The 144,179-nt window shown below is 41.5% G+C and overlaps 4 protein-coding genes across 7 annotated transcripts; 1 reads left to right on the forward strand and 3 right to left on the reverse strand.

Annotated features, from left to right (window-relative positions):
• Positions 1–12,748: 12,748 nt before the first annotated feature.
• On the reverse strand, positions 12,749–16,015 carry pigw (phosphatidylinositol glycan anchor biosynthesis, class W). The gene has a single exon (XM_060848192.1). It carries the CDS (start codon positions 14,947–14,949, stop codon positions 13,423–13,425), a length of 1,527 nt encoding a protein of 508 aa, XP_060704175.1. The 5' UTR covers positions 14,950–16,015; the 3' UTR covers positions 12,749–13,422.
• On the forward strand, positions 15,886–79,723 carry LOC132830460 (unconventional myosin-XIX). Its single transcript, XM_060848191.1, has 24 exons — positions 15,886–16,089; positions 38,439–38,586; positions 40,187–40,335; positions 40,829–40,942; positions 42,517–42,649; positions 45,195–45,264; positions 46,460–46,562; positions 48,255–48,351; positions 49,459–49,535; positions 51,026–51,116; positions 51,383–51,554; positions 52,363–52,436; positions 53,133–53,254; positions 53,846–53,959; positions 58,586–58,762; positions 62,937–63,077; positions 63,180–63,287; positions 63,806–63,876; positions 64,264–64,376; positions 64,764–64,930; positions 69,044–69,173; positions 73,172–73,257; positions 78,913–79,257; positions 79,374–79,723. Exons 1-24 carry the CDS (start codon positions 16,003–16,005, stop codon positions 79,491–79,493), a joined length of 3,009 nt encoding a protein of 1,002 aa, XP_060704174.1. The 5' UTR covers positions 15,886–16,002; the 3' UTR covers positions 79,494–79,723.
• Positions 79,724–80,173: 450 nt separating this feature from the next.
• On the reverse strand, positions 80,174–97,171 carry znhit3 (zinc finger, HIT-type containing 3). 4 transcript variants are annotated; one of them, XM_060848229.1, is made up of 5 exons: positions 97,039–97,171; positions 95,955–95,986; positions 88,362–88,436; positions 86,541–86,624; positions 80,174–84,196 (listed from the first exon to the last, which is right to left on the reverse strand). In XM_060848229.1, exons 1-5 carry the CDS (start codon positions 97,104–97,106, stop codon positions 84,003–84,005), a joined length of 453 nt encoding a protein of 150 aa, XP_060704212.1. In that variant the 5' UTR covers positions 97,107–97,171; the 3' UTR covers positions 80,174–84,002. The 4 variants fall into 4 exon arrangements, with proteins under 4 accessions (XP_060704212.1, XP_060704211.1, XP_060704213.1 ...); XM_060848228.1 differs by having other exon boundaries at positions 86,541–86,621; positions 88,362–88,439; XM_060848230.1 differs by having other exon boundaries at positions 80,174–84,193; positions 88,362–88,439.
• Positions 97,172–117,999: 20,828 nt separating this feature from the next.
• LOC132830247 (lysophosphatidic acid receptor 3-like) lies at positions 118,000–118,968 on the reverse strand. Its single transcript, XM_060847785.1, has one exon. It carries the CDS (start codon positions 118,966–118,968, stop codon positions 118,000–118,002), a length of 969 nt encoding a protein of 322 aa, XP_060703768.1.
• Positions 118,969–144,179: the final 25,211 nt, after the last annotated feature.

Consider the following 144,179-nt stretch of genomic DNA (forward strand, 5'->3'; position numbering starts at 1 on the left):
TGAGGGTGGAGGTGCGGGATGTGGATGAGATGCGTTGGATGGCATCTTTAACCACATGGAAGGGGAAGTTATGGTCTTTAATGAATCAGTAGTCAGTTGATGTGGCCAGAACATCTTCACCAAGGTATGGAAACACTTGAGGAGAGACTTCTTATTTCATAGGGAAGATTGCTGGCTACTGATGAAGTATGCCTTCTCCACATGGATGTGGTCATTGATGCCAGATCCCTTTAATAGTAAGTGCACATCTTTTAATCAGGTGGTAATGTCTTCACCTTCTTTAACCACTGAATATCATTCCAAGTAACCATGACACTCGCAACAATGTTGAGTTTAAATTTGATTGGATGACCACTTATATTGATACCTTTATAGTCAAATCCATATCAGGTAACTTTAATTTTTCTTATGAAAGGGTGATATAGATTTTCTCAAGATCCTTGCTTCTTATAGTAAAGAAACTTGTTTCATTGCAGTTTTAGCCTGCTCTTCAAGGTTCTGTCCCAAGTCATGTCTATTCACGTTATCTTAGAAATGATCTGGGCTGATGCTTGGTATTCTCTTCAGACTGTAGCACATCTCCAGAAAGGGTTGTAAGTATTTTTTTGTTGTATGGTTCAGTTAGTACATACAGATCATTAATAATGCCTCTAAAGTCTCATGCGAGGGACACCTGCTTTTGAAGTGTAAATCTTGCCTGTGTCTTATTTATTCTTCAATCTGTCATGACTATAGATCTTAACCCCAGATCACCTATGGACATGTTAAACTTTAATTATAATGTGCAATTTTTTCGTTAGAAAAAAGGCATTCAGACAAGAGTTTAACTGCAGATGTAAATTTGCACCCCATCCACTACTTCAAAAGTCACATTCTCAAGTGAACTTCAACAATTGATGTCATGTTGCAATTGGAAAATTTTGCTATTTGCATATGAAAGAAGTGAAACTAACATGGTCATTCTAACAGATGAGCGACTTAACAAACGATCAAGATATTTTTCAATGTATAATTTCAGTGACAACACATGGTAAACTTTTGCTAGAAATTCTGTGTCTTACAATCATGTACTCTACAATCACCTGATGAAGGAGCAGCACTCCGAAAGCTAGTGTTTCCAATTAAACCTGTTGGACTATAACCTGGTGTTGTGTGATTTTTAACTTTTTGTACACCCTAGTCCAACACCGGAGTCTCCAAATAATCAGCTAGTACTACCAACTAATTTATAATATTTATATTTCTTGATTTTAAAAGTCTCTTTTTACATGAATCAGTAATCTATTCTCACATATCTTGTCCTTTATTCCTCTGTAACAATTTTCTTGGTAATTTTGCATTTTGTTTTGCTGAATTATGAATATTCCATTTTCATTAGACGACTTCACAAATTTCATTTTAACCTCTCTCTCTAGTTTCCTGGAGAGTTCAGGCATTGGAGTTCACCCCCTTAAAGGAACATGTCAAAGTACCTTCACTTTGAAAGCTTCCCATTGTCAAATTAGTTTTTCTTACCAATATTTGACATCAATTCACTGGGATGGGGCTCTTTTCAATTCACTAAAATTAACCCATTCCCAGTTGAATGATTTTGTTGGTTAAGATGCATCTGGGAGACCCAATAATTGAGGTACATGTTGGAAAGCTGAATTATTTGCTCATTGCAGCAAGTTGAACCAGGACACTTGCTGCTGAGATGCAATGAGGAGGCAGTAATGATTTGTTGTAAAAATATAATCAGGAAGTATTTATGACTTAGTGTTAAGAGTCTCTACATCTGAGCCAGGATGCCCAACTGCTCCTGAGGTGTGCAATAACATCACTGGTCAGATTAGGAAATATAACACAGTCCGAATTGACATTGGTTCAAACATGAATGAAAAGCACCACCTGCAGTCCAAAATCATAACTATATTGAACAGCAACTGGACAATATAGGAAAAGTGGGCTGAATTTGACCAAAAATCAATCAAGTGTCAGTTTTGATGAGTTTGGTGGCAGGTTTCTCTCCAACAGCACTAGTGACATTTCTCACATTATTCTCCAAAATGAGCTTATTAGCTTTGCAGTCTGCATCTGTCCACTTGTCCTGTTTCCCTTTTGTTAGCAGTACAAATACAAGCCACTGCTTAGAACTCCCAGAAATCCTGGTCCTGGCATTATGTTAAAGCTGGCCAGATGCTGCTAACCAGGAGATGCCCTTCACCATGCACATGGTGGGGGAGAAACTAGAAAGAAACATTTCACAAAGCACGTAGGTGACATGGCTGGCATCTCATTGCAAATACAAATGTACATTTGTAAATGTATTAATTTTCATAACCAAGCTTCCTAGGTTACTCATCCTAACATCATTCAACCTTAGAACCCTGTCTAAGATTCTGTCACACTTCTCCCAATGGTCTGTATAGCTGAACATCTTTCCATTGTTCAATGTGGGAGCAGGAAAACCTTCACACAGTTGAAAACTTTCACTTTTTATTTACCAACTGCAAAAATGAATAAAAACAAACAAATGTTTTCTGCAAATAGCCAGGGACTGGTTGCCTTTGGAGCAAGGACCTTCCATTCAATAAATTATCACTGCATCCAACTCATATCTATCGGAACCTCGGTCAGGAGTTTGTGTAATGGACTCATCAGGCATGGTTGCAGAGGGTAGCCCTAGTTTCTTGTAAGGCATTTACTAGTGCTTTCGGTCAACCTGGGTTTAGAAGACAGGAAGTTTGGGGAATTTTTCAAATTTTATACAATCTTTAACTTTTATGACAACTCCAGGAATGTGAAACTCAATTTCCAGTACACTCCCCTAGTGAGGAGTCAGCATTCACAAATTACGGTTTTGCATTGACCTCTGTTAAGTGAGACATGGAGGACTTTGACAAAGAGGACCAAAGCATGTCTCTACATGGACCTTTGACAAAGCGACCTTATTCCAATTAATACAGTAAAAGCCATATCACGTGAATAAAGCAAGAGAATTGTAAATGATGTATGATCACTGATATGCTGTCTTCCAACCCAACATCACACAAGAAAGGCAGCATTGCATATCACAGTTCATGGTGAGAGGAAATCAGCTCCATGCTGTTGTGCAGCCTATGGGATCTTGGATTGTGTTTGTGAATTGTGAACAGGAGATGCCACTTAAAAATGGCTGTGATTATTTCTCCTTCAGAGAGATGACTATCTTTTAATGTGCAAAGACCAACGATATGGTGAAATTTACAGGATTTGCACCCAACATAGCGGGACATTGCAAGCATTTCACATGTGGGATAATACAATAACAGGTGCCTTCAACCTGTATTGTGAAAGTACCTGATGAATGTAATTGCCCTTGAGCAGTCTGACATCACTCACAAGTCTGATCACATGTTCTACAAGTAAAGCTTACTCTGCCCACTCCAGGTGTGATTGCAGGTATTTTCCATTTCCAGTGCACATTTATGATTCATATAACTAGGGAAGACAATGCAGAGTTTTACAAGTTCAGCCTGACAATCTTCCCCGAATCTTCCTTCCTGATATTCCCTGTCAGGCCCATCAGTAAAACATTGAATTAAATCTTCATTTCTCAACATGCCCTCCTGCTTCCCAACTTTACAGCTTAGTTGTCAATCATCATATTACATTGTACCCCTCATTGAGGCCAGTATAGTTGGGGCTGTTGATGACCCACCCCCGCTTTCTGCAATATTGTATGTTTTTCACTGCCCTATAGTGTCCACTCCTGTGCAATTATTGTCCCATGTACATCCCAGACACTGCCTCTAATCCCCAGAATTGATATTGTCAACTTCCATTCCAAAACAGGGATCTCTGATAACTCCCACCTTGGCTTTCATTGAGCTGACATCCATGGACTGACTGTGGATTGTCCCCCTGACTAATTTAGGTGGACTGTTCAGACTGATGGCCAACTGGATCCCTGCCAGATCTCTGTGCAGCTCCCTCAATTGGTTGCACTGGACTTGCAGGACTAACTGCAGTCCACTCCATGGATTCACTGACCCTGACAATCCCAACCAGTTGAAGGACCATGTCTTATCCCTGAACTGTGCCCCTAATGCACTGTATTAGGATCCCCTCACTGAAAACTCTCTCGCTTGGTCTGACTGAGACTATTCCCCTTAGACTTTTGATAAGGTTATTTGATTGAAACACATGCACTGTTTGCTGTTTGAACTGACACATAGTGCAGGTGTGAGTTTGAAGCAGCACTGTGTTGTACAGCACATGTTCAACCTCTTGACTGTTCACAGATAAACAATAAGATGAGACAAAAGTACCTTGAGCGTTTAAGCGCAGGTTGAGAGGCTAAATCACAAAAAGATAGGGCAAGGTAGAGAAGCTGTGAGTATCCAAGTCAGCACAAATTGAGTGAGAACTAAGGAGCCAAGTGAGGAGGCCTAAGATTCACTCTCATCCAATCCATGAGTTTGGTGCATATCCCTTTGTGCGAATACTGGAGTATCCACGTGTGCAATTAAACACAGAAATCTGTACATTGCTATCTGAGATATGTTGCTGCAATTCTCACCCATTAATTTAGCATCCCAGCGTCAGTATTACAATGAAATGTGCTAGTGTGCTCCAAATAGCAGCCCTGAATGCAGAACTGTATTGCAAGTATGCCATGAGGATGCAATGAGACCAGCATATGTCTGATGACAATGACTGGGAGAAAATGAGGATTGTGGATGCTGGAGAGTCAGAGTTGAAAAGTGTGGGGCTGAAAAAGCACAGTAGATCAGACAGCTTCTGAGGAGCAGGCAAGTCGACATTTCGGGCATAATACCTTTATCGGGACTAATGACAATGACTGGGCAGGACAGGGAATGGGTGTTGGGGTGAGTGGTGATGGTTGCTGTCCATGGGTTGTGCTCTGAGATGCTGGGGACTGCTATCCAGAATGGAAGGTAGCAGGAACTAGAGGTGAGCTGGAGTTGTCAGCTAGCCACTCTAACTTTCAGTGAAGAATTGTCGTTGGTAGTTTCTACCCAATGTGTGAGACAATGGGAAACTGCTTATCAGTAAGGTGAGTTTAGATAATAATGGAATGCCAATGCACATGAAACATGACCTCTTGTGCCCATTAGTGAGATATGAATTCTGCAGTTCAAAACTTAGTTATTGAATCAGATTATTTTTCTCTTTGCACTAAGAATTTCATTTCTGCAGATATCACTTTATTTTCCTGGCTGTTACCAATGCTGATGTTATTCAGGGGCTGGGGAGATTCCAATCTTTGGTCTGCACTTTGCTCTCAGCTATTCACCTTGCTGACAATCACCATTGTCACTCACCAAACTTTTCTCAGATACACCAACTTCTCCATTGTGGCATCAGGATATGTCATGAGACAAGCAACGATAAAACTCTTCAAAAATCAAAATATTATAGATGCTGAAAATCCAAAATAAGAAAACAAAAACTGGAAAAACTCAATTCAGGAAACATCTGCAGAGAGAAAGTTTTTGTTTCAGACTGATGACCTTTTAATCAGAATTACAGTTCTTCAACTGATCAAATTTAAGAATCTTCCCTAAAGCACAGTGTAAATCAGTAACTAAAAGGTAAAGTTGCCTTAGACAATAGGGCTGCTATTTTATTAGAGAGACATAACTGCTGGTGGTTTAACCTAAGGGTCACTATGCCTCAAGTAAGGGGAGAAGTTGAGAAAGGGAATTCCTGCCAGTGCAGGAATTGAACCAATGCATCAATCTGGATTGTAAAACAGCCATTGGCCAATTCAGCTAACCCCTCCCCCCCCACCTCCTCCACCCTGGCAAAAAAAATCAAGAAGCATAGTGTGATATAGATTTAAATGGAAAAGAGAAAGCAGAATAAAGGTTGGACAATACAGGTGGGATTAATAGAAAATATCAAAAAGCCAGACAGGGAAGGTTGCAAAAAGTGCTGAGAGACACAGAATCAAAACATTTAATATTGCAAGCAAGAAACCAAACTTGGAAATGGAGCATAATTTTAGATACCATTAGAGTTTCATACAGCATGGTGTTGATCAGCAAGCTTTGACTTTGTGTATTTTTTTTTAGCAAAATTTAAATTCTATGGTACCAAGTAATTATTTGCAAAACTAAACTAAATCTTCAACACTAATTTACTTGTGAGAGAATAAGATTCACAGCGTTAATGTTTTCAGAGCCGGATGTTGTGATAATCAAATTACTTAATGTGCCAATAGAAACCTGTTAACATTTCATTGCACTAAATGTACATGCCTTCACATTGTTAGTTGTTTTTCATGGAGGAATAGTGGGTAAATTTCCCAATTTCTCACTCCAGCCATTTCAATGCTCAATCAATGGGTGAGAATTGCAGCAACATTTCATTTCAGATAGCAATGTACAGATTTCTGTGTTTAACTGCACATGTGGATACTCCAGACATTACTGTCACATTTCCACAATTAACAAAACAAATGTTTACTACCATAATCTTATTCTTATCACAAAGTCTGAGCCATAGAGTGAGAAATGGCAATATAGGAACTTAAGAATGTGAAAATTGGAAAGACTAGTTAACCAAAAAATGTGAATTTTAAGTAAAAAGGAATGTACAAACATAACTTTGTTAGTATAATGCTAGTCAATATCCATGACATTGCATTTACAGAGGTAAGACCAAGCATTGTTTTTAGATGAAACAAAGTTGACAATGACAGATAATTGCTTGGGCTTGTTGGTGTAATTCAGCCTGCAATCAAAAAAATCTTAGTGCCCTTGCCTCTATATAATATGAAACCAGAAAATACAATTCATAGTGAATTATCAATACATATGATAATTTGGGAAGCAGAGTATAGTTAATTCAAATATAGCCCTGTAGATATTCCAGGAAAATATAAGGTGCTTTTTAGAGAGTAGATTGAATGGTAGAGTGTTGCAGAATTGAGGTACAGTGCTGCATCATGTCCATTGACAGAGAGCGTAATTACTGTGTAACAAGTTTATATGGGAAGTTTCTATTGCAAACACATACAGAAATAATTCAAAATGTTGACACAAAGGTACAACAAAATTACTGCCATAATTAAATGTTTTTTCAAATGTTTTCCAGAAATCCTTATAAACAATATCTGACTCACTATTTGAAATGACTTGCCCTTGGATTTTGTAATGAGTCAGTGTTTGGAAACATGATATAGAATGTGAATTAGACTGATTGCAAGTTTTCCTTAGAGTCATAGATATCTACAGTCCCTAATGAGTCCTCAGCCCATTGCGTACATGCTGGTCAAAACAACCAGCCAACTATTCTGATCCCATTTTTCAGCACTTTGCCCGTAGCCTTGTATACTTTGGCATTGCAAGTGTACGTTGAAATACTTCTTAAATGTTATGAACTTTTCTGCCTCTACCACCCTTATGGACAGAGAGAAATGTGTAATTATTTGGCCAAAATTAAGATTTCACAACTTGTGCTGATAACTATTAACCTATCCATGAAAATGTTGAACATTTGGTATTTGTTGTATCTTTGCAAAGTATTTTATTTCAATATTTTTAATATTTATCATCGTTCAAGATGGTAATGAGAGAAATAATGAGAGAAACACTGCACACTTTCCAAATTAGAGCACTGAGCATCTTCAATAACAGAAGAGAAGTGATAATAATAAACACAAACATACTACAAATCACAGGGTAGAGTAATCAGTTAGACCCATTTATAAACAACATTCAACTCCCAGGTGTGTTCCTGGAAAGCAAACAACAATTTGAGTTTTAAAGTCAAGAGTAACACATAATTTTTATTATGTTCGGTAATGCTAGATGATGAAAATTTAACACATGATATTCATATTAAAATGGTTGGGGTATCATAGATTAACTTTCAATTGTGATCAGTAGCAATTTTCATATCCCGAGGATTCAAGGATACACACATTTAAAATGCTCAGTATATTAATCAGCATCCAATAAAGGAATATTGAAGGTAATATTTTGATATGCCAATTCATCAGAACCTAGTTTTTGTTATTTTCCTGTCACTGATTTCCTATTTTTCCCTCCCAAGATAATTTAAATATGGCTAATCAACATGGGTCAATTCAGACGTGGGTCTGTAGTTCTGAGGCAGTCAAAAATGTGACAGGAAATCAGTTGCATTTCAGAAAACATAGCTTCAGGCAGAATTAGATGCATGTTCTAAAATGTTTCAGTTCCCAAATAATACGCATTGAGGCTGAATTTTGTAGTTTCAGACTGCCTTAAGCTGTGTAAATATTTAGTAGAATACCTGCAACTTTCATTTTTCTCTTGAATTCCTCAGTACTAGCATGTTGATCCAAAATTGCTCCTGATGATTGCATCTGTAACCAACTATTTTGAAATAGGCAAGAATACCTCTCAAATACTTCTGCCTTCATTGAGAAATTTCAGTCACAAAGCCTATGTCTTATAACTTTATAATAAAATAAAAAGTTGTGGATGCTGAAGATCTGAAACAAAAGCTGGGTAAACGCAGCAGGTCTGGCACCATCTGTGAGAAAGAAGCAGAGTTAACGTTTCAAATCTGGTGACTCCTCATCAGAACTGTTAAAAGCCAGGAAAAACTGGTATTTCTACTGAAGTGGGGGTGGGGAGAGACCCTAGACAGATATGAAAGGACTGGGAAAATTAGGACATAATGGACAAAAACTGAAAGAACTGCAGAAAAACTCAGAGTCATAGAGATGTACAGCATGGAAATAGACCCTTCGGTCCAATTTGTCCATGTTGACCAGATCTCCCATCTCAATGTAGTCCCACCTGCCAGCACCTGGCCTATATCCCTTCAAACCCTTCCTATTCATATTCCCATCCAAATGCCTTTTAAATGTTGCAGTTGGCCTCCACCACTTCCTCTGGCAGCCCATTCCAGACACACACCACCCTCTGCGTGAAACCGTTGCCCCTTAGGTCTCATTTATATCTTTCCCCTCTCACACTAAACCTATGCCCTCTAGTTCTGGACTCCCCAACCCCAGGGAAAAGACCTTGTCTATTTACCCTATCCATGCCCCTCATTATTTTCTAAACGTCTATAAGGTCACCCCTCAGTCTCCACCACTCCAGGGAAAACAGCCCCAGCCTATTCAACCTCTCCCTGTAGCTCAAATCTCCAACTCTGGCAACATCCTTGTAAATCTTTTCTGAACCCTTTCAAGTTTCACAACATTCTTCTGCTAGGAAGAACAGAATTGCATGCAATATTCCAACAGTGGCCTAACCAATGTCCTGTACAGCCTCAACATGATCTCCCAACTCAATAATCTGACCAATGAAGGGAAACATGCCAAATACCTTCTTCACTATCAAATCCACTTGTGACTCTACTTTCAAGGAGTTATGGACCTGTACACCAAGTTTTCTTTGTTCAGCAACTCTCCCTAGGACCTTACCATTAAGTGCATAAGTCCTGCCATGATTTGCCTTTCCAAAATGTAGCATCTTGCATTTATCTAAATGAAACTCCAAGTGCCACTCCTCAGCCCATTGGCCCATCTGATCAAGATCCCGTTGTAATCTGAGGTAACCTTCTTGTCCATCACACCTTCAATTTTGGTGTCATCTGCAAACTTACTAACTGTGCCTCTTATGCTCACATCCAAATCATTTATATAAATGATGAAAAGTAGTGGACCCAGCAGCAATCCTTGTGGCACTCCACTGGTCACAGGCCTCCAGTCTGAAAAACAATCTCCACCACCACCCGCTGTCTTCTTCCTTTTGAGCCAGTTCTGTATCCAAATGGCTAGTTTTCTCTGTATTCCATGAGATCTAACCTTGTTAACCAGTCTCCCATGGAGAACTTTATCGAATGCCTCAATGAAGTCCATATAGATCACGCCTATTGCTCTGCCCTCATCAATCTTGTAACTTCTTCAGAAAACTCAATCAACTTTGTGAGATATGATTTCCCACGCACAAAGCCATGTTGAATATCCCTAATCAGTCCTTGCCTTTCCAAATATATGTACATCATGTCCCTTAAGATTCCCTCCAACAACTTGCTCACCACCAACATCAGACTCACTGGTCTTTACCACTTTTCTTAAGTTAGCTAAACTCCAGTCTTCTGGCACCTCACCTGTGACTATCGATGATACAAATATCTCAGCAAGAGGCCCAGCAATCATTTCCCTAGCTTCCCACAGAGTTCAAGGGTACACCTGATCAGGTCCTGGGAATTTATCCACTTTTACGTGTTTCAAGACATCCAGCACTTTCTCCTCTGTAATATGGACATTTTTCGAGATGTCACCATCTATTCCCTACACTCTATATCTTCCATGTCCTTTTCTACAGTAAACCAACACTGGAAATTAGAAACTAAAAACCAGAAATTGCTGGAAAAGCTCAGCAGGTCTGGCACCATCTGTGGAGAGAAATCAAGGTTAATATTTCAAGTTCAGTGACTCTTCCTCAGAGGTGGAGATAATGGATAACAGGCCAGGACAATGAAAAATCTATAAAAGAAGAGCTAGAGTGAGAAAGTGGGTTAGGTGTGCTGAATGCAATCTATGCAATATGATAATGGGCATTGGAGTATGTGGGAATGGGTGACTGCAAACCATGTCAAAGCAGGACCGGGTGTGTGGTGGGTAAAAACACCTAGAAGGATAGAATCAGACATGGAAGTTATTGAACGCGATGTTGAGTCCTAGAAGCTCCAGGGTCCCCATGTGGGAAATGATTTGCTGTTTCTCGAGCTTGCACCGAGGCTTCCTGCACCAGTGCAGCATACTTTCACAATTTCACAGTTTTTCTAAATAACAATTGCACTTGTAATCAACAAGGCATGACAGCAAGAAACTGAACATGCGAATAAATATTTGATCAAAATTAATTTATGGTTTAATTAAAGGCTTTGTTTGCTGGTCGAACATATTTTGGATGCATGGTCCCTTCAATTTAAAAAAAAGTATAAAGACATGAGAAAATAGGTATACTGTACACTTCACCAACTCTGGAAAACTGGCTTGACAAGCAAAATGCAACAAAATCAAGCAATGAACACAAAATAAACACACATTGTATGTTTTCAAGGTAACAAAACATTCTAAAGCACTTCACAGGGTTAGGCTTACATGTCATGATTCAAATTCTATTTTCAAGTGAGTTAGCCACAAAAATAACAGTAAAAATATTTCATGGTAATGGATGTCTTGCTGTTTAATACTGTCTCTTTTTTAACTTTGCTTTAAATATATGCTACACAAAATCTATTTGTCTTATTGATGTCCGTGATCAAAGTGTTTCTCTGTGAGGTTTGTGTGTTTTCTTACCATCAAAGTGATTTGATCCAATGTAAAAATCAACAGCAAGCTTATGTGAATTTAAAATAAAGATATTTTCCCTGGACGTTTAAAATGTAATATCACATAGTACCACACACACACACAGATTTACTACAATTAAGAAGTGGTTATATAAAGGAATTACTGTATTTGAGTCACTTTTATAGGAGCTCTGAATTCATGTCATAGCTGGAGTGGAGGTTTGGAAAAGCAGATCATTCTCAGTGAGCAACAAGGCTTCTTATTGTTAAACTGTCAGGTCAGCTAAGAAGTGAGCTTGAAGTTTAAATAGGTTTGGAGGAGATGGGGTAATTCTTTCTCCCATTTTCTAGAAATAGTTGTTTTATCTAGACTGTGTAGTTGTCTTTCAGATGGCTCAAAGCTTTTCAGATATTATCTTCCATGTGTTTGTGTAAGAATAGCTTGTGGTGTTATTTTTAAAATCATGCAACTGACATAGCTACCTTACACATGCCCTGCTACAAATCCAAAGTCCTTTTCCATGTAAAATGGTGTACTTGGCCACTAAACATCATGTGTTGGAGGTTTTCCCCATTTGAGACAGCCAAAGTGTTTGTGTTTGGGATGAGGCCCATCATAATACAACAAAGGGCTAATGAAGTTCATTTCATAATTGTGATACATGGCATGACAGCTCAGAGATTAGTACTGCTGTCTCACAGCACCAGGGACCTGGGTTCCATTCCACTTTTGGGTGACTATGAGTTTTCACATTCTCCTGATATCTGCATGGTTTTCCTCTGGGTGCTGTGGTTTCCTCCCACAGTGCAAAGATGTTCAGGGTAGGTGAATTGCCCAGTGTCCAAGGATGTGCAAAGTAGGTGCATTAGCCATGGGAAATGAAGGGTTACAGAGGATGGGCTAAATGGCCTGCTTCTACACTGTAGGGATTCTGTGAATACCCACTGACTTTCAATATCTCTATCATCTACGGTGAAGTAGAAAAAGGAGTCAGCTGATATGTTAGTCTTCCTTGTTGACGGTCTGACATTAACAAATGAATGTGTTAATTTCATAAGTGATGGTAATTGTCCATATGTAATTTGGTTCATATCAACTGACTGAAATTAATATTGCCAAAGTCACATGATAAGCTATTAGCCATCATAAAAAAAATTTGTGTCTAATTTATATATGCTTAGCTTTAAAGTCAGTAATATTTCCACGCTTATACCAAGTACGACATTTTTAGGACTGTGCATATTTCTACTGCAACTAAAACAAATTGATAGTGCAATGTAAGCCTAGCATCATCTCAGGAGCAACGAGATATCTAAGATATTGAACACTATGACTGCAATAAACAGTAGAAAACACTCCACAATGCAAAAGCAATCTGCAAACAGCTGGTAAAGTAACAAGCACAATGTGAACATAAGTGAAGGATAGCATTTTTGCACGTGTAAGCAAAATAGATGATGTGTATATCTGGATCTTAATTTTATTTTGTTTTGGACAGCTGTTACAGCAGTTAATTTATACAGAATAAATGTCAGCATACTAAAATGTATCACAAATACTGTGTTATGAAAACATGAATAAGTGTTAAGACATTTCATTTTTGGGGTAAATAAGACTTTTTTGTTATTGTTTTATCCATTTATGTATTTAACAATCAATAAACTTGTTCTCTTACTCATTCTTAATTGATGTTCTATTCACCATTTCAGATTAAAATCATTGATAAGCTGTTTCAAACCCTTCACCAATACTGCTCGGACCTTAGCTGTAAAAAATGTAAGCGTCACCGGGAAATGACTGTTTCTCTGATATAGGCCAGTGATGCCCTATAACTGAAATGGAGACATTAACAGGTAGGATAAAGCCACAAACAATTCCACAACGCACCAAAACATGGTGTAACTTCCTAGACACTACAGTTTTCATAGAATCTAGTATTTGTTTTCTGTTTTGCAGAGAATAAGCAGAATAATCACAGGCAGATAAAACTTACAAATGCAGATAATTACATGTTACAAGTTAATTGAGATGTAAATATACCACAAAGATTATTCAAGGAAGTGCAAGAAGTCTGGCCTCAGTGTCAAAATGATTTTACTTAGTTGAAAGTGAATTATGGAATGAGCTAGTCACCAAAACTTTAAAGTAATATCATTAATGTGTAAAATGTAGACAATGATACAATTACAAAACATATAAACTAAAAGTACGAATAAGGAAATAAATGTGCTGCTATGAATCGTATCCATTGTAAGATTCACCAAACCAGTCAAAATATTAGATTGCAGGAAAAACAGGAGTTGGTTTCTGCTTACAGCTTCAATAAGGCAGAAATGTACAGTGGTTTTATCTAACTTTCCAAAAGAATGGCTTTTTAATAATTTCCTATCTTTAATCTTTTCAGAAGAATCTGGTAAAATGTTCCATGAACTTGGCACATTAACCATCCCTGAGATAACCTTGACAAATACTAAAACAAGATCTGCTAGCAAATAAATCATCAGAAAAAACAAACTCTGTCCAACTGTCCATAAAACAAAACTCAAGTTAGCCATCCGGCGGGATACTGGATCTGTTAGAGCCTCAGACACATGCAATAGCAGCCACAAGATCAGAAAGCTCATCAGAAGGAAACCTTGAACTTTTATCCAGTCTTTTACCGATGTCCTCTTCTTCATTATGTAAATACCAGCCTGTACACCAGCCATGTAAATGGCTATGTATCCAAACAATGAAAAGAGTCCTTCTCTGTTGGCATTAATGAATCCAAACCTTGTGCCTTTGCCATCACTTCCATGTAATATAAATTGCTTCAGATTTGTAGTTTCAAGGAGCAACTGATAACAGATAGCAATGCTAGCTGACAAGATCCAGGAACTTCTCACAGGGCATAATATTAGAAGAAAAGATGACAAGACCCTAACTATTGCCAGGGTGAAAAAGAAGTTCCAATGTAAACCATATTCGGTTACATGCTCATGATAGTCCACTGTTTTAACACTTATTAAACGGACTAATCCTAAGAAAACCAAAGGCCAAACTGCTATGATCTGTTTAATCACAAAACTAAATTTGGAATATGATATAGTTTTGTTCTTTTGTCTTGCTTCAGGAGATACAACAGCATTTGCAAATACAAAAGCTGCCACTCCAAAATCCATAATCCCAGTTCCATATGTTTCAGCTTTGGCATAGCGTCTTGGAAATATTGGAAAGTCCACGGCTAGAATGCTGATGCCAGTCTTTATGTTAATGAAAACACGAAACAAAGTGACAAAAGGAATATAATTCACATCTAAGTTGGTTTCCAAAAAAGATTTTATGACTTCTTTTAACTGCTGATGAGAGTGCTGTTTTCGTTGACTGTATATTTTAAATACAGATAATGCAAGTACAACTGCTAGAACCAACACCAACCAGTGAAGCACATTTGCCAAAACTGTGCAGGACAATATAAGAAATGCCACTAACACAAAAAAATCAATCAGCAGAAGTCTTTTCCACGATGATGTTACACTTTCTCCAACAAAATACATTAATATCAGTCCTCGATAGGTGATACATAATGCAGACAGAATTAAACCCAATAAATTCTCAGTTAGAGTAGTACCACTCAGATTACTGATAAATTCTACTTTCAATTCTTTTTCTGCCATATTAGGAATGTTTTTTTTCTGAACAAAACCCCTTAAAATATGCTGTATTTAGCAATAATAGAATTAAAAAACGATTTAATAAAGACATTGATCAGAAACATTCAGTCTTCCTAGATGTTGCCTGACATGTTGAGTATTTTCAGAATTACAATTGGGATGGTTGGTTTCTGTTAAATTAAATAGATGTTACGAGATCAAACGTGTTTTAAAAGGAAACCAACACGTAACAGATGATCATTTTGAAGGCATTCTCATTTCCTGGCATAGTTTCTAATGTAAAAGATGTTACGCCTGATTTGAGAGGAAGGGTCATTGGACTCGAAATGTTAACTCTGATTTCTCTGTACAGCTGCTGCCAGACCTGCTCAGCCTTTCCAGCAAATTCTCTGTGTGCCTGAGATTGTTTTGGTTATGCATTTGCGGCGCTCAGAAATGGGGTTGAGCACATCACCCACAACGAGGAAAGTTACTCAATGTCTTCTGTGACAACACAAGCTAAAGCAAGCAGTCTAATTTGTCAAGCATGATGTGGAGGTGCCGCTGGGGTGGACAAAATCAAAAAACATCCTTTGTTAGGAACATCGGGGGCATAATCCCTCAACGTCACGGTCTCACAATGTTATCCCCACAAACCCGCTGTTTTGAGGATCCAGTTGAGCCAGTGACAGGGCCACAAGAGGGAATCCATTACCGGAATCATCTCGTCCTTGTCCCTCCAACGTTATCGAAATATTAAAATCGTTCGGATGAGGGTTTATTCATTTGCTCACTCCCGTAACCTTTAACAGCCAAGTTCTTCGCGACGGTTCAGGCTGAGGCCTAGGCCTGGACGACGGGACTCTGCGCTATGACAGCGCCAGACTCCTTCCCGGACACCTTTGCGGTGCAGGGGCCTCGCGGGAGCAGGGACAGGGTGAAAGGTCACGGCGAACACCAACGGCCGCCAGAGCCTACGAGCTGGAAGACCAGCCCAGCCTAGTTGGGCGCGCTCCCGCCAGTCCCCGCGAGCCGGGCGCGCTCCCGTCATATCCCGCCCGCGGATGGAGAGCGGGAATGGCAGCTTCCACTGACAGCGCTCGGCGAGATCCGAGAGAAGGTCAGCGCGAGCGGGGAGCTACCCCCTCGATGGAGGGGAGTCAGGTAAGAAGGAGGGGTCTGCAAGGATCGAGATGAGGGTCTGCTGGTCTCTGTAACTCCCTCTAACAGCCCTTCACTGTCCTGTGAACTGTCTGACATGAGGCGGCGAGTTTTATTTACCCCACAGCAAAGAGTGATATTCGTGTGTCTCATTGCACCGCACACTCTAACTACAGCTCTTCTTCAGCTGTGAAGCGAATTGCAGCGCTCTGTTCGAATACTGTATTAAAAATGTGCCAAGGCGATGAGAAATATTTCAAAAGATACTGCGCGCTGGCGGAAAGAAGTGCTGCCAGTCTTGGGAATTTCAAATATCATACAATCTCAACCACATTGATAGTCACCAAGCCTGGATAGGATTTGATTTGCTGCAGTGTGTTTAAAGTCGTTATTTTACTGATCTCACGTCTGGTCACTAAACTCTAAAAGACTCCTGGTCTTCAGAGAAACGAGTCTGGATGATTATAATTCGGGGTGTTCCTTTTACTACTTGGGACAAAACTGGCATTATCCAAACATTTTTAAGAGGCAAGATTGCTGTGATAGTGGCGCCGTTAATTAAATACTTTCAATTTTTGGTCGTGAGAAGCCTGGACAAAAGAGGGAAATGAATCATCCACGAGTCATGACTGTAATTCGCTTTCCCTGATGTCCAAAAATATGATTGGATTTGAATTTCCATCGTATTTCCAAACCGACTTTCTCAAGCCCTTGTTTGAGTGTGTAGGACGGTTAAACGGGCAGGATCAAGCTGGGCTGTGATGCAACCATCGCTGAATAGTTTGCTGACTGAGTTAATGGCTGAGGAATGACAGTTTGTGCTTTATTGCCATAACTCCTAATAATGAAAATACACTCCTGAAAAACTTGCTTATTTTTTGAAAAAGAGGAAATTCGAAATTTTTAAATGGAGAGAAAACCTGTGACCTGTCACCAAGATCATTGTGAAAATGATAAAGCTGATTGCGTTTCATTAACAGTATCCCAAGAGCACCCCGCCGATTCCTTGAACATCTTAGAATTGCACTTTTTTTTATTATTGTGTTGGCTTTCTTTCTGCTTTACTAGACTGGGAGCGATAATCACACGATGTAATGGTATGTTTGAACTTGCATTGCTGGATGTTGAGTAGTTTATACAGCCTCTTGCAATGCTGATTGATTTCAAATTGACCAATCCCTTATAGTTAAAGAACAGTTTTAAGTTTGGTTGAAAATAATGTACATCTATTAAATTCGACCTTGCCGGGGAATAATACACTAACTGTAAAGGTTGTGTCAGAATATTTATAGGTGTAATTTTCCTAGGCATAATAGTTGAACCATTAAATTCCTAGGTGCACAGCAATAATATTGTTCCTAAGATCTGTTCGCTGAGACAGCAAGAACAGGCTTGTGGCCCTTACTGACTTGGATAAAGTAATCTTGTGTCTGACTTTGTGGTAACAGTCAAGACTTTCACAGATTTTTGTGTTTAACTCCACCCTGTTGAAAAATGCCATGCTGGCATTAGGATTATAGAAATTTACAGCAGGCTGTGGTGTGTTTTGTTACAAAAGTAGCAAGCTAGAAGTAACTCACAGCCAAGATGTGTACTGTGAAATCACCATCCTGGCTTGTGAACAATGCTTGGGCCACAGTGCTTGGATTTCATTATAGCAATTTCCAAGTTATAACTTCTTACATTTTCATATTTGCTCTTTGGGTATGCATTTAGGCAATTGTAAAATATTGTTCTTGATAAAACAAATTGTTTTTAAAAATACACAGATGTTGACAATTTAGTATTTACAGAAAGAATACAACGGTATGGATTATGGTGCGGCAGTGGTAGTGTCCCTACCCAGGAGACCTGGGTTCAAGTCCCATCTACTCCAGTGGTGTTGGGTATGTGGTGCTGGAAAAGGACAGCCAGTCAGGCAGCATCCGAGAAGCAGGAGAATCAACGTTCTCCTGCTCCTTGGATGTTGCCTGACTGTGTGCTTTTCCAGCACCACACTCTCGACTGGTCTCTAGCATCTGCAGTCGTCACTTTCACCTACTCCAGAGGTGAGTTGTGATATCTGTGAACAGATTGATTGATTAGAAAATATTGAAAATACAATAGTAAGGACACTTGTGGTGCTGTGGTAGTGTTTCTGCCTCTGAGGAAGGAGGCCTGAGTTCAAGTCCACCTGTTTCAGAAGTATATATTAGCATCTCTGAACAGGTTAGTTAGGAAATATCGAGAATACAGCAGTTCAATTAGAGTCATAGAGATGTACAGCACGGAAACAGACCTCTCGGTCCAACTTGTCCATGCCAACCAGATATCCCAACCTAATCTAGTCCCACTTGCCAGGGCCTGGCCCATATCTCTCCAAAACCTTTCTATTTATATATCCATCCAGATGCCTTTTAAATGTTTCAATTGTACTAGCCTCCACTGCTTCCTCTGGCAGCTCATTCCATACATGTACCACATTCTGCGAGAAAAAGTTGCCCTTTAGCTCTCTTTTATATCTTTCCCCTCTCACCCTAAACCACGCCAGGAAAGAGACTTTGTCCATTTATTCCATCCATGCCCTTCATGATTTTATAAACCTCTGATGTTCCAGGGAAAACAGCCCATGCCTGTTCAACCTCTCTGGATAGGTCAAATCCTCCAACCCTGTCAACATCCTTGTAAATCTTTTCTGAGTCCTTTCAATTTTCACAACATCTTTCTGATAGGAAGGAGAGCAGAATTGCACACAATATTCCAAAAATGGCCTAACCAATGTTCTGTAAAGCCACAATATGACCTCCCGACTTCTGTACTCAATACTTTGATCAATGAAGGAAGGCATACCAAATGTCGCTTTCACTATCCTATCAACCTGCGACTCCGCTTTCAAGGAGCTATGAACCTGCACTCAAGGGTCTCTTTGTTCAGCAACACTCCTTAGGACTGTATAAGTCCTGCGAAGATTTGCTTTCCCAAAATGCAGCACCTCGCACTTATCTAAATTAAACTCCATCTGCCACTCCTCAGCCCATTGGCTCATCTGATCAAGATCTCATTATAATCTGAAGTAGCCTTCTTCGCTGTCCACTATACTTCCAAATTTGGTGTCACCTGCAAACTGACTAACTATACCTCTTATGTTCGTATCCAAATCATTTATATAAATGAAGAAAAGTAGTGGATCCAGCACCCATCCTTCTGGCACTCCACTGGTCACAAGCCTCCAGTCTGAAAAACAACCCTCCACCACCACCCTCTGTCTTCTTCCTTTGAGCCAGTTATGTATCCAAATAGCTAGTTTTCCCTGTATTCCATGAGATCTAATCTTGCTAACCAGTTTCCCATGGGGAACCTTATCAAACGCTTTACTGAAGTCCATGTAGATCAGGTATACCACTCTGCCCTCATCAAATCTCTTTGTTACTTCTTTAAAAAATTCAATTAAGTTTGTGAGACATGATTTCCCATGCACAAAGCCATGTTGACTATCCCTAATCCGTCCTTACCGTTCCAGGATTCCCTCCAACAAGTTTCCCATCATTGATGTCAGGCTCACTGGTCTATAGTTCCCTGGCTTGTCCTTATCACCTTTTAGAAACATAAGGTGAAATTTTTCTGGCACTGGCGGGAACTTTGGAAAAATACGGCAAGAATGAAAAACCCAATTCTTGACATTGAGGAAAAGCAGTCCCTTAAGGTTAAAACAGTGAGTTTTAAATTTAGCTATACTGTAATTGGTGACCACCTTATTTCCAGGTATTTGCATCTCATTATTAGCTAATCTCACCTCATTTAGGTATAGTTTGTGCTTCTCCCATGCACTGGTGAGAAACTAGACAATGTCAGTTCCTGATGAAGGATTTATGCCTGAAACATCGACTCTCCTGCCACTCGGATGCTGCCTGACCTGCTGTGCTTTTCCAGCACCATACTCTCGACTCCGATCTTCAGTATTTGCAGTCCTCACTTTCTCCTCAATGTCAATTCCCAACTTGAAAGTTAGACCAATACCATTAAAACTTTGCAATGTAAGTTGTCCATGAGTTCCAGTGCCCCTTTCAGGTTGTTCTGTGCACAGAGACATGGACCTACCATGCATCTGTATTCGATGCATTTTATGGCGTTTAGATTGTTTTTCATTAGTGCTGACTTACCTCATGCTTGCTTGGACACTCAGCATCTGTGGCTTCCCTTGCCTTTTAGCTCATTACTGCTTCAAAGAGAATATAGAAAATATTGCTACATCAATATCACACCAATAGCATGTGCGAGTAGCTTATTTGCCAGCACACACGTGCTTCAACAAATGGTTAGCTCCGAAAGTCAAAGGTGACCAGTCTTTAGCGATGTAAAGCTATCAGTCACAACTGTCAATCAGTAGCATCACCATATCTCAGTTTGGGGCTTGGCCACATGTGAGTCATGTATTTGGTGTGAGCAGGGTCTAGGGATCCAAGACTTCTAAGTCTTGGGCCATGGTTAGTTCTGCAGATCTTAAAAGCAGCCAGGGCATCACATATAAGTCATTTGTGGTGTTGTAGACATTGGTTTTGGGGCTGGACTGTAACATTTCAGTTGAGATAGACCAAGATTAGAATTGGGGTTTGGGGCAGTAAACAACAAGGAAGGTTATTAGGGATAACCTGTGCAATGGATTGGAAAGTGGGCAACTCAGGTTTGGGAATGGCATGTATTATGCTGTGATGCAGAAGGGGTATTGACAGTGAAGGAATCAACACAAATATAAAAGTGCATCTGATATAACATCAGAAGGTACTGAGGGGTAATTTCACAAGTATCCACCACTCTGACTTTACTGGGTGGACAATGAAAAGCTATATTGGACAAGGAAATATGTTATACCAAGAACTGTGGGGACAAATTGGGGATATTAACTGTTGAATAAAAGGATTAGATGTGTGGGTAGTCTGTATTTTGGTAGAATTGGCAGGGATAGCAACAAAATATGATGTGTGAATTGGGGAAGAAGGGGAGAGAATTTTACTAGATAGAGCCTGAAGCCCATTCTTAGGAGTATGACCTGGGTAGTATGCCATTAGGTTAGATTACTTACCATGTGGAAACAGGTCCTTTGGCCCAACAAGTCCATACGGACCCGCCGAAGCGCAACCCACCCATACATTTACCCTTTCACCTAACACTACGGGCAATTTAGCATAGCCAATTCACCTGACCTGCACGTCTTTGGACTGTGGGAGTAAACCGGAGCACCCGGAGGAAACCCACGCAGACATGGGGAGAATGTGCAAACTCCACAGAGTCGCCTGAGGTGGGAATTGAACCCGGGTCTCTGGCACTGTGAGGCAGTAGTGCTAACCACTGTGCCACTGTGCCGCCTTTGACCAAATCTCGACTGCACAATAAGGAAGATAAATGGCTGGCAACAAATTTACAGTGGGTGGAATAAAGTTTCCATCTTATTTTGGTCTTTGGGGTGGAGTGTAAATGTTTGCCTTATGAGTTCTTGTTTGGGAGGTAGTTGAGCATTGGTCATTATCTGTGCTTGAACGAGTGTGTGCTGTCTCATTAAGTATGTTGGAATGAACCTTTGCTTCCAGAGAAGAGTGTATTTACAAATGTAGTCGTGCACACACAAGGTGTCCATAAATATGGAACATTAGAGGAAGCAAGCCATTATTACAAGATACTTGTTCAGCCTCTGTGATCTCCTTGTTAAAGTGCTAAGTCTTGCACACACTCATGAACGTCAGGATTGAAGGATACGTAACGTCCACTGCTCAGAGTTGAGCAACGTTCCAATCCTCCTTGGAATGGATGAAGAGACTGCTGAATTCTGGCCTTGTGGTCACATAACAAGGTCCTTTATCTAAATTGACAGTCAGTGAGATGTGATAATTGAAAGTGCATATATATTTAGAGATGTGAAGGCATATTTCCAATAATGTGTCACTGTACTATGTTGTGCCTTGGGAGAGTTTTTCCTTACCCTCTCACTAAGACTTAGTGCAGTCCTGGTGCTTGCAGCTGGGATGGAAGGAGCTTTCTCTTTAGTGGACCTTGTTGGCTTGGAGGATTTGGGTAAATGACCAAAGGGGTATTTGCAGCTAGAGGGTTCAAACATGTTGAGAATGACCTTTCCAAATGTAGGCTCACCCCTGTTGGCTGCAAATTCTGCAGGGTTGGGGATTGCATGGAGATCAAGGAGCCTGACACCTTTGGAATGTATTGACCTGTAATCTCTGGGGAGTTCTCTGTAGTTCCTCTGTCTGGGTGTCTGCTAGTACCACCACTTCTCCTTGAGAGGAAGCATAATCTGGAATGAGGTTGACATCACTTGGTCCCCTTTTCCCATGCCACTGATGCTGAGCACCAATGGCTAAAGTGATGGGGCGCAGATATGCATGCTTTCCATGCAGCTACTGGGTCCTGCTAGAGCTGGCTTTCCACAACATTGTCAACCTGACCATGGAGGCAGCTATGTGTGTGCATGCCAGTCCTAGCATTGTGATAATATCTGTAGATTTCTCCAAATTTCACTCCAGTATACTGTGCATCGCTGAGCAATTCTGCCTGCTTTCTGTTCTACGTTTATACAATGTAATTAATGGCCAGCACTATGGGTAATTTTTTACCTGTACTCGAACAGTGCTTGGTCTCCAACAGTCCACATTCCTCTGACTGTCAGTGAAAGTGTTAGCAGAGACATTCCAGTGATGCGTTCACCAGCTTGTGCTCTTGATTCTAATTTAGATAGCAAACCCATTGAGATGAAAGACTCCCAGTGGTCACAGGAGAAAGCCTGCAAATCCATCCTCAGGTATCTGTGGTTGCTTCCTCAGAGGAGGAGGGGCAATTGGGCTGGCATATTTGGAGCAGTGGCTGCATGGATGTTGCTGTTATATGCCATTAGTTGTGCAATAGAGGTAGCAGTTTGAGAATCTTTGTAAGCTGATAGAATTGGTAACTTGAGAGTACAGTGCAGCAAATCTTACTGGGTTGCCTTGATGTGAATGTCTTGACACTGGATGTGAGCAGTTTCTGTTGTTTCCAGCCATCTTGAGGGGTGAAGAACTGGACATCGGCCACCATGCCACATGTCTATCTTAGTCATTTCTGCACAGTTAGGAGCCATTTTCTCTGTCGTGAGACAAAGGGAGAGCTTGACTGAGATGAAAGGAAATGGAAGAACTGTTGGTACAGGAACAGCAGAGGTGGCGAGATGACTTGAGTGAATGAGGAGGAGGGCTAGGAAGGGTTTTGGAGGATGAGGAGTATGGGAGATTTTCAGTGGAGCTGCTGCATGCAATATTGAGAATTTTGGACCATTAGCCTTGAAGATATTACTGGCTGGTGGCAGTGTCAGAGTGAGGGTGAGAATGCAGAGAGAAGATGGTAGCACTTATCCTTGCAGCACTCTGAGATTATTAGCCTTCCTTTGGCAAGGCTGGGAATTCCTTTTGGTCCACAAAATAGCACTCACTCTGGCTGCTATATGAATGCAGGCCAGCTGTGGTCTCCTTTGATGGCTCTTTACCCAGCACTATGTCCATTGTATCTTCAGGTCCCTTTCTCTGACGTGGCATTTTACGGTGACATCCTGTTGCCAAAACAAATGAAACAGAGTTGAAAACTGGCGCTAGAAAAAGCACAGGAGTTCAGGCAGCATCCAAGAAGCAGGAGAGTCGACGTTTCTGGTTTAACCCTTCGTCAGGAATGTGAAAGTGGAGGTGGTCTAAGAGCTAAATACAGGGGTGGGGTAGGGCTGGGGGGCATGAGGGAAGGTGGGTGGGATGGTGATAGGTGGATGCAGGTGGAATTTGATTGTGATATGTCAGTGGGGAGGGTGGAGCAGATAGGTCAGGTCAAGAGGGTGGTGGTGAGTTGGAGGATTGGATCTAAGATGGGGTGTGGGGTGGGAACATATGGAAACTGGTAAAGTTACTGTTGATGCCATGTAGTTGAAGGGTTCTGAGGTGGAAGATGAGGCGTTCTTCTTCCACTTGCTTTGATTTGGCAATGGAGGAGGGCAGAATTTGCATGTCCTTGGGCGAGTTGAAGCGGTAGTCACAGGGAGGTGGGATTGTTTGGTGTGTGAGGACCAGAGGTGTTCCCTGAACTACTCAGTGAGTTGGCGCTTGGTCTCCCCGAAGTGGAAGAGGCCACATCGAGAGCAGTGGCTACAGTAAATGAGGTGTGTGGATGTGCAGGAAAGTCTCTGCTGGATTTGAAATGACGCTTTAGGGTTCACTATTTTCTATTTCATCTGCATCCGCCTATCCCCATCCCACCTACCTTCTCCCCCAGTTCCACCTCTTTTCCCCCCCCCCACCTTCACCACCCCCCAGCTCACTTCCCCTTCCACACTCCTGATAAAAAGGGCTTATGCCCAAAACGTCAACTGACCTGCTGCTTTGATGCTGTGTGACCTGCTGTGCTTTTTCCAGTGCCATACTTTTCGACTCTGACTCTCCAGCATCTGCATTCCACTTTCCCCTAGTTGCTGAAAAATAATGGAACAGCACTTAGTAGGAGGTTCCTCGCATTCAGTTTTTGAAGTGATGAGTAATTGAGGTTTAGGTATGGCACCATTGGAGAGAACAGCCAAGATACTGGTGGTAGTGAGCACCTCCTGCCTCTACTGCCATGTCATTGCATAAGAAGGGTGCCATGGAACCTGAAAACAAAATAATGAGGTGAATAGCAGAAAACTTTTGAGACAAGTCAGCATAAGGCATGGCGAGAAACCCTCTATGAATCTCCTTAAAAATAGCTGCCAGAAAATAGGACAATTCAGTCAATAGAATCCTTGTCATGTATACCAATCAATGTTCAGTGGTGCAAAATCAAATTGTATGGTGATGTCAATTTGGGGGCAATTCATTAAAAAAGCTTTTTAGTATACTGAAACATCAGATTTTAATTTGGCTTAAGTCTGAAGTTAATGCCTGCTGGAATTAAGAATAAATTGTCATTTTTTAGAATTGATTATTTACTCTTATTTGGGAAAATTTCTGGTAGTAATTTGTAAAAAGAGCCTTCATGAGTAGAGCATGATCTTGCAAGTGATTGATAGGGCTATTGAATTGAAACTGAATCTTATGATCTGGTTGTAAATACAAGTGCTTTAGTTTGTGGAGGGATGTATGTCCAAGAACTGGGCAGAGAACGCCATATTGTTGCTGCATAAAATGGATAACAATTTTTTTTTTGCCTTTTTGGAAATAGAAAAATTTAGTAAAAATTCTGATTTTTTCAAAATAATTCCAGAGGATTTGTTAAAATGGTCACTTAGTGGACAATTTGCTTTATTTATAGTAAATTTGCCATCCATGTCATGATCCATGTCCATTCTTCTAAGAGAAAAAAAATGGTAATTTAACAAAGTGTGCAGGACCTTAAAATGCTTGACCACTTTCTGTCCAGATTGAATTGCAGCAAAGTTTTTCTAAAAATTAATTACTGTTACTGTAAAAATTAATATGGTTATTTGATCATACTTCCCAGATGTTTCAATGAATTTTGGGAACAACAATTTTAATGTTGTTTCAATGCACCTTGTTACAATCTAGCAAGAAACTGTTGATGTTTAAATAGAAATTCAAACATCTCATTTTAACTAATAGAACTATGCCACAAGACTTCAGCTTCTTTTAACAAAGTAGAAACTTTATTTTCAGGGAGGAAAACAGGGTCAGTTAGCTTGCCATCTATTATAGGGAAGCTGTTAAAAGCTAATATTTAAGTCATGATTTTGTAAAAGGCAAATCATGTTTAACCAATTTATTTGGGTTTTTTTTTGAGATATAAACATGTGCTGTGGATAAAGGGGAACTGGGAGGTGTACTCTACTTAGATCACTGGAAGGCATTTAAAAATGTGCCAGATCATCGGTTATTGCAGAAAACCAAAGCTCTCGATGTAGCAAGTAACATATTGGCACAAATAAAAGATTGGCAAGCTAGTATGGAACAGTAGTATGAATGGATTGTTTTCTGGTTGGCAAACAATGTTCCATAGAGATTAGTGTTGGGGCCATAATATTTTACAATTCTATGTAAATAACGGATGAAGAGATCAGTGACACAAAGATGGGTAGAAAAATAAGCTGTGAAAAAGACATTAGGTGACAAATTGATAGAGATGGATTAAATGACTGAAAAAAATTTTGCAAATATGGGAAACTGTGAAATTGACCATTTTGGCATGAAGAATATAAAAGAAGCATAGTATCTAATTGGGTGAGAAATCGTAAAAAAAACCTAAGATGCTGAAAGATCTGAGATTCTTGCATTAGAATACTTAACAGGCTCGTGTGCAGAATCAGGAAGTAATTAAGAGTTAATAATGTTATTTATGATGAGGGAAATTGAGTCCTTAAATAGGGAAGTTATGCTTCATTAATATAGGGCACAGGTGAGACCTCACCTGGCGGCATGATGGCTCGGTGGTTAGCAATGCTGCCTCACAGCACCAGGGACCCAGGTTCGATTCTAGCCTCAGGTGACTGTCTGTTTGGTGTTTGCACATTCTCCCTATATCTGTATGGGTTTCCTCCGGGTATTATGCGCACTATTGGTCTCTTTATTGAAGGAAATATGTAAGTGTATTGGAAGCAGTTCAGATGTTTACTAGACTAATACCTGAAATGGGTGGGTTGTCTTATGAGGAAAGATTAGACAGACTAGACTTGTATCAGCTGGAGTTCAGAAGAGTAAGAGATGACTTGAGAAGGATCTTGGCAGGGTAGATGTGGAAAGTGTGTTTCCTCTTGCGGAGAAATCTAGAACCAGGGTTCATTTTACAATTAAGCTGTTCCCTATTTAAGACAGAGATGAGGAGTTTTCTTTTCACTCATGGTTGTGAGTCTTTGACAGTTTCTTTCTTAAAGGCACTGGAAAATATCTTTGAATATTTTTTGGTCAGAGGTAAATTCGTAAGCAAAACGGTAAAGATTATTGGGGGAAGGTTAGATGGCAATAAGGAGTAACCAAATCTTATCAAATGGCAGAACATGCTCAGAGCCAAGTGGCCTAATTCATATGTTCATATGTATGTGGAGTGTGTTAGAGAAGAATATTTGAGGAAATTAACATTATTAACACTATAACTCCTAACTATGTGTGTTTTGCACTCAGGTTTACTTAAAATCACCCTCCAAAGTCTCTAATAGACACATAAACCATTAATCTGTAGAGACCACGCAAAGGTGTGCTACAGCCCTCTGAAGAATCCTCCTCAGCTGCAATTATTCCAGAGGAAATACTTCCATTTGCCATTTCTTGACTTGGATTCCTGCAGACTATCCTTTAGTCTGGTTACTTTTCAATCCTTCCAAACTAATTCAGCTGATTACTTTCTTTTATAAGAGGTATTTGGCAAGAACTTTCGAAAGCTGATTGGAGGCAGATGTTCTCAGGTAAAGGGACGGCTAGAAAATGGGAAGCCTTCAGGAATGAGATAACAAGAATCCAGAAAAAGTATATTCCTGTCAGGGTGAAAGGAAAGGCTGATAGGTATAGGGAATAAATAAATTGAGGGTTTGTTTAAGAAAAAGAAGGAAGCATATATAAGGTATAGACAGGATAGATTGAGTGAATCCTTAGAAGAGTATAAAGGAAGTAGGAGTATATTAAGAGGGAAAGCAGGAGGGCAAAAAGTGGACATGAGAAAGCTTTGGCAAAAAGAATTAAGGAAAAGCCAAAGGGTTTTTACAATACATTAAGGACAAAAGGATAACTAGGGAGAGAATAGAGCCCCACAAAGATCAGCAAGGCGGCCATTGTGTGGAGCCACAGAAAATGGGGGAGATACCAAATGAGTACTTTGCATCAGTATTTACTGTGAAAAAGGATATGGAAGTTATAGAATGTAGGGAAATAGATGGTGACATCTTGCAAAATGTCCAGATTACAGAGGAGGAAGTGCTGGATGTCTTGAAACGGGTAAAGGTGGATAAATCCCCAGGACTGATCAGGTGTACCCGTGAACTCTGTGGGAAGCTAGAGAAGTGATTGCTGGGATTCTTGCTGAGGTATTTGTATCATCGATAGTCACAGGTGAGGTGCCGGAAGACTGGAGGTTGGCAAACGTGGTGCCACTATTTAAGAAGGGTGGTAAGGACAAGCCAGGGAACTATAGATCAGTGACCCTGCCGTCGGTGGTGGGCAAGTTGTTGGAGGGAATCCTGAGGGACAGGATGTACATGTATTTGGAAAGGCAAGGACTGATTCGGGATAGTCAACATGGCTTTGTGCGTGGGAATTAATGTCTCACAAATGTGATTGAGTTTTTTGAAGAAGTAACAAAGAGGATTGATGAGGGCAGAATGATAGATGTAATCTATATGGACTTCATTAAGGCGTTCGACTAGGTTCCCCATGAGAGACTGACTAGCAAGGTTAGATCTCATGGAATACAGGGAGAACTAGCCATTTGGATACAGAACTGGCTCAAAGGTAGAAGGTGGTGGTGAGGATTGTTTTTCAGACTGGAGGCCTGTGACCAGTGAAGTGCCACAAGGATCGGTGCTGGGTCCACTACATTTTGTCATTTAGATGAATGATTTGGATGCGAGAATAAGAGGTACAGTTAGTAAGTTTGCAGATGACACCAAAATTGGAGGTGCAGTGGACAGTGAAGAAGGTTACCTCAGATTACAACAGGATCTTGACCAGATGGGCCAATAGGCTGAGAAGTGACAGATGGAGTTTAATTCGGATAAATGCGAGGTGCTGAATTTTGGGAAAGCAAATCTTAGCAGGACTTAGACATTTAATGGCAAGATCCTAGGGAGTGTTGCTGAACAAAGAGACTTTGGAGTGCAGGTACATCTGTATGACTCTAAGAGATAGCCTTACCACCGTGAGGCTATCTATTTCCAGCTAGCTTCAAATTTTGACTGTCTTTCAGGTTCTGTTCCCTCACAAGATTCAAATTGAGATTAAGCTTCACCTACCTTCCACACTTTCATGATGAAGTGGTATTTTACGTTGTTTACAGTACAGGTTAAGCTAACTATCATTTCCTTTGGCTGTTGTTCTTTTGTGAGCTGCAAACTACCCACACTGCTAATTCCAAGCTGCTACTAACTCTCAGCAAATATCCAGATAAATTGAAAGCAAATAATGCCCCAACACTCCAAGATCACCATGGTGATATAGTCAGCTCTGGAGTGTGCTCTTACTAACCTTTAGATTAATTATCTATTATTTACATTTTTTTTCTCTGTGATCTGAGGAAATAAATGGACTTGCAACCTTTCAGGGATATTGAATATTTTCAAAACACAAAATGTCTGCAGAATGCGCTGTGGTATAAGGAAAGCAGACATAATGCCACAGGCTTTCGGTTTAAAAAAAAGCCTATCGGCTGCTTTCTGATCTTACCTTTCTAGCTGTGAGCCTCTTAATTCAACATGATCCCAACCTTTAAAATGTGATAGATTTCAAATTCGTATTAATTGCATTAATCCTATTTTCTACAGTCATGACTTTAATTCCTAAAACCAAAAGTTATTCTTCAAAACACAGTGAACCATGAAGTAGAGACTTGCAGCAATCACCTGAGTCCTAAATATGTATATAATCTACAGAAATATCTACAGGAAGATATTTTTGGAATAAAACATGCTGGATGTGTTCCTAATTATCCTCTTGCCCAATTTGTAGTTAATGCCACAAATGATGAGAAAGTTTTATCCCCTCACAACCAGTGGCAAAAAAGAAGATAGGCTTATTGAGTTCATAATATTTTGAGAGAAAACTTCTGATTGTTGCTGTGTTTGCAACACCATTCTAATTCTTGCTCTTCTGGAAGGTGTTGTCTCCTTACTTCAAAATAGTCCTTTAGATGCTTGTTGATTTCCACTGCATTAAAGCTTGTGCTCCAAATTCATGAGATTTACTAGTGCGTCTCTGCAGGCTATTAAGGCTGAACTGTTTATAGCAGCTGCGTGTGTTCTTCTTAGAACATAGAACATTACAGCACAGTATAGGCCCTGGCCCTCGATGTTTCGCTGACCTGTGAAAATAATTGATGCCCATATAACCTACACATTTCCATTATTATCAATATGTATATACAATGCCCCTTTAAATGTCCTTTAACATCGGCGAGTGTACTGCTGTTGCAGGCAGGCTAATACTCTCTGAGTTAAGAAACTACCCCTAATATCTGTCCTAAATCTCTCAATTTAAAGCAGTGACCCCTCATGTTAGCCTTCACCATCCAAGGAAAAAGGCTGTCACTGTCCACCCTATCTAATCCTCTGATGATCTTATACGTCTCTGTTAAGTCACCTCTCAACCTTCTCTCCAATGAAACAGCCTCTGTTCTCTCAGGCTTTCCTCGTACGACCTTCCTTCCATACCAGGCAACATCCTTGTAAATCTCTTCTGAACCCTTTCCAAAGCTTCCACATCCTATAATGTGGTGACCAGAACTGCAGGCAGTACTCCAGGTGCAGTCTTACCAGTATTTTGTACAGCTGAAGCATGACCTCGTGGCTCCTAAACTCAATCCCCCTACCAATAACGCCAACACATCATACGCTTTCTTAACAACCCTATCAACCTGGGTGGCAACTTCCAGGGATTTATGCACCAAGACACTGAGATCTCTCTGTTCATCTACACTGCCAAGAATTTTACCATTAGCCCAGTACTTGGCATTCCTCTTATTTCTTCTGAAGTGAACTATCTCACACTTTTCCACATTAAACTCCATTTGCCACTTCTCAGCCCAGCTCTCCATCTTATCTATGTCCCTCTGTAACCCACAGCATCCTTCGGCACTATCCACAACTCTGCCTACTTTAGTGTCATCTGCAAATTTACCAACCCATCCTTCTACGCCCACATCCATATCATTTATAAAAATGACAAACCGCAGTGGCCCCAAAACAGCACACCGCTGGTAACTGAACTCCAGGATGAACATTTCTCATCAATCTCCACACTTCGCCTTCTTTCAGCTAGCCAATTTCTAATCCAAACCACTAAAATCACCTTCAGAAACTGCGTATTTTGTGCAACAGCTACTGTGTGGAACCTTATCAAATGTCTTGTTGAAGTCCAGATACATTATACACCATATCAACCGCTTTACCTTCATCCACCTGGTTTGTCACCTTCTCAAAGAATTTAGTAAGGTTAGTGAGGCATGACCTACCCTTCACAAAACCATGTTGACTATCTTGAATCAAATTATTCCTTTCCAGATGATTATAAATCCTACTCTTATAATCTTTTCCAACACCTTACCCCCAACCAAAGTAAGGCTCACTGGCCTATAATTACCAAGGCTGTCCCAACTCCCCTGCTTAAACAAGGGAACAACATTTGCTTTCCTCCAGTCTTCTGGCACTACTCCACTCGACAATGATGGCGTAAAGATGAAGCCAAAGGCTCTGCAATATCCTCCCTGGATTCCCAGAGAATCTGACCCCATCTGTCTCAGGGTCTTATCTATTTTCAGATCTTCCAAAATTTTTAAAACTTCCTCTTTGTCAACCTTAATCCCATATAATCTTGTAGCCTACATCTCCGTATTCTCACTAACATTGACCTTTTCCAATGTGAATACTGACGAAAAGTATTCATTAAGCGCTTCCCCCATGTCCTCAGATTCCACACACAACTTTCCACTGTTATCTTTGATTGACCCTAATCTTACTCTAGTCATTTTAAAAAAAATTACTGATATAACTATAGAATGCCTTAGGGTTTTCCTTGATCCTATCTGCCAACAACTTCTCATGTCCCTTCCTGGCTCTTCTTAGCCCTCTGTTTAGATCTTTTCTGGCTAATTTATAACTCTCTAGCCTTCATGCCTCATCCACACATTAGCCTTGTTCTTCCTCTTGACAAGTGCTTTAACTTCTTTAGTAAACGATGATTCCCTCTCTCGACAAATGTGAATGAGCTCCACATTTGAAGTATGTCCATCCCCTACAGTTTTCTTCCCCAGCCTAAATCTTGCCTAATCACATCATCATTGCCCTTCCCCCAGCTACACCTCTTTCCCTGCCTATTGCTATTGTAAATGTAACCAAATTATGGTCACTATTGCCACAGTGCTCACCTACCTACAAATCTCCAGTACCAAATCCAATATGGCAGCACCCCTTGTTGGCCTGTCTACATCCTGCGTCAGAAAACTCTCAATGCACAAAGTGAACGAAAACTGACCAATCTAAACTACTTGAACTATAGTATTCACAGTCAATATTGGGGAAGTTAAAGTTTCCCCATAGCAACTACCTATTACTCTCGCTCCTATTGAGAATCATCTTTGCTATCTATTCCTTTCTCTACATCCCTGGAACAATTCGGAGGCCTATAGAAAACTCCCAACAGGGTGACTCCCCCTCCTTGCCTGTTTCTAACCTCAGCCCAAACTGCCTCAGTGGGTGAGTCCTCAAACATTCTCTCAGCTGTTGTAATATTCCCCTTGATTGACAATGCCACACCTCTTCCCCCCACTTTTACTACTATCTCTGTTTTTGCTGAAACATCTAAGTCCCGGAATCTGTAACAACCATTCTGTCCCTCTTCTAGCCATGTCTCTGAAATGGCCACAACATCGAAATCCCAGGTACCAACCTATGCTGCAAGTTCACCCACCTTTATTCCTGATGCTCCTGGCATTGAAGTATACACATTTCAAACCAACATCCCGGTTGCTGGTGCCCTTTCGGAACCTTGTAAACCTATCCCTGACCTCACTCCTCTCAACCTCCTGTACATTGGTTGCCTGAAGTTCGCTTAATTGGTCCTAGCAGTAGTTTTTGGTTAATGATTGGGAGAGATCAGGAACTATAGCTAATTTCAGTTGCTTTTTCACTTTTCATAAGCCAGTATGATTAAGAAAATTGCAGTACTGCCTCCCAAATGAAGATCAGCCAGCAGAGCACCAACTCGTAATTTTTTTTAAAGCCAAGCCAGATCTGTTCTTCCTATATTTATCATTGATAAAGTTTGATTCTGACTTTAGAAGTAGTGTACTTTCCTTCCCTGTTTACAAAGCAAACCGAAGATCCCCTCCCCTATCCGAAAAGACCACTCCCTCCGTGACTCCCTCGTCAGGTCCACACCCCCCACCAACCCAACCTCCATCCCTGGCACCTTCCCCTGCAACCGCAAGTAATGCAAAACTTGCGCCCACACCTCCTCCCTTACTTCTCTCCAAGGCCCCAAAGGATCCTTCCATATCCGCCACAAATTCACCTGCACCTCCACACACATCATCTCTTGTATCCGCTGCACCCAATATGGCCTCCTCAATATTGGGGAGACAGGCCGCCTACTTGCGGAACGTTTCAGAGAACACCTCTGGGTCACCCGGACCAACCAACCCAACCACCCCGTGGCTCAACACTTTAACTCCCCCTCCCACTTCACCAAGGACATGCAGGTACTTGGACTCCTCCATCGCCAGACCATAACAACACGACGGTTGGAGGAAGAGCACCTCATCTTCCGCCTAGGAACCCTCCAACCACAAGGGATGAACTCAGGTTTCTCCAGTTTCCTCATTTCCCCTCCCCCCACTTTGTCTCAGTCAAATCCCTCGAACTCAGCACCGCCTTCCTAACCTGCAATCTTCTTCCTGACCTCTCCGCCCCCACCCCACTCCGGCCTATCACCCTCACCTTGACCTCCTTCCACCTATCGCATCTCCATCGCCCCTCCCCCAAGTCCCTCCTCCCTACCTTTTATCTTAGCCTGCTGGACACACTTTCCTCATTCCTGAAGAAGGGTTTATGCCCGAAACGTCAAATCTCCTGTTCCTTGGATGCTGCCTGACCTGCTGTGCTTTTCCAGCAACATTTTCAGCAGTAATAGAAAATTGGCTCAACATCCAGTAAAAACCACTTTTTGTCATCTTTGGTCAGCATTGCAATAAACACATCTTCACTTTTTCATTTTGTTAGAATGAGGAATGCTTGGTTCTGAGAAAGAGAAGTGAATTTTATCTTTCATAATGAGAGCAAACATCTGTTGGTGTTGACCTTGGAATTTTCATAAGTTCAATGTAGGTGATTGTCTTACCAAGAAGAATTGGATGTTTTGTTGGCTGGTTTCCTACTAGGACATCGTGCAGGTCAAATGTTCTTTTTTTTAGTCTAATTTGTCCCTTATGTTCTACATTAAGACATTTTAAATTCAGACAAAGAAACAGTACGATCATTTTAGGTACCTGATAGCCACATCTCCAGCTCCAAGGTTATTTGTTGATCCCTTTTAGTTGTATCTCAACTCCAACTCTGAATAATACTCAAACAAAAACAGAGATTGCTGGTGAAATTCAGCAAGCCTGCCAGCATCAGTGCAGAGAAAACAAAGTTGATGTTTCAAGTCCAGTGACCCTTCTTCACTGGACTCAAAATGTTAACTCTGTGTTTCTTTTTTTATGTAGAGTCACAGAGATGTACAGCATAGAAACAGACCGTTTGGTCCAACTTGTCTATGCTGACCACAGATGCTGACAGACTTAGAGTTTCTCTAATTTCTGTTTTTGGTTCAGATTTCCAGCATCTGCAGTTCTTTGTTTTATATCAGAATATTACTCACTGTACTAGTTTGATCATCCTCATTAGTTCATACACCAGCCATCCTATACCTCCTTGGAAGAGTTTGCTAACAGGGGCAATTTATTGTTGTGGTCCCACCTAGGGTCCTTACCACTGACATATGGAGGAGTCTTTTGTTCGAATGGGGACTTCAACTGAGACATCAGAATTGAAAAGTAATGTTGTATCTTTCTGGGCAACCCCTAATCTCTAAATACAGTCAGTTCTGTCGTAACGTGTGCTTCTTTGAGCAATTGAAGAATTTAGATCATTATGTGTAGAATGCGAACTGTCCTTACCTACATTGACTATAGTCTGATTCCGGCCCCACTAGTTTAAATAGTGCAGCTATTGTGCAAACTGGACTATCGCGTTTATTAGAACTACCTGTATGTTGTGATAAAGGTTCTAATAAATTATCAAGTTTTGGAACTTTGGGTTCTCAAGTGGAGGTGAATGGGTTTTTGGTCTTCAGTTCCAAGAGGATGACTTTGTTGGAAATTTTATTTTTCATTGGGACAAAACAGCATTTCCAATAAATGTGACTTAAGCTAAATGACTATATAAATAAATTCATTGGTGAGATAATTTAAGTGTTTTCTAAGTTGAGCTTTTATGATCGAGAAAAAGAGATGCCAGAGGACAGAAGCAGAGTCAGTTCTGAAGAAAAGATCTATACCAGCAAATGTACTGTTTAACAACCTCAAAAATATTCAAAATAACAGGAAAAAAGCCTGATTTTCTTTCCTTGGATTTAAATAAGAAAAATCAGTGAACTAACTTATGTTGGAGTATTTCAAGGAACAACTGAGAGAATCTCACATTGTGGATGTGCAGCAAGGTTTTGAAGGGAAACACTTGCAACCTCATCATCAGAATAAAATATTAAAATGTGAAGATAGGAGGGGTTGAATGTCTATAAAGGATATTTGCTGGGGAAGAGTTGAATCTTTCTGCTGTTCTTTAAATTTTCAAATAGTATATAGCTTTTGGTTTTTACTTTTCTATAATAATCTGGTGTTCTTTTGTTAAAAGTACATTGGCAGCCTTGTGTGAATACGTTTGTGACTCACCGCCAAGGTAAACAAATTGCAGAAATAAAACTAGTGGCCTATCAAGCCAAGTTTAGCTCTGGCCTGTGCTACCATCAACTGGGGTCATAATATTGCAAAGACCAGATGCAGAGATCAGTGCTTTCTGCACTCTAATATTCTAACTTGCTTTTTTCTTTTCATGGAATTCTGTTACCAGATTTATCAAACCTAAAAACATAATGCAACGTTTTTGTATATTTTAGATCATGTGCCACTGACCTATGTCTCATGAAAAAGAGAATGAATTGGAATTTTGTAAATAATTAGTGCTGAGATTACAAGTTCAGTTCAATATTTTCACGTGTGTTGCACACTCACTTCAGCAGCACATATACTAAATGATACAGAGAGAACAAAGGAAAGTATTAGTGGACCAATATCTGTAATGGTATCCATTCTGTAAAAACAAAAGTTGTGTATTAAAAAAGCTGGCTCTGAGGGAGCTGGACCAGTAAGAGAAAAAAATAAACAGGAGTGTCAGAGGTTAAAAAAAACAAACAGGAGTGTTAGAGATTCTGGTAAAAAATGAGGTCTGCAGATGCTGGAGATCACAGCTACAAATGTGTTGCTGGTCAAAGCACAGCAGGCCAGGCAGCATCTCAGGAATAGAGAATTCGACGTTTCGAGCATAAGCCCTTCATCAGGAATAAGAGAGAGAGAGCCAAGCAGGCTAAGATAAAAGGTAGGGAGGAGGGACTAGGGGGAGGGGCGATGGAGGTGGGATAGGTGGAAAGAGGTCAAGGTGAGGGTGATAGGCCGGAGTGGGGTGGGGGCGGAGAGGTCAGGAAGAGGATTGCAGGTTAGGAGGGCGGTGCTGAGTTGAGGGAACTGACTGAGACAAGGTGGGGGGAGGGGAAATGAGGAAACTGGAGAAATCTGAATTCATACCTTGTGGTTGGAGGGTTCCCAGGCGGAAGATGAGGCGCTCCTCCTCCAGCCGTCGTGTAGTTGTGTTCTGCCGGTGGAGGAGTCCAAGGACCTGCATGTCCTCGGTGGAGTGGGAGGGAGAGTTAAAGTGTTGAGCCACGGGGTGATTGGGTTGGTTGGTTCGGGCAGCCCGGAGGTGTTCTCTGAAGCGTTCCGCAAGTAAGCGGCCTGTCTCACCAATATAGAGGAGGCCACATCGGGTGCAGCGGATGCAATAGATGATGTGTGTGGAGGTACAGGTGAACTTGTGGCGGATATGGAAGGATCCCTTGGGGCCTTGGAGGGAAGTGAGTGTGGAGGTGTGGGCGCAAGTTTTAGAGATTCTGTTCACTCTGAGAGCTGGCTCTGAGGGAGCTGGATTAGCGTCAAGGACTCTGTGTGTAAATGAAGGGTGACTTAGTAACAGGATTTTAGCCTCTGTGGAATTTTTTTTATATATAGGCCATTGTCTAGCACTTTCTGTTTTTGTTTCAAATTTCCAGCATATTCAGTTCGTATTGTTTATTTTCATTTGCTAGAAAAAAATATAACAAAGAGAGTCCCTTCTTCCGTATATACGTTTGGGCCCGGGTGTCCTTGGAGAAGGAGCATGCGGTGTCTTCTAACACCCTCGAGGTTTTCAGGGTGACATAGGCACCACAGGTGTGGAGTGTTTTATTTTCCCCCTCCGATCCTATTTTGATTTAAACCCTGACCCTCTTTCACTATTGATCACTGAGCATTGTCCTTCGTTGAGGGCACTGCTTGTCACTGGCCACTCAGGTTTTCCTTTCTTCCTGGTGGTGGAATATGAATAAAGATTTATGCACTTCTTGTTTTTCACTGTGTCTTACATCTACACCCACACATGAAAAAGGAAAGAGAAAAATATATATATAATAAGGAGATTCCCCTCTTCTGTAGTGATGTCCAGTCCCGGGTGTCCCTGGAGAAGGAATACGCGGTGTCTATGACCAACCTCGAGGTTTTCAGGGAGAGGTGGGCACCGCAGGGAGTGGAATGTTTTATTTCCCCCTCCGACTCTATTTTGATTTAGTCCCTGCCCTCCCTTTCACCTTTTTGATCACTTAGCATCGCCCTTTGTTGAGAAGGGCTCTGCCAGTCACTGGCCAGTCAGGTGTTTCCTTGCTTCCTGGTGTTGAAATATGAATAAAGTTTTCTGCACTTTTCATTTTTTCACTGTGTCCTACACCTGCACACACATTGGTGCTGGTGAAAATAAGCACTATAGCTGTTTGGCGGTAGTGTCGGGGTTTATTTAAAAATATATAATGAGATTAGAATCTCCTCAGTTCAGGTGACTGACTTCAAACTGGCGGGCCTCACAGCCAGTGTACTGTGGGGGAAAGACAGTTACCTTGACTGGGAGACATTGCCTTTGTTTTTCTTTTTTGTGTGTGTTTTTGGTTTTCTCTCCTTTCATTGGGGGAAAAAAATCTTTAAAAATATGAAAAAATATAATAAAGGTGATTAGAATCTCCTCAGGTCAGAAAACTGACTCCAACCTGGCTGGCCATAGCCAATGTATGTGGGGAGAAGTTCCTTTGACTAGGAGACATTGCCTTCTGTGTTTGTTCTCGTTTAAAAAATAAAAAATATATAATCAGGAGATTAGAATCTCCTCAGTTCAGGCGACTGACTGAGCTGGCTGGCCATAGCTAGTGTGTTGTGCACAAGTGAATAAAGACTGACTTGGTGATGGGATACCAGCCTCTGTACAGTTATTTCATTAAGCAAGTGGGTTTGTACTCTAGCAAAAGTACATGCTGACTACTTTATGATTCTATTTATAGAGTAATTGTTTCAACAAGTTCCACAAAGCTTCAGATCACTCTACATTAAATCATACTCTTGAAGAAGTAAAAGCTTTTCTCATCAATGAAGAGGAATTACACCAGTTCGATGACCTCACTAAAGTCAACCCAGTGACAACTGCCACAGGTAACTACTTAACTGGTTACTTACCTGATCTATGCAGTATAGCTGTTTTTAAAATATTGAATGTTTGAATATGATTGGTATTTTGTGCATTTTTAATGGTTAGACAAAGCACATGTTAAAGTGAGTGTGATTGCAGTTGACATTAACGCTGCATTTGACTACATATGGTGTCAATACTTAGCACAAAGGAAGATGGTTGAGTTATTGGAGATCAGTCATCTCATCTCCAGGATATCTCAGCATGAATTCTATGGGGTAATGTCATAGGCCCAACTATGTTCAACTGCTTTATTAATGAATTTTCCTTTATCATAAGATCAGAAGTGGGGACATGTGCCAATAATTCACAACGTTCAGAACATTTATGACACCTCCGATACTGAAGTTGTCTGTGTCCAAATGCAGTAAGACTTGGACAATGTCTAGGTTTGAGCTGAAAAATGGCATATAGCATTCATGCCATGCAAGTGTCAAGCAATGGCCATCTCCAACAAGAAAGGATGTAACCATTGGCCCTTGACATTCAGTTGCAATACCATCACTAAATCTCCCCCATCAATGCCCTGGGAGGTGACCAGAAATTGAACTGGCCTAGCCGTATAAATAGTGTGTCATCAGAGGCTAGGAATCCTGCAACAAGCAATTCACCTTCAGATTCCCAAAGCTGTCCACAATCTACAAGGTACAAATCAAGAGTGAGATGGAATACTCCCTATTTTCCTAGAGGAATGCAACTCCAGCAACATTCAAGAAACTCAACACCATTTAGGACAAAGTAGCCCACTTGATTGGCACCACATCGACAAATATTCACGCACTCACCACTGACAGACACTATAAGATGCATTGAAGAAATTATCAAGGCTCCATAGACACTGCCATTCAAACCCGTGACCAATACCATCTAGAAGGACAAGGGCACCAGTTGTGTTGGAACATCTCCACCTTCAAGTTCTATTGAAGTCACGCCATCCTGACTTGGAAAAATATCGCTGTTCCTTCAGTGTTGCTGGCTCAAAATCCTGGAACCTACTCCCGACACCAAATTAACTACAGTGGTTCAGGAAGGCAGCTCACCACCATAGTGACCTGGATGGCATTTGGGACTGATTGGTAAATGCTGGCCCCGTCAGTGAAGTCTACTTCCAATGAATAAATTTAAAAAACATTGAGTGATGTGAAACTATCAATGTGAAATAAGATGTCACTGGAAATACATCTCCGTACCCGTTACGTTCAGTAAAAGAAGACTGATTTAAAAAAAAGAGGTGCGTCTCCACCAGAAGTACATTTACAAGAATGGGCTGATTTGATGGATTTCAAGGGATGCTTCTCCCCATGTTCATTGTCCAAGGTTGAGGAATTATTACATTATAGTAGTCTGATTGTTCTAACTTAAAAAATGCAAGCAACATTCTGGTAGAGATGTTCGGTGAACATGGGGATCTAATGTTAATTGTACATATTCTTTACAAATATTGTATTATAATTAAAATAATTTTGATTAACAGATTACTGTACAAAACAAAATACGTTAGATCAGTCAGCATTACAGTATTCAAAAACCTGCATAAATTCATGTCCTCCTTCTGTCTCCTAGTTTTAAAATGTCTACAAGCAAGGTATGTGGCCAGTATATTTTATACCAGTGCTGGGTGTACACTGGTGGCTCTTAACCCATTCCTGCCTGTGCCTAACTTGTATTCACCAGACATTATGAAGGCGTACCACTCTGCGTCTCGACTGCAGGTAACTCTAGTATAGAATTCTGCTTGGATGATAAAAGGGGTTTTGAAACCATTAATTAATTTAATGCTATTCCTGATAATTCTGTAACCTAGATAATCAAAATATTAACATCCTAATTGTGCCTAGTTTATTCTAACCATTTATTAAATGTAACATACACTGTAGCTACACCACAAATTTACACAGGCAGCATAAAGTAGTCCTTAAAGTTAAGTAAATGAGAAAAGAAATCCCTCTGGTACCCTGGCTATATGGGTTGAGAATCTATGAAAAACTGCTTAATTAACTTAATTTATCTAATGGTGGTTATGTGATTAGAAAACTAATTTTAATCTCTTCAGACACATTAGTAACAGCTGGTTTACATTTGTGCTGGCTTAAACTTTCCAGCTTTACATCATTAATAATCAAATACGTTTTCCTGTTTTTGTTGCTTTTGTGCCTATATGGATAGATAAAACCTTTTGAGAGATTAAATCTTTCTGTTTTTTAGGAATTGAAACCACACATCTTCACGATGGCTGAGGAAGCATTCAGGAATGTGCAAAGCCACGTTGAACCAGTTAACCAGTCACTTATAGTCAGTGGGGAGAGTGGTGCTGGAAAGGTAAGAACTCAGCATGTGAAATATAGGAAGAATTAATAAATCTACATTGTGCAGAAGGTAACTGGTGTGGTTATAGAAAACTATGAAAATCCCCTAATCATTAAAACTGATTAAAATAATAAGATTCCATTTAATTTTCTTTGTTGATCTGTCTCTCCTTTTAATAATGAGGCACAATCATGAAACAGTCGAGAGGTGTGGTGCTGGAAAAGCATAACTGGTTAGGCAGCATCCGAGGAACAGGAGAGTTGACTCTTCTGTTCCTCAGATGACTGCCTGACTAGCTGTGCTTTTCCAGCACCACGCTCTTAACTTTGATTTCCAGCATTTGCAGTCCTCAATTTCTCCTGCTTTCATTAATCAGTAAGTTCAAAGCATTGTGTTATATTTTTCAGTAGTGGTTTAATGGCAAATCTTATTAAGACTGATGAAGTGGGAGATGGCATAGAGCAGGGTGACATTAGACTCAAGATGGCTGCTGAGTCACCAGTTGGCCACTTGACACATAAGATGGCCGCCGGTCCACAATATGGAGAGAGACAGCAGAGCAAATACAGACACTGCCTGGGGCCACCAGAATGCCAGCACAGTGCAGTCACAGCCTAGTTGATTAATTTGCGGCGGGTGGGGGAGAGAATACACATGAGTAACGTACACTGCCCGCTGAAGTGTCTAGGTACACCCAACACCTTTGATAGAAATGCTAACAGCTTGATACGGACTCAATACAAAGTGCTCATGGCCAGGGCTGCAGTAATCGTCCTTCTCGGGAAGAGCAGTTAGCGCCCATTACTACAGCAATGGACTTCCATGCAGACATTGAAACTGACAATGGCACGGTGGTGGCATGGTCGCTCAATAGTTAGCACTGCTGCCTCACAGCACCAGGGTCCCAGTCGGGCAACTGTCTGTGTGGAGTTTGTACATTCTCCCTGTGTCTGCGTGGGTTTCCTCCGGATGCTCCTGTTTCCTCCCACCGTCCAAAGATGTGCAGGTCAAGTGAATTGGCCATGCTAAATTGCCCATAGTGTTAGGTGCATTAGTCAGAGGGAAATGAGTCTGGGTGAGTTACTTTTCGGAGGGTCATTGTGTACTTGTTGAGCTGAAGGGCCTGTTTCCACACTGTAGAGAATCTAATCTAATCTGACAATGACTGGAACAAAACTATCAATGATATACAATGATTGCCATAAGCAAATCATGTTACAAAGACAATAATCTCATCACTGACCTATTGTATCACAAGATGTATAAAAGTATCTTGACATGCTCCATCAAGAAGAATCGCTGACCACTGTGCTGTTGGTGTCTTTCTCTCCCTGGATCTCTGGTATTTCCTTGAACAATAAACTCAGTCATTGAACCCTGATTCTGACTCCGAGACTGGTGATTTTTCCCATAACACCGGTATTTTAAGAGCTCCAGGATTTGGGAACACACTTTTTCTGTGAACTTAAAAGTTCAGACCAAGATACAACCAAGTATACATGCTTACTTGTTATGAATGACTAAGTTTAACAATGTGAAGATTGAACTTTTGTATCATACCTTTTGGTAATATTTTCCTTTTGCAGACCTGGACATCTCGGTGCCTTATGAACTACTTTGCCACAGTTGCTACCTCATCCATTTCTGTTAAGTGCCAGGAAAACGTGGAAAGAATAGAAAAGAGAGTATTAGACTCCAATCCTGTGATGGAGGCATTTGGTAACAAAGCTTTCTGCTTTTATGTGTATGCTTGAGTAATTAATCAAATATTTTGCCCTCTCAAACCAGTATTCACATTGTATTGTACATATTAGCTAACCAACATACCAGTTTCTGCACAGCAAATTCTTTGATATGGCCAGTGTTGTCCGAGGTAATTTGAAATCACTAAATATTAGTGCTGCAGTGACCTTCACTCACCACTGGCAGTGCAGTCATTTAGCTCAGTATGAAATCATAGAATCCCTACAGTGCAGAATGAGGCCATTCAGCTTATAAAATCAGTACTGCCCCTCTGAAGATCATTCCACCCAGACCCACACCGTAGCCTCAAAACCCTGCAATCCACCTAGCCTATACATCCCTGGACACTATGGGTCAATTTGGCATGGCCAATCCACCTAACCTGCACATGTTCAGAATGTGGGAGGAAACTGGAGAACCTGGTAGAAACCCACAGAAATGAGGAGAATGTGCAAACTCCAAGGCTAAGATCAAACGCAGGTCCCTGGAGCTGGAAGCAACAGTACTAATCACTGTGCCATACTCCAGCAGGAGTCATAACTGCAAATGGATTCAAGGATCTGAGATGTGTCAGGGTCACATGCAACTGTGTGGTTGATCAAAGAAAACCTATACTTCTGCATTGCTGCTTTCTTCCTCCTGTATAAAATTGAACAGAGAAACATCCATGGCAGGTTCCAAAATCAGAATTTAGTTTCCAACAATTGAAATACCACTTTAAATACTTGCATTCTTAGAAAGGCAAAATATTACTTTTATCATTAATTTAAATGGACAAGCCAAGCATATGACAGGTTTCTTGTGAAGGATTTGGGAATCCTCACTTGAGTTTGCTTACATTTTACTTCTGTGATATTTATCATACAAATTGGTAGTAGTTCATTCTGTGCAAGTGTGATTTAAGTTAATCAAAAGCCATCATCTTAGAAGTTTGAGAACTTCTGTAATGTTACAGAATAATCAGGAGATAGAACTATATGATCTGAAGAGATTTCAGTGGTCGATTTATTTGAAATCAAAGGTTTTGTCAGTACTTTTTGAAAATGGGATTTAGACAGCATGTCTTTTAGCAATCTATGTGCTAAAACTAATGGAGATTGCAAAAGTTGTCCACAATTTATAATATGGTGAGTTACCATCTCAGCTGAACCATTTGAGCAGAACCAACAAGTGCTTCTCCAGTAGAATTTGTAATAAAAATATTAACAAATCCCAAATTGACAATTCTGCACCACCTAGTGGGCTACTGTAGGAAATTACTGGTTTAAGTATTGGAACAGACCACATATACTCACTCCTGTGCTCAACTTAATAATAAGGTATGTCACAGAAAGAATGATAGATAGTTGAGGTTGGGAACAGACAGGAAGAAAACAAAATGTTAGGAAACCAAATTTAGCTGTAATATTTTTTGGTTAAGTCTGGATTTATGTTTTAACATGCAGATAAAAGGACATGAGAAGCAAGTTAATGAAAGTATTGGAAGCCATTATGGATGAAAAGCTGCTTATTTGAATATATATCACTGCACAAAAATTGGCAATTAAACAAAAATAAGATCAAGAATTAAATACTAGAGAATTTTTGATGTTTTAAAAACAACTTTTGGAGGAATTTTGTCTTAAATAGCAAGTGCCAGATAACAGACACTGAGCTATAAGGAAGTATTAAGTCATTTTAGCTGGGCTAGCAGAACATTTTCCATTGATTGGCTTCAGCCATCTAGATTTTAACTATTACCAGATTTTGAACAACATGTAGGCCAGCTTGAGATACAGTCATAGAGATGTACAGCACAGAAACAGTCCAACTCGTCCGTGCCAACCAGATATCCTAAAATAATCTAGTCCCATTTGCACTTCGCCCATATCCCTCTAACGCTTCCTATTCATAGAACTATCCAAATGCCTTTTAAATGTTGTAATTGTGCCAACCTCCACCACTTCCTCTGCAGCTCGTTCCATACACGCACCACCCTCTGCAGGAAAATGTTGCCCCTTAAGTGCCTTTTACCGTTTTCCCCTCTCATCCTGAACCTGTGCCCTCTAGATCTGGACTTCCCCCACCCAAAGAAAAAGTCTACTTACCCTATCCATGTCTCTCATGATTTTAAAAACATGTATAAGGTCTCCCCTCAGCTTCTGATGCTCCAGGGAAAGTAGTCCTAGCCTATTCAGCCTCTCTCTATAGCTCAAATTCTCCAACCCTCGCAACATCCTTGTAAATCTTTTCTCAACCTTTTCAAGTTTCAGAACATCCTTCCGATAGGAGGGAGACCAGATATTCAGTTAATGGTCTGATCTGCTGAGCGACATGGTTTTTGAGGCATAGCCTTCGCAATTGAAGGTGTTGAATTTGTGTAATGTTGGATGTTTTAAATTCAACCTGCAATCAGTGATTTTTGAGGAAACTAAAGCCTTGCTCCATTTCTTTATGTTAAATTTGCACATGAAACTGAAACTTGCTAAAGACAACATAAATTATGAAGTCATTGATTATCAACAGATTTACTCTTTCATAGGAAATGCTTGTACACTACGGAATCACAATAGCAGTCGATTTGGAAAATACATCCAACTGCAGTTAAACAGGTAGCTTTTTTTTATAGGTCAGCTGTGTGTGCATTTATTCAATTTCTTAAAAATTGTTTTCAAAAAGCTAATACTTTTTGTGGCTGAAGCCAATTATCTAGTGTCTGTTGATGCATGCTTACAATACAAATGTATGGCAAATCACTTAAATTACCACTTCCCTGATGCAGGTTAGTGTTAGAAGATGCCGGGGATACTGGAACAAAGTTAGACCATTTCACCCTTTTAAGTCTGCTTCATCATACACTGAGATTGTGACCTAACACTGATTATCTTTCCTTTGCCCCATGTCTCTTAAGACATTTTTAAAATCAAATATTTTATCACTCCCCACTGTAAATGTAAAAACTGGTGTATAGTTAAATTGCCATTTGTGGAAGAGAGTTCCAAGCCTCTACACCTTTTTGTGTGTAGAAGCAGGTTCTAGTTTCACTCTTGAAAGTTATAACTCATATCATTAACCTATGCCCGCATATCCTAGACTCCTAAGCCAGTACAAATTGTTTTCTCAATATACTCTTTTTTTTTTCCCCCTTATTATCTTGGCAACTTTGACCAAATCATCTCATAACTTTCTAAATTCCAGGCAATAGTTAGGAATCTCTCCTCAATCTTAACTTTTGAAGTTGAGATGTAATCTGCTAAATTCATGTTGTGCTCCCTCAAGGCACATATATCCTTCCTAAGGTGTGACCCACACCAATCAAGAAAGTTCACCGTTTGATCCTTTTCTGTACTAAACTAACTGATCCATTTAGTTGGATGGAAATTGACTTCTTCTGCAAATGGATCACTCTCTAGCTAGAACAGATCTTCATGAAATTACATTTTGGCAGAAATAATTTGAAGGCAGGATTTACTTTGGTCATGATTCCTTTGTAAAAATGTATTCTGCTTAACATTGTTTCTTTTGAAGCTTATGCGTAAAGAATGATCACTTGTGGAGAATAAATTTTAGAATTTCTGTATGCAAAACTGCTTATTAACTTGTCCTAGGTACTGTATATACTGTGGAGTTAGGTAGCTGTGAAGAGAAATTGAAGACCTTCCATAAAAACTTTATGAAATCACCAATAGTATTTTGCTTTTATTGAGGACACTGCTTATTTTAGTCCTTTCTTGTGCAACCAAAACTTTTATAATTTTGTCCTCTTTTCCAGAGTCAGTTCTAACAGTTGCTTGCTTTACTTTCCAGATCACAGCAGCTGGAGGGAGCATCTGTGCAGACTTACCTTTTGGAGAAAACACGGGTTGCCAATCAAGCTCCTTTAGAAAGAAATTTTCATATTTTTTATCAGGTGAGGCAGTGATTCTAAGTAAAGGTGGTTTTCACATTTACTGGATACTAATACAAGTTTGAATTTGTATTGAAGATGTTGGACATAGCAGGTTATTGGATCCAGGGTTCATAAACTGATAGAAGCATCAATTGAACTTGATATTAAACTTTGACAAAGCCAGTATGGATTTATGAAAAGCAAATTGTACTTAACAAATCTGCTACAGTTTTTTTGAGGATGTAACTAGTAAAAATAGATAAGGGGGAAACAGTAGATGTGGAGTAGTTGGATTTTCAGTAGGCTTTTAATACAGTCCCTGAAGAGGTTAATGGGATGTGGGTGCTGCTGGCTTGTCAGCATTTATTGCCCATTGCTAGTTGTCCTTAGATTTTAAAGGCAGCGATCATACTGAATGACTGACTTGATCGAAGGACCAAGTGGCCTACTACTCCTGATTTCTCTGTTTCTATACCACACTTCACACAATAAGCGAAAAGGAAAAATGTCAATTTTTGAAGTGGTGATTCTTGTCTGGGTGTTGCACACATTTGACACCTATGTTGATGCAATAAAAATAATATTTTGAAACCTTTAACATATTCTTGGAGCATCTGTGGATCAAATAGAGAAATTAATGTTTCAGAATATTGATGATGTATTCACATCTACCCCTGTTTGCTTACCTGTTTGCACCACAAATATTGTCTGGCTATCTGATTGTTTTCACTATCTTCTGTTTTGTTTCAGAATCAGTTTCCATTTTGATTTTTTCATACAAATTGATGATAATCTGCAATTGATTTATTTTAAAATTACTGATTTAGGTTAATTTTGAAAGTTTATACTGGAACCTTGGAAATACACTAATATAAGTGAGGTTTTGGGTTGCAATTTCTTTTTATCAAAGAAGTTAATTTGTATTTGTCACTAATGCAGAACAAAGCCCACTTACAGATGGAAATATACTGTTATTTATAAAGATTCCGAGGTTGACGCCATTTGCTATGTTTAAAACCAAGCTCACATGGTCTATGATATGTTCAAATTCCTGCATATCACTATCTGTAAACATTGATGGAAAAATTGACTTTTATTTTGGAATCTGTGCTTTTAGTTTAATAATCCACATGCTGTTCTAATTCAAAAAAGCCCATATACTTGTTGGTCCATTGGAAATGATGGCCAAGTTTCTTTTACGAACACCAGACATTCAGTGCTCTTTTCACATCCAGTTTCTGCACTTCTACCATAGACCTGTTTAAAAAGCTAATGAAACATTCTCCTTTCAAAGATTGCATTTGAGCATTTGATAGAGCTTTTGAATTGTAATACTGGCAAACCTGAACTTTATTGCCAATGTACAATAAGGTTTGTGATCGATGTTCTTTCCAACTGCACAAGAAGACAGTCACGTAGCAATTAGCAATGTGCAATGCAGGAAACAAACAGGTCTCACACAATCTATGATTCATTTTAAGATGCACCAGTACACAGCCATGCAGCAATCTTAGAAGCACTGCACAGCTGGCCATGCACAACAAAGAGAAGTTAGAGGAACCATTGGTTGTAGTGGGGGATATTCAAAAGTGAAACTAGTAGGAATGTTGAAACACTTTGCTGTTTTCTTGAATATTTTGTTCTTATTATGTTGAAATCATCGCTTCAGCAAAATTTTGAATGTTGTAACCTAGCAGAGTAATTGTTCTTCAGGTAATGAAAGGAGCCACTGAGGAGCAGAGACTGGAATGGGGTCTTTCTGAAAAGGAAGAATTCTTCTGGTTACCAAATGCTGACAAAATATTAGAAGGTTAGCAAGATTTTTGAACTCTGACCAGTTTTGCATTTGCAAGTAAGGAATCCAAGAATGCACTCATTATTTTAGTACAATATACTTAACTCCTAGATCTTGTCACACATTGCTCACTGTATTGAAAGATGCTCTGCTTTATCATTGTACAGCTATGTAATACATGATATGATATATGTAATATTATGCAATATATGATTGAAGCTGATGATGTGGAGGTGTATTTAAGCTATCCTGTTCATTTTCACATCAGAGCCAAATCCTTTGCATATTCCTGGCCTGAGATCATTCATTAAATCTTTCGCTCGGCAAGTCAGACATGAAAGAAAATTATTTATCAGGCACATCTCGTGTCTGTGGCTCTAGCGAATCTTGAATACATTTTTTGTTATTTCTATACCAATTATTTTCATTTTTGTCATTTGCTTGCAATATTGACTTCCTGCTTAAATACTGACATCCTTTGGGGAGAATCAAAGGTCCTTGAGCTTTCGGCAGTGTACCCGACTAAGAAGGCGTTGTTATTTTTGAGGATTTTCAACTGGGGTATCTTGAGAGCAATTGGGTGTGAATCCGTGAATTTCCATTCCTCCTTAACTCCGTCTTTGATGTTGACGCCAGTTTTATCACCTGGATTGTTGGCACTCCTCAGTGAAGCTGACACCAGAGATTGAGGAATGAACATGAAACTTTCTTATTCTTTTTGGCTTTCAGTTTCTATTTTAATGAAATATGTGAAACTGGTTGCTTTTTTTGTTTTTATGTACCATGTGATAAGTTACAGAATTCTTTCTCATATACCTCTGAAATAGATCTGTCATTTGAAAAGTGGTATCTTTGCCTAATATTGCACTGAGCTTTTTGAAGATTAGCATCTACCTTGTTTGTCTGTCTTACTGTGTAGTGATTCTGTCAGTTAATTCATGTAACAAATTTCTAAGTAATATTTTTGAACAGTTTAGTAACAAAATGACCTGAATAAGAAGGGGAATAGAATAATGAAGTGTGGAAGAAATTGAAGATATGAATGTTTTATAGTTTATGTGGAGAGCCTGGTTAGCTATTGAAATGACAGTCAAATTGTTTTTATCTTTTCCACCTGTGTAGAGGACCATTTTGAAGAAACCAAAGATGCAATGCTTCACCTGGGTATTGACAGTTGCACACAAGACCAGGTATTCAGGGTAAGTGAACCATTAACCTTTACAATTTCTACCTTTCTAAGTTAAGCAGTGACACACTAATCACTACATTATTTGCATTTGTCATAATTATTTCTGGACTTTATTAAAAAAACTTATTATGAAGTTTAAAAATTTAACTTTGTAGACCCCAGTCCAACACCAGCACCTCCAAATCATGACTTCTTATGAAATTAGAGATGGATACTGCCCCTTATCCAAAACTAGTTTAATTGTTCTCTCTTAGTAACAGCTAATCAAATCTGTACACCTGAAGACAAATTCATTTAAAATATTCATTGGAGTCTTGAGTCATAGAGTCATACAGCTTGGAAACAGATCCATCGGTCCAACTAGATCATGTCGATCATAATCCCAAATAAAACTAGTCCCACCTGCCTGCCCTGGTCCATATGCCTCCAAACCTTTCCTATTCATGTACCTATCCAAATGTCTTTAAATGTTGTAATTGTACCCTAATCCACCACTTCCACAGGAAGTTCATTCCATACTCAATCCACCAGATATACAAAAAGAAACTGCCCCTCATATCTTTTTAAAATCTCTCTCCTCACATCTTAAATATTTGCCCCCTAGTCTTGAAATCCTCCATCCTAGGGAAAAGACAAATACCATTAGCTCAATCTATACCTCTCATTATTTTATAAACTTCTGGGTGAGTTGAAGTAGAATAGTTTAATAAAATGTAGTATCGGGTTGATTCGTAAAGTGAGAAGCTATGGTCCAACATCAGAAAGTAGACAAGCAATATTTTCACAAAGAGGGTGGTGCGTATATGGAATGAGCTGCTAGAGGAAGTGGTAGAAGCAGGTATGATTAGAATATTTCAAAGCCATTTGGACAGTTACGTTTGCCAAAGCAGGTGAATGGGACTACTTCAGTTTAGGAAACCTGGTAAGCATTGTTGTTTCCATGCTGTATGACTCTATTACTTTGTGTACCATGCAGGGAACTATTACATCAGATTAAGGAATATGAAAATTGGGCAGAATAAATAACCGTATTTAAAAGTAGAAAGAAGAAATAGAATACTAGAATTTGAGGACAGTTTTCATAATATTAAAATATGGGTAATATAGCCCTGTAGATTTTTTTTTCCTTGTTCACAGAATGAAAAGGAATCCAAATCAGGAGATGCAGGTGAGGAAAATGGGTCAGGAGAACTGGACATTTAGTGATAGAATTGTGTTTTGAATCGAAGTGGGAAGGCATCTTAAGTTCTGAGGAAGAAGCCTTTAAAGGGTGACAAAAACAAAAAAAAAAGGTGAATTAAAGCCTCAACAATGATTAGGAGTGTACGTAAAAATCCAAAGGTACTAAAATAAAAAGAAGTGAATTTTAATTAATTAGATGGTGTATTTCTTGTGGTTCATTCTGTCAAACATTTTAAATATATTTAGCATGAATGTGGGAGAAGTACTTGTCAGCACAGTTCTTGTTATTCTTCCATTTGTTTTGTGCTTTTCCATTAGATTCTAGCGGGTCTTCTACATCTTGGAAATGTGCGATTTAGCTCTCCTGCAGATGAGTCTCACCCTTGTGATCTTAAAGAAAAAGCAAAGTGTAAGAGATGTGAAGTGGATTATTATTTTTAAAAATGCTTCTTTAAATTCTGAAGAGGTTATACTTGGGAGAAATTTCCTGGAGTATTGAGGCCAGTATCTTGACCTTTTTTTAAAAAAATGTTATTATTCAATGACAAAGAAATCCAGGACGGTGTGCTTTCTGTTGATCTTAGATTTTTTTTCAAAACTGCAAATAGTCCTTGTGTTTTTCTGATTTAACCTTATCTTTGCACCAGTGTGTTAATCAGAATCTATTTCCTTTAGACTTTCTTAAGAGAACTGCAAATCTACTCAAAGTTTCTGCGGACAGCCTTTTGGAAGAGCTCAGAGTCCGGACTATTATAGCAGGCAGACAGCAACAAGTGTTCAAAAAGCCGTGCTCCAAAATAGAGTGTGACATGAGAAGGGACTGTGTGGCTAAAGTCATCTATGCAAAGTAGGTGTTTTTTTTTAAACTGAGAACTTAAAGTAATGCTGTTTTCTCATTCAGTTGAGCAAAGTACTTTTCCTCTGTGAGAAGTGGAGCATTAGTAAAGTAAAAATGTTGATGATCTTCTGCAATTATCTGTGATTCCTTGATAGTTTCCCTGTTGACTTTGTAAATAGTCAAGATGGATCGTAGGCATTAGAACAGATGTAAATTAAACTGGGATGTTGCAAAGTGAAACATTAAGTGTATCTTTTTGTCAGAGGTGCCATCTTTTTGTTAATGACACTATTTCAGGAAAAACATAAAACTCCAAAAGGTCTTGGTCAATATTCTGCCTCATTTAACAAGAGTAATAACTGATTCATCAGCCATTTATTTCATTTTCTATTTGAGAGATCTTGCTGTTGGCAAATAGACTAGAGCAAATGTAATTAATTATATGTATAGCACTTTGGATAATGAATATTGAGAAAGCACTTGTATTTAAATCACACTGTATCAAATTCTTAATATATGACAATATTTTTCAGCCGATGGGTGACATTTGGAAAGTCATCACTTTTGGCAACTTTGGTAACCAACATTTACTGTCAATCATGTTAATAGGCAAAACACTGGGACAACTCTTCACAGCATTCAATAATGCTAAGAGATGCTTTGCATCACCTGAGCTGGAAGATGGGTTGATAGTACTTCATTATAGCACTGAACATCTATCGACTGAGATGAACTTACATGTGTAAATCTGTCACAGTATTTTTTTTGTTTCCTTGTTATTGTTTGTTTAAATGTTTTTGTTTTGGGTATTTTGCAGATTGTTTGCCTGGCTGGTAAAAATTATAAATGGTTCCATATGCTCAGATTCATTCAAGTGGACAAATTTTATAGGTAATTATGGTAGTTTTATAATACTCAAATTTGGAATAGTCACTTATCTGGTCCTTTCCATGACTGTTCTAAGAGAATAGAACAGGATGATATTCCAGATGAACTTTCAGTCATAAGGTGGATCTGGCAGGAGAATAAAAGAAGAAGAGTATTCCTGGAAGTACACTCATTTAACAGGGAACAATATTTCACAAATTTTCTTAATTTTTAAAAACACATCATTTGTGTCTAATCTAACTTATTGAGAATGAATTTTATATTTTTTTCTTTGAGTCTAAGCACGGAGGTAAGGCTGGGACACGGAATCAAATTGCCTGAAGTTGTCTCCTGAATTTTTTTTAAAAAGAGAAAATTTATGCATTACAAGTTAAGATGCAAGCATTTTGTGTAGACAATGGTAATCAGTCATAGGCTTTTGTGCTTTGCCACCTTGGCATTCCTTGCATTGCACTTTATTTATAAATTAAGCATTAATTCTACAAACCTGATGGATTGCACAAGAACAGAAAAAAACCCCATCTCTCAAGGGACAAGTGTTTGTAGAAATTGAAGTAAAAAGAACAAGTTGAATGTTTATCTTAGAATGGTTATCGGGCCACTTTTAATTTTTAAAATGACTTCAGTCATGCATTGTTGTAAATATTTACTGAAATTGAGCAAAACAGAGTGATGCTTAATATTTTCTTGTTTGTGCAGGTCTCTTGGATGTGTATGGATTTGAGTCATTTCTCCAAAATAACCTGGAACAGCTTTGTATTAACTATGCAAATGAAAAGCTCCAGCAGCATTTTGTGGCACATTATCTCAAAGCACAGCAAGTATGCATGCTTGATGATCCAATAAATCTTTAACATGATGCAACACAGATGGTTCATGTGGAATTGTATTTCCACCTATGAAGTATTACAACTAAATCTTCAATAATCACAATGAATCAGCAAAGTTTGTTAGAATTCAATATGAAACTTGAAACTTATGATGCATTAAAATAAGATGCAGGATTCCAGTTATTACCATGCAGAAAAATCTGTTTAAAGCTCAGTGATAAACTATTGTAGGATTCAATCTTTGTACCATTTTTTTTCGTAATCCCCCCTTTTAGGGTCAAGTATCTCTCAAAAGCAGTACAGAAACCTGTAGAAACAAAGTGTTTAATTGCCTGTTAGAAATGTAAGATTGTTATTCCTAAACTCAGTAACATTGAATGTATTCAGTTAAGCTTTGTACAATGAAGTCTATTACAAGTAGCTGTGATTCTGTTAATTCCACACATGAAGAGAGCAGGAAAGTAGCAATAGGCTAGCAATAACATATGCAAACAACAGTTGTTGCAAATGAGATTTGGCTCATTTTCAAGAGAACTTGCTACAGTTTTGTACTTGATGTTTTCATCCCCTGCTGTTCTTTAGGAGGAATACATTGCAGAAGATCTGGAGTGGTCCTTTGTTACTTACCAGGATAACCAGAGCTGTTTAGATCTGATTGAAGGAAATCCCACCAGCATCTTTTCCCTTTTAAATGAGGTTGGTTGTTTCTCAAACTTGTTGTTTGTAAGCATAAGCTAAATAGAAAGTGCAGATTTAAAGGTCACAGTAGTTTGGATCTTTGTTCGTTGATTTGAATTTCTTGCCTTTGGTGAAAATAGGAAGTAGAAAATGGAAATCTTTTGAGAATTTTCAGTGAACTAATTACCTACCATTGTACAGGACATCTCCTAATCCTTTAGCACAGCTGTCATTGTCTACTTCTGAAATGAAATCTCAAGAGTTTTCTAATCTTTCTTTCCCATTACGTCAAAAATTTGTAATTTCTCACTTCCTTAAATCTTTCTTTTTGCCCTAAGTCTTCATACATGCAAAATTGGTTTAACCTCATAAATAACTTGTAATTTGTCCTCTTTTGCATTTCAAGTTTGGTACTGCAGAGGACTTGTTTAGATCAGCAATAGTTCTTTCATCCAAGTTGGAAGGTCAGTGTTCAAATCCTTTGGGATTCGAGTGCATTGAAAGTTAAATACAGTGCTGAATTGTCAGTGATGCAGCTGTACAGTGGAATGTTAGATGAAGATCATATGTGCCCATTCAGATGGATTCGATAGTGTTATCTCAGAAGCAATACCTCCACTGATATCTTTGCATAAAACTTATTTCAGGGAAACAGCATAACTGGTTGATTTCAATGTTCACTATCTATATGACCCCCATATTGGACCTCTTCTTGCCCTACTTCACCTAAGCCTTTCTATGTAAACTTTTATTCCCTTCACCCTTGTGGTACACTCATTCAGCAGCCTTGCAAAGGCATTTATATTACTTGCCTGAAGTACCCCATCTGGTAGGAAACTCTGCATTCCATATTTATACACCAAACAACAACACAAAAAAAAATTATTGGTTTATAATACCTTGCTGTGTGCAAACTGGCTGGCCTGCTTACCTAGAAACAGTGACTGCATTTCAGAGTTATCCGCAGGTTGCCTAATTTTCTGAGTCTCCTGAGGATGCATGCAAAAGGGATTTTAGAAATGGAAAGAAAAATTCTGAAGAAGAGTCACTAGAGCTGAAACATTAAATCTGATTTCTCTCCAAAGATGCTGCCAGACCAGCTGAGTTTCTTCAGCAATTTCTGTTTTTGTTTTACAAATGGAAGCTGATTTTTTTCTTTGTTTCTCTTGATTATTCAATTTCATTTTTTTTTGCACTTGCCTTTTGATTTCTGAAAAGTTGCACAAGCTTATTTTGTACATGTTATTTGAAATTGGGAGTGAAATGCTCATGCCTGTATAAGGTGTCAGTGCACAGACATAGGATTAATAAAATAATTTGAGGTACTGAGTTACTAGTTTACTTTTTTACTAGAATCCCAGGAAAGTATTTACACCAACAATCTAACTCTCTGGTGGCTATGAGGAAATGTAGACTGCAATTTATCAACTATTGTCAGGTGAAATTTCTTTCTTGAACTGAAAAGATTGTCTTCAAAATTTAGTTCCACCAATTTCACTAACTTTACTAATTCCAAGATCTGTGCTACATTTACTACACTGACATGGTGTACAAATACCTTTTGCCTCAACTGATCCTTGGTGGTATTCGTGTTCCCAACAGCCCCTTCCCATTCTTCTTTGCCTAACATTCCAAATATAATCTTCTAATCCTTCCTTTCTCAAGTGCTTATCTGACTTCCTCTTAAATGCAACTGTGCTTTTTATCTCAATTTGTTCTTGTGGTAATGAGTTCCACATCCTATCTGCTGTGTGCATTTGTTTCAGAAGGTTGCTCCAATTTCCTTTGTGAATTTGTTAGTGACTATCTTATAGTATTTACTCCAAGTAGAAACACTTTTATCTCAAACTCCTTCATTATCTATTGTTACAACACAATGACAGACAGCTAAACCAAATTTTACCTCTGCATTTGCGATACTGTAAAATTAAAATTTTCAAATGATCTCAAAATTTATCTCAATGGTTCCTAACCAGGCTTTTGAATAACAATCTCAGACAAAGTTGTTTAACAGTCTGTGCTTTAAAGACAGACGGATAGATAAACAAACGCAGTTAAGGGATAAGTAATACAAAATAACAAAAATGGCCAGATTACTTAAGTTGTTTTCATGATACATTGTTTCACCCACATAGATGATGGCTTCTTGTTTGATTTTCTGAAGATGTCTGAAGGGGGCATGGCTTTAAATTAAGGGGTGGTAGGTATAGGACATACGTTAGGGGTAGATTCTTTACTCAGTGAGTCGTGAGTTCATGGAATGTCCTGCCAGTAGCAGTGGTGGACTCCCTCTTTATGGGCATTTAAACAGGCATTGGATAGACATATGGAGGATAGTGGGCTACTGTAGGTTAGGTGGGCTTGGATTGGCACAACATCGAGGGCCAAAGGGCCTGTACTGCGCTGTACTTTTCTATGTTCTATGTCGATCAGGGTCATCTTTACGGTTCATTCAGATACACACAGTAATTCTTGTAACTTGGAAGCTTAGAGAATAGAGAACCAAGAATTGATAAGGGTTAGCTTTCAAATTTTCAAGTTGTAGCAGCAACAATCTGATTTTTTTCCACAGAAAACACAATCTAAAACTGAATTCAAAAATTCTAAAAGTTAATACTTTCAGCCTCTTCTTTTTCCAGAAAAAAAAGCTTCAGCCTTCTCTCATCTCTGTATCCTCTCAGATCTGGTATCATCCCAGCAGCTTTTGCATCTTTTCCAATTCTGTATCCTTTTTTATAACATGAAGACCAGAACTACTAAGAATGTCTCTTAAATCTATTTCCTCTTGACTGGCTGGCTGCAGTGTGAGATGGCTGCTGTGCAAAGGGACTCAACATTTGACCAATCCCTGGCGCGTTTTGGACTGTTTATTCCAAAATGTCCCAATTACCATTCAACTGCCAATCTAGTTGACTATATGGTCTTCTCTGGACTTGTTGGTCCCAGTTCCCAGGTACTGACCTTGTTAGTAACCAATTTCTGCTAACTGTTTAAATATAATGCTCTTCCCTGTTTAAATATAATGGTGTTCAGTGACTGCAGAACATTTTGGTTTAATAGTAAACTTAGAGTTGGAAATAGGCAGACTTTGTGACAACATAAATGTGGTCAAAAACTCAAGTCAGATTTGACACCATGATTACCACAGACTGGGTTGGTCAGTATATCATGCAAAATAGCATTGTTTTCAGTCTTTGCTTCATTTCCTCCTGCATCTTTCTCCTTGGTAACACTATGAAATTAAACCAAATAATTGTTTATTTCCACCACTGTAATTTTAGCCCTGCTGCATTCCTCATTTTTTGCCTTAATTGCACCTAGAAAATTCTCTGTACACTTGTAAAGTCAAACAAACAGCTGATTGTTCTCTCATATTCTAACCTGCATAAACTTGAATTCATCTAAAACTCTGCTGCCCTAATCTTAACTTGCACTAAGTCCTGTTACATTCCATTCTCGTACTTCTTGACTTACTTTAGCTTCCAGTCAAGCAAAGTCCTAGTTTACTAAATTATTGCCCTTAGTTTAGTATCTTCCATGACTTTCTATCTTTGTAATCTCCTTCAGTCTCACAGCCCTCTTCAATATCACCAATCACCTAATTCTTGCATCTTGAACATTTCTAATTTTAATCATGCCACCATTAGTGGCAATGTCTTTGGTTTCGTATGGTTTTGAATTCGTTCCCAATGGTTTTTTGCCTCTCTACCTTGCTTTTCTCAGTTAAAACACTAATATCTACTTCTGGCCAAACTTCAATCAACATTTCCTAATGTGACTTAATATTTTGTTTTTATCTTGCTCATGTGAAGTAGCTTGACACCTTTTGTTATATTAAAGATACTTTATAAATCCTCGTTAACACTTTCAGCCTCTTATTTTTCCGGAAAGAAAAGGCTTCAGCCTTCTCTCATCTCTGTATCCTCTCAGATCTGGTATCATCCCTGCAGCTTTTGCATCTTTTCCAATTCTGTATCCTTTTTTATAACATGAAGACCAGAACTACTAAGAATGTCTCTTAAATCTATTTCCTCTTGACTGGCTGGCTGCACAAAGTGTGAGATGGCTGCTGTGCAAAGGGACTCAACATTGATCATAGAATTTGAATTGAGCATCAGACCTGACCCAAAGTGCTGAACTGCCAATAAAGATTTCTAAGTGTGGTCTCTGCTGCGGTGTAGAAAATATGCTATGTTTACCGAAGTACATTTGAACACAATTTGTACAATGCGCATAATTTCTGATTTACCAAAATTCACTCACATTGTATGTGGTGAAACACATGGTGTTGAAACACTAACACAATGATACTGCTTAAATTAAAGTTTATGTCATTGTTACCAACTAGCTTAAAACTTCTCCTGCACAAACATTGATCCACTTCATTAATTCATGCTGTACATGAGTTAATGGAGGAGGAATTATTTAAAATAATGATTTTGTGAAATAAAACTTGTCTTCATACTTTCAAAACTGACTTGAATTTTGTTACCTGATTACTGCAGTTTTGTTAATCTAGCTGCTATAAACACAGATGTATTGAAATTCATTTACTCAATAAATTGTAGTCATGGATTGTGTGAATGGTTAGTAAATGCTCAATGATTCTTCATTTAAATTTATTCAGAATCTCTCTTCCTGTAGGAGAGCCGCCTGAACCGATTTTCTGATGCAAATCAATTTAAAACTCGCCTTCAGACAGTTTTGGCAAGTAATCACAGTCTGAGCTGGAACATGTTTAGCAAGGTTCCCAATTTTGTAGTGGCTCATTATGCAGGAAAAGTTAATTACCAGATTGAGGGAATGATGGAAAAGAATAAGGTAAGGAAAATTGAACACATCGAAGACATTCACTAAGACTGGGTTAATGAGGTATGATTGTTTTCACACGCCATTATTATTGCATTGAAATATCAGCCTAGATTATATGAACAAAGTTCCTGTTTGGGCCTTGACTCCCACAACCTTTTCACTTAAAATAGTGCCAGATGAATGTAATATTTGTCTTGTCTTGGCTATTTTCTTTAGTAGTTCACATGCTTACACTGAGTTTTAAAACAAATATGTTGTGTGACAACAGTTGGGCATGATTTCCCTGGTTCACTAATCTTTTTCATTGAGGCCACTAAGGGAAGTGATGAGCAAAGGTGAGGGACTTATCCATTGTGAGGAGAACATAGAGTAATATCTGTTAATATTATTCATTCTGTCTTGGTATATAGTAATTGTGTGGTTGAAGGGACAGAGAAAGAATTTACTTTCACTTGTATTCGGCAAATTACTGGATTTGTTATATTTAGTAGATGATATGATACTTAACCTTTGATAGCTGAGGCATACAATACAAGAGTAAAGTGATAATGCTGGAACTATGTAAAATGCTAATTAGGCCACAACTGGTATATTGCTTGAAGTACTGGTGACCACATGTTAGAAAATATATTGCTGTACTAGAGAGCATGCAAAGGAGATTTATCAGAATGCTGCTTGGGCTGAAGGGTCAGAACTCTGAGGGAAGTTTGGATATGCTTCAGTTGTTATGAGGGGCTTAGGTAGGGTGGATAGAAGGCCTTTTATCGATAAATGGGGAGGTCAATAAACAGGAGGTGTGGATTTAGGGTAAGAGAACAGTTGAGAATGTATTTCATTCAGAGTGGTCAGAGTCTGGACCTTATTGACTGAAAGACTGGTTGAATCAGAAATTCTTTTAATATTTTAGATCCTGAGTTGTAGGAGCAGATGTATGCCATTCAGCCCGTCAAGTCTGCACTGCCATTCAAGGAAATCATGGTTGATCTGTTGTTTGTCAACTACACTTTTCTGCCTTTTTCCCCATAATTCTTGATTCCTTTAATTATTAAAAATGTGTCTGTCTCAGCCCTGAATATATACTTAACAACACAGCCTGTACAGTGCTCTGCTGTGAAGAATTCCACAGGTTCAAAACTGCTCGAGAGAAGAAATTCCTCCTCATCTCTGTCTTTAAAGGGTCAGTATTTAGATATTTACTTCAGTGCCTTCCAGCTAAAAGAGTCATGGAGATGTACAGCACGGAAACAGACCCTTCGGTCCAACCCGTCCATGCCGACCAGATATCCCAACCCAATCTAGTTCCACCTGCCAGCACCTGGCCCATGTCCCTCCAAACCCTTCCTATTCATATACCCACCCAAATGCCTCTTAAATGTTGCAATTGTACCAGCTTCTACCATTTCCTCTGGCAGCTCATTCCATACATGTACCACTCTCTGTGTGAAAAAGTTGCCCTTAGGTCTCTTTTATATCTTTCCCCCTTCACCCTAAACCTATGCCCTCTAGTTCTGGACTCCACGATTCCAGGGATAAGACTTAGTCTATTTACCCTATCCATGCCCCTCATGATTTTTTAAACCTCTATAAGGTCTCTCAACCTCCGATGCTCCAGCGAAAGCAGTCCCACCTTGTTAAGCCTCTCCCTATAGCTCAAATCCTCCAACCTTGGCAACATTCTTGTAAATCTTTTCTGAACCCTTTCAAGTTTCACAACTTCTTTGCGATAGAAAGGAGACCAGAATTGCACGCAATATTCCAACAGTGGCCTAACCAATGTCCTGTACAGCCGCAATATGACTCCCAACTCCTCTACTCAATACTCTGACCAATAAAGGAAAGCATACCAAACGCCTTCACTATCCTATCTACCTGTGACTCTACTTTCAAGGAGCTATGAATCTGCACTCCATGATCTCTTTGTTCAGCAACACTCCCTAGGATCTTGCCATTAAGTGTATAAGTCCTGCTAAGGTTTGCTTTCTCAAAATGCAGCACCTCGCATTTATCTGAATTAAACTCCATCTGCCACTTCTCAACCCATTGGCCCATCTGGTCAAGATCCTGTTGTAATCTGAGGTAACCCTCTTCGCTGTCCACTACACCTTCAATTTTTGTGTCATCTGCAAACTTACTAACTGTACCTCTTAAGCTCGCATCCAAATCATTTATGTAAATGACAAAAAGTAGAGGACCCAGCACCGATCCTTGTGGCACACCACTGGTCACAGGCCTCCAGTCTGAAAAACAACCCTCCACCACCACCCTCTGTCTTCTACCTTTGAGCCAGTTCTGTATCCAAATGGCTAGTTCTCCCTGTATTCTGTGAGATCTAACCTTGCTAACCAGTCTCCCATAGGGAACCTTGTCAAACGCCTTACTGAAGTCCATATAGATCACATCTACCTTTCTGCCCTCATCAATCCTCTTTGTTACTTCTTCAAAAAACTCAGTCAAGTTTGTGAGACATGATTTCCCACACACAAAGCCATGTTGACTATCATTAATCAATCCTTGCCTTTCCAAATACATGTACATCCTGTCCCTCAGGATTACCTCCAACAACTTGCCCACCACCGACGTCAGGCTCACTGGTTTACAGTTCCCTGGCTTGTCCTTACCACCCTTCTTAAACAGTGGCACCACATTAGCCAACCTCCAGTCTTCCGGCACCCCACCTGTGACTATCGATAATACAATTTACATTTACATTATTTCCTCACTACTTACATTGGGCAGCACATTCTCCCCGTGTCTGCGTGGGTTTCCTCCGGGTGCTCCAGTTTCCTCCCACAGTCCAAAGATGTGCGGGTCAGGTGAATTGGCCATGTTAAATTGTCCGTAGTGTTAGGTAAGGGGTACATGTCGGGGTATGGGTGGGTTGCGCTTCGACGGGTCGGTGTGGACTTGTTGGGCCGAAGGGCCTGTTTCCACACTGTAAGTAATCTAATCTAAAAAAAAATCTCAGCAAGAGGCCCAGCAATCACTTCTCTAGCTTCCCACAGAGTTCTAGAGTACACCTGATCAGGTCCTGGGGATTTATCCACCTTTATGCATTTCAAGACATCCAGCATTTCCCCCTCTGTAATATGAACATTTGTCAAGGTCTCACCATTTATTTCCCTACGGTCTATATATTCCATATCCTTTTCCACAGTAAATACTGATGCAAAATACTCATTTAGTATCTCCTCCATTTCCTGCGGCTCCATACAAAGGCCGCCTTGCTGATCTTTGAGGGGCCCTATTCTCTCCCTAGTTACCCTTTCGTCCTTAATGTATTTGTAAAAACACTTTGGCTTCTCCTTAATTCTATTTGCCAAAGCTATCTCATGTCTGCTTTTTGCCCTCCTGATTTCCCTCTTAAGTATACTCCTCCTGCCTTTAAACTCTTCTAAAGAATCACTCGATCTATCCTGTCTATACCTTACATATGCTTCCTTCTTTACCTTAACCAAATCCCCAATTTCTTTAGTCATCCAGCATTCCCTATACCTATCAGCCTTTCCTTTCACCCTACAGGAATATACTCTCTCTGGATTCTCATTATCTCATTTCTGAAGGTTTCCCATTTTCCAGCCGTCCCTTTACCTGTGAACACGTGCCCCCAATCAGCTTTCGAAAGTTCTTGCCTAATACCGTCAAAATTGGCCTTTCTCCAATTAAGAGCTAGAAAAGAAGCTGAGTGTAGCCAGATCTTCATTTCTAAGTGCAGACATGATAGGCTGAATGACTTCCTTTGGTGTTCTAAATGTCTGAGTCATTGATGGCATTATACAATATTATTTCTACAAGATATACCGCGCAAAAATCTAAGAACCTATAATGTTTTTGTAACTTCAAAATGTATTTTTTACAATGGTGCCAGCAACTTACACATGTACTTGTGTTATTTATTTTAAAAATTAATGTAATATGGATGGCTTAATTAAAATCCATAAAATACTCATGAAATGCCTTTTTTTATCTAACCATGATAAACTGTGCATTAATGGCATAATTCTATGTATATAAGTAAACACAGCATAGCACCACAACTAACCATTTAATTATTAGAATGTTGCACTAAATTCCATTTTAATAGAACTATAGATTTTTTTTAGAGCTTTGCTGTTTACCTTGCTATGACATCATACAGCAGATGGACCATTATATATTTTGTAAGTCGTTTATGTTCTTGCCGTAGGATCCTGTTCCACCAGAACTGGTGCAGTTATTAGAGAAATCTCAGGATACCTTATTGAAGAAGCTATTTCCTGTTGGAAATAAAGAACACAATGATAGTAAAGCTCAAAACAAAGCAGTTACTGTGGTCTCCAAATTTAAGGTCTGTTTGCATTAACACTGCATTGCTCTTTCTGCCAAATACAAGATGAGTTTCATCTATTACTGTCCTCCAATGTTTCACCATCCCTCTCTTTTCCTGCAGGGTTCACTGGAAAACTTAATGTGTATATTAAATAGCACCACACCTCATTATATCAGATGCATCAAGCCTAACATGGACTGCAAACCTCTCCTTTTCAGATCAGAGGAGGTACTATCATAAAACAAGAAGGAAATGTATATGTTGGTGAAGATACAAGCAATAAATTAGTTTCATTTATTCACATTAAGGTGATAGAATTTGGATTAGTTTGATTTAGGATTGATTATCTCTATGTAGGCACATCTGCTTTCAGAAGCTGTAAAATAGAGTTTGGATTTAATAAAAAGTTTTTAACCTTGCCTTGATGTGTGCTTTTAGAACTGATGGTTTAATAAATTATTTTTGTTAATAGTTTGAAACTATAAACAATTTTAAATGGAGATTTATTTAGAATATGCTCAAGCTTTAGATGTTATGTAATCTTTAATACAGTAGTATTTCTGAGTTTAACATTTTTGTACAACTATTACTCCGCAATATATAAAATCAATGCATTGTCTTGTGTACAGTTTTACTGTAGGTGCACCATCCTTTTGGAACTTGTCCATGGTATAGCTAGAAGGAAATTTATATCAAATATTTGCGAGTACTTAAACTTATTTTCATGAGTGACCTATTTGCTTTAGATTCTCAGCCAGCTCGAAGCTTGTGGTATAATTGAAACAATCAACATTAGTGCAGCTGGATTCCCCATTAGGTATGTTAGTCTATTCTACGTTATCTTGTTCAAATGAAAAGAACTCCTAGCTCTTTATGTGCCAGGCATTATTAATTGCTTGTTTAGTGGAATAATGGATGTTCAATGAATTCTAGTTCTTGATGTATACCTAAACATGATGAAACATAGATGGAACAAACATTTCTTCCTGATGGTTATGAATAACTAATTGTGGAAACTGTATGCTCAAGAAGCTACAAATTGGGCCAGTTATGCACAGAATACTGATTGATTTGACAGGCGATTCCTTTGGAGAGCAGGTGTAACATTTACAATTGACATGGATTAAAAACCTTTTTTTAATGATATGTATTGTAAACTATATTATTGTCCTCACAGGATATCTAAAGGTATTTTGTTTTTTAGGATCCTATTCCAGCCTTTTGTGGAGCGCTATGGACTTCTGAAAACAGATTGGAAACTTAATTTTAAAACTGCAGCTAGCTTTAATGGATGCTGTCCTGCAAAAAAGAGGAAAGGTTTGTCATAAAGTTTTTATTGGTAACCCGAGTCATAACATTTACAATGTTAACTGTAATTGAACTGGTTTAATACTGTATTGATAATGTTGCTTTACTTAAAACATGAGTACTTATTTTAAACCTGTTGTTAGGTTTAATGTCCATACTGTGTTTCTACCTAGTGCTGTATTATGCATTCTATTAATTTTCTCTTTTCTTTCCTTTGTTTTTCCCTTCTCTCTTCTTCCAGTATTTTTGGATTTGAATTCACCAATTCCTACACTTTGTTTGCTGCCTTCTGTTTGCTAACTGACTCCACTTTGTGTGGTATCTCTGATGCTTTCTTACATCTGCCTGTTATGAAGGTGCTGTTGCCATGGAAATGGATATCGTTTGCCTTTGCAGGTTCTTCAGGTGGCGGCACTGAAGCTTTGAACATCACTGTACAAGACATACTCACTAATGTATTAGCTGGCCAAACTGTCGCCTCATCCTTTAAGACGACTGAGAACAGGTCATGTAGCTCATTAGTACACTGTGGCAAAACAAAAGTGTTCATGACTCACAGTATGGTAAGTTGCCTAAATTATCTTGAAAAAAATCTGATTAGAAATTTGATTTTTCATTTTCATGAAAGAAGTAGTCTATTCATCTCTTCAAGCCTGTCAGCTATTCAAATCATGCAGAACAGCCATGATCTCAAACTTAATTTCCATGTCCTGGTTTCATATTGCTTAACACCTTTGGCTAGCATAAATCTATTGATCTTAGATTTAAAATTACTAATTGAGCTTCTTTATTGCTTTTATCGGGAGCATTCATCACTTTGTTCTCTCCCTACTTTACCAATTTCTTTCAAAGTTACTCAATCAAATCACCTCCTCTCAGCCTTCTAAATGCCAGAAGATCTCAAATCCAACTTGTGTATTCTGTCCTCACAATCTCACTTCAGAACCTCTGCACAGCATATCAGTGGATAGGAATAAAATAAAATGGTAGATGGCAGGCGATTGTGGCTGGGAGAGCTGCTCTTAGTTTTCAGGTTTTTTTTCAGAGCTGAGCTGGATTTACTCACTTCCTTGGGGCAATAATTGCTGTTTTTTACAAGTTTTGCATTGTTTTTGAAACTTGTTAAAAATTCAAAAACAACGAAACTTTAAAAGGGAGGAAGGAGAGGAAGTTTCGGGAGAACGACAACTTAGCAAGGTCGAAGTCTGAAGAATTGCATAAAATTCAGAGATCGGCTTTTATGATGTGGAGGTGCCAGTGATGGACTGCAGTGCACAAGGTCAGAAGTCACATGACACCAGGTTATAGTCCAACAGGTTTATTTGAAATCAAAAGCTTTCGGAGCGCTGCTCCTTTGTCAGGTGACAAGGTGATGTTTGCCTAATGAAGGGCCAGACCTCCAAAAACTTATGATTTCAAATAAACCAAATGTAATGTGACTTCAAGCTTTTTATGAGGCAGCTAGAAGTTGCTTCAGCAGTCAGACTGAGAAGTTGCACAAGGACTCTGGATATTGGGTTTCACTGAAATAACAAACAAGCAGTGCAGTTTCATAGCTGACCTGGGAGGTTTAATATGGAGCTTTAATACAGCTGCAGAGGTATCAGTGATTTAGAAAAAAAAATCAGTGCTTGAACTACAGGAGAAGAGGACAACCTTTGGTTTTTGAGCCTGATCAGCTAAGTTTTTGATTTTTAAGACTTGTAGAACTTCTAAATTTTAGATTTTTTCTGTATGTCTATAATAGTGAGTAATGTGAGGGTGTTTTATTCTTACATTTATACTGTGATCTGTCTCTTAATTGACTGTTATGTTATGGATTGATATTAAATTATCCCAGAGCAATGTTTTTCAGCAGTAAGACTAAACTAATGCTGCATTTTGAGCAAAATATGTTCTGTTTGTTTTTATGTTATTTTTGGGTCTGTAGATTGTTAAAGGGGCAGAAGTGGCTTTTAGTAAGGTGATGTGCTTTGCCTAGTAGACGTGAGAGATCAGGGAAAATTTGAATGTTTCTGGAGACTGTGTCTGTAGGAAATATGTTTGGTGGTGAATCCTATTGGACTGCATGGATAGTTGGAGTGGCAGTTAGACGAGTTCACAAAAGCAAAGGGGTGTGCTAGGTGGCAGTTTCAGAAAGATAGAAAAACCGAAGATATAGTCAGATACATGGTAGACCACTAGGAGTGGTTTGAGATGTTCAGGAAGATAGAAAAACCGAAGATATAGTCAGATACGTGGCTGACCGCTAGGAGTGGTTTGAGATGTAGCCAGGTAGTGCAGAAGATTCCTGTGTCTATCCCCATTTCAAACAGATAAGGTGTTTTGGATACACTAGCAGGGGAAGGTCTATCAGAGTATTGCACTGACAGCCAGGTTTTTGGTCCCTTAACTGGCTCTACTGTATGAGAGGTATGTCACGTTCCAAGCAATCAATTATAATTGGAGACTCTCTAGTCTATGATACATTCAGACGTTTCTCCGGCTGTCAGCAAGGCATCAGGATGGTGTGTTGCCTTCCTGGTGCCACGGTCAAAAACATCTCCGAGAGCGTGCAGAATATTCTGAAAGGGACAAGTACCAGCAGAAATGTTTTGTGCATGTTGGCACCAATGACATAGGTAGGGAAACAGATGAGATTCTGCATGTATTTCATCACCATAGAATAAGTGACAGTCATTGTCTGGTAGGAGGAAGTGAGGACTGCAGATGCTGGAGATCAGAGCTGAAAAATGTGTTGCTGGAAAAGCGCAGCAGGTCATGCAGCATCCAAGGAGCAGGAGAATCGACGTTTCGGGCATAAGCCCTTCTTCAGGGATGAGGCAGGTGTGCCAAGCAGGCTAAGATAAAAGATAGGGAGGAGGGACTTGGGGGAGGGGCGTTGGGAATGCGATAGGTGGAAGGAGGTTAAGGTGAGGGTGATAGGCCAGAGTTGGGGTGGGGGCGGAGAGGTCGGAAAGAAGATTGCAGGTCAAGAAGGCGGTGCTGAGTCCGAGGGTTGGGACTGAGATAAGGTGGGAGGAGGGGAAATGAGGAAGCTGGAGAAATCTGCATTCATCCCTTGTGGTTGGAGGGTTCCGAGGCGGAAGATGAGGCGCTCTTCCTCCAGGCGTCGTGTTGCCATGGTCTGGAGATGGAGGAGTCCAAGGACCTGCATGTTCTTGGCGGAGTGGGAGGAGGACTTAGTGTTCAGCCACGGGGCGGTTGGGTTGGTTGGTGCGGGTGTCCCAGAGGTGTGCTCTGAAACGTTCCGCAAATAGGCGGCCTGTCTCCCCAATGTAGAGGAATGCTTCAGAGAACACCTCTGGGACACCCGCACCAACCAACCCAACCGCCCTGTGGCTGAACACTAACACCCCCCCCACTCCGCCAAGAACATGTAGGTCCTTGGACTCCTCCATCGCCAGACCATGGCAACACGACGCCTGGAGGAAGACCGCCTCATCTTCCGCCTCGGAACCCTTCAACCACAAGGGATGAATGCAGATTTCTCCAACTTCCTCATTTCCCCTCCTCCCACCTTATCTCAGTCCCAACCCTCGGACTCAGCACCGCCTTCTTGACCTGCAATCTTCTTTCCGACCTCTCCGCCCCCACCCCATCTCTGGCCTATCACCCTCACCTTAACCTCCTTCCACCTATCGCATTCCCAATGCCTCTCCCCCAAGTCCCTCCTCCCTACCTTTTATCTTAGCCTGCTTGGCACACCTTCCTCATCCCTGAAGAAGGGCTTATGCCCGAAACGTCGATTCTCCTGCTCCTTGGATGCTGCCTGACCTGCTGCGCTTTTCCAGCAACACATTTTTCAGTCATTGTCTGGTGTCAATCTACCTTGTTTAAAATGTAAACCAAACTTAGCAGCTAACTATCAGTCAACATTAGCTGGTGCATTCTCCCTGTCAACTTCTCTGTCAATCAGAATTCACATACTAACCAACCAGCACTCCTCTCTCATACAGTGTAAGTATTGTTTCCCCTTTGGAGTTTCTTGTGAATTATCCTAGTGAATGCAAATATTCTTTTTTTCCAGCAATATTTAAGTTCAGTACTACCAAATGACTAGATTTCTAGATTTTAAACATATCAGAGGATATGGGTCCAGTTCAATAAAATAATGTAGAAGATAAGCCATGCTGTAGTTGAATGCCAGAGCAGACTTGAGGGTCTGAATGGCCTACTCTTCCTCTGAATTCTTTATGTTCCTTTACCAGGGGAGGTGACGACCTATCGCTATTATCGATTATTGATAAATCAGACTATTAATCTAGAGGCACGGATAATGTTTGGTCACCTCTGCCACGGTAAATGGTGGAATCTGAATTCAATTAAAATCTAGAATTAAGAATCAAATAATGACCAGCTAAGTGGGGAGAAACCCACCCTATTCACTAAAGTTCTTTAGGGAGAGAATTTGTCCTCCTTACCTGGTCTGAGCTACATGTGAGTGCAGACCCACAGCAATGTCACTGAACCTTAATTGGCCTCTGAGTAATTAGGGATAGACAATAAATTGCTGGCCTAGCCAGCGATGCCCACAACCCATGAACAAAGAATATCTGGAAATATTCTGCCATCCACTACTGGTGCAGTATACTCACTGCTGCATTGGTAGATTATAGGTGGACGTGAATGTTTAAAATGGTTAGTAAATGTTTACATTATTAAATCTCTTTTAGCTCGAATTGCTCGAAAGGGCAAGAAGTCAAACTCTTTCCAAGAAAGCACTTTACATTCAATCTAGCTGGCGAAGATATCGTCAAAGAAAATTAGCACGATCAAGGCGAGCAGCGACCATCATTCAAGCAGGCTAGTATTGTACCTTTATGGCTCTTATTAGCAAAGATTGACTGAATGAAACACTTCTGTGTTTGTCTTGAGCGTTTCCAACTCTGGTTTTATAATGAATACGTACAAAAGAAATCTCAAATAAAAGTAAAATACTGCAAATGCTTGAAATCTAAAACCAACTCAGAAAATTCTACAATGATTGCACAATGTTCAGCACCATTTGCGACTACTCAGATACATGAGTAGTCCATGACAAAAAGCAACAGGATTTGGACAATATCTAAGCTTGGATTGAAAAGTAGAATATATAATTCACACGATACAAATGGCAGACAATGACCATTTCCAATAAGAGATAATCTAACCACAGTCCCTTGATATTCAGTGGCATTACATCACTGAATACCCCACTATCAACATCCTGGGGGGTACTATTGACCAGAAGCTGAATTGGATTTGCCGTATAAATACAAGAACAGGTCAGAGGTTAGGAATCCTGCAGCGAGTACATCTCTTCCAAGCCTATCCACCATCTACAAGGCAAAGTCTGGAATGTGATGGAATACTCCCCAACTATCTGGATGAATGCAGTTCCAACAACACTGAAAAAGCTTGACACCATCCAGAACAAAGCAGTTTGCTTCATTAGCACCACATCCACAAACATTCAGTCACTCCATCACAATTGCTCAGTACACAATACTACTATCTACATGATATACTGTGGAAATTCACTAAGGATCCTTAGAAGCACCTTCCAAACCTATGACCACTACCATCTAGAAGGACAAGACAGCAGATATATAGAAACAATGTCATCTGCAAGTCTTCTCTTAAGCCACTCACCATCCTGTCTTGGAAACCTGTTGTTTTTCCGTCAGTATTGTCAGGCCACACTCTTGGAATTCCTTCCCTGACAACATTGTGTGTCTACCTATGGCACATGGTTTGCAGCAGTTTGAGAAGCCAACTCAGCAATACCTTTTCAAGGGCAACAGGGAGGGCAACATAAAATGCTGGCCTGGCCAACATTTTCATGAGTCAATAAATAAAAAGAAACTCAGCAAGTTTGGCAGTGTCTTTGGAGAGAGAGAGAAACATAGTCAACGTTTCAAATCCAATATGATTTCTGAAGACTGGATATCTCCTTCTGCTCAATCTTTGAAAAATTATAATGACAATGAGTTAAGATTTTCAATTGATCCAGCATTCATATCCTTCTAGGAGACTGCATTCCATACTTGGCTACTTTTTTGTCTAAAATAGTGCTTTTCGACTTGACCCCTTCATGACCTAGTTCTAATTTGAAGATTGCACCCTCTTATTCCTCATGGACAAATATTTCCTTTGTGCCTTATCCATTTGATGTTCTAAACACCGAGAAACTACCTGTCTTCTAAATTCAAGGAATTTATTAGCTAAAAGTATGCAAACTTTTATCACAATTTAACCCTGTTAGGTTGGTATGATTCTGGTCTATTTGAGGTGTAGTTCTCCAAGACAAATATATCCTTATTATTACTGAGTTACCATGCCAGTAACACATATAGTATTCCTATTGAGGTGCATTGTGTGTAGAACAGAAGTATAATTTTCATCCTTTAATCAACTAGCCACCTTAATTCCTTTTTGTACATGTGCACTGTCTTTTAGTATTTGTGTACATGGACATCTAAATACATGCAACATTTCCATAGTTTTTTAATGACCAGCTATTTTTTTAAAAAAATTCTAATTTTTATTTGTACAATCCATTAAAGGTGACAATTTAGACTCAACTTTAGATGCCATAGTTTTTTCCCAATCACATAATCTGTCTTTGCCTCTTTTGGAATTTGCTCATCTGTCTTCACAATTTAGGATACATAGTAAATTGGATTGTGGGTAAAGTAGATTGTACAACACTGTTTCCTCACTCTGATGAAAAATTGCACTAATTTCCCTACTGGTAAACTGAACCTGGCAGGTCTAAAATGGTTTTCACCTCCCCTCCTTCTGCACCCCCCCTCCAATTCCAATGACTTAAATCCTGGAATCATATTTGCAGCTTTCCAGTTTAAAAACAAAATTTCTTAATGTAGAGAGCTATGGAAAGTTATGATTTTTGTAATTTGCTCACCTCACCTATTTCTTTGAATAAGTTTTGGAAATTTATTAATTTAGTCTCTGTAATTCTGTTAAGTCAGTTTCATCATGGTCATTGCAGCAACAAAGGATCATTAATCCTGCAATAACTTCCATATGATTCTGGCTTGAGTGGTTTCAAACTAACCACTTGAGTGTCGTCAACAGCAATTACTCGCTAACAGGAATAATTGCCTGCCTAGGGAATTCCAAATCACTGGTGATGCGTTCTGTGGTCCTTGTCTGGCTGATGACTCCAGTTCCAGAACCACATATTTGGCAGGTGTTTCCAGGCGGTTGAAGTAGTCCTTGGCTTTGAGATCCTTCTCTAGTTCCTTTTCTGTACTTTCTGTTGCCTAGGAGTGTTCTCGAAGATTTGTGACCCTTCATAAAGGAGATTCTTCCAAGACCATTTATTCTGAATGAGGGGCTTCCGTGCATTGATATATATGTTGCATTTTTTTGAGGGAAGCCTTCAGGGAGTCTTTGAAAGGCTTCCTTTGTCCTCCTCTTGTTCAAGTGCCTTCCTTGAACAGGCTGAAGACTTGTTTTGGTAGTTGGAACTTGGACATTCTAAGCATATGGCCAGAGCAGCAGAGTTGATTTCGGATGACCAAGGCCTCTATGCTGGTACAATTGGCTGCTTCAAAGACACTGAAGTTAGTGTGCCTGTCCTGACAGCTGATGCAGACAATCTGTTTCAAATAGCTTTGCTGGTACCTGTCAAGGTCTTAAGATGGCGACTATACATTGTCCAAATTTCGGAGCCATTGTAAAGAGTCAGAAGGATGACTGCCTTGTACACAAGGATCTTGGTGTCAGCATGGATGTCTTCGTCATTGAACGTTCTCGTTCTTGGGTGCTTGCAGGTCAGGTGCAATGTTAAAACTCCGCAATGGTGTCAGCCTTAGATGAGATGTAGCTTCCCAGGTAAAGGAAATGTTTCATGTTTGGGAGGATTTCTTTCTGATCTTAATGTAGGAATGGACCACAACTTGTATTATACTGCTGTGTTGAAATGTCTCTTCGGAAAGAGAAACAGTTTACATTTTAGAACTCAACATCACAGATGCTGCCAAACTTTGAGTATTTCCAGCATCTGCTATTTTTATTTCAGATTTCTAGTTTTCACTAATTTGTTTCTCTGTAGGTTTCAATTTATATTAACTAAAGTGTTGCTGTTGTACTTCTATTTTTAATACAAGCAAGAAGAAGACAGACAACTAATACAACCTGGTTCCTGAACTAGAGTAATCAGTTTCAGCTGTCCAAACCAAAAACAGTGCACACAGCTGGCCATATTAGACATTTGTGTATTTGTATCCCTCACTTCCTCCACCCTAACTTTAAATTTCATTCTTTCCCTTCCCACTTCAGTTCCATCCTCATCCGCAGTTAAACCTATTCCAACTATTACTAACTCAATTCAATATTTTGACTGTCTCTTCTGCTGATCATAGAACTAAAGAAGAATATCAAGGTATGTAACTTCTGGTCAACTCAACAACAAACTGATTATCTTAAAAATATCCTATGCAATGCATTCAGTTTCTGTGACATATTGTGTCTTAAGATAGTGTAGAAATAATTTGATTAATGACTTAATAAAACCATTTTTAATTTGTTAGAAAATTGGAAGTAGCAGCTATAAATTTTTCGACAAACATTCCGTTCAACAGAAATAGTCTTCTGCGCCTCATGCTGACATATGTACAAGTGGAACCGCAATGTTAGTTCCAATTGAATTCAAGAGGACTTTTTAAAAAATATATGTAATTAAGCTAGATCAAAAGGCATTAGTTTAAAGCTTTACATATATACAGATTGTAGCACTGTATTTACAAACAGCATATTCTTTCTCATTTACAGTTCTTTTATTTGTTTCTCTACAGCAATCAGATCATGGTTGACCAGACGGTGGATTAAAAAACGTCATCATGCTGCAATAGTGCTGCAACGAGCATGGAAAACCTGGAAAGTGAGTTAGAGTATTGAACTCAAAAATGCTACTGTGCCTAGTTTAAATGAATAATTTAATACAATTCATGGAAACATAGAAAATGGGAGCAGAAAGAATCCATTCAGCCCTCTGAGTCTGATTGGTCATTCAATATGATAATGGTTGTTCATCCAATTCAGAACCCTGTTCCTGCTTTATCCCCAGACCCTTTGATCCTTTTAGCACTAAGAACAACATCTAACTCCTTGAAAATATTCAATAAATTGGCCTCAACTGCTCTTTATGGCACTCTCAGGGTGAAGACATTTGTCCTTATCTCTGTCCTAAATGACGTATTCCATAACCTTAGACTATGATCCCTTGTTTTGGACATCCTGGTCATCAAGAACATTCTTCCTACATTTACCCTGTCTTGTCCTGTTAGAATTTAATAGGTTTCTAAGTGAACTTCCTTCGTTCTTTTAAACTCCAGTGAATATAATCCTGATCCAGTATCATACATCAAACAAAGAACAAAACATTTACAACCCAGGGACAGGCCCTTCGGCCCTCCAAGCCTGAGCTGATCCAAATCTACTGTCTAAACCTGTCACCCAATTCCTCAGCATCTATATTCCTCTGCTTCCCACCTACTCATGCATCTGTCCAGACACATCTTAAATGAATCTACTATGCCTGCCTCTACCACCTCTGCTGGCAACGCATTCCAGACATCCACCATCCTCTGTAAAGTACTTGCCGCTTGTATCTCCCTTAAACTTTTCACCTCTCACCTTGAAAGTGTGACCTCTCGTTATTAAATCCTTCACCCTGGGAAAAACCTTATCTCGATCTACCCTGTCTACGCCGTTCATGATTTTGTAAACCTTAAGCAGGTCCCCCCTCAATCACCTTTTTCTAATGAAAACAAACCTAACCTACTCAACCTCTCTTCATAGCTAGCACCTTCTATACCAGGCAACATCCGCGTAAACCTCTGCGCCCTCTCCAAAGCGTTCACATCCTTTTGGTAATGTGGTGACCAGAACTGTACACAGTATTCTAAATGCAGCCGAACCAATGTCTTGTACAATTTTAACATGACCTGCTAACTCTTATACTCAATATCCCGTCCAATGAAGCCAAGCATATCATATGCCTTCTTGATACTCTGTGCAGCAACTTTCAGAGTACAATGGACCTGCTCTCCCAGATCTCTCTGCTCATCAACTTTTCCCAAGGTTCTTTCGTTCATTTGTATAATTCGCTGTAGAATTAGACTTGCTGAAATGCATCACCTCACATTTGTCTGGATTGAAATTCATCTGCCACTTTCCACCCAACTCTCCAGTCTATCTATATTCTTCTGTATTCTTTGACAGTCCCTTATGTTTTCTGCTACTCCACCAATCTTTGTGTCATCTGCATACTTGCTGATCATACCAACAGTGCCCTCTTCCAGATCATTTATGTATAGCACAAACAACACTGACCCCTGTGGAATACCACTGGTCATCTTTCTCATTTCGAAAAACTCCCTTCAACTGCTACTACTCTATCTCCTGTTGCTCAACAAGTTCTTTATCCACCTAGCTAGGACACCCTGCACACCATTTGATTTAACTTTCTCTATTAGTTTATCATGGAGAACTTTACGAAAAGACTTACTAAAGTCAATGTATATGACATCAACAGCCCTTCTTTCATCTATCAGTTTGGTCACTTCCTCAAAGAACTCTATTAAGTTGGTACTGCACACAAAACCATGTTGCCTATCACTGATAAACTCATTTGTTTCTAAATTTAAATAGATTCTATCTCTCAGTACCTTCTCCACCTTTCCCACCACTGACGGATTCTTCCATATCCGCCACAAATTCACCTGCACCTTCACACACATCATTTACTGCATCTGCTGCACATGATGTGGCCTCCTCTATATTGGGGAGACAGGCCGCCTACTTGCGGAAAGTTTCAGGGAACACCTCTGGGACACCCGGACAAACCAACCCAACCACCCCGTGGCTCAACACTTCAACTCCCCCTCCCACTCCACCAAGGACATGCAGGTCCTTGGACTCCTCCATCGCAAGAGCATAGCAACACGACGGCTGGAGGAAGAGCGCCTCATCTTCCGCCTAGGAACCCTCCAACCACAAGGGATGAACCTAGATTTCTCCTGTTTCCTGATTTCCTCTCCCCCCATCTTGTCTCAGCCAAATCCCTCGAACTCAGCACCGCCTTCCTAACCTTTAATCTTCTTCCTGACCTCTCCATCCCCACCCCCACTCTGGCTTATCACCATCACCTTGACCCCCTTCCACCTATCGCATTTCCAACGCCCCTCCCCCAAGTCCCTCCTCCCTACCTTTTATCTTAGCCTGCTGGACACACTTTCCTCATTCCTGAAAAAGGGCTCATGCCCGAAACGTTGATGCTCCTGCTCCTAGGATGCTGCCTGACCTGCTGTGCTTTTCCAGCAACACATTTTTCAGTTCCCACCACTGGCATCAGGCTCACTGGTCTTTAGTTCCCAGAATATACGTACTATCCTTCTTGTACGGGGGGGACAACATGAACAACCCTCCAGTCCCCTGGCACTTCACCTGTGTTTAAAGACGCAACAAAGATATCTGTCAGGGCCCCAGCTATTTCCTGTCTCGCCTCCTTCAGCAACCTGGGATAGATCCCATCCGGTCCTGGGGATTTGTCTAGCCAACCCAACACATCTTCCCTACTTATGTCAATGTGATCTAGCCTAATCAAACTACTTTCTTTAATCTCAATATTCACCATATTCCTCTCCTCAGTGAACACTGATGCAAAGTAATCATTCAGAATCTCACCCATTCTCTCAGATTCGACACACAGCCTTCCTTCATTATCCTTCAGTGGACCAAACCTTTCTCTAGTTACCCGCTTGCTTCTTATATAAGAATAAAATGCTTTGAGATTCTCCTTAATTCTGTTCACCAACGCTCTTTCATGACCCCTTTTAGCCTGCTTGATTCCTCTGTTAAGACTGGTCCCAGGACTGAGCCTAGCAAACTTTTATTGCACTTCCTCCATAGTCAGAACATCCTTCTTTTTATTAGGAAACCAAAACTGCAAATACCAGTTCCGATATTCCTCCAGGGCCCATTCTGTTCTTAGCTGCCTGGACCTTATGTACGCTTCCCTTTTCCTCTTGGCTAGTCATACGATTTCTCCTGTCATCCATGGTTCACGAATCTTGCCTTTGCCTTCAACCGCACATGCTTATCCTGCCCTATCTTTAACCTATCTTTGAAAGCCTCCCACATATCAATTGTGGACTTCCCTTCAAATACCTGTATCCAATCCACATTTCACAGCTCCTGCCTAATTTTGATATAGTTGGCCTTGGCCTAGTTTATACTCTTCCCTTAGGACCACTGTCATCTTTGTGTACGAGTGTTCTAAAACTTACTGAATTGTGGTCACTGTTCCCAAAGAAATCCCCCACCACAACTTCTACCACCTATCCTGGCTAATTCCCCAAAACCAGGTCAATAGGGCCTCTTCTCTCATCAGACTATTGACATACTGCTCTAGAAGACTCCTGGACGCTTCTTACAAATTCTACCCCATCCAGACCTCTGACGCTAAGTGTATACCAGTCAATCTCCCATCACCACTACCCTATTGCCTCTACCTCTTTCCATAATCTGTTTACCGATTTGTTCTTCTACCTCATGCTCACTGTTGGGAGGCCTGTAATACAGCCCCAACAATGTAACTGCACCCTTATTTCTCAGCTCCACCCATAATGCCTCACTACCTCCATAGTGTCCTCCTTTAGCGCAGCCGTAATATTATCTCTAACCATCAATGCAACTGCACCCCCCCCACCACCTCCCCAACCTTTACTTCCCTCCGTGCATCAGTCTTAGCATCCCAGGACTGAGCTCAGCAAACCTTTATTGCACTTCCTCCATAGTCAGAACATCCTTCTTTTTATTAGGAAACCAAAACTGCAAACAATATCCCACGTATGGTTTCAGCAAGGCCCCGTAAAATTGGAGCAAGACATCCCTGCTCCTGTGTTCAAATCTTCTCACTGTGGAGGCCAATATACCACTTGCCACCTTCTCTGCCTGTATACCTGTATGCTGATTTTCAGCAACTGGTATACAAGGACATCCAGGTCTCATTGCACCTCCCCCTTTCCCAATCTATCTCCATTCAGATAATATCTTGCCTCTCTGTTTTTGCTACCAAAATGGATTATTGACATCTATCCACATTATACTTCACCCACCAGGCATTTGCCCACTCATTCAACTTGTCTAAATCACATTGAAGCATCTCTGCATCCTCCTCACAGCTCATCCTCCCACCCAACATTGTGTCATCTGCAAACCAAAAGGTATTGTATTTAGTTTCCTCATCAAAATCATTTGTATATCTTGTGAAAAGCTGGGGCCCAAGCACGGATGTCTGTAGTATCCCAGTAATTGTTGTCTGGCCATGTCAGTACATTAGCCACTGCATTCCAATGCACTTTAATTTTACATGCTCATCTCTTATAATTCAGTAACTATTGACTGAAATTGTGTTACTGCACTGAATAGCTAAACCTTATCAGATTTAAAAATTTGCAGACATTTTCTAAATCTAGTTTCTTAATCTAGAAGTATTGCATTACAGTTGCAGATATTGGATGAATCTTTTCTAAAAAGAACCATTCAAATTTTGGAATATTCTTATATTGGTACAGATTATATGGAAGTTTAAAAATTTTAGTAATTAGATTTGGATATATTGAACAAAGATTTTTTTTAAAAGTCTTTAATTTTATAGAATTTATTACATCTTTTAGCTTCTCATGGGTTTTCACATTTGCTGATTTCTTCTCTCTAAAGTCACTTTATAGAATCATAGAATCCCTACAGTGTGGAAATAGGCCATTCGGCCCAACAAGTCCACACTGACCCTCTGAAGAGTAACCCACCCAGACCCATTCCCTGACCCTACTACTCTACATTTGCCCCTAACGAATGCACCTAGCCTTTTCATCCTTGAACACTATGGGTAATTTAACATGGCCAATTCACCTAACCTGCACAACTTTGGATTGTGGGAGGAAACCGGAACACCCAGAGGAAATCCATGCAGAAACGGGGAGAATATGCAAACTCCACGCACACAGTCGCCCAAGGCTGGAATCGAACCTGGGTCCTTGGTGCTGTGAGACAGCACTAAACCTGTTCGGTTAAAGCAGCAATTGATTTATTCCATGGAAGATCCCATTCATGATATACAAACTTAATGAGCACTTAATCTACTTGTGGGTTGTTGGCTCGGACATATTGAGAACTTTGCTTTCTTTTTGTCTACATTAGAACAACGAATCCATTACAAAAGTGACCCTTAGTTATAAAATGTGTTGCAATGCCCTGAGAACATTATGATATATAAATACACTATTGTCCTTTTGCTTTTTATGGAGTCATTTAACCTTTTCCATTCACTAAAGATTTTAAAGTCCATTCAGAAAGACAGCATCTTCCCTACAGTACTACATTGCAATGATGATTTATATTTCATACTATGATCTGGAAGTAGGTCAATCCTGTATCCTCTCTGACTCGAGTGTATTATCAAATGAACTAAGTGGGCACTTAAATTCAAATATTCAACTAATCCATGCTTTTTAATTGCAAACATCTTCAGATTAAAATGGAAGTCTTGGCAGCAAAGGAATTGGATGATACAACAGATTTTGAAGAAATGGAATATGTGCCGGATTCTCCTATTTGCTCACCTTCATATCAGTCAAAATATGAACCACCGAACAAGCTTTTCCAAGGTATTCAATTCAGAGATGTAACATTACATGCCTGGCCGCTGGGTCTGATCCTTTCGTCTGCTTACATTACTGGAATGACTCCATCCATATCTGAAGCACTTAAAGCCTTTACTCGATTGGCTGCCTTGAAGGTGAAATGGAGAAGCAACTATAAGGTGGAACATAATCAGTTTGATCAGGGTATTGCTTCTATTAGAGCATTACCTGAGGTAAGGATTTTTTATATAAATTATATTTGTATCCATCTTAAACATTAGTGACACTCAATACAGAGTGTGCATTGATGATTTTGTGTAATTGTAACTAAATTTTGTTATTTTTCCAGGTGCAAGTAAAGTTTCATTGCAGACGCTCGCCATTGCTTTTTGCTGATATTTATCCTGAACACACACACTGCACAATCATTGGCTTTAACCAGATTTTATTGGAAAAAAGGGAAGATTAATTTTATTTAGATGTCATGTCCTTGTAATCTTTTCTAATAGAAGTTTGTTACCACAGGTATCTTGGGAGACCTTACTGAATTGCATTGATTAGATTAGATTAGATTAGACTTACAGTGTGGAAACAGGCCCTTCGGCCCAACAAGTCCACACCGACCCGCCGAAGCGAAACCCACCCATACCCCTACATTTACCCCTTACCTAACACTACGGGCAATTTAGCATGGCCAATTCACCTGACCCGCACATCTTTGGACTGTGGGAGGAAACCGGAGCACCCGGAGGAAACCCACGCAGACACGGGGAGAACGTGCAAACTCCACACAGTCAGTCACCTGAGTCGGGAATTGAACCCGGGTCTCAGGTGCTGTGAGGCAGCAGTGCTAACCACTGTGCCACCGTGCCGCCCACGAATTGAATGATTTATTGTCACTTTAGTTTTACAGTGAATAACAGTAGTGAAAAGTTTCAATTTCAATCTCTCATGCTGATTGAAGCCACAGCTAGAAATTTGGATCAAAGTTTTATTAGATTAGTCCCTGATCAACATTACTAAGGGACCAAATCAGGTTTGGGATAAACTGCATTTATAATTCAAAAAGATATTAAGACAAGCTAGCATAAATACCAAACCTATCACCAAAAATTGATTTTGCACCTATTGAACAAAATTCACATAATCTTTTAAGTTTTATTGAACCTTTATTGTTCAGCAAAATGACATTTTAAAGAAAGCAATACCAGAACAGTGCATTATGGCAACTGCCCAGAGGATCTCAACCTGAGACAGAGATTAGCAATGTTCTGCCTGTTACACCACACTAAATCTTCTGTGTTTATTCTACCTTTCTGATCAGAAAAACTCAATCGAAAATTCATTGCTATTCCAATATATGGAAAAATCCAAGTTATAATTAAGTGCCTTACCTCACGACATTTGAATTGAACAAAATCTTACAATGCATATGAATTCATTGGAGCACTATTTTTTTAATTCAAAGATTTCTTGAAATTGGAGGAATGTAAAGCATTTTATTTTTCTAAATGTGACATGTCTTGTCTCTTGTCTGACTCTTGTCTTGGGAAACTTTGACTGTTTTGCTTTACTAATACCACAACTGTGTTTTTGTTTATGATTCGAGTGATGACATTCTTTGGGACCAAACCAAGAAAACCTACTTTACTGACTTAATGCTGGTTACTGATTGTATAATTACACTGAAAATTTCAAATGCCTCTTACATAGCACTGAGACTCTTGGGTTTTTGAGTAGAATTGGCTGTCTTGTCTTGATAAATCTCTAAAGACACATCAGACACTAAAGTTGTCACATGCTATATTAAGTTTAGATTACTATCTTTCCAACTTGCTAAGCGATTCATATTTGTGGTTTAAAAAAAATAGGGTGTAGCTTCTCCACATTTTGTCATCAATATTGCTTTGCCTCAGCCAGCTGCAATCCCTATTTAAGCAGGGTATGGATAATTGAATGTAGGTTTATATCAAGAACAAAAACACTTTTATTGGCGGCAAGTGGTGTTTAGTTTAAGGAAATGGATTGAAATGCGAAGAAAAACATGATGAACGTCAAGCACCTACGTTCTCTCACAAAATAACCATACTTTTTAAAAAGTATGTTTACCTTTGCTTCCACTTCCTGCCACTTGTTGCCATTTCCTGATGGTCATATCTGAAACTCCTAAGAATTGAACAGCGTTTTAAAATCAAACCAGTCACTTTTTTCTGGACAGTCCCAACTGAGGTCAGGAATGCACTATATTAAGAGTACTCGGTTCTGCACCCCTCCAGACTGCTGCTATGTTCTGTATCACTGGGGTGCTAGAGTATATTTCTTTGTTGAAACTACATCTAAGGACTAACTGATTTTTCATATCAATTCATCCTAACACTCATTCATGGAAGTAACTTAAATTGTGTTATGACTTTGAATGTCAGACGAGGGGTGCAGATTTTTTAACTGGACAATAAAATTGCACTAAGTAGTAACCTTTGGGTTGATAAATGAAAATGTTTAGATTTAAAAATATTTTGCCAAATTGGCATCTTTTGTTTTTTTAAAAAAGTCCATGTTACTGAACTCTCCTTTCCTGATGAAAAGAACTGCTACATTCCTGTCCTCCTGAACAGTAGTAATAATTTTTATTTCTTGAGCAGGGTGATCTCAAGCAGGAGTTTCTTTTTCCATTCTGTAATTGCTTCAAATCAGGGGTCGTTACTAAACAAAAATATGGGATGATGTAATATTCTTTTCAAAATAACACTAGTGATAAAAGAATGATGTATTTATGTGTTAACTATATATTCAATTAAAGTAAATTGTATACAGATGTGAAGCTGATCTACGTAACAATAAACATATATCCTTAAACAAGTTGATATTCATTCTTTTCAACCAGGTAAGGGAAAGCTTTTAGACATCGTGCTTAGCTCTTTGTGCATTTTTTTAGGAGTGGTAATCGCACTTTTTCGCAGTTATATTATTTGTAAACACTTTGATCCTCAAATTGACATCTATCCTTCCAATTCTGTACAGTTTTATGTAGCAAAACCTGAATGTGTAAAATGAAGCTTAACTGTTTTCAAAGAATAACTCATAACTGCAACACCAGTTTCTTCATCAGTACTTCTAATTTCTAGGAACTGCTGGTGAATTCAGCACTCATGAATTTGAAGTCAATCATATTAGACAGATCTGATTTTTCTCTAGATTCAACTAGTGATTACAATTTATGCAAGCTCTTGTCACAAAATTACATCTCCCATAGAACAGCACTTTTAAAATGACACCAAAAGAGACAGCTTCCTTTCAAGACATCAGCATCCAATCACAGGAGCACTTCCTCCTAAAGCCACAGCACATTCCTGCAGAAGATCTTCAGGATCTATTATTTATTTTAAGAAAAACGGCCAGAGCACATGGGTCTTGACTCTGGCCCAGAGATAGGGATACCACCATTGTGCATCAAGAGCCCTCTTGCTGAGGACCTTAATGTTCTTACCTTCCTTGACAGTATCTCCCAAACCCACGATCTCCACACTTTACAACAAGGGCAGCAGACATGTCAAAAGCATCCTGCAGGTTCCCCAAGTCACCCACTGTTGTGAAATAGAATAATTACAATCTCAAGTCTTGTAATTTCCCTCCACAAAACATTATGGGTGAACATACACAACATGCACTGTGACATTTCAAAGCAGCTCACTAGACCAAGGGCAATTAGGATTGGGCAATAAGTATTGATCTTGCTAGGGATGGCCATGTACTGTGACTTTTTTTTTAAAAAACTAATGTTTTTCAAAATAAATTCAGTGATCTGAATACTTTTTTAATCATTCACAGGATGTGGATGTCACTGCGTAGGCCAGGATTTATTCAGACTTGCCCACATTGCTGGGGGTCTGGAATCCTATGAAGTCTAGATTCTGTAAGCACAGGTTTTCTTCCCTAAAAGGACATTAATGAACCAGATGGGTTTTTCCAACAATTGACAAATGGAATTCACGGTCATCATTAGATTCTTAATTTCAGATTTTTATTGGATTCAAATTCCACTATCTGCAGTGGCAGGATTTGAACCCAGGTCCCCAATACAGCACTGGGATCTTTGGATTAACAGCTTAGCGATAATACCACAAAGCCATCACCTTCCCCCAAATAGCCCAGTACAAGTCATTCTGCTCTAACATGCATTTCGTTAACACAATTCACAAATTGGAGACACTTTATATAGCACGAACTTGTAAAGTAGGTATTGATTATAACCCTTCTTTTTAATAGTGCTGCTATTACGCAAGTTTTTTTATAATGCGATTGCACAAGAATGGAACTCCTGTGTTCTAGCAGAACAGACTGTAGTTCAAAATCTCAAGCATAGGAAGACTGTACTGTTCAAACAGTGATTCATTCATTATTACAAGCTAGTTAATAACTCACAAATCAGTGTACAAAGCAAGCAAATATGGCAAGGTTTTTTTAGTACTTTCAAGACAATGTAACAGAATTACATAGAAAAACAGGATTTATTAGAACTGGGGTAAACTGATTTTTTTTGTGGTATAGGTGACATGCAGATGGTATTTCACTTATTTTTAAATTATAGGGACATAAGCTCAGAAACCAAATCAGACAAAAACTATGAGCTCAGGTAGAAATAAAAGTGAAATGGAGCAACAGATTCTTAGTGTACAATGAATTGAAAAAATTGAATTGTTATTTTATTTGGTAATGGCATAGAAAAACAAGCCTATTTATTTCAGGTCATTGGCTAGGTACCAGTATTGGATTGTTTGTTTTTCTGAACAGCTTAAGAAAAATATTTTAATAAAACACTGCAAAATAATACATCAAAGTACTGGCATCAAAGCCCAGTCACTGAACACCCAAGATGTTTATTTTTCAATCCAGTGGAAAAACCTAATTAAAATCAGAATAGCTATATATCTTACAAAGTAATTACAAAAGTATTTATTCAAAGGTTGGAGAATTTATACTAGGAGACAGCAGTTTCATTTTCTTTCTCTGGGGGTTCAACTATTTGTAAGCACTGATCTGCAAATTCCACGAAAATTGGTTCCTGCATAGCTGTCTTCATGATGCTTTCTTTATCCTCCGCCTTGTCCACTGTCAACAGCAACTGTTTAAGGTGTGGGTTGCAAAGTAGACCCTTCAACTTCTCTGATCCTGCTGTTGGAATGACAGAAATTGAATGAATCGGAATGCAAGAACTTATTGAAACAAAACATCTTAAAACCTCAGGCCACTCCAGCAGGAACATTCCAGAGACTGTGGTTGGCAGTGTGAAAGGTGTTTCAGAAACATTTGCCCTGGTACCACGGGTAAAAAAAAGCAATGCTGTATTACCTCACAAGGTGGTTTTCAGAGATCCGGCAAGGACTAAGGCTGCTTCCAAACATACAATTAGTTTAGAGAGGTAATTGATCTATGATCTGGGAACAGTGTTGGCTGGAGTCCACTGACCATTACAAGGAGTCAATTATTTTTCCCTGGTGGAGAGCAATAGTTCAGGATTGCCTATTGATTTTTTGGGACTATTATTTCAGAGCTCCTTTCTCATTCTTAAAAAAATCTGTATATTAACAGATGCAATTGCTCAGCTAACATTACTGTCTGTACCTTTGTTGACATATAGGATATTTGGATTCATGCTGAAACAGAATTAGAGGAATTCAACAATATCCTCAATTGATTATCAAATTTCCCTTAAACTTAGAGCCACAATACACAAGGAAAGCATTAATTTCTTACTAAAATCAGTATTTTATAGTGGCACAAAACAGGCATAAGTATGTTTTCCCCCCAAAATTAAATGACAATTCTACATCAAAAAAAGTCATGACTTTAAACATACCTGAAGCAGACTTATGCCAATGTGCTTCTATATCTTGAAGGGAAAGAACTTTTAAAAGATATATATAGTGAAGTAATGACAAACGTTCAACAGCTGTTGGTTCATGGCAGGTCCAGTAATCAGTAACTAATGCTAGGTCAAAGGGGAGACCAAACCTATGATTTCTGATTTACAAGTACTTCTCCACAAGGCCACCACACCATAAAAAAAAATTAGGATATCTGGTTGGCATGGATGAGTTGGACCAAATGATCTGTTTCTGTGCTATTCTCTTATGTCTCTGTACCACAAATGCAGAGGGGTGATGTGAGCAACCACTACTGGCAGAAAAAGCCTACTACACCTGGTATTCTCAGACAGTTTCCCGCCTAAACAGTAATCAGGCCTGAGTCCTCTTAGCTTCCGAAATCGGGCATTTTCAGACTAGTATTGCTGTAAGCCAACATGCTTCTATAGCATAATGCTAGAATATTTTAACGAGGTAATTGCAACCTAGTTACTGCATCTCAGTGCTCAATTCTCAGATTTAATTGATGCGGTGTTCATTACAATAGCATCCACTGCATTTTTCCCCTAATTGTAGTTCCTAAGCATTGGAACCTTAAGCTAGAGAGTCCACTTTTTTTTGGGAGGGCAGTCATCCTCTATATCAAACTTTTCCAGCTTCCAGTTCACTTAGCAATCCCTTGTTGATGGATTTAAAGTTTACTCCCTGCTCTGAAACTTCCTTCCATTCACGTCTTGCAGCCTCTCCCCAGCCCAGAGCCTTTTTGAAGCAGACTTCATCCAGCTCCCCACCTTTGTAGCTGCCTCCTCCTTCCCCTGACAGATAAAATCTACCTCCATCACCTCCCTCTCCACCAAAAGACTAGCGCACAGTTTACAGCTTCCTCACTGCCACAAATGCCTAACTGCTTATTGCTCCTTTCCAACTCGTCAATTTTGCTTATGGACCACTTTTCTTGGATTGTTGCCCTGTAACTGAAGGTTACTCAAGTGTTTTGGGGGCAAATTTGCCCACCATCTGTGTATTTTGAGCCCTGGCCACTACAAATACTGTTACACAATAAGCAGTGCAAATTAATATTTCCCTTTAACCCAAGGGAGAATGGTACCATCATGCTGCATTAAGGCAGAGGTAGTGAATTTGTATTAACACCACTGAATCAGTAATCCACAGGTCAAGACTAATACTTGTATTCTGACACAGATTCAAAACCCATCTGGTAGAGTTTAAATGCGACTGTTACATCTGGAATATACAAATTGTCTCAGTAAAGGTGCCATGAAACTATAGTTGTGAAAACCTATCTGGTTCACAATATCCTTCAGGCAAGCTGCCAGTGTTAAATTGCTGTATATCTGGAGTCAGCATAGGATTGAATCTTAACTACTATCTGCAATGGTTTAGCAAGTCACTCGTTTTAAGGGCAATTAACAGTTAGTAACGTTCAAATCCAATGCAAGAATAAAAAGGAGTCAATTTGTAGTCAAACCCATTTCAAATGATTGTTGTGCAAGAATTAAATTATGTGAAACTCAAGTGCATAAACACCAAATATTAAATCAACTACTTCTAATCACTATTTCCCCAACTACAAATATTAGAAAAACAGTTTTTGTTTTCACAGTCAGTTTTTTTTTCTTTTGTCTACATACCCAGTCGTCTCAGTTTCTCTAGTGGTACACGATCAGATTCTTCACCATCATCCAAGATTTCGTCTGTGCCGGAGTAGTGTCCTACTAACATAAAAGGTTTTTAACAGATCTCAACTGACAGAGTTGAAAGGTAGCTCCTGAATTATGAGTGATTACAGAGAACCTGAAAAATGGTTAATGTCTCCAGAAACATTGACTTTAAGCACCTGGAGTTTTAAGTACAGTAGTGCCTTGACTTACAAACTTAATCCATTCCAGGACCCGGTTCACGAACTGAATCAATTTTTCCCATTGTTCGGATAGCGTAAGAATGCTTGGACGTAGCAACGAACGCTGTTCACAACGCACGCAACAAAGACCAACTGAATGAGATCACTCAGGGCCCAAGAGCTTTTGCGTTCCACAAGTGCATAGCAAAGCAGAACAATGAAACCACGTGGTCGTACATGGGCTTTTTGCGTTCATACCTTAAATTTCGTTCGTACGTACGTTGAAGCAAAAATTTACGTACAATCCTTTTCGTAAACTGATTTGTTCATGAACGAGGTCGTTTGCATATCGAGGCGCTACTGTATAACTGAAGTCTAGAAAATGCTTAAAACACAACATAGATGGTATTTTAAGGGGAGAGATTGATTGATATTTTGTGTATATGAAATTTTAATCCATTTCACCACCTTTGAATGCTGCCTATCAATGTTTCCTTGTCCTCTCCTGTGTGCATTTTGAGACGGTGGTGGTGAGCTGCCTTCTTGAACCTCCACAGCCCATTTGGTGCAGGTAAACCTACAATATTGTTAGGATGGGAGTTCCATGGGTAGTGTTGTACAACAGAGAGACCTAGGGATTTAGGTACATAATTCTTTGAAATTTTCATCACAAGTAGATAGGGTAGTTAAGGTGGCGTTAGATTTGTCTTCATTGCTCAGAAATTTGAGTCGTCGTCAGGATGTCGTGTTGAGGTTGTACAGGACATTGAGGCCTCTTCTGAAGTATTCTGTGCAGTTCTGGTTCCCTGCTATAGGACGGATATTAAAAACTGGAGAAGGTTCAGAAAATATTTACCAGAATGTTGCCAGGAATGGAAGATTGAAGTTATGAATATAGGCTGGATCTTTTTCCACTGCAGGATAGGTGGTTTAGAGGTGACTTTACAGAGAATTATAATATCATGAAGGACATAGATGAGCTGAAAAGCCAAGGTCTCTGCCCCAAGGTGGGAAAGTTCAAAACTAAAGGTGCATATTTTAATGGTGAGGAGAAAGATTTTTAAAAAATAGCAATTTAAAAAAAAAATACAAAGAAAGAACTACGAAGGGAAGTGGTGGGTGCAGGTACAATTAAAACATTTTAAAAACATTTGGATAAGTACATGATTAGAAAATGTTTGGAGGGATATGGGCCAAATGCAGGTAGGTGAGACAATAATTTGGGAACATGTTTGGTGTAGACTAGTTGGACCAAATGGTCTGTTTCCATGCTACATTGCTTGACTATGAATATTTTCATCCAGCCCCGTTGTTCATTAGAACTTTAGCAAAAGAACAAAGTTTGTGAATCAGACAAAAAAGTGTGCAGCTCAGAACAGAGAATATTGCAGGTAAAGAGATTTGTGTTTAACACAGTCGATCGAGAAAATCCTCTCCATTGGCTGTTTTTTATTGCAAGTACCATATATTTGCATTAGCATGGTATAGCTGCAGTAAAACTCATTCAATAGAACTTGTGTTCATGGCTCAAAATATTTTGAAAAACACAAACTCAAACATTTCAAGTCTTGTACATACTTTTTTAATTACTATAGTCAACAGCATATCTTACCATTGCTATCTTGCTGTATAGGTTCCTTTAATGCTGGGGAAAACTCTGAACCAGACTCCTGGGGTTTACAATCATCTGCTAAAATAAAGTGTTCATTTTAGTTATTTTACAGTAAGTACATGCTAAAAAGCTTTGATCCAACTGTTAGAACTCGTCCATGCCAACCAGATATCCCAAATAAACCTGGTCCCATTTTCCAGCATTTCCCCATATCTCTCTAAACCCATCCAGGTGCCTTTTAAATGCTGTAATTGTACTAGCCTCCACCACTTGCTCTGGCAGCTCATTCCATACATACATGACCCTCTGCGTGAAAAAGTTGCCCCTTTAGGTCCATTTTAAATCTTTCCCCTCTAAACCTGTACTGTCTAGTTTTGGACTCCCCATGCCAGGGAAAAGACCTTGGCTATTTACCATACCCATGCCCCTCATGACTTCATAAACCTCTAATGTCACCTCTCTGCCTCTGATGCTCCAGGGAAAAAGCCTCTCCCTTTAGCTCAAACCCTCCAACTCTGGCAACATCCTTGAAAACCTTTTCTGAATCTTTTCAAGTTTCACAACATCCTTACCATAGTTGGGAGACTAGATTATATGCGGTATTCCAAAAGTGGCCTAACCAACGTCCTGTATAGCTACAACATGCCCTCCCAACTCCTGTACTCAGTGCACTGGCCAATAAAGGCAAACATACGAAACGCCTTCTTCATTATTCTGTCTACCTATGCAGACCTGCCTACGCCTATGGAGAATAAGGTTGAAGCCATTTGGGTGGAAATTAGAATTTCAAAAGAAAAAGGCACTAATAGATCCAGTCTATATGCCACCAAATAATAACATCACATTGGGGCGGGCAATATTGGTCAGAGTATGGAGTACAGGAGTTGGGAGGTCATGTTGCGACTGTACAGGGCATTGGTTAGGCCACTGTTGGAATATTGCATGCAATTCTGGTCTCCTTCCTATCACAAAGATGTTGTGAAATTTGAAAGGGTTCAGAAAGGATTTACAAGGATGATTAGATTAGATTAGATTACTTACAGTGTGGAAACAGGCCCTTCGGCCCAACAAGTCCACACCGACCCGCCGATGCGCAACCCACCCATACCCCTATATTTACCCCTTACCTAACACTACGGGCAATTTAGCATGGCCAATTCACCTGACCCGCACATCTTTGGACTGTGGGAGGAATCCGGAGCACCCGGAGGAAACCCATGCAGACACGGGGAGAATGTGCAAACTCCACACAGTCAGTCGCCTGAGTCGGGAATTGAACCCGGGTCTCAGGCGCTGTGAGACAGCAGTGCTAACCACTGTTGCCAGAGTTGGAGGATTTGAGCTATAGGGAGAGACTGAATGGTCTAGGGCTGTTTTCCCTAGAGGATTGGAGGCTGAGGGGTGACCTTATAGAGCTTTATAAAATAATGAGGGGCATGAATAGGATAAATAGACAAAGTCTTTTCCCTGGGGTGGGAGAGTCCAGAACTAGAGGGCATAGGTTTAGGGCGAGAGGGGCAAGATATAAAAGAGACCGAAGGGGGAAACCTTTTCACTCAGGGTGGTACATGTATGGAATGAGCTGCCAGAGGAAGTGATGGAGGCTGGTACAATTGCAACATTTAAAAGACATCTGGATGGGTATATGAATAAGAATGGTTTGGAGGGATATGGGCCGGGTGCTGGCAGTGGGACTAGATTAGGTCGGGATATCTGGTTGGCATGGTTGGATTGAAGAGTCTGTTTCCGTGCTCTAAATCTCTACGCCTATGACTCTAAATAACTAATGCCTGTAAAAATGGTATGGCAATTATCATGGGGGATTTTAATCTATATGTCAATTGGTCGAAACAGCTCAGTCAGGGTAGCCTTGAAGAGGAGTTCATTGAGTGTATCCGCGATAGCTTTCTTGAACAGTATGTAATGGAACCTATGAGGGAGCAAGCTATCCTAGATCTGGTCCTTTGTAATGAGACTCTCTTGGAAGGAGTGATCACAATATAGTTGAATTTAGAATACAGATGGAAAGTGTGAAGATAAAATCCAATACCAGGGGCCCATGCTTAAACAAGGGAGACTACAATAGAATGAGGGAGGACCTGGCTAAAGCAGACTGGAAACAAAGTTTATGATGGGACAGTTGACGAGCAGTGGAGGTCTTTCAAAGCAATTTTTCAAAGTGCTCAGTAAAAGTATATTCCACTGAAAAGGAAGGACTGTAAGAAAAGGGATAATCTGCCACAGGAGTCTTAAGGAAATAAGGGAGGCTATCAAATTGAAAAAGGCATACAAAGTGGCCAAGATCAGCAGGAAACTAGAAGATTGGGAAATATTTAAAAGCCAACAGAAAGCTATAAAAAGAGCTGTAAAGGAGTTAGGTCAAACATGAGAAAAATCTAGCACAGAATATAAAGACAGATAGCAAACGTTTTTATAAATAAATAAAACAAAAATAAAGAGTGGCTAAAATAAATGTTAGTCTTTTAGAGAATGAGAAAGGGCACTTAGTCATGGGATATGATGAAACAGCTGAGGCATTGAACAGGTATTTTATGTTGGTCTTCACAGTAGAGACACTAATAACATGCCAGTAATTGACAAAGAGGTGACGGTAGGTGAGGACCTGGAAACAATCATTACTATGGAAGAGGTAGTATTGGACAAGCTAATGGAGCTAAGGATAGACAAAGTCTCCTGGCCCTGATGGATTGCATCCTAGGGTACTAAAATAGATGGCAGGAGAAATAGCAAGTGCGCTTGTAATTTTTCTAAATTTACTGGGCTCTGGGGCAGTTCCAGCAGATTGGAAAACGGTAAATGTGATGCCACTGTTTAAAAAGGGAGGTAGGCAAAAGATGGGGAATTATAGACCGGTTAGCTTAATTTCTGTAGTGGCGAAGATGCTTTGAGTCTATTATCAAAGAAGAAACAGCAAGGCAGCTAGATAGAAATTGTCCTGTTGTGCAGACAGCATGGGTTCATGAAGGGCAGACCTTGCATAACTAATCTTTTGTAATTCTATGAAGACATTACGAGCACAGTGGACAATGGGGACCCAGTAGATGTAATGTACTTAGATTTCCAAAGGCCTTAAGCAAGAGGCTGCTGCATAAGATAAAGATGCATGGAGTTACATGTAAATTATTATCATGGATAGAGGATTGGTTAACTAACAGGAAGCAAAGAGTGGGGATAAACAAGTGATATTCCTGTGGGCAATCAGTCACTAGTGATGTGCCTCAGATCAGTGTTGGGACCACAATTATTCACAATTTATATGGATGATTTGGAGTTGGGGACCACGTGTAGCGTATTACACTTTGCAGATGACATTAAGACGAGAGGACTGTTAAACTTTGCAGAGAAACATAGGTACTTTGAGTAGGCAAAGGTCTGACAGATGTAATATAATGTTAATAAATGTGAAGTCATCCATTTTGGTGGGAGTAACAGTTAAAAAGGATTATTACTTGAATGGTAAAAAGTTGCAACATGCTGCTGTGCAGGGGGCCCTGGGTGTCCTTGTGCATAGAAGCACAGAAGGTTGGTCTGCAAACAGAACAGATAATTAGGAAAGCAAATGGGATTTTGTCCTTCATTACTAAAGGGATTGAGTTTAAAAAACAGGGAGGTTATGTTGCAGCTGTACAGGGTGCAGGTGAGGCCACACCTGGAGTAATGTGTGCAGTTTTAGTCTCCTTACTTGAGAAAGGATGTACTGGCATTACAGGTGATGCAGAGGGGGTTCACTAGATTGATTCCAGATTTGAGGGGGTTGGCAACTGAGGAGAGACTGAGTAGACTGGGATTATATTCATTAGAATTTAGAAGAATGAGGGAGGGATCATATAGAAACATTTAAAATTATGAACAGAATAGATAAGATAAATGTAGAGAGGATGAAACTCAGACGAAAGGACATAGCCTCAAAATTCAGGCAAGCAGATTTAGGACTGAATTGAGAAGGAACTTCTTCACCCAGAAGGTTGTGAATCTATGGAATTCCCTACCCAGTGAAGTAGTTAGCATTAGTTCTATCACTGTTCAAAATAAAATCTACTTTAGCTTTAAAAACAATGATGGAATTAAGGGTTATGGTGAGAGGGTGGGTAAGTGGAGCTGAGACCAAGGAAAGATCAACAATGATCTTATTGAATGGTACAGCAGGTTCAATTAGCCAGATAGGAAAAAGTGAGGACTGCAGATGCTGGAGATCAGAGCTGAAAATGTGTTTCTGGAAAAGTGCAGGTCAGGCAGCATCCAAGGAGCAGGAGGATCGACGTTTCGGGCATGAGCCCTTCTTCAGGAATGGCAAATTACAAGTTACACCTGTAAACTTATCCACTAGTGTATCTATCTTGTTAGGTTATCCCCAAGTATTCTTCCAATGTCATTACACTATGTCCAAACTTAAAATGGCCATAAAACATTGAAACAATTGAGACCCAAGGTAATACAAAATCCACACCAGGATATTTGAATTAATTGAATTACTATTTAAGCACACTAAAGTCAATGTGTTCAGAAGTTCCAAACGGAGAAGCTGTGCTGTGTAAGAATGCATTAATCCAGAAAGTACAAGGGCAGGAAAGTAGATGTGAGGAATATCGGATCAGCCATGAATCATGACCATGACCATCAACCATGATCCTACTGAAAGGTGGAGCAGGCTCAAATCACTTACTGCTGTTCCTATTTCTATTCATTATGCTTTTATGGTGTAAAAGTCAGATAAAAATCACCAAGTACACAGACTTGTCAGACATTAAGATTTCACACTAAAAAGAACAACTAGTGTAATTTGAACAATAATATCTTTCAAAAGGTCAAGGCTCCAAACAATAATATAGTCTGGACACAGGACATCTAAATGCAGATTTTAATTTGGCCTTGCAATTTGCTGTACTGTACATGGACACTGCATGCTTTACTCTTACAAATGAAGGAGACATAATATCTCAATTTAAAATCAGAACAAAGCGAGACAAAGAATGTTAATAAATTAAAGATGAAAGCCTTCTATTCATGACCTAGTTTTAATGATGATGCAGAGGTGTCGGTATTGGATTGGAGTGGACAAGATCAGAAGTCACATGATACCAGGTTATAGTCCAACAAGTTTATTTGAAATCACAAGCTTTTGGAGCACTCCTCCTTCGTCAGGGAACCTGGTGTCTTGTGACTTTTAACCTTCTTTTAATAACACAGGCCCTAGATAACAATTGGCATTTCTGGAATTCTTCACTACACCTGTGGACATCCAACCTGATGGCTACTGGATATCATTTCCATCCCCCACCCACCTAAGGGAAGCACTAATCTTAGAGGTTTACAATCTACTCTTCAAACACAAGGGCTGATGTTATACTAGCAGCTTTGGAAATTTGAATATTTCACAACAACGACTCATCAAATAATTTCAGCCTCACCTCCAAAACCAAAATACACAGATACTGGATGTCTGAAATTCCATATTGTATGACCCTACAAATTAAGAACAGACATTTCTGTAAAAAGTTCAGTTAATTCGGAGAAGGATATAGAAGCTGTAGAAGGTAGGAAAATAGATGGTGACACCTTGAAAAATGTCCACATTACAGAGAAGGTCCTGGATGTCTTGAAATACAAAGGTGGATAAATCCCTAAAGACCTAATTAGGTGTACCCTAGAATTCTGTGGAAGCTAGGGAAGTGATTGCTGGGCCCCTTGTTGAGTTATTTATATCATAAATAGTCACAGGTAAGGTGCTGGAAGACTGGAGGTTGGCTAACGTGGTGCCACTATTTAAGGAAAGGTGGTAAGGACAAGCCAAGGAACTATAAACTAGTGAGTCTGACGTCAGTGGTGGGCAAGTTGTTGGAGGAAATCCTGAGGGACAGGATTTACATGTATTTAGAAAGGCAAGGACTGATTAGGGATAGTCAACATGGCTTTGTGCGTGGGAGGTCATGTTTCACAAACTTGATTTTTTTTTAACTTCAAAAAAACTCAGAGGATTGATTAGGGCAGAGTGGTGAATGTGATCTATATGGACTTCAGTAAGGCGTTCGACAAGGTTCCCCATGGGAAACTCATGAGTAAGGTTAGATCTGGGCGGCACAGTGGTTAGCACTGCTGCCTCACAGTGCCAGAGATCCGGGTTCAATTCCAGCCTCAGGCGACTGTGTGGAGTTTGCACGTTCTCCCCGTGTCTGTGTGGGTTTCCTCCGGGTGCTTCGGTTTCCTCCCACAGTCCAAAAATGTGCAGGTTCGGTGAATTGGCCATGCTAAATTGCCCACAGTGTTAGGTGAAGGGTTAGAGGAATGGGTCGGGGTGGATTGCGGTTCAGTGTGGACTTGTTGGGCTGAAGGGCCTGTTTCCACATTAAGTAATCTAAATCTAAGTAATCTAATCTTATCTAAAAATCTCATGGAATACAGGGAGAACTAGCCACTTGAATACAGAACTGACTCAAAAGGTAGAAGACAGAGGGTGTTGGTGGAAGGTTGTTTTTCAGGCTGGAAGCCTGTGACCAGTGGAGTGCGACAAGGATCAGTGCTGGGTGCACTTATAAATGATTTGGATGGGAGCATAGGGAGGTATAGTTAGTAAGTTTGCATATGATACCAGAATTGGAGGTGTAGTGGACAGCGAAGGAGGTTACCTCAAAGTACAATGGGATCTGGATTAGATTGGCCAATGGGCTGAGGAGTGACAGATGGAGTTTAATTTATGTAATTGTGAGGTGCTGCATTTTCAAAAAGCAAATCAGAGCAGGACTTATACACCGAATGGCAAGGTCCTGAGGCTTGTTGCTGATCAAAGAGACCTTGGACTACAGATTCATAGCTCCTTAAAAGTAGAGTCACAGGTAGATAGGCTAGTGAGAAGGCATTTGGTATGTTTTCTTTCATTGGTCAGAGCATTGAGTATAGGAGTTGGGAAGTCGTGCTGACACTGCACAGGACAGTGGTTAGGCCACTTTTGGAATATTGTGCACAATTCTGATCTCCTTTCTATCAGAAGGATGTTGTGAAAACTGAAATGGTTCAGAAAAGATTTACAAAGATGTTGCCAGGGTTGGAAGATTTGAACTATATGGAGAGGATGAATAGGCTGGGGTTGACTTTAGAGGTTTATAAAATCATGAGGGGCCCAGATAGGGAAATAAACAATGTCTTTTCCCTGGGGTGAGGGGAGTCCAGAACAAGAGGGCATAGGTTTAGGGTGAAAGGGGAAGATATAAAAGGGACCAAAGAGGCAACTTTTTCCACACAGAGTTGTGTGTATGAAATGTGCTCCAGATGAAGTGTTGGAGGCTGGTACAATTGCAACATTTAAAAGGCATCTGGATGGGTATATGAATAGGATGGGTTTTGAGGGATAAGGACCAACTACAGGTAAAAGGGACTAGATTAGTATATCTGGTTGACATGGACGAGTTGGACCGAAGTAACTACTGAGAACAGAACCAGTTAATATTTCAGGTTGAAAAAAGGCCATTGACTTAACTTTTTTTTTCCATATATACTGTTTGACAGTGTAGTTTGCCCAATAACTTTGTTTTACTTAGTTTAAAGAACATTTTTAGGTAATCAAACAACAATTCATACCTTTGTGTTTCTTGTAGCATCCAACAGAACAACTGAAAATAAATAAAAAACAGTATTACAATTACAACAATACTTATTACGTGGTTGTAAGCATCTAGGTTGTTAGGACTGCAAGTGCTGGAGATCAGTCAAGAGTGTGGTGCTGGAAAAGCCTGGCAGGTCAAGCAACATCCTAGGAGGAGAGTTGACGTTTCAGAAATAAGCCCTTCATCAGGTTGTAAGCATCACCATTGTTCACTTCAAAAATCTGTTGCTGGTTGCTGCCCATTATTCTATATTCAATGTTCCTTCAAGTTTTCTTTTTGTGGTTGTGCACAAGGCCCACACAGTAAGATTTACACTGCACAGCCACAGAACCTCACAGGAACATTGGATCCAAAGTTATACAACAGTTTGTAAAACTTAAGCCCATGACAATAACAGGACACTAGTAGCATCAGTGAAAACAATAGCCTAAGAACAGGAACTATAGTGGTGGTGAGCTGAAAATGTGTTGCTGGAAAAGCACAGCAGGTCAGGCAGCATCCCAGGAACAGGAGAATCGACGTTTCAGGCATGAGCCTTCTTCAGGAATGAGTGAGGCTTGGTGGTCAAGGTGAGACTTGTTTCTCAAGCCAGAGGGAAGTAACCAGTGATGGTCCCCAGGTGTTGGTGTCAATCCCCTGCACATTTTAAAAATAATGTTTGATCCCTTAGACTTTGATATACATGACAAATTCTGCACTTTGTACAAGTTTCCAACGTTGTAAATAATGGGAAGGAGAATAGCAGATTGCAGGAGGTAATGAACTGACAATAACTAATTGTTTCAACTGCAAGAAATGTAAAATCGATACAGTACTGAAAACAATATGAGGCTGCAGGGGGACACAGAGGAAAGTCCCTGATCAGGGACCCAGCTATTTGACCACTGAGACCATCACAGCGAGGCCCAGGCCACATGGGCTGTAGGTTTCTCTCCTCAGCGAGTACCTCCACATGGCCCGGCCCGGCCCGGGAGGGGAGGGGGCTGTACGCCAGCCACAGGAGCAGGCCACAGGGCAGCCGCGGGCTCGAGTTGTAAACAACACCGGGCAGTACTCACTAACGCAGGCCGCAGCGCGGACACCGATATTTCGGCGGCACCTCCTCACACACTCGGCACGTCACCATCCTGCTCTTCAACAGCAAACCCCGGCACCAGTTACACCCCCACCCCCAGGAGAGCCCGCATTCGCCCCGGCACGGCCCTCTAGCCCCACCCCTTATAATCCCACCCCATTCCCTCGAACCCCACCCCCCATTTCTTCTAACCCCAACCCCAACCCCCATTCCCTCTAGCCCCACCCCCTCTAATCCCACCCCATTCCCTCTAATCCCACCCCATTCTCTCTAACCCCACCCCCCTCTAATCCCACCCCCCTCTAATCCTACCCCATTCCTTCTAATCCCACCCCATTCCCTCTAACCCCACCCCCTCTAATCCCACCCCATTCCCTCTAACCCCACTCCCTCACTCTAACCCCACCCCCTCTAACCCCACCCCATTCCCTCTAACCCCAAACCCCATTCCCTCTAACCCCACTCCATCTAACACTACCCCAACCCCATTCCCTCTAACCCAACACCCTCTAACACGACCCCAACCCCATTCCCTCTAACCCAACACCCTCTAACACGACCCCAACCCCCATTCCCTCTAACCCAATCCCTATTCCCTCTAACCCAACCCCACCCTCATCCCCATCCCCAACCCCAACCCCATTCCGTCTAACTCCACCCCAATCCCCATTCCCTCTAACCCAACCCCAAACCCCATTCCTTCTCACCCCATCCCAACCCCATTCCCTCTAAACCCCACCCCATTCCTGCTAACCCCACCCCAACCTCATCACCTGTAACCCCACCCCATTCCCTCTAACCCCACCCCAGTCCCATCACCTGTAACCTCACCCACCTCCAACCCCAACCCCAACCTCAAACCCAACCCCATCACCTCTAATTCTACCCCCCGTAACCCTAACTCCATCCTCCTCTAACCCCACCCCCTCTAATACCCCACTCGCAACCCCATCCCTTTAACTCCACCCCCAACTCTTTCAGCCCTACCTCTCCCACATCCACCCTCTAACTCCACCCCTGTCCCAACCCTCTCTAATACAGTACACCCCCTGTCCCCACCCACTCTAACTCCACTCCTCTCTATCTCCACCCCTGACCCCATCCCTCCCCTCCCTAATCCACCCTCTAACTCCATCCATGGACACACCCCTCTCTAACCCCACACCTAACTCCACCCCCTCTCATTCAACCGCCTGACCCACCCTCTCCAACCCAACCCCACTTCTCTCTAATCGTCCCCTGACCCCACCCCCTCTAACCTCACCCTCTCTAACAACCTCCTGACCAAGACCCTCTCTAACTCTACCCTCTGACCACACCCCTCTCTCATCCATTCCCTTACCCCACTACCTCTAACTCCACCCTGAACCACTTCTAACCCTGCCCTTGACCCCCCCTTCTAACACCATCCCAACACACCCCATCTAACCCCACCCCGTCTACACCCCTACTCCCACCCCTCTCTAACTCTCCCCCCCACTTGCCCCTCTCTAACTCCACCCCAGACCCCTCCCCTCCCCTCCCTGACTCTTCCCCTTGACGTACATGTCTAGCTTCTCTTTGACCCAACCCTTCTGACTTCTCCTCACTCGGATCCTCCACACTCTCTAAACTTGCCCCTTGACCCTTCTATGATATCACACCTCTCTGACCTCACCTTCTCTGACATTATTGCCTCCCAGACCTACTCCTCTAACGATCCCCTCTTGTCCCTGTGGAGTGCTATTTGACTCAATGATTTACTATCTATATGAATAACTTTAAAGAAGGGACAGAGGGTAATGTATCCACATTTTCTGGCAATACAAATATAGGTAGGTGGGTATGGGGACATCAGAAATCTAAGAAGGGATATGGATAGGTTAGGGGCACATTACTGCAGATATTGGAATTTGAACTGAAAAAACGCTGGAGGTCACAGTGGGTCGGGCAGGCAGCAAGCTAACATTTTGAGTCTAAATACTCTTCATCATAGCTTTGATAAAGAGTCATCTAGACTCGAAATGTTAGCTTGCTTTCTCTGATATGGTTAGGTTGTTTAGATTAGATTAGATTCCCTACAATGTGAAAACAGGCCCTTCTGCCCAACAAGTCTACACCGACCCTCCAAAGCATTACCCACCCAGACCCAATTCCCTGTGACTAATGTACTTAACACTATGGGCAATTTAGCATGGCCAGTCCACCTAACCTGCACATCTTTGGAATGTGGGAGGAAACCAGAGCATCCAGAGGAAACCCACGCAGACACGGGGAGAATGTGCAAACTCCATATAGATAATTGCCCAGGCTGGAATCGAACCTGGGACCCTGGTGCTGTGAGGCAGCAGTGCTAACCACTGAGCCACCCCCAAAAGTTCATGTTTGTTATTAGACTCTTACTGAGTTCAAATGCCATGGTTGGATTCAAGCCCAGGTCCCCAGAACTTTACCCAGGTCTCTGCGTTAACAATCCAGCAATAATACCACTAGGCCATTGCCTCTCATTAGATGTGCAAAAATTTGGCAGATGGAACCTAATGTAGTGAATTGTGTAACCATTATATTGATAGGAAGAATCACGTAAATTTTATATGATTTAAATGGAAAGAAATTCCAAAGAAGTGCAGCAGAGAGGGAACCAGTGCCCTTGTACACAAAACCTAAATATGCAGGTACAGCAGGTAATTAAGAATGCAAATTAAATTTTTGCCTTTATTGCTGTGTGTTTAGAGTTTCAGAATAAGGAAGTCTTATTACAATAGGTTAGGCCTTAGTTTGTTAGCGTTTAGACGAATGGGAGTGATCTTATTGAAACATACAACATTCGGGGGGCTTGATAGGATAGAATTTGAAAAGAGGTTTCCATCAGTGGGGGAGTCTCAAGCTAGAGGACGTTATTACAAAATAAGGGGGCGCTTATTTAAATGTAAGGTGTGAAGGAATTTCTTCTCTCGGACAGTTAACAAATGTCGGGTTTTCTCTGTCCCAGAGAGTTATGGGGGCGACATCATTGAATGTTTTTAAAGAGTAGGTGATAAATATTTGAAATGTTGAGGAATGTATGAAGATTGCAACAAAAGAGGAGTTGAAGCCTAGTGCAGAGCAGCGCCTGAGACCTGGGTTCAATTCCCGACTCAGGCGACTGACTGTGTGGAGTTTGCACGTTCTCCCCGTGTCTGCGTGGGTTTCCTCCGGGTGCTCCGGTTTCCTCCCACAGTCCAAAGATGTGCGGGTCAGGTGAATTGGCCATGATAAATTGCCCGTAGTGTTAGGTAAGGGGTAAATGTAGGGGTATGGGTGAGTTGCGCTTCAGCGGGTCGGTGTAGACTTGTTGGGCTGAGGGGCCTGTTTCCACACTGTAAGTAATCTAATCTAAAAAAAATTTCAGAGAATGGTGGGACAGGTCTGTGAAACGATTTGGCCTGCTCCCGCTTGCTTTCTTATGGTCGTGTGTTCTTATATAAATGAGCAAAATGTGGAGGTGCCCTTGTTGGACTGGGGTGGACAAAGTTAAAAATCACACAACACCAGGCTATAGTCCAACAGATTTATTTGAAAGTACAAGCTTTCGGAGTGCTGCTCCTTCATCAGATAGCTTGTGGGTCAGGATCATAGGACACAGAATTTAGAGTAAAAGATCAAAGTGTCATGCAACTGGTGCTATGTATTGAACAAACCTAGATTGCTGTTAAGTCTTTAATCACTCGGAATGGGGATGCAGGTTTCAGTTGATTAATATGTAAATCCTAGAACTTGTTTCAAATCACAGTCCCGAGATAACTTCAGGTTTTATCAATATATACATTTTAAAAAGTGACATTGTCTGAGCAGAGAAAGTATTCCTAAAGTGTTCCATCATTGTGTATACTAATACAAATTCACAGTAATCTAGCTGTAGCTGTAGCACAATTCAAGTATCAGCCCTTTGGTTTGTTTGTTGGTGATGCAAAGCCAGGTGGAAAATTGGAGCTGTGGGAGATTATAAAAGGGTATACTAAGGAAGATATAGTCAGTTAAGTAAGAAGAGGGAAAAAAGGAAGGTGCTAGATGAGATATAATGTAAAATATGAGGTTTCATTTTCGTGGGATGTCAAAAAGATGTGTTAAATGATAAACAAGTAAATTTTCTGTATGATTTGATGTTAATGACCCTTTATGGGATGCCTTATTAATCTTTTTTTTGAAAATCCAAACATAATAAATCTATTCATTTCCTTTTGTCTACTCCACTAGTTACCTTGATGAAGAAATTCTTCATTGATGAAGAAATAGATTTGTCAGCAACATTTTCCTTTTCACAACAACAGGTTGATTTTGAATAATAATATTATGGTTTCCTTGATATGGATTTCAGTATTTTCCCAAAGGATAACTGGCTTGTAGTTCCCTAGTATTCTCTTTATATATCTCTCTCTCCAATCTTGATTGATGATGATACATTTGGGTGCACCTTCCACTGGGACTATTCCACAACATAAGGCATTTTGAGATGATCCTGACAGATAAAACAGCTGTATCTTTTAGAATTGTTGGATGAAGGCTTTCAGATTCAGGGGGTTCTTATATAAATGAGCAAAATGTGGAGCTCCCCTTGTTGCAGTTCTCATGAAAGGTCATGGGACTCAAAACATCAACTCTGTTTTCTCTCCACTGGTGAGTTTCTCCAGCAATTTCTGGTTTTGTTTCAGATTTCACCAGTACCTTTTCCTTTCCTAATATTAACCTCCTTTGCGTTTCCTATTCTCATTAGATTATTGATTCCTCCTATCTTTAGCATGTTTTTCTATACTCTATTATGAAGGCAAACGCACTGTTCTAACATACCTTTTCCTTTATCCTTGTGATAATATCTGTCTGAAAATCTAAAGAATCCATGTTTGCTTTTATGATTATCTTCCTTTTTAAATACTTTTAGAGGGAAGATGAAATAAAGGGGTTGATGAGGGCAGAGCGGTGGAGGTGATCTATATGGACTTCAGTCTGGTATTTGGCAGGGTTCCTCATAGTAGATTGGTTAGCAAGGTTAGATCAGATGGAATACAGGGAGAAATAGCCATTTGTATACAGACGAGGCTCAAAGGTAGGACTGAGAGGGTGGTGGTGGAGGGTTGCTTTTCAGACTGGAGGCCTGTGACCAGTATTGTGCCATAAGGATCAGTGCTGGGTCCACTGGTTTTCGTCATTTATATAAATGATTTGGATGTGAACATAGGAGGTATGGTTAATGAGTTTGCAGATGTCATCAAAATTGAAAGTGTAGTGAACAACAAAGAAGGTTATCTCAGATTACAAGGTGACTTTGATCTGATGGGCCAAAGGGCCGAGAAGTGGCAGATGGAGTTTGATTTAGATAAATGCGAGGTGCTGCAATTTGGAAAGGCAAATAAGGGCAGGACTTATACACTTAATGGTAAGGTCCTGGGGAGCATCGCTGAACAAAGAGACCTTGGAGTGCAGATTCATAGTTCTTTGAAAGTGGAGTCGCAGGTGGACAGGATAATGAAGAAGGCATCTTGTATGCTTGCTGTTATTGATCAGTGCACTGAGTATAGGAATCTTCTCCCCTCCCCAAAATCCTATCCACTGAGCAGTGGGACCTGGGGAAACTCATACTAAAAGGGAACCCGTTCATTTTCGTATGGATTCTGTTGAAGCCAGTTTGGAGTGTAGAGCAAAGGAAGCAAAGGCAAAGTCAGTGTTGGTTAAAAGTAAAGCCTTAGCTCAATCCCAGTCCTACCCGCTTCCCCGATAATTAGAACTTAAGACTGACACAGTCTCTCTAGCTCTGCACTTAATGAAAAGAAAGAAAAAAACAGTGTTACTAGTTAATTCTGCTGTTTGTCACTTTTTAATGGTCATTTTTAAAAAATATGCATTTTATTGAATTATCAATTTATTATATCCATACAGCAAGGAAACTGACCCTTCGGTTCAACTACTCCATTCAAACTAGTCACACCTGACTTCCCTTGGCCCATATCCCTCCAAACCTTTCTTGTTCATGAACTTATCTAAATGTCTTTTAACTGATGCAGCTGTACCCACATCCACTACTTTCCCTGGAAGGTCATTCCACAATCAAACCACTTTTTTTGTAAAAAGAAATTGCCCCCCCCCCGTGTCTTTTTAAAAATCTTTCCACTTTCACCTTAAAAATGTGCTCCCCAGGTCTTGAATATGCTTCTCACCCTAAGGAAAAGACACCTGCTGTCATTCATCTCATGTGCACCCCTTATGATCTTAAAGACCTCTATAAGGTCACTCCTCAATCTCCTATGTACCAGTGAAAAAGTCCCAGTCTATCTAGCCTCTCCTTTAAATCAAGCCCTCCATTCCCAGCAACATTCTGGTAAATCTCTTCTGAACCATTTCCAGCTTAATAACATGCTCTCTATAACAGGGTGACCAGAACTGGACACAGTATCTAGTAGAAGCGTAACCAATGTCCTGTACAACCTCAATAATAATGTCCCAACTACTGTACCCAAAGGTCTAAGCAATGAAGGCAAGTGTGCAAAATGCTTTCTTAACCACCCGATCTACTTATGACTTCAAAGCAAACTTCAAAGAATTATATACCTGAACCCCTAGGTCTTTCTGTTCTACAGCAGTACCCAAGGCCCTACTTTTAGTTGTATGAGCCCTACCCTTGCTTGTTTTAACAAAATGGAATACCTTGCATTTATCCAAATTAAACTCCATCTGTCATTCTTCAGCCCAATGATCAAGATCTCTTTGCAATCCTAGATAACCTTCTTTGCTCTCCATTACACCACCAATTTTGATGTCATCCACAAACTTACCAGTGTTCTCATATTTCTTTGATATTCACATATAATGTCATGCCAGTCCTTATCTTTCCAAATTTGCTTATTTGCCACTAAAAGAGATTGAAATATGGCCTTACATGTGAAAAGGTTAGACAAACCTGGTCCAGTGCATTGGATCTTCTCATTAATGTGAAATATACTTTTTTTAATGTTAACTAATTAAGTTTGCAAATAAAACAAGTTTTGATGTGGCTTTTGAGAATAATATTTTATGATCGAATGAAATGTCTTTTTCTAACAAATACAATTGACATTTTGTCTATTAAATGTTTTGGAGTGCAACGAAGGTATCTTACAACTCTGCTAATGTTTTAAAGGTTGCTATTTGTTTTAAGTAATTGCTAAATATTTTAGTTCCTATATACCAAAACTCAATTCATGTTTATAATAATTGAAAACCATACTTAAATCCCTTTTATGCCTGTGTCCTAAAGTATGAACACACTGTTTCAATCCCCCAAGTGTTACTGTGTGCTATAAAACCAGCTCTATAAAATCGACTGTGCCATCTGTGAAGTTAAAATGTACAAATTGGAGAGTATTTCAAATATGGGGCAGCAGAACTAATTGAAAAGTAAACAGTTTTATGATGGTTCTCCTTAGTAACCCTTAATTTAATTATATACTCGAGAGTAATTTAATTTTATCACATTATGAAACATTTGTTGATGATAAGTAATTTCTGAAAAGGTAATGACATTATGTGGCTTCATTTAAAAATGAAATTTGTTTTATAGCTATATCCTAACTCTACAATAATGTGCTTATTTTGTTTTGCTGATTTGCCTCACTGTATTTAAGTTGAAAAAGACTGACTATGTATATAATGCAGTGTCTTTTTGTTCCACACAATCATATGAAACATCTTTGCTTGTCTATTTTCTTTTCAGTAAAATTGTCCTATTGTATACTTAACTAATATTCAAATAAACATAAAATCCACAGATGGTATATTTACCCACCCTTTTCCCTGACAGGAAAGGATTAAAGAGTTTTGTGTGAGTAGGGCAACGTTCTTGGCTATCAGTTAGGGACTACAGCTCTCCTCCCAAATAAAACACAAAGTTTGGATTTTGGTCAAACAATTGGAGAAAGGCTAACTTTGACGGTATTAGGCAAGAACTTTCAAAAGCTGACTGGGGTCAAGTATAGACAGGATAGATCGAGTGAATCCTGAGAAAAGTATAAAGGCAGTAGGAGTATACTTAAGAGGGAAATCAGGAGGGCAAAAAGAGAACATGAGATAGCTTTGGCAAATAGAATTAAGGAGAATCCAAAGGGTTTTTACAAATACATTAAGGACAAAAGGGTAACTAGTGAGAGAATAGGGCCCCTCAAAGATCAGCCAGGCGGCCTTTGTGTGGAGCCACAGAAAAAGGGGGGGATACTAAATGAGTATTTTGCATCAGTATTTACTGTAGAAAAGGACATGGAAGATATAGATTGTAGGGAAATAGATGGTGACACCTTGCAAAATGTCCATATTACAGAGGAGGAAATGCTGGATGTCTTGAAACGCATAAAGGTGGATAAATCCCCAGGACCTGATCAGATGTACTCTAGAACTCTGTGGGAAGCTAGAGAAGTGATTGCAGGGCCTCTTGCTGAGATACTTGTATCATCGACAGTCACATGTGAGGTGCTGGAAGACTGGAGGTTGGCTCACATGGTGCCACTGTTTAAGAAGGGTGGTAAGGACAAGCCAGGGAACTGTAGACCAGTGAGCCTGACGTCAGTGGTGGGCAAGTTGTTGGAGGGAATCCTGAGGGACAGGATGTACATGCATTTGGATTGGCAAGGACTGATTAGGGATAGTCAACATGGCTTTGTGCATGAGAAATCATGTCTCACAAACTTGATTGAGTTTTTTGAAGAAGTAACAAAGAGGATTGATGAGGGCAGAGTGGTAGATGTGATCTATATGGACTTCAGTAAGGCATTCGACAAGGTTCCCCATGGGAGACTGGTTAGCAAGGTTAGATCTCATGGAATACAGGGGGAACTAGCCATTTGGATACAGAACTGGCTCAAAGCTAGAAGACAGAGGATGGTGTTAGAAGATTGTTTTTTAGACTGGAGGCCTGTGACCAGTGGAGTGCCACAAGGATGGGCACTGGGTCCACGACTTTTTGGCATTTATATAAATGAAATGAATGTGAGCATAAGAGGTACAGTTAGTAAGTTTGCAGATGACACCAAAATTGGAGGTGTAGTGGACAGCGAAGAAGGTTATCTCAGATTACAACAGGATCATGACCAGATGGGCCAATGGGCTGAGAAGTGACAGATGGAGTTTAATTCAGATAAATGTGAGGTGCTGCATTTTGGGAAAGCAAATCTTAGCAGGACTTATACAATGAATGTTAAGGTCCTAGGGAATTTTGCTGAACAAAGAGACCTTGGAGTGCAGGTTCATAACTCAAGTGGAGTTGCAGGTAGATATGATAGTGAAGAAGGTGTTTGGTATGCTTTCTTTTATTGGTCAGAGTATTGAGTACAGGAGTTGGGAGGTCATGCTTCGGCTGTACAGGACATTGGTTAGGCCACTGTTGGAATAGTGTGTGTAATTCTGGTTTCCTTCCTATCGCAAAGATGTTGTGAAACGTAAAAGGGTTCAGAAAAGATATACAGGGATGTTGCCAGGGTTGGAGGATTTGAGCTATAGGGAGAGGCTGAACAGGGTGGGGCTGTTTTCCCTGGAGCGTCGGAGGTTGAGCGGTGAGCTTATAGATGTTTAAAAAATTATGAGGGGCATGGATAGGATAAATAGACAAAGTCTTTTCCCTGGGGTAGGGGAGTCCAGAACTAGAGGGCATAGGTTTAGGGTGAGAGGGGAAAGATATAAAAGAGACCTAAGGGGCAACCTTTTCACACAGAGGGTGGTACACGTATGGAATGAGCTGCCAGAGGAAATGGTGGAGGCTGTACAATTGCAACATTTAAAAGGTATTTGGGTGGATATATGAATAGGAAGGGATATGGGCTGGGTGCTGGCAGGTGGGACTAGTTTGGGTTGGGATATCTGGTCGGCATGGACGGGTTGGACCGAAGAGTCTGTTTCCATGCTGTACATCTCTATGATTCTGGATTAGCGGTGCTGGAAGAGCACAGCAGTTCAGGCAGCATCCAAGGAGCAACGAAATCGATGTTTCTGGCAAAAGCCCTTCATCAGGAATAAAGGCAGAGTGCCTGAAGTGTGGAGAGATAAGCTAGAGGAGGGTGGGGGTGGGGAGAAAGTAGCATAGAGTACAATGGGTGAGTGTGGGAGGGGATGAAGGTGATAGGTCAGGGAGGAGAGGGTGGAGTGGATAGGTAGAAAAGGAGATAGGCAGGTAGGCCAAGTCCGGACAAGTCATGGGGACAGTGCTGAGCTGGAAGTTTGGAACTAGGATGAGGTGGGGGAAGGGGAAATGAGGAAACTGTTGAAGTCCACATTGATGCCCTGGGGTTGAAGTGTTCCAAGGCGGAAGATGAGGCGTTCTTCCTCCAGGCGTCTGGTGGTGAGGGAGCATGTTAGAATTGATTATTAAAGATATTATAGCTGTGTATTAAGGAAAATTCAAAGTAATCAGGAAGAATCAGCAAGGTTTCATCAAAAGAATTGTGGACTGAATCTCAATATTTTTGGCTAAGTCCAAGTTGCATCAAGTTTTTTGGAGTGTTTCTCATCACAAGGCCTAGCAAATTCTCTCACCCTATCTTACCAAACTTGTCTCTTTAATTACTACTCCATCCCTACCTCTATCCATATGCGATTTCCACCCCATCTTACCCTGTGTCCTACCTTGAACAACTCGCCACTCTTGTCAATATCTGCTGAAACACCAGCATACCATGTGTACGTGCTATCTTTGAAAAACTGCCATCCACTTGGAAAAATATTGGCAATCTAGTGATGGCTGTCACGAGCAGCCTTATGGCATAGCAGTCACAAAGCCACACTGTCCTCACACATACAAACCCCATTCTCTCACTATTATCACTGTTTAATGACTATTCCATACACTTTAACCTGTCCTTAGCTCATCCTGGCTGAAAATCCACAATGTCAGCACTATACAGTGTGATCCTCAATTTCTCATTGTCCAGTACAGAAACATCACATACAGGTAAGCAATAGGATAGAAACGAAGACAAGTGTAAGTTTTTACTTACAGAAAGGAAAATGGCAAACAAAGAAAGCCAACAGAGGAAGAATTTTGCCCCACAATCACAACCAGGTTTTGGTATTATGACCATAGAACAGTTTACAGCAAACAATTGCCTTCTATACTCTCATGTATTAGAATCAGTTGCAAATCAGGTTTTGTCTGGCTTGTATCACCTGTCACAACTGAGCTCTGTGATGTCAGTGACAGTTTACTCCTCCCTATTGTCTTCACATTCCCCCTTGAAAGATTACTTCCATTCTCCAGTTCCTCAGTATCCAGCACATTACCCTCATTGCTTGCTCCAATTGTGCAGAGCACAGCTCTGCGATTGATACAGCATACTCAGTCCAGACTGTACTGAAGGGCCACCCCCAGACCAGTCCAAGCAGGAAATCTGCATCTTCAAAACACCTATACTCTGATCCAACACAGCCCCAATCAATGCATGAGTGGCATTATATCTGAGCTCTGCATCAGTCAGAGGGTTGTGCAAAGTTGGTATGAGCCATGTTCACAGTGGGTTGCCTCTGTTCCCCAGTACCCAGCCTCATAATGCCCCGAAATTGAAATAGGTACATGGCAATGCTCCAGAATGTACAACTGATGGCAGCTGCCAGGACAGTGGGTACACACCTCCAGGAAACTGTAACAGTGATCACAGGTCACCTCGACATTAATTGAATGGAAGGCCTTTCTGTCGATGAGTTCAGAATTCTGCAGTATTGTGATACTGCTTTCTCTGTGCCATGTGTGTGCAGCCGATGGGGAAACTAATTACATACCTGAATCCTACTGCCTGGACTATGGCACTGACCTCGTCATGGAGCAAACAACACAAACACTGTGGTCTTATAAAGAATCTTCAATCACTGTCCTGAAGCAGCTGTGTGTGCAAGACAGAGAGATCCCACATAGGTCACCCTTCGCTCTGTGGAAGGAGCCTGTTGCATTGAAGTTCAAAGCAGCTGTCACCATCACAGTCACTGAGAGAGAGTGGCTTCCATTCCTGCAGCCCTCAGGTCCATCTCCAGCATCCAGCACAGTTCTGTCACCATGCCTCAGGAGACATAGAGCCTGCCTTAGCCCTGTGCCTTACTCATCCTAGAAGTGCCAGAAAACACTTTCCTCCTGCACATCACATGCACCCCGAGGGGACCTGTGGGTGGACACTCTGCTTAAGCTTTCCTACACCAGCTGCTGCTGCTTCTCCAGAGCTTACCATCAGCCCTGCACCTCCTGCACCCGTCTTTGCCATCTTAGGTAGGTAGCCACAGTGCCCAACATCCCACCAGTGACAGGCCCCATCACTCTTATTGGAAAGAAGCCAAGTGGGACACAAAGGAGTAAAAGAGTTCCTTAACCGTCAGAACAGGTATTGGTGGCATACCCTCCATTTGAAAGCTGAGGATACTTCACCACACAGTGAGGCACGCTATACACAGATGGGCATGTCTGAATTCACATCTCCACATCCAAGCTCAACAAGTGCAACATCTTGGTGCAGGTACTGCACCTGCTCAGTAACCAGCCAAGGTCATTGAGAAGGGAGGTCCTGCAGCAGAACACCACTGCTCCAACCCTGGAACCACACCAAATACTAAACTCCACACAGCATTCAGTGTAAGTTATGGTTGCCATAATAGATGAGGAGCTGAGATGGTGTGGTTGACGAAGTACCCTTGGAATTTGAATGAAAACTGATCTCCCTTCAGCCAGCAGTGGCCTTTTGTACCATTATTAACGATAAATTCAACATTATTGAGATACTGTAGGACAATTTCCAAACATCAATGGCATTGTCCAGCATCTTACCCCTAAGCACCCTCACTCTGCATGCAAATGGGTGATAGAATGATTGCATGTGTAATGTGTAACTGCACTTAGCAAATGGCTGCTTCATATTTTTGTTGCTACAATATTGTGGCATTCATGCTTTTGCCCATTAATCTGACACTTTCTGCCCAACCTGGGCATTGTTCCAGCCACTTTCTGGTGGCAATTCACATCTAGAGATTGGAAGATAATGGCTGAGAATGCAGCTTGTGTGGGCACTATAAGTACTGAGCACAATCTGCTTGCCAGGTACTTATATCCCCCCACCCCAAGTCTCCATGTCCCCTAATACCTTATGCTCATTTCCACTCATTTCCCCAATGTGGAGACCCACCATATTGAATACTGGCAACAACTATCCTCCATTTGTCTAAAGCCTCAATATTGAACTTTAATAATGTTCATCCTGCTCTTTTGTGTGCAAACCCTGCACCCACCCCCTGAAGGTCATGATGGTGATCACAGTCAATAATTGCCTACCCATAACATATTGTGCCCTCCAATCCCTCCATTTACCTTGAGCTAATTCCAATCACAGTCCATATCTGCATTTCCAGAAATGCTCTGTTTTCTCTCCCAGCCTTGACTCCCCCACCCCTTTTGTTTTGATCTCCCCACTATCCATATAGGACCACCCTTTGAACCGTGTTGAAAGACCAGTGGATGGACAGTCAGGATTGTAATTGCTCCCAACCTCTGACCAACCTCAACAAACAGCCCTTAGACACAACTGACCAGACTGCTGCCACTCTATTTGCAGCTCCCTCACTGACAGTGCATGATTCCCCTGACTGCTTGTCCTGGCACTTCAGGACTGACCACCAAACACTCCTAGGCTGGGATAGTTTCTGTGATTGCAACCATCACCATGCAAGTAAGGGACTGTAGGGAGGTTCCTGGACTGTGTACAAATGTACCCATTATTGACAATACTGGAGGATCCTAACCAAGAGTGCCTTCCTAGAGTACAGCTTGACAGTGCTGACTTCTGACTTGAATATTCGCTCAAATGCATTGGGAGTGTTTGTGAGACAGGCAGCTGGCACATGCTGGAGATGTTAGATTGATGTCATAGTTTGCTGATCATCAAAATGTCCACCACCCATTCCAGAAAAATCCCTGCTGACAAGCAAAGCAAGCAACCTCTCAGTATTGACAGGGCACCTGAAAAGCACCTCAAAATGGTGGTAGTGAAAGCCTTTGGTTGAAGTACCAAATATGCCAACAGGCATGGCAAGGCAAGGAAAGGACTGACAGGGCAGGGTACTGTGAGTGTGCTAAGTGAGAGAATGTTAAGAGAGTGAGAAAGCAACTCTGGGATGCAGCTTGGTTCAATCCATGAACAGGGTGCCTGTACCTGCAGGAAGTGTCCCTACAGTGACCTTCTTAATGCTATTTGCTGGTGCATCATGAAATGCAAGGTTGTGGTGCCTAAGTGATCTACCAATGTTTTGGAGAGGTGCCATGATAGTCATGATGGGTTGTCAGATGCCAATGTCTAGATTAAGTATGTACGTGGTTGGTGATCATGGAGTCTGTCCTGTACTGTTGTTGCCCATGTGGTGGGCGGCACGGTGGCACAGTGGTTAGCACTGCCGCCTCACAGCGCAGAGACCCGGGTTCAATTCCCGCCTCAGGTGATTGTCTGTGTGGAGTTTGCACATTCTCCCCGTGTCTGTGTGGGTTTCCTCCGGGTGCTCCAGTTTCCTCCCACAATCCAAAGGTGTGCGGGTCAGGTGAATTGGCCATGCTAAATTGCCCGTATGTTAGGTAAGGGATAAATGTAGGGGTAGGGGTAGGGGTATGGGTGGGTTGCGCTTTGACAGGTCGGTGTGGACTTGTTGGGCCGAAGGGCCTGTTTCCACACTGTAAGTAATCTAATCTATCCAACATGGAGGTCATTTAGAGAAAGCAGCAAGCTGAATCCACCAGGTGCCTGCTTTGGTTCCTTTTCAATTTTTTCTAACCTTGACCCTGTTGATGGGTTTGGTCATTGTGAATTAGAATATTAAGGAAGTGTAGTGAGACAAGGCATTTAAAAATCAATAATGACCATCAATTAGCACCTCGCCATTGCCTAGCCTCGTGCCACACCGCTTGTGAAAAGCATAAAAGATAGAGCAAGATTACCTCAGTATCGAGATGGGACTTGCTGTTCTTGTTGTGCAATTCTGCAACACATCTCACCTTAGCCCAAAATGTTCAGATCCCAATAAGGTTTTACCCCATATTTAACCAATGTCTTAGAGTTCTATGATGAAGTAAGATGTGCTATGATTAAAGGGAAGCCAATACTTGCATTTAAGATAGACATTTGATTAGGTGTTACATCAAAGATTATCATGGAAAATAAAATCTAATAAAGGGTGAGATTATCATAAATATAAGGTTTTGGCTGGCACAGTCCGCATAAATAGGTCTTTGTCAGAATAGCAGGAAATGATAAGTGGAGTCCTTGGCATTTGCTACTGGGATGTCAATGTTTTACTTACATAAATAATTTAGATGAGAGGAGCAAAGATATGGTCAGCAAATTCACATATGACACCAAGGTAAGGAGAAAAGTGTGTTACGAAGAAGACATAAGGATTTTGCAGACAGATGCAGATACATTGAGTGAATGGTCAAAATCTGTAGGTTGAATATAATGTGGAGAATTGTGAAGTTGTTCACTCTGACAGAAAGTATACAGAAGCAGAGTACAGTATTACTTAAACAGAGAACAACTGCAGATTTCCAAGGTACAGAGGAATTTAAGTATTCTAGTGCATGAGTCACAAAATGTTAATATTCAGGTCCATAGCAAGAACATTATGGGATGCTATCCTTTTTCAGGAGAGGAATTGAATATAAAAATAAGGATATTATGCTTCAGTTGCATAGAATATTGGTGAGACCTCAACTTGAATACTGTGCAGTTATTTTTTAAGGAAGGCAATAAATAAATTTGAGGCTGTGCTTTATAAAGTAGCTTTATAAATTTATAAAGTAGCTTTATAAAGTAGCTTTATCAGAGTAGCTTTATAAATTGGAACCTGGAATGAGTGGGCAGTCATCTGAAGATAGATTTGGTCGGCTCGACTTGTTTGCACTGGAAGTGACTTGATTGATGTATATAAGATCCTGAATAGTCTTGACAAGGTGGATATGGAAAGGATGCTTCTTTTTGCGAGTCAGTCCAATAGAGGGCACTATTTTAAAACTAAAGATCACTCTTTTGGGACAAAGATGAGGAACTACTTTTCTCTCAGAAACTTGTATCATGTTGGAAATGTCTGCTCCTGAAGGTGGTGGAGGTGGGGTCACTGAATATTTTAAGGCAGATGTAGGTAGCTTCTTGTTAGGCAAAGGAATCAAAGGTCATCAGTTGCACAGGGAAAAGTAGAAACATCCCAAAAACTGCAGAGTTTCAAGAAAGATGCACACCATCACCTATTCCTGGGCAATTAGGGATAAAACAATAAATGTTGGTCTAGCCAGCAACACCTACATCCATATTTAATCTTAGGATGTGGGTGGACTCTGCACAAAGGAAGTAACCTATCATTATTGGACATCAACTCTTAGCATCACAGAGAGGTATTTACATTGTAGTGGTGTCCAGGCTCACTGGTTACTGCTGATCCTCAAACACATAATATTCCTGCCCTGTGAATTTAAGTTGGTTTGTGTTAGTCTGTCAAAGTTGACTTGTAACTCTTTAAAGCTGAAAATGTGTTGCTGGAAAAGCGCAGCAGGTCTGGCAGCATCCAAGGAACAGGAGATTCGACGTTTCGGGCATAAGCCCTTCTTCAGGAGCCCTTCTTTCGGGCTTATGCCCGAAACGTCGAATCTCCTGTTCCTTGGATGCTGCCTGACCTGCTGCGCTTTTCCAGCAACACATTTTCAGCTCTGATCTCCAGCATCTGCAGCCCTCACTTTCTCCTTGTGACTCTTTAAAGCAGATTATACCATTTGCTTACCTGAGACTATTTTATGCACTACTTATTTCTTTCTCCTTGCACATGCTGAGCTATACCAGTTGAAAGTTCACCCAGTGAAATCCCTGCCACTCAAATTTGAGATTAAATTTGCAATAATCAACATTTACAGTTCAATCTCTTTTGATTTTGCTCATGCTAATGTGGAGTGTGGGTTCTTGTACTTATTAAAGCTCCACTGCAGCCTAAGAATGACTTCACCACAATACAACCATTTTACTGAAGTAGGGTATCAAATGATTGAGGTAGATAATGTTACAATGAAGCAAGAAATGTCAGTAATGGTTAGGATATAGAGGTTTATGTTCATCTTGAACTCAAACAACAATATAAAAAAAACTGAAAGAATTGTGGATGCTGGAAATCAGAAACGAAAAAATTAATTGCCAGAAAAGGTCTGTAGGCCTGGCAGAATCAGTAGAGAGAAGTCAGGGTTAATGTTTCAGGTGTAGTGACCTTTCCTCAGAACTGTTTTTATTTGTTGCAGCTTGAACAAGGAACCTGGGAAGGAGGTGAAGGTAAGAAAGAAGTAGGAACATCATGAAAGGAGGTAAATATAAAGCCTCTGGCCTTCCTGTATTCAATTAGAGTACGTTGTGGCCCATCCACAATCCATGCTTTATATGGAACAACCAATTTGACAGCGTAGAAATGGTAGTGGAGTTGCTATAGCATTCGTTCAAAATGTCACAGGTAATTTGGCTAAAAAGACGTTATGGTAGTTGTTTTGAACTAATAACTAATTATTTGTTCAAAATTAACTTTTTCTTTCCAGAATGACATGTTTTATGCTTGTTGAATAACATTAATACTTGGATTACTATATCCACTAACCTGCAGGAAGAAGGAAAACTAGCGGAACGTAAGATAACGAGATAGTCCATTGGTCAGATAGTTGATATTTCAGTCACAAAAACAAAAATTGCTGGAAAAACTCAACAGGGTCGGCAGGATCTGTGGAGAGAAATCAAAATGGAAGTTTCGGGGATCCAGTGACAATTCTTCAAACCCTTAGCGTCATTGAACCTGAAATATTAACTGATTTGTCCCCACAGGTGCTACCAGACCTGTTGAGCTTTTCCAGCAATTTCTGCTTTTTTTTGTTTCTGGTTTCCAGCATCCAGAGTTCTTTCAGTTTTCTGATATTTCAGTCACTTGGCCTACACATCAACACCAACTGCATGCCATTGTCCCGTGTATTCCCAATCTACAAACATTCTGTTTAAAATTATTTTTTGCAATACTGGGTGTTTGATTTGATTAGGGACGCTTTCCAAAGGAGGCTTGGAAAGAACCCAGGAAACTGCAGCTTGTTTCTATGAAAAGCGTAGAGCGAAGACTATTGGAAAGAGAACGACATCTGGAAAATTCAGGCAAAAGGGAACATTTATTTGTATTTCATCACTACATTTCCTGTGAAAGTTAAGTTACAGGTCTAGAGATTCCCATCGCCGGCTATCCGTGGGAGCAGCGCAGATACATCGGGAATCCCATATGCAGTAAACCCTGTGGGAATTGTTCAGTAAATGGAAGATTCCGGTGAATAGTTCCCCTGTATGTGGAACCCCCCCATACCAAACATTTAACATGAGAGAGTTCCGAGCGTTCGGCTTCGATTACACTGCCTACTACCCGAGGCCAACTCCTGGGTAACTATTAAACGGAAGCCCCAACTTACCACCCACTAGCCCAACTCTAGTAAACCAATTCCATTATACACCTGCAAACTACTGCCCTTGACCAGACTCATTCAACACAACGTGCTTCCACACCACCTTCCCCACCCCGCCCCCAGGACCCAATACGCCCCCGGCTCCCTACCACCGAACCCCTCCCTGATATATCCTTCCCCCACCCCGCTGTCTCCAACATCACCTGCCCAAGCAATCTATTATTTACCTGGCCCTTTACCCACCTTCACACTTATACCTGACCTTTTACCGACCTGGCACCCTACTTGCCTGGCCGTTTACCCACCTGGCACCCTTATACCTGGTCTTTACCCACCTGGCACCCTACTTGCCTGGCCTTTACCCACATGGCACCCTACTTGCCTGGCCCTTTACCCACCTGGCACCCTTATACCTGGTCTTTACCCACCTGGCACCCTACTTGCCTGGCCCTTTACCCACCTGGCACCCTTATACCTGGCCTTTACCCACCTGGCACCCTACTTGCCTGGCCCTTTACCCACCTGGCACCCTTATACCTGGTCTTTACCCACCTGGCACCCTACTTGCCTGGCCCTTTACCCACCTGGCACCTTTATAACTGGCCTTTACCCACCTGGCACCCTACTTGCCTGGCCCTTTACCCACCTGGCACCCTTATACCTGGCCTTTACCCACCTGGCACCCTACTTGCCTGGCCGTTTACCCACCTGGCACCCTTATACCTGGTCTTTACCCACCTGGCACCCTACTTGCCTGGCTCTTTACCCACCTGGCACCCTTATACCTGGCCTTTACCCACCTGGCACTTTACTTGCCTGGCCCTTTACCCACCTGGCACCCTACTTGCCTGGCCGTTTACCCACCTGGCACCCTTATACCTGTCCCTTTACCCACCTGGAATCCTACTTGCTTGGCATCTTACCCAGCTGGCACCAGCACCAAGACCACCTGGCACCCTAACCCTACACTGACCTTTACATGTCTGTCCTTTGACAACAGCTGTCAAAGTGCCTCGTTGCGCTTTTGCAGATTGAAATCTGAGACTATGCTGGCCACTGCAGCAGCGGGCGCGCTTTGATGTCCCGACTATCCTCCTCCAGGAATTCCCAGGAACAAATGCAGAGCTCGGTAAGAGTGGAAAAGAAACTGAGCATGACCACTCCTCCGGTGTTTTGAAGCGAATGCAAATCCCCAAAGCGAGCGATAACCTTCTCCTTCGCGCATTGAAGGTGATTGGTCCTCCACTTCGTCTGAAGGGGAGACACCCGATGGCAATGAGCTGCTCTGTGCCCCCCGCTTCCCCCCAAACAAATGCAGGAGGTATCAGCTGCGGTGGTGCGATGTGTAGGGGTTCTATTCTGAACAATTCTCATCAAAAGCAGTCTGGGCTGTCCAGGAGAAACCTGGAGACGGGGACTGCAGGGCTGGGATGTATATATTTAGTGCACACATCTACTGCCTTACAACAGCGGGCTTGTTTATACAAGCAGACTATCCATAGCAAAGACCGCACAAAGAAAAATGAAATACTTTCCGAAATTAATATCAACAATGACTCCAAAATGATCATAGAATCCCTACAGTGTGGAGGCAGACCCAACATGTCCACACCGACTCTCCGAAGAGTAACCCACCCATTCCCCTAACTCATGCACCTAACCTACACATCCCTGAACACTATGGGCAATTTAGCATGGCCAATTCACATAACCTGCACATCTTCGGACTGTGGAAGGAAACCAGAGCACCTGAAGGAGACCCACGCAGACACGGGGAGAATGTGCAAACTGCACACAGGCAGTCACCCGAGGTTGTAACCGAACCTGGCTCTCTGGTGCTGTGAGGCAGCAGTGCTAACCACTGCTAATTGATAATTGATCTGCTGTTGGAAACTGGTTAAAAGCTGGCAGCTAGGACTGTGACTTATAGTTTCACAGAAAAGCAGCAGAATTGTTGTGTTGTCAAGTTTTGAATATCAATTATTTGATGGAGGTTGCAAAATATGACAACTTTACTGAAAGGAGATCCAGCTGCTCTGTGGAAAGCGGTTGGCACCAGCAGGAGATATAACAAACAATGAGTATTACTTTCAACTACAACCCATTATCTATATCGTGATAGACGTTTCTTTAGAATTCTTTGGCCCTAGTTTCAGCTTCATTTAAAGACTGAACGAACTAGGGGTGAAGCATGACTTTATCCAGCTCCCGTAAACCTTAGTGAACAACAACAATTCCAATATGATGGCTGCTTTCACCTTTAGATTTAAAAATCGCACAAAAAACAGGTTATAGTCCAACAGGTTTATTTGAAAGTACCGCGCAACACTAAGTTATAATCTTCAAGGAGAGGTGGACTGCAGGTATTTCCCAGTCCCGTGTGTCGCTGTCCTTGGTCCTGAAACTCAGCTCCGCTTCCAATTGCGCGGAATCTCTCTCCCGGGAGTCTTTCCTTCTCCAGGGTCAGGGAAGGAAATCCGGGTAACCGCGATAAATTCATGAATCCCTGACTGTCTGTAAGTGGATGTTGTTATTAACCGGACATCTGAAGGAAACGCCGCTTTTTTCCAATCTGTGAGTATAGACGATGGGATTAACTAAAGAGTTCAGCGTGATCATGATTGCGGTGAGGTTTCTGAAAATGTAAACGTGGATTTGCAGGTCCGGGAGGGAGGAATGATCGAGAGCATCCCAGAGCACACCAGAAAAGAATGGGCAGTAGGAGACCACGGTCATAATCCATATGATCACACTCGTCCTTGCTACACGGGCTTCAGCCACTCTGTACCTGGGACTAACGTGTCCTTGGGCTGCAATGATGCATTTCTGTCTCTTTAAAATGACAATGATGGCAACGTAGGTGACCAGTAAACACGTGAAAGTGAGGACGCAGTTGGGGATGGTGACAAAAACCAAATAATCGATGCAGAGCGGCCGGTAGAGAGCAGACGAGGCTTCGTCTCTGTCCAAACAATTCCAACCCATCAGAGGCAGTCCACCAAACAGACCAGCCACCAGCCAGCTGCCGGTAGCTGCCAGCCCGGTTTGCCAGTGGCAGATGGTACACCTGGCTCTCAGACAGTCCGCCACTGTGAGGTAACGCTCAACGCCGATGGCCATCAGATTGTAGACGGTAGACAGGATGGAGATGCCCAGGATTGTGTAGGCATATAGCAACTCCTTCGAGCCGAAAACCGTCTCCTGCGGCTCCTGCATGAACAGCAGCGCAATCCAAAAGGAAGATGAGCTTAACAGGAGGTCGGACAAGGCTAGGCTCCCGAAAAGGGTGGAGATGGGTTTGTGCTGATGCCTACCAGAGATAATGGTGAGGATCACCGAACAGTTACAAACCACCGAAACTAGATTGATAGCTAACTGCGGGATTCCTAGAGACAACACTAACCAGGAACTCCAAGTCACAGACGTATTGCCGTGTCCCAACGAACTATTGAAGAGCGGGTTCATGTTGCAGAGTGTCCGGGGGTTCAGCTAGTAATATCCAGGATCATTAAATCACACTCCGCAAACCGTGCTTCAGTGGGTGAGTCAATATTTCATTGTCCCCCTAGGTCTGATGGTATCGGAAGGAAGAGGGCAGAGACTAGAATTTCCTTTCCCAGTCTCGTCCGTGTGGCTAACTAACTCCCCAGCACCGTTTGTCTGATTTTCATGTGGACGGTAGAGGCAGCTGAACATACCCTCCCTAAAGTGAACAGCACCTGCTGGGGATCTCTCCAGAGTTGGGAGGAGTTGAGATTGTACAAGGCAGGAAGTGTATTTCAACAGCTACACCCTCCTTACGAGTTGGTCCGTAGCATTAATGATTAACAGACAGTTAGACATTCGAAAACATATTTTTCTGAAAGTGCAGTTTGCTTACTGGAGTAATGATGCATCTCTAAGTGAAATGTTGACTTTGATGTATACAAATATGCATGCAAAAATCGAATTATCAATCTAAATGTAGCGTTAGATTTTGCTCTAGTTTTCAGCAGTCTCGTTCCCATATAAACACAGAGGTACACAAATTTTCCACTACAATTCATCATCTGCCACACCCAAGATAGACAAACTCAAAGATATCCATTAACAGGAACAGTGCTGGCATGCCCAATTCCAAACTTCCAATGAACTTTCATTTTTAAAACAGGGCATAAAGAAAACAAAAAAAATCTTGAGGGTCACCTCCCCCTTCTTTTGCTGATTCGCACCACACCCCTGGTTTAAGGGGTCACAAAGACTTTCCAGTCTGTTGCGAGCCAATGCTATTTCTTGAACACAATCAAAAGTGTACTACTAGATTGACTGGGTAATTCTAAAACAAAGGCACTATCTGCAATCATCAGAGGTATTAGCCCACAGTTTAGGAATATGTAAAGAACAAGAACACCCCAGCTTATTTGGAAAGAAAACTTTGAACCAAGGAGAAGTCATTTGAGGTAGCTTTATTGTCTTTATATGTTTAAAAGATCAGCTAAATGCTGTTTCCTGGCAGTTCTACTGAAACCATTGAACATATCACTCCAGGCAGTCTTTCAGCCATATTTAGATGCAAGTTGCAAGGAAGCAGACCAGCACCTGTGAGGCAATCTCCTAGGAATTTGACTACAAAAGATCTCACAACATGCTGTCAACTCTTCACTTTAGAAAACCTTCACTGTAATGCATCAGAACCATTTAAGAAACTATAGGTCTGCCATGGGTGAGACTGGAAATCATAAATCAGAGCCTGAGATAATCAGAATCTGTACAAGTGCAAGACCATCACTTCTTTTTTTGTCTTAGTGTGTATGAATAGGAATTTGTGACATACATTACACAGATCTATACATCCCAAGCAAATTACATACATGTACCTCAGACGTAAATAATTGTTATAAGGATTTTTTAAAATGTCTCAGTCCTTGAAAAAAAATTTGTTAAAAGTACTTCATAATCCTACCTCTATCCTTACGTTTAAAAGCTTCCTAATACATGCATCTGAGTCCTTTATGTCAATCTTCTCCTCATCTCAACGTTTTTCTCTGTATGCTATGTACATTCCTCCATTTAAAGACCACGAACAAAAGAATTATGTGATGAATGCCATGCAAGTGTAAGTTACTGATTATATAAAATAATTTGGAGGATTATTGTCCTGCTTTTTGTCTCTCCCCCATTCTAAGATGCTCTCTTTGCTTCTGATCATGCTTTGTTTGTGGAACGTGGCAATGAGTATTGTCACTGCTAAATTACTGTCCACATTTTAGTGTGGGTGAAGTGGAAGACCATGAATCAGAATGCAATTTATGTTTGTGGTACAGAAATTCTGCTTCTGGTTCAGATGACCCAGGTGTACATTATAAGAAGTTCTTAGTTTGAGTCTGAAGTCCATAGTCAAACTGTCAAATGGATTTATGAGTAACTCCATACTAACATGTCACTGACAAACTTGCAAAGAGGTAAACTTTTTATTAATTTTTTTTAGTTTGTTTATACAAGTAGACAAAAGTAAATTGCTGCAAATGGTAGAAATCTGAAGTAGAGACAGTAAAACTGTGAACAATCAGCAGGTCAGACAGTATTTATGGAATGGCAAAAGAGATTTGTAAAAGTCTGAAATAAGACTTGAAATATATTCCTGTTTCCCTCTCCATAGATGTGTGTGCCTGACTTGCTGAGGATATCTGGAATTTTCTGTTTGTACACATGAAGCTTTATAAATAATTGCTTGATGGCATAGAATTTACATATTTACTCAAAGGAGACAAGATATCAAAGCATTTCTTTACATGTATCAGGACTAAGACTCAAAAAACATACTTGAAAAAAGGGTGACTGATTTATAGAACAAAGAAAAGGGAGCTGATTGGTTTGGCCATTGCTCACATGGACTGCAGCAAGAACAATGAACTGTCAATCTGAGTTTTCAGACCAAACAGATAGATTCTGATTGGTTGTGGCGTTGCAATAGGAATACAATGAAGAATGGCAGTCTCCATGATCCCTGTTGTTCAAGAAAAAATATGCATTGTACGTACAAATCCTTTTGCTTATATAAAACAGTGTTCTGTGTATTCATACATCCAGCGACTAACACACTAGGAGCCTGACTAATACTTCTAAATTGGCTTTTGTTGTAATTCGTAGCACAGGTTTACAAGCATAGGGTGCTCGAACATGATCAGCAAGCTACCTGCTGCACATGTTCAATGGAACATGTTATAGAGTCACAGAGATGTACATCACCGAAACAGACTCTTCAGTCCAACTTGTCCATGCCAACCAGATATCCAAAATTAACCTAGTCCCATTTGCCAGCACTAGGCCTATATCCCTCCAAACCCATCTGATTCATATACCCATCCAGGTGTCTTTTACATGTTGTAATTGTACCAGCCTCCCTTCACCACTTCCTCTGACAGCTCATTCCATACACATACCACCTCCCGCATGAAAAGGTTGCCCCTTAGGTCCCTTTTAAATTTTTCCCCTGTCACCCTAAACCTATGCCCTCTAACTCTGGACTCCTCCACCCAAGGGAAAAGACCTTGTCTATTTATCCTATGCTTTCTCCTCATGATTTTATAAACCTCTATAAGGTCACTCCTTGGCATCTGATGCTCCAGGGAAAACAGCCTCAGCCCTGGCACGGTGGCACAGTGGTTAGCACTGCTGCCTCACAGCGCCAGGGACCTGGGTTCAATTCCCGCCTCAGGCGACTGACTGTGTGGAGTTTGCACGTTCTCCCCGTGTCTGCGTGGGTTTCCTCCGGGTGCTCCGGTTTCCTCCCATAGTCCAAAGATGTGCGGGTCAGGTGAATTGGCCATGCTAAATTGCCCGTAGTGTTAGGTAAGGGGTATATGTAGGGGTATGGGTGGGTTGTCGCTTTGGCGGGTCGGTGTGGACTTGTTGGGCCGAAGGGCCTGTTTCCACACTGTAAGTAATCTAATCTATTTAGCCTCAGCCTTTGGCTCAATCCCTCTAGCCCTGGCAACATCCTTGTTAATCTTTGATATGGTCTGCCATTCACTAGGACATACAGCTTACATATCTGGCATCACATTGGCACTGAAGCTCATTTCTCACATTACTGATTTCCCTGTGTGCAAAATATATTTTTGGCTTGAGGTCAGCATTGTGTTGGCATCATGAAAACACTCTGAGTTTACCAAAAAGTGAAATAGGACTAACCAGTTTGATGCCATCTTTCCAATGCACCTTGAGATTGTGGGTGATAAGTAGAAGATGGAAATTATTCTATTCTTGACCTATTCATTGTACTTTTGTGTATTAAATTTGAACATTGATCTGATTGTATTTCCTTTGGTACCCTTATCTTCTGCATTGAACTAACTTTTCCACTACTACTTTTACAGCAATGTTTTTCCCCTGAAAAGCATTAATTAAGGAAATCTTGATGAAACATCATAACCATGAAGTCATACATTTTAGTAGGAGTAACAGCAAAATGGATTATTACTTGAATGATAAAAAGTTGCCACATGTTGCTGTGCAGAGGGCCCTGAGTGTCCTTGTGCATGAATTGCAGAGATTGGTGTGCAGGTACAACAAGTAATTAGGAAGGCAAATGGAATTTTGTCCATCATTGTTAAAGAGATTGAGTTTAAATGCAGAGAGTAAAAAGTGAGGACTGCAGATGCTGGAGATCAGAGCTGAAAATGTGTTGCTGGTTAAAGCACAGCAGGTCAGGCAGCATCCAAGGAACAGGAAATTCGACGTTTCGGGCCGGAGCCCTTCATCAGGAATGAGGAGAGGGTGCCAGGCAGGCTAAGATAAAAGGTAGGGAGGAGGGACTTGGGGAGGCGATGGAGATGTGATAGGTGGAAGGAGGTCAAGGTGAGGGTGATAGGCCGGAGTGGGGTGGGGGCGGAGAGGTCAGGAAGAGGATTGCAGGTTAGGAGGGCGGTGCTGAGTTCAAGGGAATCGACTGAGAAAGGTGGGGGGAGGGGAAATGAGGAAACTGGAGAAATCTGAGTTCATCCTTTGTGGTTGGAGGGTTCCCAGGCGGAAGATGAGGCGCTCTTCCTCCAACCGTCGTGTTGTTATGTTCTGGCGATGGAGGAGTCCAAGGACCTGCATGTCTTCGGTGGAGTGGGAGGGAGAGTTACAGTGTTGAGCCACGGGGTGGTTGGGTTGGTTGGTCTGGGCGTCCCAGAGGTGTTCCCTGAAGCGTTCTGCAATCCCGACCTCAAATTCACCTGGACTGTCTCAGACTCCTCCCTCCCCTTCCTAGACCTTTCCATTTCTATCTCGGGTGACCGACTCAACACAGACATCTGCTTTAAACCGACTGACTCCCACAGCTACCTGGACTACACCTCCTCCCACCCCGCCCCTGTAAAAACTCCATCCCATATTCCCAATTCCTTCGTCTCCGCCGCATCTGCTCCCAGGAGGACCAGTTCCATTACCGTACAGCCCAGATGGCCTCCTTCTTCAGGGACCGCAGATTCCCCCCAGACGTGGTCGACGATGCCCTCCACCGCATCTCTTCCACTTCCCGCTCCTCCGCCCTTGAGCCCCGCCCCTCCAACCGCCACCAAGACAGAACCCCACTGGTTCTCACCTACCACCCCACCAACCTCCGTATACAGTGTATCATCCGCTGTCATTTCCGCCAACTCCAAATGGACCCCACCACCAGGGATATATTTCCCTCCCCTCCCCTATCAGCGTTCCGCCAAGACCACTCCCTTCGTCAGGTCCACACCCCCCACCAACCCAACCTCCACTCCCGGCACCTTCCCCTGCAACTGCAGGAAATGCAAAACTTGCGCCCACACCTCCTCCCTTACTTCTCTCCAAGGCCCCAAGGGATCCTTCCATATCCGCCACAAATTCACCTGCACCTCCACACACATCATCTATTGCATCCGCTGCACCCGATGTGGCCTCCTCTATATTGGGGAGCCGGGCCGCCCACTTGCAGAACGCTTCAGGGAACACCTCTGGGACGCCCGGACCAACCAACCCAACCACCCCGTGTCTCAACACTTTAACTCTCCCTCCCACTCCATCGAAGACATGCAGGTCCTTGGACTCCTCCATCGCCAGAACATAACAACACGACGGTTGGAGGAAGAGCACCTCATCGTCCGCCTGGGAACCCTCCAACCACAAGGGATGAACTCAGATTTCTCCAGTTTCCTCATTTCCCCTCCCCCCACCTTGTCTCAGTCGATTCCCTTGAACTCAGCACCGCCCTCCTAACCTGCAATCCTCTTCCTGACCTCTCCGCCTCCACCCCACTCCGGCCTATCACCCTCACCTTGACCTCCTTCCACCTATAACATCTCCATCGCCCCTCCCCCAAGTCCCTCCTCCCTACCTTTTATCTTAGCCTGCCTGGCACCCTCTCCTCATTCCTGATAAAGGGCTCCGGCCCGAAACATCGAATTTCCTGTTCCTTGGATGCTGCCTGACCTGCTGTGCTTTAACCAGCAACACATTTTCAGCTTTAAAAGCAGAGAGGTAATGTTACAACTGTACAAGGTGCTGGTGAGGCCACACCTGGAGTACTGTTTGCAGATTTAATCTCCTTACTTATGAAAGGATGTACTGGCACTGGAGGGGCTGCAGAGGAGGTTCACTAGGTTGATTCTGGAGTTGAGGGGGTTGGCTTATGAGGAGATGCTCAGTTGATTGGGATTATATTCATTGTAATTCAGAAGAATGAGGGGGGATCTTATTGAAACATATTAAGTAGAAAGAATTGGGATGTTTCCACTGGTAGGTAAAATTAGGACAAGAGGGCATGGCCTCAAGATTAGAAGAAGCAAGTTTAGAATTGAACTGAGAAGGAACTTCTTCTCTCAGAGGGTTGTTAATCTATGGAATTCTTTGCCCAGGGAAGTAATTGATGCTACTTCAGTAATCGCTTTTCAAGATAGTTTATTGAAAAATAAAGGAATGAAGGAATATGGTGAAAAATCTGGGTAAGTGGAGCTGAGTCCATGAAAAGATTAGCCATGGAGTGGCGGAGCAGGCTTGAAGGGCCGGACGGCCTACTCCTGCTCCAAGTTCTATCCTGTAACATCTCTTATTGTTAAAACATATGGATGCTCATTATTGGTTTTAGGTAGGAGTTCTACCTAGTTGAATGGTTTGTCAGAAGCTGGTATTGGGATTGAGAGTGACGGTTGGGGTTCCCCACTACCTACTATATACAGTATGTGCAAAATAAGCGTATCTTTATGTCATCCTGACTTATAGCAATGTTTTCGTATTTTATGTTTTCCTAATACCTAAGTGCCCTGCCACTGGAATATTGTGAGCAGAGCAACAATTTACTGCACAAATAATAAATAAAAGCAATCTATCTAAATATATAACTCAGTTAGAAAGCTATTAAAACATGCAACCCATTTCCCAATAGAATTCATTTATAGAGATTCAAAGCTAGAGAAATTATATCCCATCTTGCAAATCCTTATGGTTCCACTTAATTGACCCTTGGCTGTTTCTTTGCCATGGAGAATGGAGACAATTTGCTAAGTCTTTCCTAATTCGGCCCTACATGTTCTTTTCCATGACTCTGTGAGGCAGATTTCCTCAGTTCTAATAACCTACAGATTTCTATTCATACTGTCCCTAAATGTTTCTACTGAGATAACCTATTTCCTAAACAGTCCTCATCCCTTGTAAAGAGAGAAAACTGAATTTGTTTGTGACCCCAGTACAATCTTCCCTGAGCGGCCTTAAAGATGTTCAATCGCTGGGTTTTCTTAACTAACATCAATTCTTGATTATTCTGAAATGAAAACACACTGATGGCATTTAATGTTTATCTACCCATGGTAATCCACCACCAAATAAATAATGGGTCTCTTGGCCTGAAACGTTAACTCTGGTTTATCTCCAGACATGATGGCAGACCTGCTGAGCTGTTCTAGCAGTATCAGTTTATGTTCCTGATTTACAGCTTCTGCAGCTCGTCCAGGTTTTTGTTTCACTGAATAAACACATTTTATTAACATTGTAGGGGTCCACAGCCATTTCTCTCAATACAGAATGGAGACTCTTCTGGATGGACTTTTTTTAAAGAAACCCCTTTGTGGGGAGATCCAAGATGGCGGAGTCCTGTTAGGATCGTGTTTGCTGGGTTCTGTGCTGCAACACTGACCCAACGGAGACAGGACCCATCCCTAACACTTACTGTGAGTAAAAACACAATAAAGGAGCTAGAAACCTGAAAAAAATCAACTTTCCTTTGTCCATGCAGCTGGAGGATGCTGAAGAAAGGAGGAAGCTCACCCGGGGCAGGGTCCACGACCCAGCCCTCTGAAGCAGCAGGCTCGCTTACTCACCAGACCCTGGATGAGGGGCTGGCCAAATCTCATGGGGTCCTGGGGAGGAAGATCCAGGAAAAAACATCGAGGAGAAGCTAGCTCCTGTATCTGCTATGCTGCGAGACCTGGGAAAAGGACCGATGAGCTAGACCGTTGGGCTAAAGGGGTAGAGGCAGAGACCGACTCCTTCAAAGGCTGGATTGAAGCCCTGGAAACAGGTCCAGGGTATGTTGGCTCTGGAAGACAATCTCGAAAATAGAGGTAGAAGAAAGAACCTGCAGGTTGTTGGTATACCGGAGGGGACGGAAGGTGAGCGGCCAGTGGAATTGTTTGAGAAGTGGTTCCCTGAGTTCCTTGGTTTGGAGGTTGAGAAGGGAAGGCTAACAGTTGAAAGAACCTACCAGATTGTGGCATGAAAGCCAGGTGTGGGTCAGTGTCCACACCCTGTCCTAGTGAGGTTTCATCATTATAAAGACAAGCAGAGGGTCATGGAAGCCTCTAGAGCCCAGGGGAGGGGTGTGAGGGCATTGGTATGTGGTGGCTCCAAGGTCATGTTTTTATAAGACATCGACGGAAGTGGTCTGGAAAAGGAAGTCCTACAATGGTATCAAGATGAGATTGTGGGAACTTGGGATCCAGTATTCTTTAGGGTATCCAGCAATGCTTTGGGTCAATCATAATGGATCATCGAAGAACTTTGTGGACATGTCAAACAGCTGAATAGGCATCAAGGACAGACTGTTCAGGTTTGGTCTTCTTTAAAAAGGACTTGGTGGAGTCTCCTTTCTGGTAATAAGTTGCATGAAATGATGTCCAGGATGGATAAAGTATTTATCTTTAATCTCTAAGTTATGTTAAGGGATGGGTGACATATTTATTTTTATTTTATTGGCTTATAGTACTAACCTTGCCTTTCGGTGTTTTGTTTTCTCTACCAGGTGGTCGGTGTATGTGGTGCAACCCAAGCTGGTAGGAGTTGAGAGGGTGGTTGGGATGGTTAGTAGGGTTGTAGGACGTGTAGGTCCCCCCTTTGAATGGGGGGTAAATTCCTCCAACCAGTGCCTTTGGCTATCTTTTGTTTTTTCTGTTTTGGCAGCACATAGATTTTGTAAGTTTTGCAGATTTGTTGGCAGTAGTTATTTTAGTCTGTGTAATTTTTGGGTTTTGTGGATTCTTCTGCATTAAAGCTCAGCGATCTGTCATTCAGGTTCTTCCTCTCTGGACTCTAAATGGTGCTATAGAGAGTTATGGCTAAGGATGTGTTTAAGTGGTGTACCTGGAATATTAAGGGGAGTCATTCACCCGTCAAGAGGAAGAAGGTATTTTTCAGCCTGAAAGGAAGAGGGTGGATGTTGTCTTATTACAAGAAACATGCTTGGATGATGCAGAGCATTTGAAGCTGCAACAGAATGGGAATGAACAGGTTAATTTTTCATCATTCAATATGAGGAGTAGAGGGGTGGCCATTTAAGTTATTAGAGCGCATTAAAGACACACATGAGAGATTTATAATCCTTAAAGCTTTGATACATGGGGAAGAACACGGGATCTTAAATGTTTACTGTCCCCTGGCCCACCCCCAAAATTCTTGACAGACGCACTTTCTAGACTGGTTAACCTTGCATCTCAACATAACATCCTAGGAGGGGATTTCAATTGCCTCATTGACCCTCCGGCAGACAGATTTCTCAAAGGCCCGTCGATATCCTCTTTGTGATCTAAACAGCTAAGGGATCTGTGTGCTGAATTGGGGTTGGCAGATGTTTGGGGGCACCTTCACCCTGCTGACAAGAACTTCACGTTCTTTTTGAACCCACATAAATGCCATACCAGGATTGATCTTTCTCTGACCCCTGCAGCACATCCAGGCTCGGTGGCAATATCACTATTTTTGAACATGCCTCAGTGTATTTAATGGTTAAGAGCAAAGATATGGTGGTGGGCTTGAGGCACTGGTGACTGGACCCATTCATCCTCAAGGATAGCAAGTTTATAGAATTCTTTACTACTGAGTTCAGGGCTTTTTCAGATATTAATTCAGGCTCAGCCAGTAGCCCATCCATCCTTTGGGAAACAGCTAAAGCCTATGCTAGGGGATTGGTTATTCCCTATTCAGCCAGTAAGAAGCAACGGACTGGTGAGCAGCAATGCTTGCTTGAGACATGGCTGAAAGTAGCTGAAAAGGCATAATTTGACAGGTCCTGACTGGTTAAACTGCAGAGGATCACGGTGAACTATGATCTATGCTGAACTCCATGCTCACACGGACAAGCAAGAGGGAGCTTGTATTTGCAAGTCAAAGGCTTAGTGAGTTTTGAGAATTGTAGCTCAGGTTGAGATTTTGGATGTAGGTTTGCTTGCTGAGCTGCAAGGTTCATTTCCAGATGTTTTGTTACCCTAGTAGGTAACATCTTCAGTGGGCCTCAGGCGAAGCAATGCTGAAACTTCCTGCTTTCTATTTATATGTTTGGGTTTTTCTGAGTTGGTGATGTCATTTCCTATGGTGATGTTATTTCCTGTGGTGAAGTCACTTCTTATTCCTTTTTTTCAGAGGATGGTAGATGGGGTCTAACCTGATGTGTTTGTTAATAGAGTTCCGGTTGGAATACCATGCTTCTAGGAATTCTCATGCATGTCTTTGTTTGGCTTGTCCTAGGATGGATGTGTCGTCCCAGTCAAAGTGGTGTCCTTCCTCATCCGTATGTGAGGATACTAGTGAGAGAGGGTATTATCTTTTTGTGTTTAGTTGGTGTTCATGTATCGTGGTGGCTAGTTTTCTGCCTGTTTGTCCAATGTAGTGTTTGTTACAGTCCATGCATGGTATTTTGTAAATGACATTAGTTTCGCTCATAGTCTGAATAGGATCTTTCAAGTTTATCAGCTGCTGTTTTAGTGTGTTGGTGGGTTTGTGGGCTACCATGATGCCCAGGGGTCTGAGTAATCTGGCAGTCATTTCTGAGATGTCTGATATAGGGGAGAGTGGCTAGGGTTTTTGGACGTGTTTTGTCTGCTTGTTTGGGTTGTTGCTGAGAAATTGGCGGTCTGTGTTTATTGGGTACTCATTATTTTTGAATACATGGTATAGGTGATTTTCCTCTGCTCTGCGCAGTTCCTCTGTGCTACAGTGTGTGTTGGCTCGTTGAAATAATGTTCTGATGAGCTTCGCTCGTGGGTATTGGGATGATTGCTTCTGTAGTTCAATATTTGGTCCATATGTGTTGTTTTCCTGTAGACACTGGTTTGAAGTTCCCCATTGGCTGTTCGCTCTACTGTGACATCTAGGAATGACAGTTTGTTGTTGTTTTCCTCCTCTTTATTGAATTTTATGCCAGAAAGGATATTATTGTGTATTGAGTGTGTTCCCATCCTTTTTCCTGCTTAATGTTGGTGCACTTACCTGTCTGATGGTTTGCTGGGTTTCTTCTGTGAGTTGGTTGTCTTTTAGTGTTGTTTCTAATGCTGCTAAGAACTCTTTCTTGTCCACATCCTGGCAGTTATAATTTAATCCTCTTACTAAGACGGCTTTTTCTGTGTCTATTAAGGCTCAGTCAGATAATTTTTGTGTTGTCAGTGTTGTTACTTTGTGTAAATTTGTCTAGTTTTTTTCTGCAAGTCTAGTTTTTTAATTTTCTGTGTTTGTCGCTATCTCATACCTATGCCTTGTTGTACTGTGTCTATCCATTCATCGTCTGTTGCATGACTGAGTAAAGATTTTTGATGCAAAATTTCATGGTTATATTTACGGAATCTGTTACGGGCATCATTAATCATTTCTCTAAGCATCCTGTGGCCATTTTGCTCTGCTATTCTTATGGCTAGTGGGGTATTAAGGGGAGGTTTGTGTTGAAGGCATTTAGGTAGTAGCTGTTTCCTGTTTCAAAGGCTGTTTGTGCATGGGAGTAAGCTGAGCAAGTAGCTAGCATAACTTGCTAGGAAAAAAAGTGCCTCACCAGGCCATTACCTCGATTGGAGAGGACATTGAAAATTTGATGTATGATTCTAAAAGGATTAATGCAGCATTCTGGAAATTTTACTCTGAATTATACCAATCTGAAAACTGTGAGAGTGGGTGGGTTAGGATGGAATCTTTTTTTAAGAATTTGGATCTACTGGGAGTGACCTCTGAATAAGAGTCTCTCCTCAATGCCCCATTGTTAGAGCAAGAAGTGCAGGAGGCTGTAAGGCAGCTCCAGAATGGGAAGGCACCGGGTCCTGATGGGCTCCCCAGTGAGTTCTATAAGGAATTTATAAATATACTGTCAGGGTCAATGCTTCGTATGTTTAATGACTCACATAGTCGTGGCCTCCACCCACCAGCTCTAAGAGAGGCAAGCATCTCTCGCATTCTTAAAAAAGGGAAGGCCCTGGAGGACTGTGCTTCCTGTAGGCCCATTTCACTCCTGAATGTTGACTTCAAAATCCTATCCAAGACTCTGGCATCAAGGCTAGAAACTGTACTGCCCTCCATTAAGGAGGACCAGAGGGGGTTCATAAAAGGTCGTAGATCGATGAATAATGTCAGGAGATTTCCTAACATGAACCAAGTATGTCAACAGTGATTGGTACAGGGATCGGTGATCTCTTTAGATGAGGAAAAGGCATTTGACAAGGTTGCACGGCCATATCTTTCTCATACTTTGAAGCGGTTTGGTCTGGGAGAGACCTTCATCGGGTGGGTGGAGGTTTTGTATAGTGATCCTCTTGCCATTGATGGTGTTGAGTGCTGAGGGAAGTGATCAAGCAATTTTAATATCGGTAGGGGCAGTTGACAGGGCTTATCACCGTTGCTTTTCACATTGGTGATCAAACCACTGGCGGAGGCAATACATAGGGATCCCATTATAACCGCTCAAGAAGTGGGGACGAAGTCACAGAAGATCATATTGTATGGGGATGATGTTCTTGTCTTCTTATCAAACCCAGCGGTCTCAGTGTCACACCTGATACAATGCATCAATCTATTTGGTGGCTTCTTGGGTTATAAGATCAATTTTGTGAAGTCAAAGGCCATGCCCATGGGTGGTCTCCCGAGAGTGCCTGATCCTGAGGGAGGATCTCGGTTGCCCTTTAGATGGTCGCAGGAGGGCTTTCTCTACTTAGGTATATTTATTACTCCCATTTTTGATCAGCTATTTAAAGCCAATTTTGCCCATTTATTTGACAGAATCAAGCAGGACCTTCATAGATGGGAGGCGTTTCTGATCTCTTGGTTGGGTCGCATTACCCTCATTAAAATGAACATTCTGCCCGGCCTGTTATATCCCATGCGAATGCTTCCTCTCTTTTTACTTAGCAAATATTTAGAAGACTGAGTGGCTGGTTTAGTTCTTTTATCTGGTATCGCAAGCAGCCCCTATATTGCAGTTCCCTTCCAGACTGGGAGTGGCGGGCATCCCAGATATCAAAAACTATCAGTTACGCTCATTGCTATCTGACGTGAATGACTGGATCTGGGGGGTGGGGGGGGGGTAGGGGGATGGGGGGATTCCTCACTCAATTTGATTGGACATTAAAGCATCTCAGCCAAGATGCCCCCTTACTAGCCTGCTGTTCTTAGACAAATGGGAACAGTTAAAGAATATTGCCAAAGCCCAATAGAGAGGAACCTCTATTATCCGAATATCAGATTATCCGAGGAGATCTTGAGGTCTCAATAGAAACATTACACCAAAGACGTTTTTCAAACACTGATTGTGTTTTTTGTTTACAGTGATTAAAAGTGAACTCAGCTTACTGAAATGCGGGTGTGGGGGTGTGGTGTTCGGTGGGGTTTGAGTGGGTGGGGGCAGGTGGGGGGGCAGTGTTTGATGGGGTTTGGGTGGATGGGGGTGGTGGGAGCAGTGTTGGACGGGGTTTAGGTGGGTGGGGGTGGGTGGGGGCGGTGTTTGGCGGGGTTTGGGTGGGTGGGGGGCAGGTGGGAGCGGTGTTGGGCGGGGTTTGGGTGGGAGTGCGGGGTTTGACGGGGTTTGGGTGGGGGCGGTGTTGGACGGGGTTTGGGTGGTGGGGGTGATGTTTGACGGGGTTTGGCTAGGTGGGGGTGGTGTTTGACGGGGTTTGGGTGGATGGGTCAGGTGGGGGGGCGGTGTTCGGCAGAGTTTGGGTTGGTTGGGACGGTGTTCGGTGGGGTTAGGGGCGTGGGTAGGGGTGATGTTTTCCTGGGGGGGGCGTGGGTAGGAGCGGTGCCAGATGAGGGGGGATGGGGGCAGGTGTGGGGGCAGGGTTTGGGGCAAACAGGGGACGATATTGGATGGGGGCAGGGGTGGGGCAGCGTTGGACGGGGGTGTGGTCTGGGGTAGGGTGAGGGAAGGTGTTTGATGGAGGGCATTCTGGGGGTCAGTGAGGGGAAGTGTTGGAGAGGGGTGGGGGTGGACGAGGGAGCGGGAGCTCGCACACGGTGAGCTGCTGCCTCTTCACCTGGACAGGGAGCAGACTTAACAGAAAACTCCGAACCTCAGAGGAGTGACATTGAATCATTGAACCAAATAATCAATTATCTGAACGAAATAGTGCCCACTCGTCTCGTTCAGATCATCGAGGTTCCTCTGTAGACATCAATACTGTCAACGTGTGGAGGGCAATATGTCAGAGTGATGGCAATATTGCCAAAACATCATTTTTGACACCCATTGTTGATATGCCGGGCTTCCAGGAGAAAGTGAGGACTGCAGATGCTGGAGATCAGAGCTGAAAATGTGTTGCTGGAAAAGCACAGCAGGTCAGGCAGCATCCAAAGAGCAGGAGAATCGATGTTTCGGGCATGAGCCCATCTTCAGGAATGAGGAAAGTGTGTCCAGCAGGCTAAGATAAAAGGTAGGGAGGAGGGACTTGGGGGAGGGGCGTTGGAGATACGATAGGTGAAAGGAGGTCAAGGGAGGGTGATAGGCCGGAGTGGAGGTGGGGGCGGAGATGTCATGAAGAAGATTGCAGGTTAGGAAGGCGGTGCTGAGTTCGAGGGATTTGACTGAGACAAGGTGGGGGGAGGGGAAATGAGGAAACTGGAGAAATCTAGGTTCATCCCTTGTGGTTGGAGGGTTCCTAGGCGAAAGATGAGGCGCTCTTCCTCCAGCCGTCGTGTTGCTATGGTCTGGCGATGGAGGAGTCCAAGAACCTGCATGTCCTTGGCAGTGGGAGGGGGAGTTGAAGTGTTGAGCCACGGGGTGGTTGGGTTGGTTGGGCCAGGAGTCCCAGAGGTGTTCCCTGAAATGTTCTGCAAGTAGGCGGCCTGTCTCCCCAATATAGAGGAGGCCACATCGAGTGCAGCAAATGATGTGTGTGGAGGTGCAGGTGATTTTGTGGTGGATATGGAAGGATCCCTTGGAGCCTTGGAGGAGGTAAGGGTGGAGGTGTTGGCGCAAGTTTTGCATTTCTTGCGTTTGCAGGGGAAGGTGCCGGGAGTGGAGGTTGGGTTGGTGGGGGGTGTGGACCTGACGAAGGAGTCACGGACGGAGTGGTCTTTTCGGAACGCTGATGGGGGAGGGTAGGGAAACATATCTCTGGTGGTGGGGTCCGTTTGGAGGTGGCGGAAATGATGTATGTGGAGGTTGGTGGGGTGGTAGATGAGGACCAGTGGGGTTCTGTCCTGGCGGCGATTGGAGGGGCGGGGCTCAAGGGCGGAGGAGCGGGAAGTGGAGGAGATGCAGTGGAGGGCATCATCGATCACGCCTGGGGGGAAATTGCGGTCTTTGAAGCAGGAGGCCATTTGGGTTGTAAGGTATTGGAACTGGTCCTCCTGGGAGCAGATGCGGCGGAGACAAAGAAATTGGGAGTATGGGATGGCGTCTTTACAGGGGGCAAGGTGGGAGGAGGTGTAGTGTAGGTAGCTGTGGGAATCAGTCAGTTTGTAGTAAATGTCCGTGTTGATTCGGTTGCCCGAGATGGAAATGAAAAGGTCTAGGAAGGGGAGGGAGGAGTCTGAGACGGTCCAGGTAAATTTGAGGTCGGGGTGGAAGGTGTTGGTAAAGTGGATGAACTGTTCAACCTCCTCGTCGGAGCACGAGGCAGCACCGATACAGTCATCGATGTAGTGGAGGAAAAGGTGGGGGGTGGTGCCAGTGTAGCTGCGGAAGATGGACTGTTCCACATATCCTATGAAGAGGCAGGCATTGCTGGGGCCCATGCGGGTGCCCATGGCTACTCCTTTGGTTTGGAGGAAGTGGGAGGATTGGAAGGAGAAGTTGTTCAGGGTGAGGACCAGTTCAGTCAGTCGAAGGAGGGTGTCAGTGGAAGGGTACTGGTTGGTACGGCAGGAAAGGAAGAAGCGCAGGGCTTTGAGTCCTTCGTGATGGGGGATGGAGGTGTACAGGGACTAGATGTCCGTGGTGAAGATAAGGCGTTGGGGACTGGGGAAGCGAAAATCATGTAGGATGTGGAGGGCATGGGTGGAGTCTCGAACGTAGGTGGGGAGTTCTTGGACTAAGGGGGACAGGACTGTGTCGAGGTATGCAGAGATGAGTTCTGTGGGGCAGGAGCAGGCTGAGACAATGGGTCGGCCGGGGCAGTCAGGTTTGTGGATTTTGGGCAGGAGGTAGAAACGGGCGGTGCGGGGTTGTGGGACTATGAGGTTGGAGGCGGTGGATGGGAGATCCTCTGAGGTGATGAGGTTATGGATGGTCTGGGAGATGATGGTTTGGTGGTGGGAGGTGGGGTCATGGTCAAGGGGGCAGTAGGAGGAGGTGTCCGCGAGCTGGCATTTAGCCTCAGCGGTATAAAGGTCGGTGCATCAAACTACTACTATGCCTCCCTTGTCTGCCGGTTTGATAGTGAGGTTGGGGTTGGAGCGGAGGTAGTAGAGGGCTGCACATTCCGAGGGTGAGAGGTTGGAGTGGGTGAGAGGGGTGGAGAGGTTGAGGCGGTTAATGTCGCGGTGGCAGTTGCTATAAATAGATCGAGGGCGGGTAAGAGGCCAGCACGGGGTGTCCAGATGGATGGGGTGTGATGGAGGTAGGAGAAGGGGTCGTCAGAGGGTGGGCGAGAATCATGATTGAAGTAGTAGGCGCAGAGGTGAAGGCGGCGGAAGAATTGTTCGGTCTCGCCATGTGTTGAACTTGTTCATCCGAGAGCGTAGGGGGATGAAGTTGAGGCCTCTGCTGAGGACTGATCTTTCATCCTCAGAGAAGGGGAGGTCTGGAGGGATGGTGAAAATACGGCAGGGTTGGGAGCTAGGACCTGCTGTGGGGCTGGAGCTGGGGGTGGGGGCGGGGTTGGGCATGGAGGCGGGGTTAGACTTGAGGCCGGGGGCGGAGTTAGACTTGCGGGCGGGGCGGAGATCGGCGTGGGGGCGGGGTTAGACTTACAGGTGGGGGCGGAGATCGGCGTGGGGGCGGGGTTAGACTTGCCGGCGGGGGCGGAGATCGGCGTGGGGGCGGGGTTAGACATGGGGGCGGGGTTAGACATGGTGACGGAGTCGGCATGGGGGCGGGGTTAGGCCTGGTTACGGAGTTAGACGTGGGGCGGGGTTAGACGTGGTGACGGATTCGGTATGGGGGCGGGGTTAGGCATGGTGACGGAAATCGGCGTGGGGGCGGAGTTAGGCGTGGTGACGGATTCGGCGAGGGGGCGGGGTTAGGCGTGGTAACAGACGTCGGCGTGGGGGCGGAGACGCATGGCGGTTGAGCAGGTTAGTGATGTCACTGGGGGCGGAAGTGGCTGCGGCGACGGCAATGCAGGGAGCGGAAGTGGCTGCAGTGACGGCAGAAATAGTGTTCCCGACAGCCGTGGACCACGCGGAGGCCTCGAATCAGACGGCGATGGTCTTCCTGGCGATCGCGGAGGCTGCAAGGTCGGTGGGGGCGGAAGTGACGTCATTGTTCGCGGCGGCGGTTGCTGCGGCGTGCACTGTAGGTCACTCCCTCGTCAGGTTCACACCCCCCACCAACCCAATCTCCACTCCTGGCACCTTCCCCTGCAAACGCAAGAAATGGAAAACTTGTGCCCACACCTCCCCCCTCATTTCCCTCCAAGGCCCCAAGGGATCCTTCCATATCCACCACAAATTCACCTGCACCTCCTCACACATTATTTACTGCATCCGCTGCACCCTCCTCTATATTGGGGAGACAGGCCACCTACATGTGGAACGTTTCAGAGAACACCTCTGGGACAACCGGACCGACCAACCAACCACCCCGTGGCTCAACACTTCAACTCCCCCTCCCACTCCACCAAGGACATGCAGGTCCTTGTACTCCTCCATCGCCAGACCATGGCAACACGACGGCTGGAGGAAGAGCGCCTCATCTTCCGCCTAGGAACCCTCCAACCACAAGGGATGAACCTAGATTTCTCCAGTTTCCTCATTTCCCCATCCCCCACCTTGTCTCAGTCCCAACCCTCGAACTCAGCACTGCCTTCCTAACCTGCAATCTTCTTCATGACCTCTCCGCCCTCACCCCCACTCCAGCCTATCACCCTCACCTGGACCTCCTTCCACCTATCGTATCTCCAACGCCCCTCCCCCAAGCCCCTCCTCCCTACCTTTTATCTTAGCCTGCTTGACACACTTTCCTCATTCCTGAAGAAGGGCTCATGCCCGAAATGTCGATTCTCCTGCTCTTTGGATGCTGCCTAACCTGCTGCGCTTTTCCAGCAACACATTTTCATGCCGGGCTTTCAGCCAGAGACAATGGATGCTGGGTTTAAATATCGGCAAATGGGGATGTGTCTTGCCTGGTGATTTATTCATAGGGGGACATATTGATGTCCTTTGACCAGATGGCTCATGAAATATGAATTGCCCAGTTGGGACCTCTTTTATTTCTTTCAAATTAGAAACTTCACACAAAAAGAGACCACCCTTCTAATTTACCCTTATAGGTCTGGAAGGAGAAGAGGGTGTTGAGTGCTGAGGGTAAATTATCTGTTAGCAACGCTTATAATGTATTGGGAGCGGGTCCCTCGGACAAGACTGAATGGCTTTGTAGGATATAGGACAGGAAGGTGGACTTCAGAAATATGGGAGGATATCTGGGAAAATGCAAGAAGGATCTCGATTTGCAACTGGACCCATGTCTTGCAATTGAAGATTCTCCATAGGGTCTATCTGGCCCCAGACTGCCTCGTTAAATCTCCAATGTGTCCGAAATGTAAAATGAGCATGGGCACGTTTGCTCATTGTTTTTGGTCCTGCCACAGACTGCGGGCATACTGGAGCACTGTAGTAGGAGAAATTGAGAAGGCCTTGGGGACAGAGGTGGAGATGAACCTGGTATCTCTTCTTCTTGGCTTTGTTAATTCACTTTCATTAGATGCACACACAAAAAAAGCTTTTCAATATCTTCACTTTTTGTGCCAGAAAGAACATTCTATTTGGGTGGGTGTTGGAAAATCCCTGGGGCTGGCAGACTGCGTAAGCTAGTCATGGAGCACATCCCCTTGGACTTTCTTATGAGTGTGGTGCATTTCTATAAGATGTTGCAGCCCTTTTTGGACTACTCATGTACAGATTTGTCCACCATACTAATAAGAGTCTTTATATAACCATGGCAATTCTATGTAATGAACCTGGTATCCAGAGGGGAAGAACTATGAACATATGATTATGTATAAACTTGTGCATTCAATAATCAAGGGCTATTACTTTGTTTTACTGAGCTGCAAATGGTTATTATTATTGTTCAGACTTTTTTGTTAGCTTAATTTATTAGTTGATATTTATTTACATAATTAACAAGTTTGTTTTTTTAACTTCAGTTTGAATTGTTTGGTTTTGTATTTGTTTTAATATTCAAAAGTAAATATTCCTTTTTTAAATAAAAATATATTTTAAAAGAAGAAACCCCTTTGCAAATGTAACCTACACCCAAATGCCACAATTTTAAATTCCAAACCCCAAATATAAAAAATATTTTAAAAATTAAACACCTTTCATCCTACATGAACTCTTAATGTACTCAGATCACATTCAACTGTTTCTACAAAATTTATCTCATGATGATAAACCAGAGCAGATAATAAATACACCAGAAGAATTTAATGTGGGTACATTGAAGTGTTCATGTGATTATATCACACCATTTAACCATGAAGGTCACAACTCACTTCTGACCTGCATGGTATTAGCTCGGACATTTATGAAGAAACACTCAGCAACCATGCTTCCTTGACTATTTGTCACAAGCTATGCTCGAGCAATTGGTCATGGTATTGGAAATTTCTCAACCATAAATAGATGCAACCATTTGGATTTCTAAGGTGGAATTTGGATATTTTCCTTCAGGTTTGAACACAACTCAGGTCACAAATCTACCTCTCACCAACTCTGTTAGTAGCCTCTCCCGTCCCCAAAACTTGGTTTGCACTTGACAGTAAATGGCAATTTGGTCCAAAGGTTACAATACAAAAACCGAGATCATTGCTTTGCTTTTGCTACGCATTTTCATAGGTCATGGCAGTCAAATCACCTTTTAACTTGTTGTCGTTATTGAAGATTTCTTTGTTTTAAGAAAGCGAAATTGCTCTCTAATTGTCAGATGTTTTAGTTTAAACAAGTGCCATTTGCAATCCCCTATCCAAGCTCACTCTCACTCCTGGGAACTGAGGAAGAGACCATCCCACTGGGGGGGGGGAAGAGCTGAATGTGAAATGCCATCAGTGTAGCCCCAGTGCCGGAACTGAGAGCACTCACCCCTCCCGCATTGAGCCCTGTTGCCGGCTCCATCTGGAGGGAATCTACTGAGAGGTGGATCCAGGGAGGAGGAGCTCGGCATCCTGTGGCAGCTCTGACTGTACTGGGCCAGATATAAAAGAGCCCCAGGCGAGAGCCAGCCCTCAGCTCCTGCAAATCCACTGCATCCCTCACTTTTGACACAGGAGGAACTTGCCGAGAAGGGGAAAGGGGCGAGAGAATGTACTCCCTTCTCTTGTTGGTCCTGAGCTTTTGTTTGTCCCTCTTCAGTTTGGGAACAGGTAAGTCTCCAATCCGGGGTGATGTTTCAGTGGGAGAATTTTTTTCCATCAGAATCTGCTTGGCTTCGGGAGTTAGTAAGTAACCTAGTCAGTCAGAATGGTTTGCATCCTGCATCAGTAATGGAGGTGGGAGGGGAAATAGATCTACAAATCTGTCCTGGATAGTGGGAGAAGTTCCAAACCTGACAACTCTCCCCCCAACTTCAACTTCAAAATAGGCAGAAAGGACATTGCCATAATAACTGCAGGTTGAGTAGTTTAACACCAGTTTTCTCATAATGTAGAGTTAATTAAAGCAAGCCCCTGGATTGTATGAAAACAATTGTTTTTGACTGACTGAATTGGCATTTTGCTGAAGGAGCAGCAATGATGGATGAGATTGCAGTGGATGTTGTTTATGTGGGTTTGAGAGAGCTTTTGGCAAGCTATCACATAAAATGCATTAACAAGAATTGTTGGAGGAAGCTAGCAGGTCTGGAGGGAAAGCAGAGTGGAAGTTTTGAGTCCAGTGACCCTTCTTTAGAACACTCGACCCAAATGTTAACTCTCTCTACACGGATACTCCCAGACTTACTGAGCTTCTCCAATAACCTTTGCTTCTGTTTTAGATTTCTAGCATCCAGAGTTCTTTGTTTTATCACCTAAAAAAGCTGATAGAATAGGATGGCCAATGTCAGTCCAGACAAAGGAAAAAGTTGGTTTATGGATGGAAAATTGCAATTGTCTTACTTCCTGGAGGATGGTAGGTAGTAATATTAGCTCAGTTGGCTGGACAGTTGGTCTGTTTATACTAAAATATGGGTTCAATCCCACACCAGCAGAGTCTACCATGAAGGACTCTACTTCTCAACTTCTCCCCTCACTGAAGGTATGGTGACCCTCAGGTTAAACGACCACCAGTCATCTCTCTAATGATCCAGTAGAGCTATGATGACTTTGCCCTTACACTATTCTTGAAGTATAGTGGAATACATAAGGACAAGTGGGTGGCACGGTGGCACAATGGTTAGCACTGCTGCCTCACAGTGCCAGAGACCTGGGTTCAATTCCTACCTCAGGTGACTGACTGTGTGGAGTTTGCACATTCTCCCTGTGTCTGTGTGGGTTTCCTCCGGGTGCTCTGGTTTCCTCCCACAGTCCAAAAATGTGCAGGTTAGGTGAATTGACTGAGCTGAGTTGCCCGTAGTGTTAGGTGAAGGGGGTCCGGGTGGGTTGCGCGTCGGTGTGGACTTGTTGGGCCGAAGGGCCTGTTTCCATACTGTATCTAATCTAAGTCTATGTCTCCATTAACCACTGAATCTCAATATCATGACCCCAATGCATTGTATTTTAATTTTACAGGAAGTTTATACTCTGACCCAAAACTTTGGTTGAACATTTTAGTAAATTTGATCACGGTTCTGCAGTGGTGGGTATAGGGAGCAGGCAGTTGAAGGTAGCTTTAAATAAAATGGAGGAAAAAACCTAAAAGTAATGTCGAATCTTTCAGAAGTACTGCCCTGCAGAATGTATTGGCGACAAGTTAAGATGGAAACTACTTTTATTTATTTTGTCCAGCAAATTGGTGCTATGATGTCCAAAACACCAGCTGCGGCAGGGATTAAAGTAATTGCATTTGATGGTAGCCTGGATGTAGAACTGAATATTTCCTATTACAAACATGTTAAACATATATGTATCTATAATTGCCTGTATTATTATTCATATTAAAAATGGAGACAATATTGTAAAGACAATATGGACAATAACTTTATCAAAAAAGGGTAGTATTAGAATGGAAATGCTCAGGATTTTTGGTTATATCCTAATAATCACTTTTAGCCTGCAGTTGTTTAATTAGTGATCTAATTTTTTTCAGTATCAACTAAGCTGATTTAAAACTTCATGAATGAGGAAAAATAATGGTAATTCTATCCATAGCATAAATGAAGGAAGGTGATGCCATGGTGATGATATCACTGGATTAGTAATTCAGAGTCTAGATTAGAGTGGAAAAGCGCAGCAGGTCAGGCAGCATCCAAGGAGCAGTCCTGACAATAAAGTAAGATTGGCTGTCACGTGCTGCACTGCTCACAGCAACTGTGTATATATTCTTATCTTAGCTAAACTCTGTCCTATTTTGCAATTAATTTTCTCTTTTGCCTTCCGGGAATATGAGTTGCTTCCACACAGACAGTAGCCGCTAGTTAAAACCACCTCCTCCGCCTCTAAGGAGGAAGTCGCAGATACTTTAGAGGATGCACCAGCAAGGCTGTCTTTAGATCCCTCCACCTGCTCAGATACTAACACACCTCTGGCTACTTTAGCTAGATTAAAGATGAGAGCACATTCTGGTGAACACATCCCCACAGCTGGCTGAGGAGGAAATGTGCCAGATCTCTGGTTAGCAGAGGGCTGTCAGAAACCAGGTACTGGCATAGCCCCAGATAGGAAAGGACCCTTGTCCATTTGTAAGTTCCTAAAAAGTCACAAATGGACACAGAAGCAGCACTCCGGTTTGCCAGATGCATTCTGTAAACTAAATCAAAGTAAACAGGTTGGAAGAATCCACCAGTGATATTGATACCATGCTACCTCTGGCATGCGTACATCTGGCTGTCTCAATGGACAGGTTGGCAGCTGCCGTGGACAGTCAGGTCCAGCAGAACCCTCTGTTTTCTATTCCTGACTGAAGAATAGCTGTTCTTTACTTTGTGCCGATACTAACATTAAAACTGTGTCATTACTGAATGAGATAGCATCAGATGCTGCAAACGCTTCCATCAGTTTGTAATATTAATTTGTTTCAAACAACAGGAAAAGTGATGAACAAACAAACCATAATGCTGCATTTGCAGGCTTAAACAGAGGTGTTTTCATCAATACACTTTAAACTTAATGAGTAATGACTTCACCCAACACCATTCCATTGAAAGTGGCTGCCACAGGAGTCCTGTCTCGAGCGTGGTGGACGACACTGTCATGGTATAGGATGCTGCAGGATGTTTCTTCTGATGAACATTATTTTCCTACTCTATACCATGCTGTGTCTATTACAGATTCTAATCATTCATCATGAAGAGGGGTCTCTCGGCTCTGAGATCTGTCAAAAGAATCACTATTTCAGCAAGGTTCACCATTTATTACGACATCGGGCACAGGTTTGTCCAGCAACAAGAGGTTAACAGCTTCTGTGTTCCTTGCAGAAAACTGCGCAATTGAATTTGAACAATAAGCCATTTTTATGTTTCTTAAGGTACAGTACAACCTTAATTACAAAGGAAAACCAATCAAATCTAATAAGGTGACATAATGGACAACAGGTTAATCCAATGATATTTCCTAGGAAACAGTATTGTCTCACACACATTGTCTCACGCTTGCAAGTTCAAAGTTAGTCAGAGTGGTCAGTTAATGTCTTATGATTCATTTTATGAAGACTTCATTGTCTGCTTGATCTTTTAATTCAGCCAGTTCAGCAAAGCAAGAATGCAGATTTCAACCATTTCAGCACAGTATTAATCCTGAATCCATTTTGTTAGGTTATTTTATATTAAAAATCCATTACATTATTAATAAAAGCTCGCATATATTTGTTGCTCCTGACAATAGCTTAAATTCAAATTTCAAATCCTCAATCACATTCCCTTGTTGGGTGTTCCAGTTGACAATAGCAGTGTGCTTGGGTTATATGGCACACAAGCAAAGCAACCTTGTATAAAAGGTAATGGTGTAGAAATATTATAGTCCAACATGTAAAGTGGGCACCTCCCGGATTTTCTGCAGACTGAGGTGTTGGAATGTGTTTGTGACTTGTGGAATGTTGGTGTAACTTTGTAGCTTGTCTGACATTACTTCTGCTTCATAGCTATTATTTTGATCAGTTCAAATTGATCCATGACATGGTTAAGAATGTTGGTGGCCAGGATTCTTAGTTGATGTAGTTGGTTACTGCATGAGATTCATGTGCAGAATTCAGTGGCCACAGACATCTTTGTAACCGAGACTGTATAAGTGCCCAATTAATGGATTTGCCCCTTGGAGGGTCTTATGTTGCACTCGAGTAAAGCCTGCTCCCTCAGACAAAAGCCCTATTTCCTCTACTCTTGCTGGTGGCGACCAGTTTTTATTTCTATTGTACATTTACAATCGGACATTGCAGGTGGACAAGGATCGAAGGTAACATGGGTGTGTTTTCATGGATTGAGTTGCAGGCTCCACTTGCCAATCTAGATGAGCTCACAAACTGTCATGTTCCTTTCTGTCTTGCACTCCCTGTCAACCTTTGAGGCTCCCCACTTCCCACCAAACTGTTTTATTCAACTCTTAATCTCCCCACTTTACTCCTTGAGCCCCATGCCACAACTGAGTTTTGCCAAACATCATGATGGAATGTGCCCCCATCAAAGCCATGATGACAGTGACCATCAATTGCCCCCATCACTCCTATGGTATCCTACCTCTCCCACACTTATGTCCCACACTCGCATGTTAATATGTTAG

The sequence above is a fragment of the Hemiscyllium ocellatum genome, chromosome 31, assembly GCF_020745735.1.
Source record: "Hemiscyllium ocellatum isolate sHemOce1 chromosome 31, sHemOce1.pat.X.cur, whole genome shotgun sequence".
Classification (NCBI taxonomy): Eukaryota; Metazoa; Chordata; class Chondrichthyes; order Orectolobiformes; family Hemiscylliidae; genus Hemiscyllium; species Hemiscyllium ocellatum.

Bases quoted from the DNA above. Each gene is read 5' to 3' on its own strand.
- znhit3 (XM_060848227.1), bottom strand. From the start codon at position 97,106: ATGGTGACGTGCCGAGTGTGTGAGGAGGTGCCGCCGAAATATCGGTGT. The intron at 95,987-97,038 runs GTGAGTACTGCC...ATTTATTTTCAG, and splicing joins CCGCGCTGCGGCCTGCGTTA to TTGTTCTGTTGGATGCTACA. The intron at 84,197-86,540 runs GTATGTAGACAA...TCATTCCAACAG, and splicing joins AGAGAAACTGAGACGACTGG to CAGGATCAGAGAAGTTGAAG.
- LOC132830247 (XM_060847785.1), bottom strand. From the start codon at position 118,968: ATGAACCCGCTCTTCAATAGTTCGTTGGGACACGGCAATACGTCTGTG.
- LOC132830460 (XM_060848191.1), top strand. From the start codon at position 16,003: ATGGCAGCTTCCACTGACAGCGCTCGGCGAGATCCGAGAGAAGGTCAG. The intron at 58,763-62,936 runs GTAAGGAAAATT...TTCTTGCCGTAG, and splicing joins GAATGATGGAAAAGAATAAG to GATCCTGTTCCACCAGAACT. The intron at 64,931-69,043 runs GTAAGTTGCCTA...AATCTCTTTTAG, and splicing joins TGTTCATGACTCACAGTATG to CTCGAATTGCTCGAAAGGGC.
- pigw (XM_060848192.1), bottom strand. From the start codon at position 14,949: ATGGCAGAAAAAGAATTGAAAGTAGAATTTATCAGTAATCTGAGTGGT.